Consider the following 144,179-nt stretch of genomic DNA (forward strand, 5'->3'; position numbering starts at 1 on the left):
ATCAATTACTTTTCTGGAATATTTTAAAGCTCGACGGATAACATTTTATCCTCATCCGTCGAAGTGTCTAAATCTTAACCGTTAATTCCCTGAACATTATCCAACGAGTATACTTACAGTTTATAAGCATTACACGACGGATAATGGGTGAAATTTTTATAATTTATTTTAAAACGGTAATTTTAGGCAGTTTCTATTGGGTAATTTATTTCTCTTTATTATTTTTATCCGTTGAGTTTGAGCAAAGTATAAAAGCCTATTTCATTCTAATCATTTTCTTTTATCATTCTCAAATTCAACTGTCTTAATTCATTCTCTCTCAAGCAAAAATCCTCTTTCTCTTCAAGCTTTTCTTCCCTAACAATGGCACCCGTAGTAAAGATCATGTCACAGACCGGGTTCATCTATGAGAAGAACAACTTCACTGCCTTGGTCAATAAGGGGATTCAGCAATCTGAAGACTATCATAAGATGATGGACTTCGTGAAGAACTGCAAGTTAAGTTTTGCTATGCTGGAATCACCCACAATTTATTGTGAAGTTGTTGAGGAGATGTGGACAACAGCAATCTACAACTCTACTGATAAAACCATCACTCTGACCATCAAAGGTAATGTTTTCTGTATCAATAGTGATGTCATAAAAGCATGTTTTAAGATTCTTGATGACAATGTTACTGCACCACACACTGACACTGATATTGTCAATATGCTAAATTCCATTCATTATGCACTTCCTACTGCAAAACTAAGTGAAATTAGAAGACTAGGTCTTAGGAAGGAATGGAGTTACTTGTGTGATGTAGTAACTAAGGTCTTTTCTGGAAAAATCAGTAATTTTGATTCTGTGAACATTTCCATGCTTAACATGCTATACATGCTAGTTACAGACAAATATTACAACTTAAGTGATCTGGTCGTGTATGAGTTAGGTTATAAACTAGGTGACTTAGCCAAAAGAGGAAAGAATATTTACTATGCTAGATTTTTTATGCTTTTGGCTAACCATCTTTGTGAAGAGATTGTACTTGAGAACCCAACCAACAAATTAGCTTGTTGGGTTCAAGAGAGAAGAATCATTGCAGATCTGAACAGAACCAACCATCACAAGGATGTGCCAATGTTCTATTTTCCTGTAATGCTGGCACCTCAGGTAAGTGAGGTAAGTTCATCTACACTCTCAACTATTCCAATCCCTTCTATTTCTTTGACTTCAGGCATAGCTATGGCAACTGTGATAATGACCAAACAGTTGCCTACCAAAGCTGCCAAAACAACTGCAATTCTTAAATCCAAATAAAAAAAAACCCCCTCTGGTATCTCTCAAAAGGTATCAGTTGAAAATTCTACCAAACACAAAGAGGGGAGTGTGAAGGAGGGTAAGATAGGTGAGGGAAGGGGTGAACATCAAAGAAACCCCAAAGATAAGGTTGGAGAGATAAGTGAATCCCAGCCTAGCCACACTGCAGTTTCCCAACAAACTGCAGTGCTTAAAAAGGACAGAAGCTCATTTATAGCTGCATCCTCCCAAAAGGATGTGGTGATTGAACAAAGCTCTCATCCAAGAGCACATGCCAAGAGGGTTAGGGACACAAGCCTACACCAAACTTACACTAGAAAGAAGAAATCCAAAACAACTGGGGATGCATAGGACACACACTTAGTGCAAACTGGTGCTAAAGACACGGTCCCTGCACCTTCTCAAATTCAGATTGATGTGGCTCCAATAAATGTGGAGTCACAGCCAAAATCTCTCTTGATAGAAGCCACTGAAACACAATACTCACCAACCAACTCACTGGAAGTGGACATGATAAACACTTCAATTCCTGATTCCCCTTCTTTAACTCTATTGGGGAAGCCAAAATCTAGTGTAAGTGAGCATCATCTTTTAGATGATTTGTTGGCTCACTTGCCAATTCTTTCTGATTCTATTGTGACATCTGTGCCTCAAATAACTTCAATCAATACAGAGTCAACAATAGTTTCTCTTCCCACCTCATTCATTTCTACTCTCTCGATGGATATTGCTCATCCGTCGAGTAGTGATTGTATCCCGACGGATAAGCTTAACAGCAGTTATCCGTCGGATAGCTTTACCCCTCACCCGACGGATATCATTTATCCGTCGAGTGTCTCTGCACAACTTCAAACTTCAATAATTTCAAGTGCAGAAGATTTGGTGGTAATACAATCACTCTTAGGACTGAGAGAGGAGAGTGTATTGAGTGAGAGGCTGGGTTGCTCCCAGGCAAAAGGAGAGGAAAAGAGTGAATCTCAGCAATCCATTCATTCAGGATTGGCAAAAGTGAGTGAGAGGAGTCCCACCTTAGTAGGTGAAGGTGAGGGTGTGAGGGTGGGGATCCAGGGTGAGACCCTGATGCAACAAAAGAGAGAATATGAGAGAAAAGCAGGTACTGGAGCAATAAGGATGGAGCCAACCATTGCTAGTGAGTCAATGATTGTGGATGATGCTGAAAAGGAAAGACAATTTCAGCAACATTACAAAGCTGTAATTGATAACATTTCCTTGGATGCTGACACTTTTACTCACCCTGTTTCAGCCTATCAACTGTTGGCTGCTCAGGGCAATGTGGAGACAGAGCAGACTTTACACTTAGTGCACACCACAGAATCTCTTCAAAGAGATAAAGCTGCTGTCAACAGGATGCCTCCTCAAGCTGGAGAGCCATCTGAAGAATTAGGAGTAAATTCTGATGATGATGACTCTAGTTCTTTGAATAGAAGCATGAACTTAGGGGGGGCTGAAGGCCAAAGTTCTGCTTTAAGTTTACCTGAATGGGCATGGGCAAAGGACTTTACACCAGGACAATTTGAGGTGTCCTTGGTAAGACAAGTAACAACTATTCAGCAAGCCCTTCAGGAAGTTTCAGATGCAGGTACCAAGGCTATTCTTAAAGCTTATCTAGACTCCTTGCACTTAATGAAGATCCAACACTCCGGACAGAATATCAGTGTGGATGAATTGAAAAAGGAGATAGCTGACTTAAAGATATACAACTCTGAGAAACTGGATTCACTAATGCCATATGGTATCATGCATGATTTATTACAAAGGTTGAGAAGAGAATCAGATTCTGAGAAGAAGATAGCCAAGCTGGAGACCAGAGTTCAAATTATTGAGGATTCAGTGGCCCTACTTCTTCAAAATCAACAGACTCAGACAAATCTTCTCATGCAACTGGCTAAAGCACAAGGCCTAACTCCTTCACTTGATGATAACAAAAAGGGGGAGAGAGAATCAAGTAAGGGGGAGAAAGGACCAACTAAGGGGGAAAACATTGTAGTTCAAATCAGCAAAGTAATTGTACCTTCAATTACTATCTCCAAGCCACCAGTTGCAGATGGTATAGATCTTATAAATGCAGCAGCAGCAAGTTTGAAAGATGCTGATAAAGAAGAGTTGACTCTGATCAACTGGAAAAAGATTGATGAGGAAATATAGAGAAAGTTTCAATTAGTCAAGGAACCAGATCAGTCAGCAATTCATCACTCTCTTGTCAAGCCAATCAATGTGAATGAGATGAGCATGAACTATCTGGAGAAAAGACAATCTTCCTGCATCAAAACTACGAAGGCTGAGATGATTCTTAAACCAAGGGCAAACTATCCAAAGTCATCTTTGAAGAACCCTATGGATACTGTGTATGAGACACCCAAGCCTGATGAAAAGAAGCTTCTGTCAAGATCTATTCTTCTCTACAAAGATCCAGCTGATTCAGCCTCAAGAGAGAGAATTGCAAAGATATTCAGAAATGGGAAGGAAATTTGTGTGGTAGCTGGACATCCACAATTTGCTCAAGCAAAGGAAGAAGAAAAAGCCAGATTGAAGCAGGAAAAGAGGCAAGCTGCTCTAGATGCAAAGAAGTCTAAACAAAAGAAAGAACAGTTTGCTATCTTGACCAAGCTACAGGCTGTGAATTCTTCTCAACAAATTCCCTCTCAACCAACTCAAGCTATTGGATCAAAGAAGAAGACTGAAGAACAGAAGAAATCTCCAAGAAAGAAAGAATTGGCTAAAAGAACAAAAAGAAAGTTGGATATTGTTAACAAGGAATTGGAAGATCAATTTCCAATGGAATCCACTAAAGCTGAAACTCAAGCATCAAAGCCCTCTGTGGTATTTGAAGACATAAGGGTGGTGGACCCCTACAGGAACATACATGGAGAGCCTATTGTGCCAAATGATGAGCCTATAGAGTGGGATAAATTACCAATTCCTGACTTCAACTTGCCAATTTTCACCAAGCCAAGAAGGACAAAATCAAGGGCAGTCAAGAAAGTGAAGTTGTCACCTCTCAAATCCAAGGCAGTAGTCAAAGCTCAACCCAAGATCAACAAGGGAGACTACTTGTACTTGTGTGACATCAAGGAATTTTTAGACCTAAACCTTTATCTAGAGGAGCTGGATGAGGTAAGGGCAATTGATGCATACAGAAACCTACCTGAAAGGTTGGTATTCAAGTACAAAGGAGGAAGGGAGATTCAGTGGCCTCTTCACAGGATACTTCAAGAAAGCCAAGCTGTGTTGATCAAAGTCTATTCATCCTTCAAGAAAAATTTGGGTTTAATGTAACTGCAAGAAGATTAGTATTGAAGAAGATTGAAGAGCTAAGGAGTGTTAGAGCCAAAGATGCACTACCCAAAACTCTTATCATCCCATACACAGGGAGAAGAGTGCATCTAAGGCCCTACTGGCTGATGGAATTCATGGATGACAAGGGTGTGAGAAGATTCTTCAGACTAGAAGACCAATTGAGTATCTCTAGCAATGAGACTCTTTTGGAAATGCAAGAAATGTTAGATCTCTCAAAATCTGATGAATTAAAATTCCACAGACAGCTCCAGAATCAAATTGAAGAAAACAATAGAAAGCTTGGAAGAAGATCCAGACCTTCAAGAAACTAGAAAAATCTGCTCAGGCTAGAGGAGCATCTTGAATTGACTGTGAGCCAAACCTTGTATACCTTGTTTAAATTGAAGCACTTTCAGTTTTATCTACTTATCTTTAAAGATATATGTTTAGGATGTTTTGTTATCATCAAGTGTCTCTTAATTTATGGCTACAATTCCAGTAGACATAAATTGAGGGAGATTGTTGTGAATATGTTGTGCACTTGATGATTACCTAAACAAAACATCTAAGTAGATTTTACTTAGTGAAATAATGTAGCACTCGACGGATAAGAATTATAGTCCCGACGGATAACTCAGTTTGAGTACCGATGGATGAGTAATTTATTATCCATCGAGTGAGTAGCTTATATAATGATAAGTTTGTAGCACAGTGTTGTATGCACCTTTGTATAGAATATGTAGTAGCATATAAGTCATGTTGACTTTAACTAGATATGCAGAATAGGTTGATTAACTGTACATAAGCAATGTCTTGTAATTCTGTATAAGTGAAATGAAGTCAAGTGCCAAAATAGCTATCAACGGATGCTTAACAAAGCTTCGACGGATGATCAAATGACTTTCAATGGATGTTCAAAATAGCAGTCGACGGATGATCAAGTAAGTCATCGACGGATGATCTGAAAGTCGACGGATGATAATATCAAGATTCAAACATCAGTTGAACAGTGAAAGCTGACACACAGCCGTCGAGATTGGATACAAACACTGTGGAAGCCTATTAACTGGGTCATAGAGGACGAAAAGCAGCAAAGATCAAGACTGTTAGATTTTATATTTATTCAGTTCTTTTGACTTTGTAATCTTGGTAATATATATAAACCAAGAGAGTAGCAAATAAAATAACTAAGAAAACTAAGTGAGCTTAGAAACAAACACCGAGAAATCTTTGTAAGCTCTATCTTTAGCATTTCCTGTGTTCTTAGTTGTTCTATCTTGTAAAAGCAGCTGTGAGCATTTCTGCACACAGAGTTCTCTCGATATATTAATATATATCTCTGGTGGAATTGTTTAAATCCACCAGAAAGTTTTTAAAGACTCTTGTTTTTAATTACTCTTGTTTTGATTCATTAAAGTTTATATTCCGCATTGTGCTAATCAAAACAGATATATCTATAATCGAGTTGAACATTTTTATTTCAAGAAAAAGATAAAGAATTCCATTCAACCCCCCTTCTGTAATTTTTGCTATATTGTTAAGGGACTAACATATAGCCGCGAAATTATTCAGCTTGTATCTATGGGAAGCTACATGAGAGTGAGAGAGAGACCTATTAAATTCTTCTTTTCTTCCCCCTCTAAAACTCCAGCCCCCGGAAGTACATGTATGTCTCCTTAAAAAACTTCTTTTGCTTTTATTTAATTTAGCTTAGTCATCCAAATGATAGCTCTTAAACTGATGAATTCATGAGATGCAACAATCACACAAATCAAATTTACCTTCCCTGACAACATTTGAATAGAAACCACGTGACAAATATAACTGGAGCATATTTCTCCTGATTTGGTTGAATTAAATATGGCTTCAAGGCTTTAGATTCTTCTCCATCATTTACCCTTATGAATTGGGACTTGATTGGGAGGCTCAACCCTCTTAATTGTCAAGTCTTGTTGCTCCTCAAAAGTTCTTTTTCTAAGTGGATCACTCTTACAGTATATGTCACACCACTTTTGAGTGCCCTCATGTAAGCTATTCTCGCTAGTCTAGCGGCCATGAACAATTTTTAATATCTGAAAATAATAACTCATTTCAGCCTACACCCCTCAAAATTAAGAAATTCAGATCACATAATCATAACTAATTTCAGCCAATAAAATTCTAATTCAACAAACAGCAAGCGAAATCATCGATTACCTGACACGTCGGCAGGATTGATATGGATTGATATGCACATTCAAGTCTACCCTGCAACTCTATGCCATCTGGAACTCAAAACCTTGATTATTTATTCTTCAACCTTCTATTATTGATAGGCTGAATGATAATTGATGATTTATCCTCTCCAACCTCGAACACGGAAGCACGCTTTGAATCTTTTGCGATTCTGTGAATGGGGAGTCTTTAGATAGTTCAGCTAACGGGAACCGGAAGGGCAAAGCAGGAAGGACATGACCGTCTTTTCACTAATTAATTGTCTCACCGTTTTTATTAGAATAAATTGTCTCATGATATTGTCCTATGTTGGGCTATTAATAATATAATAATAATAATAATAGATTATTAGCCATTTGAATTCAATATTAATAAACAAGATAGCCTAGCTTGTACAATCAACACGAAAAACATTAACCAAAATACTTATATCATTCTAGACATACTATTTTCGCGACGCTTTGAATCTTTTGCGATTCTGTGAATGGGGAGTCTTTAGATAGTTCAGCTAACGGGAACCGGAAGGGCAAAGCAGGAAGGACATGACCGTCTTTTCACTAATTAATTGTCTCACCATTTTTATTAGAATAAATTGTCTCATGATATTGCCCTATGTTGGGCTATTAATAATAATATAATAATAATAATAATAGATTATTAGCCATTTGAATTCAATATTAATAAACAAGATAGCCTAGCTTGTACAATCAACACGAAAAACATTAACCAAAATACTTATATCATTCTAGACATACTATTTTCGCGATAAGTACAACTAATCTTATCAAATTTGTAAAAATCAACCATTCCACTAACTAAACAAGTACATGATACTTATTGACTTGAAGAAATACTATTTATTTGATCAATTTCACGAGCTTTTATAGCCGTGGCCTTTAGGAATCTCTTGAAGGAGCCAGAGCTCCATATTCAATCCTCCCTGCAACTACTAGAGCTCCCCGAAATATAAAAAAAATGAAAAATAAAATGCCAACTATAAAATTGATAGGATTGAAGTAATAATGATCATTAATTACTTAAATATTTGTAGTAAGCACACACTAATCTAAGTGCTCGTATACCATTATCTTGAAAATAAATTTAAAAACCCAACCAAATATACTAGTAAAGAATGTTATGATTTGTAATTCCGTAAAAGATAAGGCTTTATTCACGTATAGTTGAAAGGATGAGCCCATAGTTGTACAATTAAGCTGATTATATTTCACAAGAACCTTAAGTTAATAAGCCAAAAGCAGATATATAAAATCAGAAAGTACCTCAATTTTCACCTTTACAAACTGCAAACTCTTCCCATGTCCTATTATAATAATGGGCCCTGACTGAAATCGAAAAGGTAACAAAGACATAAAGTTTGGAAGTGGAAATTAGCATCTTGTAAACAATTAGGTTGTGAACATGCCTTCTATGAATAAGATCAAGAATATATATATATATAGTGACAAAGCAGATTAAGAAAATGTTGTAAAGATGACACAATTCAAATTCTATTAAAATGCAATTAAGAATAGGGCCTTTGGAATCAATATATAAATGAAATAAAACAAAAACATCATTGCCTTTTCTATATCTCTCAGTTGGATCGTAGTCAACCCCGTCTAGTATATGGTAGCAAGAAACTTTTTTACATTTTTTGGACCTGCTTTGAAGAATGACCAGAATGGCTAGACTGGAAAAGTAAGTTTTTAATTATTAACTTTTTTATTAGAGATTCAGCAATAATTAAGTTGAATATATTATCATTTTACTATTTTACCTCGATGGACCATGATTTATATTTATTCAACAATTGACATAAAACACTACCATCAGCCAAGAATGCTTTCAAATCCTCATCAGAAACATTTGTTGGCAAATTAGCATTAGCAATAATATTGTTTAAACACTCAATAATAATCAACCTGCGATGTCCATATGCGAGCGATATATTTATGAGGACCAAGCTTATTTTTTCATATTTAAAGTGAATTAAGTAAGCTAACTACCATTTTAATATTACGCAACCATGCCTATACTTATAACCCTCAACTCTCGTGTCTACAAGATGTTCTCTAATATGCTATAATGCTAGCTATGCATCGTTAAATAAAAAAGAATCAACAAATATTATTTAAATGGACTGCGCAACACATGAGAAAAGTTTGACTCTGCTCGAAGAAATAAAATTAGCAGTAGTTCTAATACTGTTATGATACTCAAATCAAAACAACATAAGAGAATTTAACAACATTGAATCTCCCGGCATCAACTGGTTTCATATCATCAAGTGGTTCTCCATGTTATAAATAATTTTATGAGTATTAGACTATTAGGTATGAAGCACTACCGAGAATAGTGCAGAAAAGAGCCAAAAAATCACTTCCTATCTTCTCTTTCACCTCTATTCGAGCCCAAGCCAGAATTTCCACCAACATGATATTTTATGCATCGAGGGACTCAATTTATGTCTTCTATTTCACCTCTACGCTGCTTCTTGTTGTTATTCAATTTATCCGTAAACGTAGTCGTACTGTCAGTCAAAGCCCTGAAAGTCACAGTAAAAGTTGACATAATCCCGACAAGATCTTTTTTGGTAATTGGCTCTCCCATAATGAATCAGGTAACGAAAAGGCAAGATATAGTCTGCTCTGATGCCAATTGACGCTTCACATAAGTGTAAGAAAAGTAAGCGTTAATCTCGCAAGGACTCTTACACAAGAAATCCTTTAATACCTTGAATTCACAAGACAAACCATGAATCCACAAGGTTTCTTGGATCCATAAGAAAGATAAGAGAAAATTATCCAGGTTCAATAAACTATTTCATTTTAATATGTTACATCACGGGACAATTTATATAAGGATATAAAACCCTAAAAAATCCGATTAAAAATAAATATTCCTTCTGTCCCAATTTACTTGTCCAGTTTGACTTTTGCATGTAATTTAAGGTGCATTGACCACATATCTCTGTTAATCATTTTTCAAAATTTCTTTTTTGTGAATAAAAGTTTAAGATATAAATTTTTATTCACAAGAAGAAAATTTGAAAAATGACCAACGGAGATATGTGGTCAAGACACTTTAAAATACGCATAAAATCCAAAGTGGACAAGTAATTTGGGACAGAGGGAGTAATAATTAAAAGCAGCATGATCATGCAGCCTGAAGTATGAGCATGCGATATCTCCCTTAATCCTCAAAGTCACTGTTGTATTTTCAGTTTTGGCATGTTCATACAATTCAGCGGTGTGAGTATGTCATCATATATCCTCGATATTGTGACCATACAATCCTATTATACCTTTACTCTTCTTGCATTTATCACACAACTCATTAGCACCGAAATTCTCATACTTCAAAATTGTATTACTTTAAATTTAAATAAAACCAAGAGTAACAAACTTTATTGAGTAACAAATCACTCTCACGAGTCAGGCATAAAATTTGCGGTTTATGGTAACAAATGCATTACACTAAATTCATACCTATAAACAAAAGTCACTAGCATATTATCGAAGTTCTTAATCAACTCAATACAATTCATATTAATAGTATAAAAATACGATGCAACAAAATTATGCGCTCATTGATTCCGTCGTAATTGTCCTGATTTGTTGTTATGTTGTACGCCTCAACAAGAATTTTCGAATTCGACTGAAAAATGTAACTATTAAGATTTAAAGTCTTAACCAAGGTAAAGCTTCTTTCAGCTAAGAGTTTCTATTTCTATTGGTTGCCAGATTTACTTAGCGCACAAAAAATTCCCATATGCATCTCGAATAACACTTACTAGTTCCTGCCCCAATGCACTGCCCATTCTGAAATATAGTTGCATCCACATTCACTTCAACCCCTTCTGTTGGTTTGCTCTTGTGCTTTGTATCAGTCTCCACATTCATTTTTTTAATCTTCAGGCGGAGGACATTCTTGTTTTGTATAGACTTGAGTGTTTTTTACATTAACTGACATAAATAAAACCATATAGGATGTAGAGCTCAATTGTACAAAACTATCAAGGACCACACCCTAGAACATCAATAGCACCATTGCTGTTACGCCTAATCCATCGAGTTTGCATGAACCATTAAGATAGGTATACCACGATCATACTACTTTCACCATCTGATATACAATCTTATTGCTATTCTTCATCGTTGAGCAAGTTTGGAAATTGTGTGTAGACTGTAATAGCACAAAATGTTAGCAACAATCTGTGTAGAAACAAATATACGTATAGGTGTGTGCGTGCAAAATAGATAATCGAATAACAGACAAGTAACGGAGACAGGAAGCGTACTGCGAAGGATATAAAAACCTGAGTCCAATGCCAAACTGTCTCCTTAAAGCTTACTAGTCCTCACCGTATTGTGCGAGCAAAAAGCCTCCCAGGATAAAACGGATTGCAGTGGCAACGCCGAAGGTCAGCACTCTCAGCGAGCTTAAACGCGAGTAAGAAACTATCACGGGTTAAAGGGTAGGTGTTTAATAATGACTGTGTATTTGTGTGTGTAACCCTAACGCCCTAGAGGTGTTTATATAGGGAGGAAAAACTTGTGCGCTGCATAATTTCCATAATTAAGTAAAATGAGTTAATTATTTAGGTCGGTGTAATTAATTCGACTGACACAAAAAACAAAAATGTAAGTCAATTAATTTGAGCCCAGGCCCGACGGAAAATGAAATTAGCAAAATTAGTCAGGCGTTATTCGGGCCAATTTTCTGCCACATTCGTGTCCGCTTGTCGCATACACGGAAAGCCCGAAGCCTTGCGAAGCCTCAGATTTCCCCTCGAAATCCCACAATTTGCACCCCCCTGCGCGCCCGCGTAGGAGATGGAGCAATACATAGACAACACAAGTGAACACTACATATGTGTGTTGCTATCTAAAACTAAGAAAATCTCTTTTCCTTTTAAATGTGGGACTTAAGGTTTTATAACTCATTTTCCACTCTTAAGGGACCATCTTTGGATAATCATATCTCACTCATCCCTTAAACATTTTGAGTGATTCAAAGTGTCTCAGAAAGCTCTCGTGAAGGACAACACTGATAGGAATTCCCGTTTTCCGTCTTTGTGTAAATAGAACCTGAGAATTATCACCGGCAATAATATGAACAGATCAATAATAATCAAGATAGATGAACACCAAGATTTATACCTGAAAAACCCCTTTAAGATAAAGAGGTAAAAACCACGCGACCAACTCTGAATGTTTCCACTATAATGATAATAATAGTTACAATATTCCCTCTCAAGTTTACGAAGTAACACTTGAGGTACAACCGAATAGTAATACAAAGATTCCCTATTCCTTCGGTACTGGACCGGATAACCTGGACAGAACAGTCCCTTCGGTACTGGACCGGATAACCTGGAGAACTCCCCTTGTTGCAGCCGCAACACCTGGATGAACTCCTACCGCTGTAGACCCTGAAGGCTATAACTCGACCAATACTCACACTAACTCACCCGAAACGAAAGAAGAGAGAAGCACGAGGGCCCCCTATTCTGACCTGCCTGAAACTACCGCAAGGTAAGTTTCCTATTAGACAGACTATCTAGTAGCTATACACTTAAGAAGTGAGGTTGAGAAGAGAGTAATGTGCATTTTATGATGTGGGGGGGGGAGGAGGGTATTTATAGGAAGAGCCAATGGCACAATGGGGTAATTAAGTGGTAAAATAAGGGTAGATAAATAAGAGGAATATGGGAGGAAAGTGGGATAGATGAAGTGATATGTTTGGAAAGTTATGGGGGGGGGCCCACAACTAACAATCTCCCCCCTTTCCAAAGTCATGACGCTTCACTTACATTCCATGCATGCGCCCCGTTTGCACAACTCCAATTTTTCTCGTGGAACCACCTTGGTCATCATATCCGACGGATTCTTATCAGTGTGTATCTTCTCTATCTGGATCACCCCATCTTCGACCTGTTCCCCCAACCAATGATAACGTACATTAATATGCTTAGTACGATAATGACAAGTAACATTCTTGCTCAAGTCAATTGCACTCTGACTGTCACAGTATAACTCAAAGTTATCATGTCTCAGACCCAATTCTTGGAGAAACCGCTTTAACAAAAACAACTCCTTTCCTTCTTTACAAGCAACCATATACTCTGACTCGATTGTTGACAACGCAACACACTTTTACAACTTGGACTGCCATGCCATACCCCCCCTCCCCCGCGCAAAAGTGAAAAGCATCCCTGACATGGACTTCATCTCATCTGGATGTCCTGCCATGTCAGCATCTGTAAATCCTTCCAAGACCGGTTCACCGTCTCTGTACTTCAGGCATAACTCGGAAGTGCCCTTAAGATATCCGAGAATCCACTTCACTGCTTCCCAGTGCTTTCTTCCAGGATTTGACAAATATTTACTCATGGTTCCAACACCATGAGCAATATCTGGCCTTGTACAAACCAATGCATATATAAGACTTTCCACTGCCAATGAGTAGGGAACTTCTTCCATATCCTCCTTCTCCTTATCTGTTGACGGACACATTTTATTATCCAGCTTGAAATGTTCCACCAACGGTATGCTAAGAGGTTTAACATCATCCATATTGAACCTTTCAGGACCCGTTCAATATAACCCTGTTGTGACAACCACAATTTCCAAGATGTTATGTCACGAACAATCTTCATCCATAGGATTTGCCTTACTAAACCCAAGTCTTTCATATCAAAGAACTTGGACAAATCCTCTTTCAACCTGCGGATCATGTTAGCATCTTGGCCGACCACTAACATATCGTCAACATAAAGTAGCAGGATAATGAAGTTACTGTTAAGAAACCTTTGCACATAAACACAGTGATCAGATGCAGTTATCTTGAACTTATGATTCCTCATGAAACTTCTTTTACCAATGTCTCGGTGCTTGTTTAAGCCCATATAAACTCTTCTTGAGTTTACACACCATGTGCTCCTTCCCTTTCACTTCAAATTCCTCCGGCTGGTGCATGTAGATCTCTTCCTTCAAATCTACCTGAAGGAATGCAGTTTTCATATCTAACTGCTCAAGCTCAAGATCCATGCTAGCCTCCAATACGAGAACTGCTCGGATTGATGTCATCTTTACAACTGGAGAAAAGATTTCATCAAAATCAATGTCTTCCGTATGTGCAAAGCCTTTAACCACCAAGCGTGCTTAATATTTTACAAGCTCTTCATCATCCCCTTTTACTTTGAAGACCCATTTATTCTTCAAAGCCTTCCGTCTTTTTGGAAGTGTAGTCAACTCATAAGTTTCATTCTTGTTTAAAGAATCCATCTCCTCCTGCATTGTTTTTCAACCAGCAACTGCTTTCTTTATGAGTCTTGACTTCCTCAAGGGTCTCGGGCTCCCCCTCATCAACAACTAAGATATACTTGGATGAAAGATATCTTCCTGATGATCTTCGTTCTCTCGTAGAACGACGTGACTGAGTTTCTCTAACTTCAGCCTGAGGCGGTAACTCCCCCTGCCCCGTAGCCTCATCTTCTGCCATATCATCTCAATCATCTTCTAATGTATCTAGATTTCTAGCTTTCCTTGGTTGTTGAGTTTTCCCAAAATTCTCACAATTTTGAGACTCATGGAATACCACATCTTTGCTCTGAATATTTTCTCCAACTCGGGATTCCACAATCGATAACCGAAGTCCGGATCCCCATAGCCAACAAGAATACACAGAGTTGTTTTATCTTCAAGCTTTGTTCTATGCTCCTTCGGGATGTGTGCAAAAGCCTTGTATCCAAACACCTGCAAGTGGGAATAAAAGACATCTTTTATTAACCAAATTTTCTCCAGAATCTCAAAATCCAAAGGTTCTGATGGAGATCTATTGATCAAGTAGCAAGCTATTCTTACAGCTTCTCCCCAAAATGACTTCGGTAACTTAACCATTTTCAACATGCATCTGACTCGTTCAGCAATGGTACGGTTCATTATTTCCGCAACACCATTCTGCTGTGGGGTTCCAGGAAATGTCCTTTCATACCGGATACCGTGCTTTGCAAGGTACTCTTGAAACTCTTTTGAAGTGTACTCTCCCCTGTTGTCACTAAGAAGGCACTTCAATTGTTTCCCTGTTGATCTTTCAACCATGTCATGAAAATACTGGAAGTACTCAAACATTTGATCTTTGGATTTGAGTAGCTCAACCTACACCTTTCGAGATACTTCGTCAGTGAAGGTAACAAAGTACTTATTTCCGCCTAAGGACTCCACCTCAAACGGACCACACACATCAGAGTAGACTCTTTCCAGCCCCACCGACTTTTTCCTCCACCGAATGTATTTACATACCCTTGCTTGTCTAACACCATGACAGAAATCAAGTTGAGCTATAAGTCCGGAACATGCCTGACATCTTTCAGAGTCACTGAACAACCCGTGTTTGTCTCAATGCAGATGTCACCAATGTCTGCGATCTTTGACTGATCAGAGTTACCCATCCTTACCGTACCAAAGTCGCCTGCTTGGTACCTCGTAAAGAATTCCTGAGTAGGTGTTGCATGATACGTTGCTCCAGTATCAACCACCCATTCGACCTTATGATCATCAACATGTAAGCATTCTTCTTCCCCGAAAGAAAGGATCACAACATCTTCTGTCAGAGCAGCTGTTGTGCTTTTCTCGGCATGTCTCCCTTACTGACCATTGTTCAGCTCGTTGAGCCAGGCCGTACAATCCTTCTGAGAATGACCCTTCTTCTTACAATAGTAGCATTCAACGCTGGCTTTTGATTTGCCACCGGAATTTCCAAAATTCCTGCTCTTACTACACCTCATGTTCGAATCCTTGTAGTTGTTTATGCCCCTATTCTCAGTAACAAGAGCCTGAGAATCGTTGCTGACTCCTTTTCATTTTCTTCTCATAGCCTCACTAAGGAGACTTTCCGTGATGGACTGCAACGCTAGTTTATCACTTGGCACAATATTAGTTATTATCACCACTAACGTATCCCAACTCGAAGGCAAAATGTTGAGAAGAAAAATTGCCCTGAGTTTTTTCATTAAGATTCATCTACATAGTTGCAAGTTGATTTAACAACCCCTGAATTTTGCTCATATGCTCTGACATATTATTTCCATCCTTAAACCTCATGTTCATCAACTTCCGGAACAGAAAAGTTATATTTTGTGAACTTATCCGTTGGAAGGTAGACTCTAATGTCCTTCAGAGCTTGTAAGTGTCTTCTTATTCTGCAACATGATGGTACTCTGAGTCATCAATCCATCGACGAATAAGACTGATAGTTTTCATGTTCATCTTCTTTCAAGCCGCATCAGATTTCTCTGCAGGCTTGACCCATTTCAGCTCCACTGGATCAAATAAATCTTTACTGTAAAGAAGATCTTTGATTATGCTTTTCCACAACGGATAATTTAAAACTGTTAAACATATCATTATACAAGATGAACTCTCCATTTCCATTTACCAAATACTATAGGAATCGTCACTTAGAACCGCACAAGTTGGCCAGGAAAGTGGATGTGTTTGGGGAGCTTTCCGTATTAATATAGCACGGAATCAGAGAACCACTGCGCACAAAGCACTTTCCTAGTCACCAATAATGTGTGCCCCGACTATAATACCAATTGTTAGGAATTCCCGTTTCCCGTCTTTGCGTAAATAGAACCTGAGAATTATCACAGACAACAATATGAACAGATTAATAATAATCAAGACAGATGAACACCAAGATTTATACGTGAAAAACCCCCTTTAAGATAAAGAGGTAAAAATCACGGGATCAACTCCGAATGTTTCCACTATAATAATAATTACAATATTCTCTCTCAAGTTTACGAAGTAACACTTGAGGTACAACCGAATAGTAATACAAAGATTCCCTATTCCTTCAGTACTGGACCGGATAACCTGGACAGAACAGTCCCTTCGGTACTGGACCAAATAACTTGGAGAACTCCCCTTGTTGCAGCCGCAATACCTGGACGAACTCCTACCGCTGTAGACCCTGAAGGCTACAGCCCGACCAATACTCACACTAACTCACCCGAAACGAAAGAAGAGAGAAGCACGAGGACCCCCTGTTCTGACCTGCCTGAAACTACCGTAAGGTAAGTTTCCTACTAGACGGACTATATAGCAGCTATACACTTAAGAAGTGGGGTTGAGAATAAAGTAAGGTGCATTTTGCGATGTGGGGGAGGAGGGTATTTATAGGAAGAGCCAATGGCACAATGGGGTAATTAAGTGGTAAAATAGGGGTAGATAAATAAGAGGAATGTGGGAGGAAAGTGGGATAGATGAAGTGGTATGTTTGGAAAGTTTTGTGTGGGGTACCTATAACTAGCAAACACATTCCAAGCGTCACTAGTTGCACACACGCAACAACCAACCCCTCAAGCGCCGCTCAAAATGACTCGACAATGGGGGTGTAATACTCCATTTTCTAACACAAACTAGATCGCTAATCATACCTGACCACTTAATTTTTTTTCTGTTCGTTAAGTAGTTCCACAGAGAACTAATTTTCGCATAAAAGCAAAGGCAAATTTGAGGACATTCTTGTTTTGTACAGATTTGAGTGTTTTTTTACATTCACTGACATAAATAAAAACACATGGGAGTTCGAGTTCAATTGTACAAAATTATCGAGGACTACGCCCTCCAACATCAATCGCACCATTGCTGTTAAGACTGATCCATGAGAGTTTGCATTTACCGTTAATACAGTACTAGTCGCACGGGTCAAAATTAAAAATAATAATATTACTGATAGCCCATAATAAGTCAGGCCCAATTGGAGAGGCCCAGGGCCCAATCATAAGACCCCAGGACACGTGGCGGCATCACCACCGTCCACGTTCCCGGGATCCAGAACGTTCCTACGGTCCAGATCCGATAGTACTCTGACGGATTCAGCGTTGACCTTGGGGAGCCCAGGACACGTGGCAACATCACCACCTTCCAGGCACCCGGAATCCAGAACGTTCTTACGGTCCAGATCTGATAGTACTCTGACGCATCCCAGGCGTCCAGATGCCCTACAGTCCAAAAGGCCAACCTACGGTCCAGATGAAAAGGAACAAACCCCTAAACCCTAGTAGGAGGCCTATAAAAGGTAGAACAGAAGGAAGGTTAAAAAAGCTTTTATACTCTCTCTCTTACACATATTTTTACCTGCACACACGTACTCCTCACAAACATATCTGTATAATTCCAACTTTGCCCTTCTTCTCCTCCAAACCCTTTCTCATCCTCACGCCGGAGGTGTCGCGGGGACGCTACCCCCCTCCGGTTCTGTTTTGTAGGTTCCCACCCTACAGCTACACCGCACACGGCCATCGCCACAGCCTAATAGGAGTTCGAGGTCGGGCCTTACAAGGAGAAGGTCCCGGGGTGATCTGGGATTATCATTGGCGCTAGAAGGAGGGGCCGAACCTCCGACAAACACGAAACACCATCTCCCATAACCATGACTACAAGAAAAAGCAAGGCAGCAGTTTCCGCCTCTTTCCTGCCGCCTCCTCCCCAACCCAGGGATGGAGACACGGAAGACCTGGACGAAGGGTTCCCCATAACCCGGACTCCCTCTCAAAATCTCCAACCAGGAGATCAGAGAATAGTCATCGAAAAAGCTGCCCACAAACACACAGGGATCACCACAAGCCCATGGGGGAGCATGACCCCGGAACAGATACAGGCGGCTATGGACTTGTGGAAGGAAAAGCAGAACGCCGAGCCAGAGACCCGCCCAGGGGATCAGCGAGAGCGGTCTAAAGAACAGTCCGGAGAATCTCGGGGATCCGTCTTCGACCGGATTGCGAAGAACTTAAAAAAGCCACCAGAGGACGCCAGAGATGAAATAAGAAAGGCGGCCCTCCGGGAGAGAATCCGGAAAGAAGAAGAGGCTAAAGCCCAAGAATCCATAGAAAGGAGGATCCAGGAGGAGGAGGCCAAACTTAAGAAAAGGGCCCACCGGATTCACGTTTCCTCAGACTCGGAACCGGAGAAGGAGTCCAAGCAAGAACAAATGGCCCGGGTCCTTCGAGACCTCAAAAGGAAAGTAGAGGGCGACATGGAAGTAGGGGCAGCAGCGACCCCGTTCACAAAGAGCCTGGAGGCCACCCCTAGAGAGTCAGGGCTGAAGCATTTCAATTTCGACTCTTTTGACGGGCTGGCTGACCCTGAAGAGCATCTGAACTATTTTGAGCAAATATCCAATATTTATGATTACAGCGACCTGACTAGATGCCGATTCTTCGCATCAACACTGAAGGGGGGCGCTCAGAAATGGTTCAGCCGCATACCATCCCGGAGTGTGGACTCCTGGAAAGACTTCCGCGAGATATTTTTGAAAAGATTTAGGGCCAACCGGATGAACGAGTTGCAGATGTGTCACCTAGAAACAATCCAACAAAGAAGCAAGGAATCCCTTCCGGAATTCATCAAAAGATTCCAGGAAGCAATCAACCAACTCTCCAACTTAGAAGAAAAGGAGGCAGTAAACATCTTCCGAAGAAACTTGCACCCGATATCTTGTGAAGGCTATGTCAAAGACCTGATTCACAGGGAGCCCCAAAGCCTGGCGTCAGCATACGCGTTGGCATCAAAGTTCATAAAGGAAAATGATTTCCTCAAATCAATGAAGATGAACAGAAGAGTACAAGACGATGACGAGTCTCCGGAACGACGCTCGTCGTCCCGGAGAGACAAGAGATACAAGCTTGACAGACAAGCCAACTACATTCAGCAGTCCCGGGGAACCCCACCCCGGGATACATACACCGAATCAAGAAAGGGTGAAAGGAAACCCAAGACAAAGAAGGAACCCAAGCCGGAACCGGAGTGGACACCCCTCAACAGGCCCCGGGCCGATATTTTGCGCGAAGTCAAGGGCAAACCGTTTTATTATCCGCCAAAACCCTTGCTAGCACCGCCCGAAAACAGGGCCCGGGACAAGCATTGTGGCTATCACGAAGATCATGGCCATACTACTGAAAACTGTTTCTCCCTCAAGATGTTCATAGAAGACCAAATCAAGAAAGGAAACATGAACCAGTATCTTCAAAGGGGCTCGAATGACAAAGACAGAGCCACGGGAAGAGGGAAAAATGTGGTGAATGTTGTTTTCGGCGGCACAGTCTCCCCACCGCGGAGCCCGGATCGGGAGAATGACGTAATGATGATCCAGACTCAGGAGGACGAACCGATTTGCTTTTCTTATTCTGATTATGAGGGCCTCGATCCGGATCACAACTTGGCATTAGTGGTGACCCTTGACGTCGCAAATAACGAGGTAAAAAGAATCCTAGTTGATAATGGTTCATCTGCTAATATCGTATTCGAGCACACGCTCAACAGGATGGAGCTCGGACACCTCAGAATGGATCCCTGTCTTGAAGACCCTTTGTACGGATTCGGGAACACCATGATTCCAATCCGGGGTATCATCTATCTTCCCATCATATTTGGAACCGCACCCCGAGTGGTCTCCCATATGATGAAATTCTATGTGATAAACGCAACCTCCTCATACAATATGATCCTTGGAAGGCCCACTATCACCAAGCTCAGGGCGATCCCCTCAACTATCCACTTGAAACTCAAGTTCCCCACCCCAGGAGGCACTGGAGAACTGAAAGGAGATAGAGAAATGGCCGGTAGATGCTATGGTCAAGCACTCGTCATGGCAGAAACAGAACCCGAAAACCGGAAGAGAATAATGTCCCTGCCCAAGGGACAAAGCAGAAAGAAGCATCGAGAGCACCTTAGTAAAAGGCCCCGTCTGGATGTGAACATGATCGAAGACTCCGGATACAGCGTAACCAACGCTGACGCCCGGATTCAAAAGTTTGTAGAAAGCAAGGAGAAGACGAAGGTAGAACCGGCCCAACAGACAATCGAGGTAGATTTGGAACTCGGGAACCCCACCCGAAAAATCAAAATCGGAAAGGGATTGGAAACCACATTCCAAAAGGAGCTTATCAGCCTACTAAAAGAACACGCTGACGTATTCGCCTGGTCCCCGGAAGACATGCCAGGAATCGATGAATCCGTCGCCATGCACAGTCTGGATGTAGATCCAAGGAAAAAACCAATCAAACAAAAGCGAAGGAACTTCGCCACGGAAAGGCAACAGGCAATCGACCAAGAAGTCGAGAAGTTGTTAAAGGCAGACATAATCTGTGAAATTAAATATCCGGACTGGCTAGCAAACGTTGTGCTGGTCAAAAAACCCAACGGCAAGTGGCGAATGTGCGTGGATTATACAAACCTCAATTCAGCATGTCCTAAAAACTCTTACCCCCTGCCCAATATAGACCAGCTGATAGACGCGACCTCGGGCCATGTCATGTTAAGTTTTATGGATGCCTTCTCGGGTTATAACCAGGTCAAGATGAATCCGGCAGATATTGCAAAAACGGCATTCATCACACACCGGGCCGTCTACGCTTTTGTTATGATGCCGTTTGGGTTAATCAACGCCGGGGCAACATACCAAAAAATGATGAATACCATCTTTAAAGAGCAACTGGGCAGGAACATGGAATCTTATGTTGATGACATGATCGCCAAGTCAGTCACAACCTCAGAGCACATCCAGGACCTTCGGGAGTGTTTCGAAAACTTGAGAAAATACAACATGAAGCTGAATCCGGAAAAATGCACGTTCGGGGTCCCTTCCGGGAAGTTTTTAGGCTTTCTAGTCAGCGAGAGAGGAATAGAGGCCAACCCGGAGAAGATCAAAGCTATAATGGAAATGACAGTTCCCCGAACTCAAAAAGACATCCAAAAGCTCTCAGGATGCCTAGCGGCACTTCGGAGATTTATCCCAAAGCTGGCAGAGAAATGCTTACCGTTCTTTGAGCTGTTAAAAGGAGCCCAGAACAAAAAGCTAATCGAATGGACCCAGGACTGTCAAACAACGTTTGAGGAAGTAAAGCGGCATCTGATGAACCCGCCTATTTTATCAAAAGCAAAGCCCGGGGAGCCCCTTTACCTATACATCGCAGCCGGGGAGAGAGCAGTATCCTCTGCACTCATCAGGGAGGAAAATGGCACACAGACCCCGGTATATTATGCGAGCCAAGTCCTGAAAGACGCTGAAACCCGGTACCCCAACCTGGAAAAATTCACACTGGCCCTCGTGCACTCGAGCAGAAAGCTAAGACAATACTTCCAAGGCAGGGAAATCAGAGTAATCACCAATCAACCACTTCGCAAAATCATCCACAAACCGGACGCCTCCGGAAGATTAGTCAATTGGGCAATTGAATTGAGCCAATTCAACATCAAATTCATCCCGAGGACAACCATAAAAGCCCAGGCGTTGGCCGAGTTTGTCATGGAATGCACTTTCCCAGAAACCCCCGAAACGCCGGAAACCAGTTCCAAAGATAAAAAAGAGTCTAACAACCGGGATCTTTGGACGCTATATGTCGATGGCTCGGCCACAGCCGAAAGGTGCGGAGCTGGTCTGATCCTCTCCAGCCCGGATGGATTCGTAATTCAGCAGGCCATCACCTTCGCCTTCAAAGCAACAAACAACCAGGCTGAATATGAAGCCCTACTCTCCGGGCTTAGGCTAGCCAAATCCCTTGGAGTAAAGAGGTTAACAACCTACAGCGATTCTCAGATCGTGGTAAGACAAACCAAGGGTGAATATGTCGCAAAAGATCCTAAATTGGCCCGATATCAGGAAATGGTTAGAGCAATCCTGGAAACCATCCCGGACTCGACCATCTTGCAGATAAACAGAGAGGAAAATGCGAAAGCAGACGAGCTGTCCAAGCTCGTCCAGAATACTTCAGATCTAAGCAGTTCGGTTTACTTCGAGGAACTCAGAGCCCCCAGCACCGATAGACAAGAAGTATTTTGTGTTAGCAGCCCGGAGAATTGGATGACGCCCTACATAGCCTACCTCGAGGACGGTACCCTGCCGGAAGATCAGAACAAAGCCCGGTACCTCAAGTATAAGGCTGCACGCTTCTTTCTGGAAAACAATCAGTTATACCGGAGAACTTTCTCTGCACCAACTCTAAAGTGCGTTGATCCGGAGGAAGCGCATTACTGCCTCCGGGAAGTTCATGAAGGGATCTGCGGGGATCACCTAGCGGCTAAAGCTCTAGCCTACAAAGTCATCAGACAAGGCTATTACTGGCCAACAATCCACGCTGATTCATGCGCCTATGTCAAAAAATGCAGTAAGTGCCAGAAGTTCAGCAACGTACCAAAGCAGGGGTCAAGCCTCCCGGGATCCGTTCTCTCACCAATCCCATTCGCTGTCTGGGGAATTGACATCATGGGTCCTTTCCCTCGAGCGAAAGGAGATCTCCGTTATGTCCTAGTAGCAATAGATTATATGACTAAGTGGGCGGAGGCCAAGGCTATGAGAACCATTAACCAACAAGATTGCATCAAGTTTGTAGACACGATTGTAATGAGGTTCGGGATCCCGATGGTCTTAATCTCGGACAATGGCCCGCAGTTCGTGGGTTCAGATTTTGAAACCTATCTAAAAGAACTCGGGATCAGACACAAAAAAGCATCTGTTGCCCATCCACAAGGGAATGGACAAGTCGAGGTCACAAACAGAATTATACTCCGAGGCCTGGAAAAGAGATTGGAAGACTCTAAAAAGAACTGGCCGGAAGAACTCCCGAAGGTTCTATGGTCATACAGAACTACCCCCCGGACGGGAACCGGGGAGACTCCGTTCAAGCTTGCCTACGGTACTGAAGCCCGGTTACCGATAGAGGCCGGATCCCCTTCTCACAGAGTGACCAACTTTGACGAGGTCTCCAACATAGAAGGCCTCAGGACCAACCTCGAACTCCTGGACGAGGTAAGAGATCGGGCCGTAGAAAAAATGGAAAGCTACAAGGAAAAAACAAAGCTTTACTTTGCGAAGAAAGCCAGAATACGGGAATATATGGCAGGAGATCTAGTACTCCGGGACACTGAAGCCTCGGACCCAACTAACCAGGGAAAGCTACAGCCAAACTGGGAAGGCCCCTATATAGTCAAAGAAGTGATCCGTCCAGGAACTTACAAGCTAAGCTACCTCAGTGGAACCGAGGTCCCCAACACCTGGCATGGAACCCGCCTAAGGAAATTCTACCAATAAGGAAAAGGTGCACACCCGGGAAACACATCTACATTTATATTATGACATTTTGATGTAAGCACTGTCCTCATCCACCCCAGAATGTAATTTTTGCTTTCAATATGAATGAAAAACTCTGCTTTAAGCGTTCCATAGCTTGAATCAATTTCATTACGTTGCTCCGCTATTTGCCATCAAATTTAAATAAGCACAGCCCATGTGTACTTTAAAAATTTCTATCAAATGGAGATTTACCCCTGCCCGGGGTCCTATAAAAGCTCAACCCATGAGTACTTATAAAAATTCTCAAAGTTAAATGTTGTTACCCCAACCCGGGGTCTGCAAAAGCACAGCCCATGTGTACTTTAAAAATTTTCTATCAAATGGAGATTCACCCCTGCCCGGGGACCTATAAAAACCCAACCCAGGAGTTAAACGTAATTACCCCTGCCCGGGGTCCTATAAAAGCTCAACCCATGAGTACTTATAAAAATTCTCAAAGTTAAATGTTGTTACCCCAACCCGGGGTCTGCAAAAGCACAGCCCATGTGTACTTTAAAAATTTTCTATCAAATGGAGATTCACCCCTGCCCGGGGACCTATAAAAACCCAACCCAGGAGTTAAACGTAATTACCCCTGCCCGGGGTCCTATAAAAGCTCAACCCATGAGTACTTATAAAAATTCTCAAAGTTAAATGTTGTTACCCCAACCCGGGGTCTGCAAAAGCACAGCCCATGTGTACTTTAAAAATTTTCTATCAAATGGAGATTCACCCCTGCCCGGGGACCTATAAAAACCCAACCCAGGAGTTAAACGTAATTACCCCTGCTCGGGGTCCTATAAAAGCTCAGCCACATGAGTATTCATAAAACGTTAGTAAAGTTAAAATTTTACCCCATCCCGGGGTCCACTAAAACACAGCCCATGTGTCCAAGTCTGAAGCTCTAAAACATGCGAATCAATATGAAGGAAACAGAGCATAATAACATTAAACTACCCCGGGAAAACACACCCCGGGGGGCAAACCAAGATTCAAATTACAATCGTCTAAAAAGCAAAAAGGCTTAGTTCGGAATAACTTAAGCTAAAAATAAGGAAATAAAATTACATGCCAAGACATGGCAGAATCTTTAAGCTTCAGCGGCAGAGTCGGCGGGAGGCGAAGGAGGCTGCTCCGGATTGCCCTCTGGTATGGGAGGCTGTTCAGCAAGTGGCGACCCGTAGAAGGAGGGAACATTGCTGGACGTCCCAACACCGGAATCCATTGCCCGAATAGCTTCTTTTTCCTGCTCCAACCGGGTCTCCTCTTCTATATACTTCTCCAAGAAGACGTCTATTGTACCATGAGGCTCTTCGCCAAGATACTTCGAAGCAACATTCCAGCAGATCTGGATCTTCTCCAGCGCTTTGTCATTCAGCTCTTCGAAGTACGCGGGAGTACCCCGGAACCCTGCCAGAACCTTCTCGGGAGTGGGCCGGGCGGCAAGATCGTCCTTCAACTTCTGATTTTCAGCCCTCATCTCCCGAACAGAAGCCTCAGCCCGGTCCTGCCTCTCCCGGATCTCGTCCAAAATCTTCTTATGAGCAGCAGCCTCCCTTGCACTCGCCTCCTTCAACTCCCGAATCTCCCGGGACAGCCGCTCGGATTCAGTCTGGTAGACCTCGGCAGCATCAGCCTTCGCCTGAAGGCTCCGGGTTATGCAAACCAGTCCAGCAACCCGGGAGTTAGCCTGAACATTAAAAGTCATGATTAGGCAACACAAAAACAAGAGTACAAGAAGAGAACAAGAAAAATGCTTACAGCAGTGATGTCCTCCTGAAGCCCGACCAGGAAGTCATCAAGGGGCTCCTTCCTGTATTTCTTCCTCTCCGCCGTACTGGCATAATTCTCGAACAACTCCCTCCGGCGAACATCCGGGGTAAAACTAGCAAGCAAGGCCTTCAGAGTCTCCGGAGTGTCCGGAGCCAGATCAATAGCAGCTTTCTTCGAAACCGGGCCCTCAGAAACATCGCCACTTTTATCCCCGGAACTCGCAGGGACACCTTTCCTCTTTCGAGGCATTGGAACTCTTATCACATCCCCCTGCTGCACGTCTTCGGACCGGGGCTCATCGATCACGATTGTCGTCCTCCCCGGGCGAGACGGCGCCGCCTTCCGGGCCGCATCATCACCCTCTCCAACCTTCTTCTTCCCAACATCCACGCTAGTCATTCCCCCAATCCTTCGCAGCTTGGCCGACAGATCTTTAAGTTGGGCAGACATGTTGGGGGGATAGGGAATCAACTTCGGAATGCCTGAAAAGGAGAACAGCAAGAAATCAGTCCCGGATACAAGCAATCAATAAACAGATACAGTATCAAAATAAAGCAAAGGCAATAGACTTACATCCGGCAGCATGCATGTTCTCATTGCTAGTAAAATAGTCCCGGGTCCACTGCGTCCCAAGTGCCCCACAGAAGGCATAAACCATCGCGAGAGCTGCTTGCCCGAGCCGCTGGACCGGAAACCTATCTGTTTTAATCTCAAGTTTATGGAGTGGCATGAACTCCAGATCCCCACCCCGGACAAAAATGAACTCCCGGTGCCATCCCTTAAGCGACGTCAACATACTAACCGGGAGCACCATCTTATCAGAGGGATACCCACAATCCTCTATCCTAAACATGAACTCGTAAATCGGCCGAGCGGTGGATCTCTTAATTTTAAAAATATGATGAAAAAGTTTGAAGGTGGGGAGGTAACTTTTGGCATGACAGCAAGCTAAAAACCAACTGATCCATTTCACCGAGTTCGGGGCCAGCTGAGTGAAAGGGATACCATAAACATCCCGACATAAGGATTTGGTGAACTGATGTAGTCCAAGGCGCATGCCCCGGAGATGCTCAAGTGGAATTCCAACCCATCCCCCCTCCGGTCGGTGGTATACCCTTTCATGCTCCTCAGGCCATCTCCACTGGTAGGCGTCATCAAGGTTAAAGGCAAGCCTAAGGGCACCATCTACCTCGGCGTCTGTGTATTTCTCCTGAACCTCTCTATGAACCGCCCCACACTCATACCTAGTACCCGGGGCGGTAAAGAACTTCCTATCCATCTCATCCTCATTATAAGGCTCCCGGCCTCCCAAACCATCCGGGCCCCCATATGCCTCGGATAAATCTCTGTAATAAAAGCTCAGGGGTTTGGGGTTCACTCGGCACTGGACAAAATATTCATCTACATCCTCCCACGACCCATCCGGATTCGATAAAGTACCCCCGGGACCTAATACTAGGGTCTGAGCCAAAACTCGTTGAGGCGGGTCAACCCGGGGAGGCATTTCTACTGAACTACAGCTGGAAGAGGAAGAGGGGTAGAAAGAGTTAAGTTCACCTAACCCGACAGGACGCTCGGAATACCGATTCCTAAGAGTAGCAATACGCTTAAAACGACTACCTGGCATATACTACACGTGCCTATCAAAACGCACCCCGGAGTCAATGCCAAACCCGAACCAAACAACAAAACAAAAAAAAAAAAAAAAAACAGAACAAGTTTAGAAACAAATCATGAACGTATCTTACCCCAAAAACAAGATCTGCAGCATATACATACATATACAACAAAAAGCAGATATCAAGAACACACCCCGGGCTCTACAACTATTTACACTACAAAAACCCACTTATTCGCATACAAAACTACAAAAATCCATGCTATTCACACAAATGAGACACAAAGCCATTGGAAAAGCTACGCAAAAACTACATTACAAAGATTCGAGGCTAAAACATCAAGGCGGTCATGAAATACGAGCAAAAAATACAAAGTGGCGAAGCAAAAACTCGCGCAAAATAACTACATGCATCACAAAAACATAAGGAAAAAGTGAAAAAGGAAGCAAAATAATCGAGATACTTACAAATGGGCAGGAGAAAGAAATGTGGCTTCAACAAGAAATGCCCCGAAAAATCTCTGAAAAATCTCTCTTGGCTCTCTCTGTGGAAGTGTTTGCGTAAAATAAAAATGGAGAGAAGAGGCAAGTATTTATAGAGGGTAGAGAGAAGAGATGAACGGCTTTGTGATTAAGGGAACCGTCGGGGCCACGTGGCAGAACCCAATTAGCCCCAAAAAGTAACTGCACAGCAGTTATTACATGAACCGTCACGTAATCATTACGTGGGCGCGTCTTTTTAGGCAAAAAAAAGGGGGGAAGCAAAAAACTGTACACTCAAAAGATACGCATAACAAGTGTATATCTCTGACCCCGGCTGGAATCCCAACAGCCGCCTGGCATCTCGGGTTTGCAGCGACAGCTTTTCAGAGTCCAGTTAAATCAAATGTCAGGAGTGTACTTGCCCACCAAACCGTGCCCAAAATTCGAACTTAAAATGACTAACCAAGTCAACCCCGGAGTCTCATCCCCACGTGACCCCGGGCTTAGGGGGGAATAAAGCAAACCCCCAAAATTTTCCAAAGTATTTCAAGGAACCCCACCTTGAACTAGAATCAAATGACTAACCAAGTCAACCCCGGAGTCTCATCCCCACGTGACCCCGGGCTTAGGGGGGAATAAAGCAAACCCCCAAAATTTTCCAAAGTATTTCAAGGAACCCCACCTTGAACTAGAATCAAATGACTAACCAAGTCAACCCCGGAGTCTCATCCCCACGTGACCCCGGGCTTAGGGGGGAATAAAGCAAACCCCCAAAATTTTCCAAAGTATTTCAAGGAACCCCACCTTGAACTAGAATCAAATGACTAACCAAGTCAACCCCGGAGTCTCATCCCCACGTGACCCCGGGCTTAGGGGGGAATAAAGCAAACCCCCAAAATTTTCCAAAGTATTTCAAGGAACCCCACCTTGAACTAGAATCAAATGACTAACCAAGCTAACCCCGAAGTCTCATCCCCATTTGACCCCGGGGTTTGGGGGGCAGCAAATCAAACAACCCCCACAATTTTGCAAAGGCGCCGCGGCACAAGGGCAATTACTCTACTCCCCCATCCGGATAAACCCGCATAAGGGAGTGGGGGGCAAATGATAGCCCATAATAAGTCAGGCCCAATTGGAGAGGCCCAGGGCCCAATCATAAGACCCCAGGACACGTGGCGGCATCACCACCGTCCACGTTCCCGGGATCCAGAACGTTCCTACGGTCCAGATCCGATAGTACTCTGACGGATTCAGCGTTGACCTTGGGGAGCCCAGGACACGTGGCAACATCACCACCTTCCAGGCACCCGGAATCCAGAACGTTCTTACGGTCCAGATCTGATAGTACTCTGACGCATCCCAGGCGTCCAGATGCCCTACAGTCCAAAAGGCCAACCTACGGTCCAGATGAAAAGGAACAAACCCCTAAACCCTAGTAGGAGGCCTATAAAAGGTAGAACAGAAGGAAGGTTAAAAAAGCTTTTATACTCTCTCTCTTACACATATTTTTACCTGCACACACGTACTCCTCACAAACATATCTGTATAATTCCAACTTTGCCCTTCTTCTCCTCCAAACCCTTTCTCATCCTCACGCCGGAGGTGCCGCGGGGACGCTACCCCCCTCCGGTTCTGTTTTGTAGGTTCCCACCCTACAGCTACACCGCACACGGCCATCGCCACAGCCTAATAGGAGTTCGAGGTCGGGCCTTACAAGGAGAAGGTCCCGGGGTGATCTGGGATTATCAATTACATTATTCAAAATTAAAAATAATAATATCACATTATTATTTATATAAAACTGAAATTCATAATTCATGCAAAATACTGATCTAAATATAATATATAAAATATTGTTAAAATATGTAGTTAAAAAATTGAAGTTAAGTGTAATTCTAAAATTTCACGGTATAGTTCCAGTTTTACATACACCTAATTACTTATATAAATATGACATATTAACAAACTAATACGATTATTTTAAAGTAAACCGACGCTTGAATGTTGAGCAACAAATAAAAATTGAAGGGAAATAAAATTTACAGAGAGTAGAAGTTAATTTCTGTCATTTGAGATTTTATTACATAAAATTTTAAAAATGGTTGTATAACTTTCTAGTGAGTACCAAGATTTTGGACGCTTATTAGTATCAATAGTTGATAACCCGTGCGAAACACGGGTCCGAGACTAAAAATATCGAATTAATATTTGTAGAAAATTATTCATAATCCATGCGAAACATGAATTAAAATTAATATATTAATATCATATATTAAATTGTTACTTGCAAAAAATAGTTATGCGGTTAAAAAAAATCAAATCAGTTATGAAATTTTTCACTATAATTCTAGTTTTGCATTATTTTACTTGATATAGAAATCTAACATGTTAGTTTTACTTTTGTGAAACGAATTATATCTCTATCTTATGAACCAAATATCTGTTCTTTAGATAATTTAATATTAATTAATATAATTTGATAATTATCTTATAATTAGCCTTTCCAATATAGTTTATTTAATATTACTTGATTATCGATAAAAATTAATTTATAAAATAAAAGTAAATATATGTTATTAAAATTAATTTAATATTACTTAATATAATCTAAATACAGCCCATAAATATGTTACTGTTAAAATTTGTTTTTTAATTTAAAGTAAATAAACGTTGTGATAGACAGTAACAAATACGATCGTTAAATCAATAATTTTTAGTTTAAAAGTTAATAAATGTTTATAAAGTCATTTGCTGTTACCTAATTATTTTTAAAATATTGCTATAGAAAATAAAATTTACAGAGAATAGAAGTCAATTTTTGTTAATAGTTTACTTTGTAGTTAGTACTTTTTCAAAATAAAAGTATATATATGTTATTTTACTTAATTTAACGTAACTTAATAAATTTTTAATATAATTATAAATAAATAAGGTTTATCCATTTTGTTATTGTTAAAATATGTTTTTTAATTTAAAGTAAATAAACGTTGTGATGGACAGTAACAAATACGATCGTTAAATCAATAATTTTTATTTTAAAAGTTAATAAATGTTACTAAAGTCATTTGTTGTTACTTAATTATTTTTAAAATAATGCTATAGAAAATAATGATATTAGAAGTCAATTCGTGTTAATAGTTTACTTTGTAGTTAGTAGTTTTTTTAAAATTAAAAATAAATATAAATTATTTTACTTAATTTAATGTAACTTAATAAATTTTTAATATAATTTATAAATTGTTGAGCAAGTTAAGAAATGATGTCTAGTAGCACAAACCAGATCGCTGAGCATACCTGATCACATAACTTAAATTTTTTCTGTTCGTTAACTAGTTCCACAGAGAACTAATTTTCGCATAGAACAAAAGGCAATTTTGAAGTTTACATGACTATTTAGATTGAATATATGTATATGAGTGGCCAGCATGATATAAACATGAACAATATCATAAGAAGTCAATGGCAATGCACTAGTGACTAGCCTAACAAAGTCCTGAGTTTAATTTGCATAACCATTAAATCTATTTTGAATATGTCCTTCTGGTATAAATTATTGAGTTGATAATGCTGGTTTTCATGGTCTTGTCTTTTTCTCCGCCCTTTCTTTCTCTCATTTTTCCTTAAAATTAAATTAAACGTCAAAAATGTTAGTACATCCCACCTTGCATAAGGGAACAGATTGTTGGTGGAGATACATTCTGAATCTGGTCTAAAATATGCCAGTATCTACTCCAATACTCCTAACTTCCAACCAATTTTCCTATCAATGTAGCACGTACCCACACGTAGCATCGCGATGTCTTAATCTTAGAGCTTCTCCATAATGCAGTATGATCAGTTCCCTCTTTCTCCATTCTTCTTAGATATAAATGCATCTTCTGGAGCCACCTCACTTGCACCGATATTCTTTACTTTATCCTGCAATGCAAGAAGATCTGCAGTAAACAATTCACCATTATCACTTGTCACGACAGTTTGATTGCAGTAGTCTCTTCTTGTTGTAGATAATCAGCTTCGACGTTTAATTACCACCCTATGAACTAGTTGTGTTTGATTAATTAAGACTTCATGTTGAACATTTTGCAAGACTTTGTTAACTAATTAAGAGACAGACCCCTTCTGCTGCATCAATATCTTTATTCTGTTGTAGGGAAATATTGCCTAATTGATGGAAAACGTTATTGTCATACGATCAGCTAACTCGAAAGAATTCAGAGATGCAATGAACTTGGTTTGAGAAGAGTGGAGCAGGAGTGCAATGATTATAATTTATAATATACCTTCTATATTTATCTTATAATTAATTCTGTTAGCACATTTTAAATTTACATATTACTGCTGTATATTAAGATCATCTCCAACCATGAAGAGCCATTAGCTAAAAAGTGAGTTGACGCACCAAAAATAAAAAAATATAGTCAATCTCTTTAAAAAATCACACTCCAATCATACCCACCCCTTTTCTATAATTATAGTCAACCTCTTATAGATGACTATATTTGTTGATAGATGACTATATTTGTCAATCCACTACAGGCCTGTAAGAAATCCGTAGAAAAATTACACATCAGTAAGAAATCCGTAGAAAGTTACACATCAGTTATTATCATATTAAAGTGATATATTCTATTTATAACAATCTAAAATATTAATAACATACTATTTTTAAATTATAACCAACCAATATAATCAATACTATCGAAACAAAATGTCTTCCAGGTTCAGCAAATTTTACATAATATCTTACCGTTTTAATTTAGACAACAATTATAGCCAACCCCATTGGAGATGCTCTTAACAAGCAAATATATGTTAATTATCACTCAAATTAACACTTTTTCCTGTATATATTGATCATTTTATAATCAATTTCACTTTATTAGTAACAAATTTTAATGTTAAAACATTGTTGCATATTTTTTGAAGTGGAAAACAATCACTATAACTGTTTTCTTACTAAAAAAATTTCTCCCAGATGTTAAAAATTTCAAATGTAGTTGCGGATCATTGAATCAAGTTTAGAGAAAGATTGCTCTAATATATCCTGTTGATGGATCTAACTATAGAAATACACACACGGTGGGAAGATAACTGAGGAATTTGCCTTATCAATGAATAATCAACCAACTTTTCAAATAATGTACATCATTCAACTGGGAAACCAGTATATAATACTCACGGGGGACATATGTATCTTTGATAAACAGACACTGAACATTGTTGATGATTCATGAGTAGATCAAGAAAGTCACATGAAACGACTGACATTCAAGTTGCTGATCCAGGATCGGTCTACACGTCTTCATTACAAATTACCAGAAGCTTATGTAACATTAATATGTCATGCAATCAACTCTTCTAAAATCTTTTTAACCCAAAAAACCTTCTAAAATCTTAAGAAACTAATGAAGTTCTAGATTTATCTAATTATAATGTCTTAGAAAGCATACGCAGCAATAATTTTGCTGCAATAGTATAAGCAATCTAAAGAGTCTGATCACATCACAACAAGTACCAACAAATTGCATTTGTTAAATAGACGAAACTAATGTAGAATTCTTTAGCTACATATAAGTTATGAGTAATGACCAGAACCAAACTCTGCAAATTTAACACAAGTTAAAGAAATCCATTAAGAAAAGGGTAAATGTTGTTAACGACTCAAACGGATGTCTAAACACTCATAAAATTGCCGGTAATACAAAACAAGGAAGATTCGACTGTCATCTTTACAGGTAAGATCGATATATTATTAGTACATGGGTGCACATATGTTTTTCTGAGTACTCTTCTCAACTAAGCATCTGCATAGAGCCCACCATATGAGCTGCAGGCTGGCAAGTTCGGGCCAAAGCTGAATAATTCATATTCATCTCAGCAGTCCCTGGATATCCGACATTGCCCATTGGCCTATAGTTGGACACTGCCGCTCGTTCCAATGATTGCACTTGCTTTTTTAAGAACTTCATGTAATGAACTGCTTCATCTAGCATTGATGCTGTATCCATTTTTGTACCACCTGGAACAAGTCTCTGCAGAATTCTTATCTTTTCGCTTATTCGTTCCCTCCTTTGTCTTGCAGCTATGCTCTGTGGATCCTTAGAAATCTTCACATTTCTTCTCTGCGGCGGCTTCACTGATTCAGGGTCTATTTGAATAGGCTGCATTGCGGCCATGCGGAACATCATTTCCCTCATGGACTCCATGGAGTTCGTTTTCTGAATAATTGTTTCACTTGAATTATAGGATTGTGCTGGTACATGAAAATTTTGTGGCTGAACGGGGGAGTTTATGAATGGAGTATGGAAGGCTGCAGGTGTTGGTGTGGATTCATTGCTGCTGGAACTTCCTCCAGAGAATTCGATATCAGCATAATCATAAATTTCTTGGAAATTATTTTGCGAGTATTGGCTCGGAAGCTTATCAATATCATGCTGCATTATCAGTGTCATTATCTCCATTTGATCTTGTGCTGATGCTTTCCCAAAATCCATAAAATCAAGAACTACTAAGAGAAAAAAAAAATCTTAATAAGTTCTTAAGGAAGTTGATCAAAAAATGTTGTTTGGGTTTGGAAGAGGTGGACTAATTAGCACTGTTGATATGAATAGCAAGGCATGGGATTGTCAGTGGAAGGGAATACAACTATATATAACACTTTGTGCTGAATATAATACTAATTTAATTTATATTTTAGTTGAATATCTGTCACTTTTCTTCATCTTTGGGCTTTCTTTTAGAAGTGAAGCTCTTGAATAGTTGAATTGAATATACATCCACCGCCAATTACACGGGAAAACTTTAATAGGCTATCACAAGATAAATTCTATGCAGGGATGATCAAGGGAAATTAAAGGAGTAATCTAAAATACAGTTTCCGTAAATCTCGTCTTTGACAAGATTCGAAACCACCATATCACGTGAAGAAAAGCGAATGTAGTAACAGTAAACCAAGAGTTCACCGCACCGGGTACTCCAATTTTACGTTAGAAGTTCGAGAAAATTTTCAAGTTTCACTTGTCTTCCTAAAATTATCGATAAACTTCTTAAGTTCTCGTTATTTTGAATTCCGGATTCTGTCACGGGATTATTGGTCCCTTTTTTATCCGTAAATTGATTTAGGCTCCGTTTGAGAGTGCCTTTAAAAACTGATGAGATGTGAGAAAAAATGCCGGTGGAAAAAGTGATGTCAGTAAAATTAGATCTGTTTGGTAATTTTTTTAATTTATGCATATTTTGAGATATAATATATAAAATTAATGTTTTGAGAAGGTTTGAGGATCAAACTGATAGTTACTTTCCGCAAAAACCGAAAACAAGCTTTTTATTCCTAAAATATGGGAAGACATGGGGAGACATGATTTTGCTAATAACAGCTTTTACACCAAAATCGTTTTTCTATACCGAATGTTTTAGAATTTACCAAATATCTTTTTGTCAGTTTTTGAGCAAAAAACTGATGTCATTTTCTGCAACAACAATACTAAACGAAGACTTAAAGTTATCGAGCGGCCAAAGGGTCCAGCTAATAGTTCAATAATAGTAGATCAATCACCCTTGGAGCAATTCAAGATCTAGAACAGGAAGGGGGGGTTAAAAGTCAGCTAAGTGCACAAGATGAAATCAAAGGGTGTTGAACCAGAAAAGGACCCTACAGAGACTGAATTAAGGGCTAAGATGAAAGAGATAGAGTGATAGCGTAACGGTGCATGAACCCAGTGTTATATATGCAATGGTCATGAGTAAAAAGTGTGCAAGCCTTGGCTCCAAAATTGACCTGCTTTAGAGGCTTTAAAACACCTCAAGTAAACCCCACATTCACATGACATGCGTCAGAAGAGCAACTACCCATTTTCAGAAACTGGGACACCCCTTTTAACCTACACTATTTTAATACTAGTACTCCACAGGCACAATTCTCAAGGCAGATGGGGAAGATGTTTAGATAGCATTCATATTCCCTTCGTCCTCGTGAGCTTATATACACGTTTACTATTTGCATGTATTTTGAGATTTTATAAAATATAATTTCATAATTTTTTTTTAAATCAAGTTTTAAAAGAAATTATAAACAAATTCTATAGAATTATACTTAAGAGTAATATTAAGAAACGTGTGAAAAAATAATGTATAGAATTTAATGGAACAGAAGAGAGTACATAATTATTCATGTCTTGACCCACCCTGCAAGGCTGCAACCAGCTACTTCACTGCTAAATCTTGATTACTTTGCTAACCAACTGATCTGCAAGTACCTAATGAATCATAACTTAAGACGAAAGCGAAAGGACCATCTTCTCATTAACCCTAACGAAGAACAAACACATCATATGGTACTAGAAACATATGATTTCTGGACAAATAATGCATCTCAGGAGTGAGGCAAGAATCTAATTTCGGACGAGAAAATATAAGTTTTTATTACCTGATCGAGCTATCAGTTGACAACTGATATATATTTTTAGTTTTGACTATTTTAGAAATTTTAATTTAGCCACATTATTAGCATAAAAAATATTATATAAAAAGCGATTTTTTTTATTTTCAGAGAAAACCGCATGAAAAGATCAAATTACCCTTACATTAATCTATGGAGTGAGCGAGAATGAGTTATCAGCTGATAACTGATATATATTTTTAGTTTCGACTATGTTGGAAATTTTAATTGAGCCACGTTATTAGCATGAGAAATATTATTTTCAGGGCAATTTTTTTATTTTCAAAACAAAAAACGCATGAAAAGATCAAATTACTCTTGCATTAATCAATTTCGAGAGATGTTTATTGTCTATGAAGGGGGTAGTTTTGTCTTTTCCCCTCTTTTTTTGCTATGAAAATAAAGTAATATTTCCCAGTTAGCTAGCATTGATACATACAAACATATTTCATTATGTACTAATCACATGAACGATGGCAATCTAGCATAGATTAATATTAAAATGTTTTAGGACTCAGTTAATTAATAGTGTGCCACCAATAATTCATGAAACAATGATAAACAATGCTATCAAGATTACACACACAAAAAAATCATGTTTTCTTAAAGGGTTTGTTTCAAAAAAGAGCATCCAAAACACAGACAATTATTATTGGTGTGGGTGTTTATTCCATTTACTTCACCTATTAGTGGAAGCACCAGCTGTGTGTTCCTTTACCTAGAATTCAAATCCATCATCTAGCATTATGGAACCCGGCCATGGATAATTAGCACACTCCGCACACATACACCTGCAAAAATTAATAAATTATTTTTCGAATATCGGATTTTTTAGGGTGTGTTCAAGGGCACATGTTAAAGGCGAAATTTCATAATTCAAGATCATTTTGATGATTCATATTTATTAATAATAATGGACCATCCTGCATACACAAAAACTCCATCAATCAAAATAAGTTAAACTCATGAGATTTCGCGCTTAGCAAAGTCACACGCTAGAAAAATCATGCATACATGCTAGAAAAACCGTTCAAATATAATCAACTTATATGGGAATATTTTATGAAGATTTCACCAACATTTCAAGCAAAATAAAGAAAATATTTGTTTTACACCCCCTGTTGATTATAAACTTCAAACTTCGATATCCCGTAAAGAAAGCGATGTTGACACCGTTGAACAACGAAATCACTAGTATAGAAACTAAACATTGCATGAAAGAAACATAACATAAAATTTCAACTGTTACTTCCTATAGAATTTTCTAGGAGCAGCAGGAAAGATGAATTTGAAAGAAATGTGGTCCTAGTTCTTCATAAACACTTTCCTGAACCGTTATATTCTTCAACCTCAAGCCCTATCAAAAATGCACAAACATATTGCATTGCTGGAATTTCACCTGTTGGTAATTGTCTGGTAGTTGGTTCTTCATTTTCTCTGACTATCCCAGTAGCTCTTTTATTTCATTGCAAATATATTTAAAGCTTATATACAACTTAAAAGAATGTGTTTGGTAGCTGCAGAGTTAATGTTTAGTACAGTGCAGGGTTTTAAGCAGGGGCAGATTCACGATTTAAGCTCGGGACACCGACCATATTTTCTGAATACAACTTTATATTTTTCAATTTGCGGGGGACACTGTTATATATTTTCAAAAAAAATAATGATAAAAAAATGTAAAATTTTATTTTATAATGGACACGTGCCCCGTATCCTTTACTAGATCCTCTCCTGGTTTTAAGGTAAAAAATTGTCATCAACTGTTGGATACTTGAATATCATAATTTTATTTGTTTTAACCAAATCATATATTTTAATTTGTTAGGGTAAGTTATTAACTAAAAAGACATCAACTGGAACCAAGCAGCGCCCATGGCCTAATGGATAAGGCGTCTGACTTCTAATCAGGCGATTGTGGGTTCGAGTCCCACTGGGCGTGAATTATTACATTTTAGATTTTGTTTTGATGTTCATAACCAAACATATGTAATGAAAGGTACACTATATCTGGAGTCTGGACCAGGCCCGTGTTAATATATCATCACCACTATAGCCCATGAATAACCAACCTAAAATTTACAGATGCTTGCTGGGCCTTAAAATTAAACTACTAAATACAGTTGTAGAGAGTTGTAGCGGCCCATCAACTCTTACCATTTTTTGCCATTATTTTTTCCCAGAACTTTTACGTGCATTTTCAAACAACCAGTTGATTACTAATATTATTATCACAAATCTTATAATAATATATTATTTGAGGATGATTATCAAAAAGTCTACTGGAAATGACAAAAAAGATTGAATTTTGATCATTAACCCATAGTCACTTAAATATATGATTCTCTAACCCCTCTGGATCCGCCACTGCAAATTATCCTACATAAATTATGAAACGACGTAAATTCATCCTATATAAACATTACAAATTTGATATATTAAGGGGTGTTTGGATCATAATTAATATGTTAGATATTAAATTTTCATTTCATTCTCATTGACCCATTCCCATATCCTGCTTTGATGATTTATCCAAAGGCCCCCAATACTTGACTGGGGCAGTAGCGACACATCCTCGAAATAACAACATTGCAACTTCACGAACCAACTCAATCAATACTTACTCACATGTTGAATTTAATATCTCATAATTTTTAGAATTTAATTAATAATAAAATAATAGAAAAAAAGATTTAAAAACGAATTAGACTAATGAGCCTAATATTTGGATCAAATTCTAATATGGATAATTTGCAGGTTAAGATATAGGGCTTTGTATCGTTATAAATACATCATATTCGTCTTCCTCGTTTTTAATATCAAAATTCGTATGACTCTTCTCAGCAAAAATCGGTTATTTTGTAAAATTCGTAGAAAATTCAGCGTGAGTCAGAGTTCAGCGATTCTGAACTTTTCGGAGAGGTCTTTTCATTCTCTACAACTTTCATGTTTCGCGTTTTTCCGAATAACATCGTTTAGAGCGTCAAAAAGGCTATATACATATATGGTCAGTATTTGAGGTAAGTTTTCGATCGATTTTACTAGTGTTTTCAGAATTGTATGTTATACGTTTATATTTGATTATCAAAATTTGGGCTAAGTGATTATATATTTGAAAGTATTATGTGTTACAGTATATGTATTGTTGTGTATATGTGTGATGTCTAGACGATAATTTTGGATCTCTGATTTGTGTCATGGTTTGCGAAAATAACGAATAAGAACTGAGAACCGTAGTCAGCAGATTGTAGTGACAGTTTTGTGAAAATTTAGAACCGTTATCACTGGGATGTAGTGGTCGTGGTATGGATTATGGGTTTTGCATTATTGTTGTTTATGTGTTATGTGTATCGTATGTATCGAATAAGAATAAGAATATTTATCGAAAGTGTTTATTTCGTATATCGTATCGTATAAATTATGTAATTTGTTATATGTGTATATGTTACTTGCCCTCCTAGTTGGATCGATTATTTTCTTACTGGGCTTTGTAGATCACCACTTTCAATTTGAGGTTTAAAGTTCTATTTGGGTAGCATTGGAGTTCGAGGACTTAGGATTGAAGTAGATTGACTTTTGAACTTCCGCTTTTAGCTGCGATTTCGTATTATAATCTTTTTAAATGAATTTTGGAATATTAGTAATTGTTTAATAATTTAGTTTTGATTTCGAATTAACAGGTCGGAAGGGCGTGTTGTTCCATTGAAACTTGCAAGGAAAACAATCCTCATCAAAGGTTATTACTGCTGTTCTTATAACATAAAACAGAACCCAATATACAACCATCATCTTTCTAAATTGGGTTCAAATGTGTTCAAGATTAGATTAACAAACACACACGTACATGTGTTACATCCATCATCCTAGCTAATTAAAAAATAAAGTTGATGAGATCAGTTTATCATATAAGAATTAGGTGGGAACTCGAGGAAGGTTTTGAATACAAACAATTGAAGGTTATGAATACAAACAATTGACAAAAGAAATTAATACAAAACGTGCTTATATAAAACTTTACTTAAAATGAGTTGATGAAACTTAAAATAGAATGGCATGCATGTTTAACATGTATGAATAATCATTCCAATCATCACACATCAAATTAAATTATATAAAAGCTAAAAACCAATAAATGGATGAAATCAGAGTAATCAGCAAACGCGGTCTTATAAATATGTAAGGTGGCAAAACTGGGCAAAATATTTATGGACATATAGTCAAATATCTGATGGTCAAGGTGCAGCATATGTATCACAATTACATGTGCTTTCTCACACAACAACACGTGAACTCAGTATCTCCCCTGTAGGGGCTGGGCCGGTTGCCCCCTCCTGCCTCCTGGACCGTCCTTAATTACCCTCCTCCCTATCTCATTCATGTGTTGGACGGTTCTCTCAGATTTCTGTTCTTTTTCCCAGATACGATATCTGTTTACGGTGGTGTTAATTTGGCATACGACACGATAAAAGGATATTAGAACAACACGATATAAATGGATATGTGTTCAGCACGAACACGAAAGTACACGACATGAAATAACACGAAATTTAAACGGGTACGGATATGTGTTTACCCTTGAATACACGACACGACACGAAAGTACACGAAATAAAAAAAAAATTAATATTTTTTTTAATATTTATATATTCATTTATATAAATATATATTATTTTAATATTATATATATATACATAAAATTTATATATATTTATAAAAATATATCTAAAAATATACCCAAAAATATATTGTTATATGTAAATATATATATATATATATATATATTTAATATGGGTTTTGATCCACAACCCCAGGTGGTTGTAGTAATCACCGGGTGCCTCGCATTGTTTTATTGTGGCAGGTACCTGCTGCAATGAAACAATGCGGCCGGAGGTCTGTTTTTAATTAATTTCTAAAATAACAAAAAATTATATTTTAATGAATTAATTTTTTTTCCGATAATAACAGAGTTATAAAATATATAATTAATTTTAACAGCAATTTGTTCTATATTTTATAATTTTATTATTACTTCCCATTTATTATCAATTGTATAATGAGTTAAAAATTTAAAAATAAATTAGATATATAATCGGAAAAATAATTAAAATATTAGGTTTAATGAAAAAATAAAAAACCGAAGATAGTAACTGAAATGTAAGAATAAAGTATTGCAAATATGATTGTTTATTGATCGAAATGTGTCGTCTTCTCTAAAACCTTTTTGAGTAAATTCTAATCAAGCTATTTTAATTTAAATTTTAAATATGTCAAAATTATGTATAATAACACATTTGTACTGCTTAATGAACTTATGATGAATTAAATATTTTTTTATAAATAATTTTTAATTTTTAAAAAAACAAATGAGGACAAATAATATTAAAAATCCCTCCCACAATGCGTCATTGCGGGAGGTGTTCGGGTTCGGCCCATCCCCAACATATATAAAATATTGCGGCGGGTGGTTAAAAAGCCACCTACAAGAATGTTTCATTGCACTAACTGCAATGAAACAATGTTGTAAGTGACAGAGGGTAATTTTTTATTTGTTACGAAAAAATGTTTAACATTCGGGGGCTGAGTTGTTTAATATTTTTTTATAGGTAACGAAAGATCGATAAAATTTCATTTTTTTTAGTTTTCCACATTTTCAATTTTTAGCATTATATTTGTTTACTATAAATTAAAAATTGATAAATTAAATTGGACAAGTACAAGAAAAATAATAAAACATAAAACTCACAATATTAAAAAAAATATAAAACCCACAATATTCCGTTATAATAAAAATTCGAAAATACTATTTCGAACAAATAATTAAAAAATACTTATTCACTCAAAAGTTTTAAATTCAATATTTAATTTAAATATTTTAGTTTAAAATATTAATTTAAAAATATCAAAATATAAGTTCGAAAAAATATTTAAAAATTCATTTTAAAAAAAAAATAAATTAGGAAAATTAAAGCGGACAAGAACCGTTACATTTAAAACAACGTCCTCCCGCAATGACTCTTCCTTAATGGCTCCAGAAACTGGTTGATGGTCATCTTTAATGGTCACTCCAACTAGGGTAGAGCATGGGCCGGTTCGGTCCGGTTTTAGGGTAAAATCGGAACCGGAACTATAGATCCCCGATTTCTAAAATCGAAAACCGCAACCACCGGTTCGGGTTCGGTTTCGGTTTCAAAACCCCGGTTCGGTTTGTAACGGTTCGGTTTCGGTTTTAAAACCGGATGAAAATAAAAAACAAACCTCGTCACGGGAAAGGGAAGCGGAAAGAACCTTCCAATAACATGAATGAAGCTGGTAAATATGCTGTAGTGCTCTTAGTCACTGGATATGCAGTTTTGTCTATTAATGATTCTCATTATCATTCTCACTTTACTGGGACTTTGCATTGATTTGATAAATAGTTTAACTTAAACGTCAATATAAATCATGGTCATATGTGGTTTATTTTAATTTCATCTCTTATGCGTGTATAGTCTTTCTGCCTCTTCTCTTGTAAATTGTAATTTTCGTATATAGTATTATAATATTATGTTACAGTATAATCACTTTTTAAATACCTCTAGGTACCGACACTGCATCACTCACTAGCTTGCAACTTACAACAATAATAATAATAATATTAATAATAATAATAATAATAATAATAACAACAACAAGTCTTAATTTTAAGAATACATATAAATTATATAAATTATATATATATTTATTTATTTTAATAATCGGTTCGGTTCGGTTTTAGTCGGTTCGGTTTTAACCTATAACCGAAACCGGAACCGAAAGTCTCGGTTTTTTAAAATTAAAAACCGCAACCGCCGATTTGGTTTCAGTTTCGATTTTTTCGGTTCGGTTTTGGCCGGTTTCGGTTCGGTTTCGATTTCAATTCGGTTTTTTGCTCACCCCTAACTCCAGCAATGAAACATTGCTCGAGATGTGTTCAGCAGTTTGTAATTTTATTTGTTAAAATAAAGAATTTATTAATATAAATAGAAAATACAAAATAAAAATATAATAACCAATAAATAAATAAATTATAAATTTAAACAGGAATTAAAATTATTTATATATTATTTATCTATTATTTTACAATTATTTCAAAATAAAACTAATATTTAACTTTGAAAAATATAATTAATCCTCGAGTTGCCGCATTGACAAATTGCGGCTACCGCAATTAAGAATTGCGGGGGATGCCGCAATGCCTCAATGTGGCAGGTGATTGCTAGAACCACCTGTGGCCGTGAAGGGGCACCCATTTAATATAAATATATATATATATATATATATATGTAAAATTATATCCAACTATATAATATTTTATATAATTATTAATTATTAATTATTTTATTTATTTATTTTTATGCACGAAATGTACACGAAACGAATACGAAATGATGAGTTACGGATACGTGTTTACCTTTAGGTACATGAATGCTGAACGTGCCGGATATGTGTTTGCCCTCCATTACACGAAATACGAAAGTATACGAACAACACGTACTCCCGGCTCTAGCTCTGAGATATATAAAGTCCCAAAAAAATATTATATCCAGTGATAATAAATTTAAATAATGATAAAAAAAAGATATCAATAGTGTTTAAGTTGGTACAACAAGATAACTTATTTTTTAATTAATTTTTTTTATTAAAAAATAAAAATGTGCCCCTACAATTTATATTATGCCTATATTTTTTATTATTTTCATTCATGTATATATAATAAAAACTTTAATTTTTTCGGTGGCCCCAAAGTTCAATTTTTTCGATACCTCCATTCGTTAGCATAAAGAATTTGCCCTCATGACCGATTTTGACCATGACTAAGCAAGATATTGGTGTCAACGGGGGCACGGCATGCGTAATATTTGGTAGATTAATGTTATCGAATATTGGTCGAGATTAGAATAAAATTAGGTTCAAGATTGTTGATGCTTGAAACCCTAATGATTGATTCCTTATTGCAAGTATTTGAAATGTTCCTTTTACAATAACATGCAGATTGCAGTTACAATGTGAAATGGGAACAAAAACATGTTGAGAAGAGTAGAGGCTTCTATTGCATTATTTATGTATATAGCTGCCTATATTAATTCAATAAGAGAGTGGAAGTTTCCATTTCCTCACATGCAGATGCAATTATGCAATATGCTCCTCATTTAAATATATTCACGCACATATTTGTGTACCACTTATAAATTACTTATAAGTTAGATTATATTGATGTTGTAATTTAAAAATCATTTATAAGATATCTCGAACAAGCTCCAATTCAAATAAAGCGAGAATAGGGCGTTCGAGATTTGATTCTACAAGCGGTTCTATACGAACAAATAAATTTCGAACAAAATGGTCGAAACTCGTTGAAAAGAAAGGAGAGAAAAACAAAGTAATGCCAAGACCTCCGTCAATCCGCTGTTCATCGATAGACGAAGCACTCTCTTTAACATCTCGTGCGTCGACCACGACGACTGAAACGACGCGAAAAATTATCAATAATGACAACGTTTGCGCGTAAATATTTATATTTTTAAATCCATCTCTGAAAAACGTTCGATTAAGAAAAAGGTGATAAGATGGCACTAAATGTAAAGGAAGGTATACATTGCATAGTTGCATCATGTAATTGATTGAAATAACAAAGATGTTAAATGTGTGTCCACGGTAAAGTTCATTTCTCATATAGGGGTTGTTCATATTCTATCTTCCATATGTTTCTTTTGTTTGAAGAATCAAAATTTGAGGTTTCTTATATTTCACACCACTCCATGGTCACGTTTCTTTTATAATGGCAATGCTTTCCTTCAAATTGTGGATCATGTTTTCTGCTTATATTGTCCACCTTCCCTCTTTAAATTATCCAAGGATTAAATATTGTTTGGCCGGAAAGAAGAAAAGTTAGTAAATACTTAAGCTACACTTCTTGAGGTTTTACTTGGTAAAAGATATGGCATGCTACACCGTTCACATTGCTCTGTTTTTATTCCTCTTAATCTTCATGTAATATTTGGTAAACGATACTCCCACGGTATCCTGGGTTGTTGTTTACGTTGGAGGACGGGAAATCGACACGTATTTTAAGATATACGTTAAACATAGTTTCCTAAATTATTTTAAATATTTTTTTAAAAAATAAAAATATAATATTTAAATTTTTATACAGTAAAAGAAAACTAAAAAAAATTCTAAAAATATATTTTACAGTAATCTTAAAATACGTGTCAAGCATGATAAAAAAGTATGTAAAGAATTTTGACAACGCAGACCGAAGTTCCGGCCGAGTCAATTTATTTGGTTGGAGTTAAATTTTCAATTGTGATTTTTAGCTGAAAATCAGAATAATTTTTTTTTATTAAATCCTGATTATCATCAAAATATTAACGATATTTCATTTTATTCTTCGTTGTTTTTAAATCGCCAAAATGCACCTTACTAATGTTGCAATTTGCATTAACACGCAGTTTTATTTATCTAAAAAAATTTGCAGGCAAATCACAGAACTCTCGCTTTGTGGTCGGTAGTAAATTTCGATGCAAGAAGACTTATCCTTATAATTTTTTGCTTATTTTTGAAAAAAAAACGATTTACATTCAAAATAATCTTTTCAATAAAGAGTAATTATACAATTTAATTAAATATATTCATTTATTGTGTAATCTTTTCAATAAATTATCCATTTATTGCTAATATTTTCAATAAAGAGTAATTATACGATTTAATAAATATATTCAAAATAATCTGCCATAAAATACACAATATAACATTAAATAAACAATCTAGTAATCAATGGACACTTTAAATATAAAAAATCGAATATTTTAAGTATTACTCCCTCCGTTCCAAATTAATTTTTTTTTGACTTTTTACGTGTTTTTTAAGGAGTATAAAAGTTATAGTTTCCCATATTTTTTTAAAAAAATATCGTTTAATTAAAATATAATATGTGTATACTTTTATTCCGAAAAAGAAAATTTAAAGAATATTTCTTGAAACTATTTTTTTTATTCATATTATACTACACGTAAAAAATCAAAAGTAACTTGTATTTTGTATTTTGGGACTGAGGAGGTAATAAAAGGAAAATGACAAAAATGTTTTGCACACCTGACAATTCTCAAATTTACGAATGCAACCCAACTTTATCAGAAAAATGACTGTATCATGGGTTTAGTATCTCAGACAAAAAAAAATAAAGTCTACTATTATACTTTTCTTGGTGTATATATAGAAACATAAGTCTCCTTTAAGGGTAAGTAAACGAACACTCTGTTTTCATTGATCACCACACTCCTCCTAAACCCTAAACTTCCCAACAAAACCGAACCGAACCGAGCCGAACCAGTAGAAAGCAAGTCAGAGAATCATCACACATGAATTGGGTACGTGGTGAAACACTCGGGCACGGAAGCTTCGGCCAAGTGAATTTAGCATTTTCAACAAGCCAAAATTATCCTTCTTTAATAGCCGTAAAATCATGCAGCATTTCGCTAGCTGCTAGTCTTGCAAACGAGAAATATATTCTAAATGAGTTGTGTGAATGTCCATATATAATTCATTGTTTTGATCACGATATCACTCTTGAAAAAGGTGAGAAATTGTTTAACTTGTTCTTGGAGTATGCTTCTGGCGGTTCTTTAGCTAACAAGCTCAAGAACTGTATCGTGTCCGAATACGAGGTTCGGAGATTTACGAAAGATATTCTGAAAGGGCTTTGTTATGTTCACCAGAAGGGGTATGTTCACTGTGATATTAAGCTGCAAAATGTTCTTTTAGTTGAGGTTGATGGGAACCATGTAGCTAAAATTGCGGATTTTGGGCTGGCTAAAAGAGCTGGAAATGCGAGGTCTAAGTGTGACTTACGAGGTACGATAATGTACATGTCACCCGAAATGGTTACTCAAGGTGAGCAAGAATCCGCGGCGGATATTTGGGCACTCGGATGTTTAGTGCTAGAGATGATCACTGGGACTCCGGCATGGAAATGCCGGAGACAGACAGATTTTGGGGGACTAATGATGAGAATTGGGGTGGGTGATGAGGTTCCGGAGGTTCCTGAGAAGTTATCGAAACTAGGAAAGGATTTTTTAGGCAAATGTTTTGCGAAAAATCCGAGAGAAAGATGGACGGCTGAGATGCTTTTAGATCACCCCTTCATTGCTGGTTACAATGAAATGAGGGATGTTTATTGTACATCTCCGACAAGTGCTCTAAATTTTCCGCATTGGCTGTCTGCACAAACATCATTGTTGCCGCGACAAATTGTACCAGAGTTCATTTCAGGGGATGAATTTGACTGGAATTTGCGTTCTGGTTCTACTGTTTTGCCAGAGAATAGGATGCATCAGTTGGTGACTGGTTATCAGGGGTCCGATTGGTCTAATTCGAGAAGTTGGGTTACCGTTAGAGGCGTAAACTGAGTCAAGTTATTCGTGAAATCACTGGTGACAGTTTCAGCTCAATTAGATGATAGTCACGGTTATATTTTTTATTTAGTACAAAATGTAGATAAGGTAGATTCTAATTATGTCCGACTTCATTGATGAAGGTTGTGATTGTTGACTCCGTTAATTCAAATTGAGAAATGTTAGGTTTTTCGAATTTTTTTTTCAAATATTGATGTATCATATTGTAAAGAACAATTTTTCTAAATATAATATGAAAATAATATTAATATAAGCTCACAAATTAAAACATGTCATGTGTCATGTCGTTTCATAAAAATTTTAAATTTTTTAGGAACCTAGCACTAGATTAAAATTACTACCGTTCATTCTTGCTTCCTTATAAACAATTTTCCTGTTTTTTTTTCTAAAGAATTTTTGAACTAGACCTTCACTGCACAAAGTAATGACCAAAATGAAAAAGTTGATAACAAGAACCCTTTTAAGCTCTGTTCGGGAGTGCTGCCGTTGAAAACTACTGTGCTGTGAAAAAAAGTGCTGGTGGAAAAAGTGTTGTCAGAAAAATTAAATAACTGTTTGGTAATTATTTTTAATTTATACATATTATGAAATATAATATATAAAATTAATATTTTTGAGAAGGTTTGATGGTAAAACTGATAGCTACTTCCTATAAAAGCTGAAAACAGCTTTTTCCGAAAGCAGCTTTTTGTTAAAGCACAGTTTTTGCAAACAGCAGCTTTTAGACTAAAAGCACTTTTCCAGACAACAGTTTTTAGAATTTACCAAATACCTTCCTGACAGTTTTTTGCTAAAAAACTGTTTTAACTGTATACCAAACGGAGCATAAGTTTCAAGTCTTATAGTGTAAGTGGAATTATGTTTGCGCAGGTATTTTTTTTAAAAAAATTGAGTTGATCTTACTAATAAATCTCTGTTCCTATCAACAAGTTTTTGGTTTTATGAATTTTATTTTATGTCTCTTCAAAATACCTTACATTCGAGTTTAATGAGTGAGCCTCAATTTCCATCATTCTATTGCCTAGTTTTATTGCGTTTGATTATTATACTACTGTATATCGAAAGAAATAAAGAAATTATTTCGCAATAGTCAATAATATGATAACGCCCAAAATCAAATGGCATGATCCATAACATCTTAACTATTCAGGCCCATGAACCATCGAGCCCTAAGAGGCTAAAACCCAGTTTATGTAATAGTTTTATTCGAAATTATTTATTTACCGAGTTAGAAGTTTTATTCCAAATTATTTATTTACCGGAGTTAAAAATATATTGTGTGTATTATGTTGAGATCCGGAAATTAACTATTTTTTGTTTAATAGTACATGTGTGCTTGCCAGTAGAGCTTTTGCGTTAGTGTATGATTTGCTTGCTTAAGAGCATTTTACTAAAATGATAAAATTTGTTGGATTTATAAAATAATTTATTATGAGTTGACTATAATGATTGACTATGTTTTATAATTAATATTTTATTATTATCTCAAGTTATTATAAATAGAATGCATCTTTTATATGGTAAGAGGTGATGTGAAATATTAGGTTCATTCACTAAATTTAATATAAAATATTGGATATTATTAATTTAAGATATCAATAGTTATTCTCACCTCCATCAATATTCTTTATATTCATTTCTTATACAATATTTTATCATTAAAAATATAATTATTACATAAAGTAGAGAAAAAGAAAGTACTTTTTTTAAATATATTATAAAATAAAAGTTTGAAAATAAGAGAGGTTAGCTAAATATAAGAAATTGGAAGAAGATATTAATAATTTAAGGAATCAATAAGATACCGTTGAATTAGTTTTTTCTCCATATTTCTTATATTGTATTTTAAGACTCCAAATAGTTTAAGGGCAATACTCACTCAAGTTAACACTTTTTTTACATAATCTCTGCAAATTTTATTTATGACATTTCTTCCCACTGAAATACTCTAATAATTCAACTTTAAAAAAAACAAATAAAAAATTAAAAAGTCTACTAAATGGCAAAATTACTTACAAGTTGCCGTCCCAAACCATTACAAAGATAAAACCAATGCCAGTATTAGATTACAATGATAAAGTAAACGAAAAAACGAAATGTAAAATATATAAACTATTGCAGACTAGCAGTTGTTTCTAACTCAAGCCCATGGCCCCATGTGACACATGTTCTTCACTCTCGCTCATATTTATTTTCTTTTTCCTTTTCTTCTTAAACCCAAAAGAAAATCCAGCTGTAAAATATATTCTCGTCTTTTTATTATCTTCAATAATTTGTCAACAGTCACTTGTAAGTACAAGATTTCTTCAAAGAAATAGGCTTGTTCATCTTCTTTGGGTCCAAACTTAAGGCACATTGGATGGTCTTGTAAAACTTGGGCTTCACCAGTTTCCCCAAAACATAGCCCCTGGCTCTAACTGTGAAGTTGAGGTTTAATGGCACTGGTGCTGTCAATTTCCCATCTTTGCTCCCCCAATCAGCACTTGCTCCGTACAGGGGTACGTACCCTCCTTTTACCGTCACTGCTATGCTTCTCTGACTTTTTCTTGATTGGTAAAACTTCTTTATCTGATCATATTTAATTTATCCAATCCAAACAAGCAAAGAATCAATACCACGCCAAGAAAGTAATCGTGCAGTGGTTCAGTTCGTGTCTACCTTACGAGAGACGGGAGGTCACAAGTTCAACCTTTGGTGTGTGCATGTGTGATCAATTACCATAACAACAGAAGGAATCTATACCAACACATTTATGTACATTCAAGTGCAAATTTAGCTTACAAATTACAAAGTGTTGATTTGTTTTGGTAAAAGTTATTAGATATTATACGACAACAAAATGTCCACTTGGGAGAATTATATGAGTACGTAGAGTATTTTAGTGATATTAACAAATTTTTAATCAATTACTAATGTACCATTCGTCTATTTATATTAAAAAATTTGTGTAATCACCTAATTTAGATGAGTACCTACTTAGAAACATTAAACTCTTATGCGATTTGTAGTATTGTAACCGGCGGTTTCTGTTAAATAAACTGGATATTAAAAATTGAAGTTTATGATATGTTTTGAATGTAAACTTACAGTTCCGGTGGCTAAGGTGAGATCACTGTAAGCGATATCAAGAGACGATGATGTTACATGAACCCCGAAAAATGTTCCTGTATTGCGAAACGTAAGTTTCACTGTCGTGTTCATAGTCACCATATCAGTTGCAACTCCAGAACTGCCTGTCCCAGCTTGGATCTTAAATTGATCAAATGATATACTCTGTCAACAACAACAAAAAAACAATCGTATTTAATAAACAAACCTATGATTCCTGTAAGTCACATTAAACTCGGACTTTGACTCACACAGACATGGCCTATGAGCACTTATGGCGTAGTGACTCCTCAATTAGAAAGAAAAAAAAGTTGACAATACTCGGACTATGACATTGCCTATGAGCACTTATGGCGTAGTGAACTCCTCAATTAGTGTACTACGAGGGGAATACAGATTACCAACCTTCATCGTGACAACGGGCTTTTGAGGTTTACTTGCAGCATACAAGATCAGAGAAAAAAAAGAGAAGAGAACAAAGAAACCAACGACGAAAGCCGGGAAGTAGCAACGTCTAGGGAAGCCTTTACTATGATTCTCACCGTCATCCAGGAACCCTTCTTCCTCAATAGCACCGAAATCCTTCTCACCTTTACGATGATGCTGGTGGTGACGGCCGCTGACTTTTCGAGAACCGGAGTACCTGGTTGAGGAAGAGTCACGCGAATGATGCCCCGGTGATCCCATAGGGCTGAGCACCGGGGTGGAGTGGAAGGAGTTAGTTGTCTTTTCACCATCGTGCGAGTCTCGGGACGGACTCTGCACGTAGTAAGGCCTCCGTGGGGATCTAGTTGGCGATGAAGCTGTCAGGCTTGTCACTTCTGAATCTGTTTTTGCATGCATTGACATTTTGGATACAAGTTCGAATGTAGAATGAAAATGTTGAGTTTGAGACAGGGGAGAAGAGAAGAGAAGAGAAGAGGAGGAGCTAGCTAGTAGCTAAAGGCAAAGACCAGATCTCTCTTTTTCTTATTGTCTTTGTTTGGATCTCTACATGAATAATGTCATGATAAAAAAATTATAGTCCACGTTGTGGGATGGTTTGTTTATTGTTACATTTTGTCCAACTCTTATGATTGAAGACACTGAAAATAGTAAATTCAGGACTTTTTTAACGGCGTGGGATGAGTAACTTATTTGTTTAAGGATCAGTCTAGATATTCCAAATTCGTTTTTGAATAATGGTGCATGATATTTGTTATAATTTTAATTTATGAGCGTAAATCATGTTTTTAAAGATTTTTTATTTTAATGATTAATTTTTTGGAAGAAATGCGATCGATCTGATTTTTGAAATCCGACTAATTCTTATATATTTTTCTTGATGTGTATATTGCAAATAATTTATTATATTTAATACATAATTTTATTTAAATTTATATAATCGTAAATTGTATAATATGATAAATATGTATATTAACTTAAAAAATACCACTATAATAAGGATATTAAAATTTAATATAATTTAAAACTTTAAATGCATTTTATTTTTTTTCAATTAATACCCGATTTTTCGATTAATCCTAAATCAGTATATCGATCGATCCCGATTTTTCGATTAATACTAAATCAGTATATCGATCGATCTTTTCCGCTTCCCGATTTCTATAATATTGAGGCAAATATATACACGCCGGAATTCTTATTATTTTAAGAAAATTATCAAATATGTACCTTACACGTTAATACAGACGGTTTTAGGAATTATTTAGCGGACTCGAATATTTATTTTGTTTAAATATATGTATATGGGATACTGTTCCATACAAAAAGATTAAAAATGATACTTGCCTTGTCGGTGGATTAAACTAGGAGAAGTAATGTACTACTGAGAATGCAATGTGTATTGGTTTGTGATGCAGAGGAAAGCTACTGTTTAACCATTGTGTTATTTTTATATTTCAAGTGGCCAGTTATCTTTTTGTCAACTTGGTTGGTTTTTTATGTTTTAATGTGTTGTTTTCTCGTTCTGATTAGGTAATTAGAGCCTTGATTTTGGCTTGGTCCTCTAACTAATAATGGACCCCACACTCTTGATCATTTTTAGATGAACGTTGAACAATCAACTTTAATGTTATTGTCTAGATCAAGTTTTTAATTTGTGGAGTAAAAGATTGGTGAAAAGATGAAACTGTCTCTGAATGCACATAAATAATTCTTGATAAAATCAATAGAAGGTTAATTTAATCTTTTCAAGTTTTTATCTCTGAAAATTACAAATGAACCCTGCACTTTTTTCATTAATGATCTATACAAAACAGAGAGGGAGATACGGGAATAATCATAAAATTTTATATTCGAAGGTTTTGGAAAACGACAACTGACAATTGTGGCAAAGGCAATCATATTATTGTACATATAAACAAAAGTGGGCTTCTGTACAATGGGCCCCTTGGTAATGTATAACTGGATGTTTTAGGTTGATAATGAAAGAAAGTGGCCTTTACAAATTTGGAGCTACGGCCTTGTAACAAGAGGCCAGAGATGCAAGTCGACCACTGGGCCTCTACCGTGCACTGGTTACTTTCACGTTACACTTCTTCTCTTCTCATATTCTTTTTTTTTTTTGCTAAATAATATTTTTATATTTTTTTTATAAAAAAATTTCCATACATTGTGTTGTGCCGGAATTTGGTATAAACATTATTCGGGTCAAAACCGGGGTAACTAGGCCAAAATTGAAATATTTGCGCCTGAAATTAAGGAAAGGCAAATTTATTGTTAAAGAACGATCAAGACGCGCCCTGTAGGAAAGGAGTGAATGCGCGCCTTTATATTGGAAAAGAAGAAGATGTTGTCTAAATGCCCTGGAAATTTGGGGTAACCCTAAACCTATGTTAGGCGCGCCCTGTTGCTAAAGAAGAGGCTTTGTATGATATCTTTGGGTTGATCTCTTGCTTGTGGAAGATCTTAGGGCGCACCCTAAGTAGAAGAGATGACTTGGATGGGATTTCAGCATTGTTACTAGGACGGATTCTTTGGATGATTCGAGAAGAAAGAAGATCATTATTACTAACTTATTTGTTGCAGGTACTGTATTGAAGAACTCCTTCATGTAATGCAACCACGGGAAGGCGGTGTTCGTGGTCAGAGACCTCCAGGGGTATGCCTGGACGGAAGGCCTCCTCATGTAGTCAATGAGTCTCCTCATTGGGGATGTGGAGTAAATTCTGGTATGTGCTTTGGGAGCTCTGTCTCTGTAGTCAACGGGTATCCTCGTTGGGAGAATTCGGAATATCCTGCACTTTGCATCTAAAATCTTGGGATCACTTGTCCTGCAACCTGACAGGGGCTCCTTATCCGGGGGACAAAGATGCGTCCAATATTTGGGGTGAACCACAGCTATACTTGCGTCCGTAAATTAGAGAAACAGCTGGTAGCGGAGGGTTATCCTTGGCCAGGGATATGCCTTACACGTGAAGTCTCGAAGCCATGGACGAGCCTTGGGCCTTTGTGGTTGGGCCTCATCGATGGACATTCCTAAAGCTAGTAGAAGACGGTTTCCAGTAGGTTTTCTAATGGGACTCGGAACAAGAGATCTAAGCCCATTAGGTTTCTTGTTCCCCAAGAACTATGTTGGCTTAATTTTCTATAAATAAGGATACGTAGGCAAATTTCAAGGGGTCAGAAACGAGAGTGCAAAGGAGCCACCACTAACCCTAAGCAATCTCAGCCACCAATAATCACAAACACCAAACACTGTTCATATAATCCGACGACTACTATTCACGTTTTCCAACGAAGAATTACCGTCACAGATCTTGTTTCCGGCCACGAACCTCGAACTTTGTTGCTAAAAAATTCCTCCGTCAACACATTGTACATGGGGCATACCCAGTCATGAAGAACTCTACCACAAAACTCCTATACGTATATGAGAGAAGCTATACAACCTAGCCAAGTCAAACAAGACATATGCTAAATCATTCGGTCAGTCAAACAAGATATATATTAAATCATCAGGTAGACCTATACTACTAATAGCATAAGAGTTTATTTTGTTAGCCGCTTGATTTTTGAAACTTGAACGAGAAAATAACCATTTCTTACACACTTACTTGACTTTATAAAGACAGCCTTTAAAATCTATATAACCAACTTGGTTATACAGTCGATAGTTCCTTTCTTTCCATACTTGGTAAACTGTAATATTCAAAAAAAGAGTGATCATTCTCATTTTCCATCCTCTGTTTAAATCATTAGGATACTCGCTTCAGTTTTGCAGAAAAGAGAAGAAACTAAGTGAAAGCACCGAAATGATGAAGCAACAGTCTATAAATAAATGGTTGACATTTTCGGGGTCCCTACCGCATAACACACAAGATGGGCTCACTTTCATACCAAATCTGATCATTATATCTTTTGTAAGCAAACGATGTTTTACTGCCAGTCACATTATAAACGCACATCTTTTTATCTATCCCAAACAATGTCAAACCAAGATTGGTAAGAGCCTATGTACCTAATAGAGTTCCAAATGTGTGACATGTATACGTTTAAGGCCTGCACACCACCCCAACCAGTGTTATCTTGATCCAATAATTGTGCATTCTGGAGAGCAGACCTCACCTCCAATATGTTCACGTTATTCGACTGAGATAAGTCCCATGATCCATTCCAAATTACTGAGTTTACCCTAACAAAGAGGATAAAATTAACAACTATGATAATCAGAGCCTGAAATTTATGCAGCAAAGGAACATCAAATAACTACGGGTCATGCCACAAATAAAACGACGAGTTCACACCAGCTCTGTAACTGATATAACGTTTTGCACCTTCCCTGGTATTGAAAATATTCTTCACATACCATGAGTTTCTATATGGTAATTTTGAAGTCCAAAAAATCTTACCACGGAAAAGATCTCTGTTAAACCATTTGACCCAAAAACTAGTATTTTCTGTTTGATAGATATGCCACAATTGGAAGTAAATGGCTGAATCGTTTCACTCGAACAAGTTATGAATACATAACCCCCCCTTCACATTTTGGTAGACAACAATCCATCCAAACGACTTTATATTGGCATTTTTGCTTTCTACTACCTCCACATAAGAACTTTGCAAACAAGGATTGAATGGCCTTCAACACACTTTTTGGAAGAAAAAGATACATCGACCAAAACCGTTGGATACTGGACAACACTGATTTTATTAACTGGAGTCTACCCACATAAGACGAAAAAATAGAGGTCCAGACTAGGGCTGCTCATGGGTTGTCCAACCTGTCCAAACAGGACCAACCCAACCCTTAAGTTGGCCGATCAAACCGACCCATTCAGAACCGTGGGTTAATTGGGTTGTCTTTTAGTTGGGTCATTTATTATAGGTTGGGTCAGAGTTTTGATAAATAAAACCTTAACCCAACCCAACCCGGTTCTACTATATAGGCTCAGCCTATTTTAGTATTGGTTTCCTTTGCAGTCCAACTATCTGTTTGTGTTATTTGCTCTACGGACCACAAGCCAGAGTATAATATATAAAGAACCCTTAAATAAATTATAAATACTTAGTTCTTGATTCGTTCTTAGGATGTACTATGGGAGTCCCATTTTTCCTTTTTGTAATTAAGATAATTCTTATTTAACCTAAAATCATCCATTTGGATGATTATTGATGATCAGTTGTAATAAGCAGGATTTTTAAATAATACCAGTCCTTCTTCCCGTTTCTTTTTGATAGTTTTATTTTCGTGAACAATTAAATAGCAGCACCTTATCATTTTACCACTGCAAATACATGATAATTTCATTAAATTAGGTTGGCTGGTGTTTGTCGTATGTATGCTGATTAGATTAACCCGATTAACCCAACCCAACCTGACCCAACCCATCACATAATTAATTGGGTTGAGTTTCATAATTTTTTCGAGTTTAATGGGTTGATATTTTTGTAACCCATTTTAAATGGACTGGGTCATTAAAATAGCCAAATCGACTCAACTCAACCCATGTGCAGCCCTAGTCCAGACTTCTACTCGATCACAAACTTTTTTTACCACAATAAGAACTTTTCAGATTTCCCGTGATTAGAGGTAACCCTAAGTAGCGAATTGGTAAAGTACCTCAAAAAAAATCAGAAACATGAATAATATCATATACTACCTCATTGGAGACATTTCCAAAGAAACAACTACTCTGTTGGATAGTAGGTTTTAGGCCCGAAATAGCAAATAATAGATTTAGTCCTTGAGCAATAAGCACAATGAGTCTACTTCACCTTTATAAAATATCAATATATCATCTGCAAAAGTAATGTGAGTGAGTCCAACAACTTTGATTTTTCAGTGATGTTTAAAATTTCCATTGTTTATAAATTGTTTGATACAACGAGTTAGCACCTCAATGGATAAAACAAACAAATATGGAGAAATTGCATCACCTTGTCTAAGCCCCCGATTTCGCTGTAAAATACCCCTCAAGTGATTCATTTGTTAAGTAACCAGTCACATTAAAATCTTAAAGTTGTAGAGGAAGGCCCAAACAGGATCTTATACTCTTTACCAGCCCCCTAAATCGTACGATATTTTTTTGCTACGATTAACAAGAACAAATACAACCAATTCTAATACCCATACCAATAACAAATACTTAAATTAAATAAATGGAGGTGGGAGGACTACCCGAGTCACTCAACTAAAAACTTAAGGTTGTAGAGGAAGGCCCGGGCATGATCTTATACTCTTTAATATCATTGACCTTTACTGAGAACATAACCGTTGAGATACAAGTCATGATCCAGTCAGTAAATCTCACAGGAAAACCCATTTTATTCAAAATAGTATGGAGGAACGACCAATTTATGGAGTCAAAAGCTTTTTGAATGTCAGCTTTTAAAACGCACCTTTTAGGAGCTCTACTCAGGTGATACGCTAAACATAAAGCTCGGGCAACCATGATGTTATCTCTTATTGAACGTTTAGAAATAAATGCATATTGATTATAAGAGGTAGGACAAGGAATAACCTTCTTCATCCGAGAGGTCAACAATTTGGAGACGCATTTATAAATTACATTACAAATAACAGTTATTGTCGTCTTCAATAGAGAGAATCTTGTTGAGGTTCCACCTACCTCTATAGTAATTGAAAAATAACAGTTATTGTCGTCCCCTCTTTCCAACCATATGGTACGAGACTTCTGGAAAAGAATTATCTCCTTATTTTTAGAGCCTAATTATAATCTTCAATTAGCTTAGCTTCTCTCTGGAGCTGGTCAGGCGATGGGGAAACTGGAAAGCTCTCTTGAAAAGTATAGAGCATTATCCTAGTATCGTTACCAATTTCATGCAGATTTTTCACTGATCTATTCAAAGAGATCATACCTTGTTTGACTTTTTTAAGCTTGTTTGTAAGAATCCGCCACGGATTACCTACAACTTCACAAGCCCAAACATCCTTTAAAATATTTAGAAATTTAGGGTGCTCCAACAGATGATTAAAAATTTGGAAAGGCTTCTTGATAGGAGTAACAGAGCTGCCCAAGCTAACAGCCGTCAGATTATGATCAGAAACATCCCTTGCCATGAACTTTACTAAGGACATGTCAAACGTGGAAATCGAACTTTCATTCACCCTGACCCTGTCAATTTTTCCGTATATGGGAGCCATAATGTACTTGTCCCACCAGGTAAATCGAGAGCCACAACTACGTAAATCTGTTTACCCCGTAAAGTAAACAAACTCATTAAACTCGGTCATGCTAATATCCCAAATCGGGTTTCCCTCATCTGCTTCTTTCAATGATATAATGGCATTAAAATCACCTAGAACAACCCAAGGAAGTTGTTCAATATACCACTGTTACTGCTCATTCCAAATATACAGCCGACCAGGCTCCCTCTTTTATACCAGAATTAGATTTTCCTTGGTTCAATACGTAGATACTTTGTTTCTTGTAAAAGGGATCTGTAACAAACTTTATCCTACTCACTCTCTCTCTTCCTTCTCTCTCTGGATCTTCATTTCTCTAAATCAATATTGTTACCTTGTTCATGATGAAAATCAAAGAGAGACTCAAAATCCTACTAGTATCACTGTTAATAATATGGCTATGGAAATTAAGACTTCGCATAAACCATAAATGAAACACACTGTTACAATATAATCTGATGCTTCTCTGATGTGTGATTTTTGCTACATTAGTGGACATTTGAGAGAAAAATATTTCTACATACATGGATATCCCTCTTGGCATAATTTCTCTGGCAAGCTCAAGCCAAAACCAAAATTGGTTGCACCTGTCAGGAACTCAGTAGTGGTTGTAGTGTCACAGTTGCCAACAAAGGCTATGTCTGGTTCTGATAGTATAAGTGCAGGCCTGCACATGTCTAATGATGTTGGTAGTTTGAATTTATCTAAGAGTCAATGCCATTAACTCGTTCAGATGTTGCAACACAATCTTCATTCTGTTACTGCCACTCAATATAATCTGTCTCAAGCATCTCCATTTGCCTCATTTAAATTTGTTCCATCTTTGACGTATTCCTCTATTAACACTGTACAACTGCATGGTAATATCTCACATTCAGTCATTCAAGTACATAATGTAAGTTCTGATCACTCTCAATTTAAATGGACCTGTTAGGTCACACACTGTAGAATCTGCATCTGAGTAACCTATTAGCTTAAAATCTGATTCTCTAGGATACCACAATCCCATATCAGCTGTACCCTTAAGGTACTTGAAAATTCTTTTCACAGCTGCCAAGTGAGGTTCTCTTGGATCTGCTTGAAATCTTGCACAGAGACATGTATCATACATGATATCAGGTCTACTTACAGTTAGATAGAGTAGAGAGCCAATCATACCTCTGTAATCAGTAATATCTACTGATTTACCAGTATCCTTATCCAACTTTGTTGCAGTGGCCATAGGAGTGGATGCACTTGAACAGTCTTGCATTCCAAATTTCTTCAACAAATTTCTGGTGTACTTAGATTGACAAATAAAAGTTCCTTCTTCATTCTGCTTGACTTGAAGGCCCAGAAAATAGTTAAATTCTCCCATCATACTCATTTGATATCTTGACTGCATCAACTTGGCAAACTTCTTACAAAGTCTGTCATTTGTAGAACCAAAAATAATATCATCAACATATATTTGCACCAAAAGTAAGTCCTTTCCATGGTTGAGGTAGAACAGTGTTTGTCAATAGTCCCTGTTAGATATATTTGATAATGTCATGGCTAATGTGATTTATGTTTAGTTTTCAGATCTTACTTAAACAGGATAAATCAGTACTTACTGGAAGTCGGGACTTAAGGATATCAGTACTTATATTATCAGGAGATAATCATCAGAAGATGGATATCAGAACTTAAGTACTGAAGGACGTTCAGATAAGGAAGGAAGCTGGTTAAAGGAAAGAAGATCGAGACAAACATAAGAAGAGATATGCATGAAGAAGGAATTCTATGAAGAATAGAATACTTGGAAGAAAAGATATCTGATTGATATATTTTAGGAAGCAGAATTATATTCCATATCAATTAGCGATTATCTTGTAAATGTGTAGTATATAAACACAGATATAGGGTTTACACTATAAGTGTTATCACAATCGAGAAGATTATTCATTGTAACCCTAGCAGCTCTCGTGATATTTGTTCATCACTGAGAGAGAACAGTTCTATACTGTAACAGAGTTTATTGTTTTAATAAAGTTTGTTTTCTGTTACTTGAGTTATTAAAGTTCGATTTGATTGTACTATATACTGTATTCACCCCCTCTACAGTGTGTGTGTGTGACCTAACAAGTGGTATCAGGGCCTATCTGTTAACGCATAAACAGTTTAAGATCCAAACACAATCATGTCTGAAATAGAAACTCCAACTAAGCCCACCAAAACTGAAGAACCTCCAAAGACACAAATTCAAAGACGATATGAGACTATCAGAGTTCCCATATTGAGACCATCTGAATATCCCATATGGAAGGTGAGGATGACCATGTTCCTGGAAGCGACAGATCCAGAATATCTTGATAGAATCAAGGAAGGGCCTCACAAACCAACCAAGCTCGTTGTTGCAGTTGCAGGTGAAACAGCAAAGACTGTACCAAAGGAGAAGAGTGATTACACTGCTGAAGATATCGCATCAATTGCTAAGGATGCTAAGGTACGACACTTACTGCATAGTGCCATTGATAATGTAATGTCAAACAGGGTAATAAACTGCAAGACTGCAAAGGAGATCTGGGATGCCTTGGAAACAAGATATCAGGGAATTGATACGATTAAGAAGAACAGGATGACAATACTCACTCAAGAGTATGAACACTTTGACTCAAAGGCTAATGAGTCATTGACTGATTTATATGATAGATTTGTCAAACTCTTGAATGATTTGTCACTGGTTGATAAGAAGTATGATCTTGAAGATTCAAATCTTAAATTTCTGTTAGCTCTTCCTGAATGCTGGGATTTGAAGGCAACAACAATAAGAGACAACTACAATCTTGATGAAACAACTCTTGATGAAATTTATGGAATGCTCAAGACTCATGAACTTGAGATGAAACAAAGAAGCAAGAGGAAAGGAAGAAAGTCAAGGACAGTTGCTCTTAAGGCTGAAGAAGAATCCCCCAAAGCAGCTACCTCAAGGAAAGACAAGGGTAAAGCTCTCTTCACAAAGTCTGATACTAAGTCATCAAGTTCTGAAAGTGATGATGACTCAGAATCTGAAAGCTTGTCTGAGACGGCTGATAAAGAGATGATGAAGCTGTGTGCTCTTATGGTGAAAGGGATCACAAAGATTGCATACAGGAAGTTCAGGAAGGGAAAGAAGTTTTCCAGGAAAGACACAAATTCTGATAAGAAGAATTTCAAAAAATCTGAGGGCAGAGGAGGAAAGTCTGACAGAGGAGATTATACAAATGTCTAATCCTACAACTGTGGTGAGAAAGGCCACATATCTCCTGATTGCAAGAAAGTGAAAAGTGACAAAGGCAAGGCTCTTGTCACAAAGAAGAAAAGCTGGACAGACACCTCAGATTCTGAAAGTGAGGAGAATTATGCCTTGATGGCAAATGCTGATAAAGCAAATGCTGAAAGCAGTTCTGAAGCTGCTGAATCAAAGGTACCTCAAACTACTTATGCTTTTCATACTGATGATATTAATGAGTTGAGAAAATATCTTAAAACCATGTTTATTAGTTATAGAGATCAAACTTTAACATGTGAAAGATTAACTTCAGATAATCTTGCTTGTAAAAAGATGAATGATTATTTAGAAAAGGAGTTAGTCATGTTCCATCAAACTCAGAAAGATAGAGATGATGCCTTCTATGTTAGAGATGAAGTACTTAAAATGAATGAATCTCTAAAAGCTGAGTTAGAAAAGGAAAGAGAAATTATCAGGACTTGGACTAACTCTGGCAGAATAGCTCATAATCTGTTAAGTAGTGAAAACTAGAAAGAGGGCTTACGTTATGGAGAGGATAAGAATGATAAAGGAACTGTAGATATTAAGCCTGTAGTTGTTAAACAAAAGTCAAAAATAAAACTTGTTAAGTTTGTAGCTGTAAAGTCTGATAATGAGAAATTAGAAGTTGAAAAGGAATTAACTTCTGACAAACTAAAATAGAAAAAGACAATTGAAGTAAACATAGGCTTAATGACTAAGAAGCAGCTTAAGCATAAGCTGAAAGATGTTAAGAATGCAAACAAGGTAAAATCACTTAGGAAAAATAGGAATGAAAAGGAAGGTGTGAATAAAAGCAATGATTATAAGCCTGTTCCTAATGCTCCTAGGAAAACGTGTCATAACTGTAGAAGTTCTAACCATCTGGCTTCTTTTTGCAGGAAAAATTAGAACATAAACTCCTTACCTTCAAAGTCAGGAGTTAAGAGTCAGTTTGTTAGATATAAGCCACAAAATCCTTGTTTTCATTGTGGTAGTTTATGGCATTCCATCTATACTTGTAAGGAATATCATAGTTTGTACTATGATTATTATCAAATAAAACCTTCTTTAAAGAAAGTTACCATTGTTCCTTCTAGTGTAAGTTATGATTCTAAGTCTGATAGTGTAAATTCTGATAAGAAAAATATTAACATAAACTCTGATGCTAAATCCGCTGCAAATGTTAACAAACTTAATAAGGCCAAAGGATCCAAGCAAGTCTGGGTCCTTAAAACTAATCATTAGTGGTTTTTGTGATTGCAGGGCAACAGGAAAAACATCCTAGTTCTGGACAGTGGATGTTCAGGACATATGACTGGAAATAAAGTCCTGCTATCAGACTTTGTGGAGAAGGCTGGCCCAAGTATTTCTTATGGAGATGACAATATTGGAAAAACATTGGGATATGGCAATATCAATCTTGGGAATGTTATCATTAAAGAAGTAGCTCTGGTCTCAGGACTTAAACACAATCTGCCGAGTGTTAGTTAAATTTGTGACAGAGGTTATCATGTGGATTTCTTTGAAGAACACTGTGAAGTTGTAAGTAAATCTACAGGCAAAGTTGTTCTGAAAGGATACAGGCGTGGTAACATCTATGAAGCCAAGCTTTCAACAAATACTGATGGTTCTGCAATCTGTCTGATGAGTAGAGCATCAATTGAAGAAAGCTGGAATTGGCACAAGAAACTCTCTCATTTAAATTTCAACAATATAAATGAGTTGGTTAAGAAAGATCTTGTGAGAGGACTTCCAAAGTCAGTATTTGCTCCTGATGGCCTTTGTGATTCTTGTCAGAAGGCCAAACAAAGGAAATCTTCATTCAAGAGCAAGACTGAATCATCAATTCTTGAGCCTTATCACCTACTACATGTTGATCTATTTGGTCCAGTAAATGTCATGTCTATTATAAAGAAGAAATATGCTATGGTTATAGTGGATGAGTTCACCAGATACACATGGGTGTATTTCTTGCACACTAAAAGTGAAACTGCATCTATCTTGATTGATCATGTCAGGCAACTAGATAAATTGGTCAAAGATTCTGTGAAAATAATAAGGAGTGATAATGGTACTGAGTTCAATAATTTGATTATGGAAGAGTTATGCAAAAACCATGGAATCAAACAGGAATTTTCTGCTCCTGGAACTCCACAGCAAAATGGAGTTGTTGAAAGAAAGAATAGAACTCTCATTGAAGCTGCACGTACAATGCTTGATGAAGCAAAGCTTCCAACCTATTTCTGGGCTGAAGCTGTGCAGACTGCCTGTTTTACTCAAAATGCAACACTCATTAACAAGCAAGGAAAGGCACCATATGAGATGGTGAAGAAAAAGAAGCCAAATCTGAAGTATTTTCATGTATTTGTATGCAAGTGTTTTGTTCTTAAGACTCATCCTGAACAGCTATCCAAATTTGATCTAAAAGCTGATGAAGGAATCTTTGTTGGATATCCGCTTTTCACAAAAGCCTTCAGAGTCTATAACTTGAGAACAAGAGTGGTCATGGAATCTATCAATGTCTCTTTTAATGATAAGAAGATTACTGGACTTGAAGATTTTATTGATCATGATCAGCTGAGATTTGAAAATGAAGACTCAAATTCTGATACTGAAAATCCTGACAATCTAAATCCTGATACTGCAAACTCTGATGGATTAAACTCTGATGTTATTGAAACTGTGGTGACTACGCCAAAGGAAGATACACCTATGCAAGGGGAGCATACTCAAGATAAAATTACATCTCAAGAAGTATCAGAACATACATCTGGCTCTTCAAGTTCTGATTCGTCAAGTTCTGATAAGCCAAGTTCTGATAGTTCTGAAAATCTAATTTCTGAATAATCCAACTCAGAGAGTATAGTTTCAGGGGGAGCATCAGAAAATGTTAATGAAGACAACATGGATCATGGGGGAGCATCCAGTTCTAGAGAAAACCTTCCATCTGCAAGGAAGTGGACTAAATCACATAAACCTGATTTGATAATTGGAAATCCTGATGCAGGTGTCAGAACTAGAACAGCTACTTCAAGTGAATGTCTTTACAATTCTTTTCTTTCTCAGACTGAGCCAAAGAAAGTGGAAGAAGCTCTTCAAGATGCTGATTGGGTGCAAGCAATGCAAGAAGAGTTAAATGAATTTGAAAGAAATAAAGTCTGGACCCTAGTGCCAAGACCAAAGAACAAATCTGTTGTTGGTACAAAATGGATATTCAGAAACAAAACTGATAGTGATGGCATAATTACAAGGAATAAGGCAAGGCTGGTTGCAAAAGGATATTCTCAACATGAGGGAATTGATTATGATGAAACATTTGCACCAGTTGCTAGATTGGAAGCCATAAGGATATTTCTGGCTTATGTTGCTCACAAAAAGTTTACTGTCTTTCAAATGGATGTGAAAAGTGCTTTTCTCAATGGAGAATTGGAGGAAGAAGTATATGTTGAACAACCTCCAGGCTTTGTAGATTCTAAATATCCAGATTATGTCTACAGGCTTGATAAAGTACTTTATGGACTTAAGCAAGCTCCAAGAGCATGGTATGAGACTTTAGCTCAGTTTCTTCTGGAAAGTGGATTTAACAGAGGAACAATAGACAAAACACTGTTCTACCTCAACCATGGAAAGGACTTACTTCTGGTCCAGATTTATGTTGATGATATCATTTTTGGTTCTACAAATGACAGACTTTGCAAGAAGTTTGCCAAACTGATGCAGTCAAGATATCAAATGAGTATGATGGGGAACTTAGCTATTTTCTGGGCCTTCAAGTCAAGCAGAATGAAGAAGGCACTTTTATTTGTCAAACTAAGTACACCAGAAATTTGCTAAAGAAATTTGGAATGTAAGATTGTTCAAGTGCATCCACTCCCATGGCCACTGTAACAAAACTGGACAAGGATACTGGTAAATCAGTAGATATTACTGATTACAGAGGTATGATTGGCTCTCTACTCTATCTAACTGCTAGTAGACCTGATATCATGTATGCTACCTGTCTTTCTGCAAGATTTCAAGCAGATCCAAGAGAACCTCACTTAACAGCTGTGAAAAGAATTTTCAAGTATCTTAAGGGAACAGCTGATCTGGGATTGTGGTATCCCAGAGAAACAGATTTTAATCTAATAGGTTACTCAGATGCAGATTTTGCAGGTTGCAAAATTGACAGGAAAAGCACAAGTGGAAGCTGCCAATTTCTTGGAGGCAGATTGGTTTCTTGGTTTACCAAGAAACAAAAGTCAATTTCCACATCCACTACAGAAGCAGAGTACATTGCTGCAGGAAGCTGTTGTGCACAGATTCTTTGGATGAAGAATCAGTTACTGGATTATGGGTTAACATATTTCAAAATCCCTATTTACTGTGATAATCAAAGTGCTATTGCTATGACAGGTAATCCAGTTCAACACTCAATGACAAAGCACATCAGCATCAGGTACCACTTCATAAGGGAACATGTGGATGAAGGTACAGTGGAATTGCACTTTGTTCCAACAGATTAAAGCACTAACAGATATCTTCACAAAACCACTGTATGAAGCTACTTTTACAAGATTAGTAAATGAACTTGGAATGGTTTCAGGTTCTTTCTCTAAATCTGCTTAGTTTTATTCTGATGCATTAGACTTTATGATCAGTATTTATAGAAATTACTCTCCTTGTGTATTTTGTGCTTAATTGAAAATTGCTTAAGTACTGACTGATGTCTGATGTGACTTTCTAAACTCAGATAGTGATATGTCTGTTTAAGTAATTATTCGATCTTATGAGGATACCGGTGCTAGATGCTGACCTAGTAGTCTTCAATATACTAGAGATCCCATGTTAGAAGTAATTATTTATGTGGAAATTCATTGACACAAGCAAATTCTGATATTGAGCTTAGTTGAGTTTACTTTGTCTATCTTATTATTAAGTCAAAAACTAGAATGATGCCTCTCTTCTGTTAAGTTCTGATACTAGTAAATCTGTTGAATGTACTAAGTGCTGATAAACCTCACTTATCAAAAGAAAAAGGAAAACAAGAAAAAAAAATAAAATCAGGTACTCCTTTGAGGTCTAGAGTAAAAATGTGGAAGGGACGACCCAAGTGCATTGCTGGTATTAAGTAATATGCATCAGAAAAACAAAATATTTTCTTGGTGACTTTTCACACTCTATGATTACTGGAGAAATACACTGATAATAGCATAAATTCTGATAAGCAGTCGCGACTCACTTATACTGAGAAGCCACTGTAAAATGGAATTTAAAAAGATGCACAAAATTAGCACAAAACAGTTGAGGTGGACTCAAGCATGAACTCATTCAATAGTAGGCTTCCGAATAATGACAGATTTTTAGTAAAGTTTTAGTTATGCCTTATTTCTAAGATGTACTGAAGTGAATCAGACTTTACTCATTTTTTGATATTTAGCTTAATGTACACACTAACACTCCATATGAATGATGAAAATTACTGTGGTGAAGAAGAAATAACTTATTTTCTTCTTCCTGTTTTTCTTCATCGTCAGCTTTGCCCTGCTTCTTGAGCTAGGACAAAGGCTGTTGATGTTAGGTTTAGAAGCTTAGGACAATCTTGTAAAGCTCTGATGTAATTTAAATTTCATGAATGTACTCTCTTAATATATTAATGGAATTTCTACTTTTTGCAAGTTTTTGTCTCTGAGATGTTTGTAATTTAAATGCACTGATAAATCCTGATATATCTATATTCTGATGACCGTTTCATTTTTGATTTAAATTAACTTTTGATCTTAAAATATCAGTACTTGTTTATTTGATTTATTTTGGTCATTCTCACACTCGAATTTTTTTTCAGAATATTGGTGTTGTAGTGAAAATAATTGATTAAATGGGAACAATTTAAATTTTGAATTAAAACTGATTTACCTCAATTAATGGAATTACTGGGTAAGTGGAACGGTTTTTCCTTCAAAAACTGCAAGTGGGTAAGTAATGATTACTGTTTTCCCGTGCCCATTAACTATTCATTATTGCTGCATGTCTAACATGTGTCCAACGGTTATATTTTTTTTTACCAAGTATAAGTAAGAGAGAGAGAGAAGATTTTACAATCTTTTATTTACTTTTACACATTATCTCTCTTTCTTTGCTTTTACTCTCTCTCATCTCCTGACGTTGGTTTTTCATACAGACATTTTCTCAAACACCTAACAGGCGACTCTTAATTTTCGATTTTTCTCATGGCACCTAAGGATTTGATCATTGATGGAGCTAAGTTCGTTCCAAATAACTATGCTGTAATTCTCGATCATGCCGAAGCTCCGTCTGAGTTACATTTTGTGCAAGATCTTCTTGCACACAGTGAAATTGGGTATGCATTGACCCAGCCCTCAGCCTTTTCAAGCCAACAAGTTCTGACGTTTTGGCGGACTGGGCATTTTGATAATGGTGGTACAACTGGTACTCCCAGTATTGTTTTTGAAGTGGATGATTTTGAACATGTGGTAACTCCTGGTATAATTCGCAAGGCCTTACATTTACCAGAAGGCTGTACTTTTTCAACACCGTAGGAATCAGCTCTACAAGAGTTAATGGCCAGTTTAGGGTATGAGCAGAGTTTGGCTAAATTTGGACAGTTGAAACGGGCTCATATCAGAAAGGAATGGAGCTTCTTCTTCGACTGCATCACTAAAGCTTTCGGGAATAAGTGTTCCAACTTTGATGTCATTCCTATAATGAGTTAGCACATCGGGTATGCTATCATTAACCAAACTCATTTTGATTTTGCAAATGCTGTGATAGGTTTTATTGGGGATAGGATGACAGAGGATAGGAATGTTGTCTACTTTGCTAGATTCTGTCAGCTTATATATAATTTCTGTTGTGCTGATGAACCCCAACCTACCACTGACTTAACTCCACCTTTCAAAATTGCAAAACGAGCCTTTAATGACTTGGTAAATGCTGACCTTAAGAAAAAGGTGGTTAGACCTTTACAGATTCCTCAGTCTGTAAAACAGATCTTGGTAAATGCTGATCCTCAAACCTATAGACCTGTTTATCCTGATGTCCAACCTACCACCACATTCCAAACACCACAACAACCATCAGAACATATCACTCATACATCTATACCTCAGCCTTTCCTCAGAACATATCTCAAATCATATCTCTCAACTTTACAGATAGCTCAACCTTCATCCTCAGCACCTACTGTGAAGCCTTCATCTTTCAACCACTAAATCCGCTACAAATGTTAAAAAACTTAATAAGGCCAAAGGATCCGAGCAAGTCTGGGTCCTTAAAACTAATCATTAGTGGTCTTTGTGATTGCAGGGCAACATGAAAAACATCCTAGTTCTGGACAGTGGATGTTCAGGACGTATGACTGGAAATAAAGTTCTACTATCAGACTTTGTGGAGAAGGCTGGCCCTAGTGTTTCTTATGGAGATGGCAACATTGGAAAAACATTGGGATATGGCAATATTAATCTTGGGAATGTCATCATTAAAGAAGTAGCTCTGGTCTCAGGACTTAAACACAATCTGCTGAGTGTTAGTCAAATCTGTGACAGAGGTTATCATGTGGATTTCTTTGAAGAACACTGTGAAGTTGTAACTAAATCTACAGGCAAAGTTGTTCTGAAAAGATACAGGCGTGGTAACATCTATGAAGCCAAGCTTTTAACAAATACTGATGGTTCTGCAATTTGTCTGATGAGTAGAGCATCAATCGAAGAAAGCTGGAATTGGCACAAGAAACTCTCTCATTTAAATTTCAACAATATAAATGAGTTGGTTAAGAAAGATCTTGTGAGAGGACTGCCAAAGTCAGTATTTGCTCATGATGGCCTTTGTGATTCTTGTCAGAAGGCCAAAAAAAGGAAATCTCCATTCAAGAGCAAGACTGAATCATCAATTCTTGAGCCTTATCACCTACTACATGTTGATCTATTTGGTCCAGTAAATGTCATGTCTATTGCAAAGAAGAAATATGCTATGGTCATAGTGGATGAGTTCACCAGATACACATGGGTGTATTTCTTGCACACTAAAAGTGAAACTGCATCTATCTTGATTGATCATGTCAGGAAACTGGATAAATTGGTCAAAGATTATGTGAAAATAATAAGGAGTGATAATGGTACTGAGTTCAAGAATTTGATTATGGAAGAGTTCTGCAAAAACCATGGAATCAAGCAGGAATTTTCTGCTCCTGGAACTCCACAGCAAAATGGAGTTGTTCAAAGAAAGATTAGAACTCTCATTAAAGCTGCACGTACAATGCTTGATGAAGCAAAGCTTCCAACCTATTTCTGGGCTGAAGCTGTGCAGACTACTTGTTTTACTCAAAATGCAACACTCATTAACAAGCAAGGAAAGACACCATATGAGATGGTGAAGAAAAAAAGCCAAATCTGAAGTATTTTCATGTATTTGGATGCAAGTGTTTTGTTCTTAAGACTCATCCTGAACAGCTATCCAAATTTGATCTAAAAGCTGATGAAGGAATCTTTGTTGGATATCCGCTTTCCACAAAAGCCTTCAGAGTCTATAACTTGAGAACAAGAGTGGTCATGGAATCTATCAATGTCTCTTTTGATGATAAGAAGATTACCGGACTTGAAGATTTTATTGATCATGATCAGCTGAGATTTGAAAATGAAGACTCAAATTCTGATACTGAAAATCCTGACAATCTAAATCCTGATACTGCAAACTCTGATGGATTAAACTCTGATGTTATTAAAACTGTGGTGACTACGCCAAAGGAAGATGCACCTATGCAAGGGGAGCATACTCAAGATATAACCACATCTCAAGAAGCATTAGAACATACATCTGGCTCTTCAAGTTCTGATTCGTCAAAAAATTCTTCCAACCTACCTTTGACAGAGTTGCTTATATTGAGAAGACTCAAGAGAAACAACAATCTCAGATTGATGAAATTTTGAAAAATCAATCTTCTCAGCAATCTCAACTTGATGAAATCCAAGCTTCAGTGGAATTGCTTGTCTCTTTTCTCTTACCTGCTGATGCCAAAAAGGGGGAGAAAGTAATTAAGTCCAAATGCAAAACTGATAAGACACTGAAGGGGAAGGATGATGAAAAAGATGACCAAGGAAACTATGGAATGGGTGGAGGTCATAGTCAAGGTAGAGGTTTCTCATCAAGAAAAGCTGAAATCACAAGTCACATGACAAGTTCTGATGCTGGAAAAAGAATTACTTCTGCTACTGGTAAAAGGATAAGTTCTGATGAACTTTTAGATCTTGATGAAGAAATGTCAAGACAGTTATTTCTTAAAGAAAATCCAAGAATGGACTTGGAGAGTCTGATGGAAGAAGAAGTCAGACTTAAATCAGAAAAAAGTCAAATCTAAATCTGAAGCTTCTGGTAAAAAGAAACTTCCAACACTCAAAGGTATTGTGATAAAAGAAAAGACAAATCCTGAAGCAACCGAGGCTAAATCACAACTGCAGATAGATCCAAGGTCCAAGGGCAAAAAGAAAATTGGTGAACCTGTCAAGGTTTATGTGCCTCCTGTGCATGAAGAAATTACTGATGAAGATGATGATCTTGCTCTAACTTCAAGAAAAGTTTCTAAGACAACCTCTGACATGGCTCAAGTTGTTCAGAGTCAAGAGATAGTTAGTTCTGATATCTCAAAGAAATAAGTAACCTCTGACATAACTCAAGTTAACTTGATATCAGAAGATATATCAAAGGAAACCTCTGATGTTGCTCATGTTAAACCTTCAAAGAAACTCCTAGCAGGATTCACTAAAGCCAAACAGACTCAACCTTTGAAGACTGCTGCAAGTGGTTTTGAAGCAAGAGTGGTTACTGGAAAGGAAGTAAGAGATAAAACTGGATTGGGAAGTGGTGATGAAAGAAGAATACAGAACACAACCAATGATCCAACTTCCTTAAGTGAACCAGGTATTGGAGCAACTCCTGAGAGATTGAATCAACTAGAATCTGTACAAATGGTTTACCATACCTACTTGAAAGAACACATCTTGTTGTACTTTATGACAGATGGTAGGGTTTATCATATAAGGGAAATGCCATTCCGCTGAAGTATTTTGAAGAGCTGGAACATGTATTATTCTTACTTCAAGTGAATGACAAAATAACAGAATGTGCTGCAAACTACTTGAAGAATCAGATTCAGAGATAGAAAAGGCTTTATTCTGTTACGTCTGACAGCGCATATCTTCCAAAGTACAGAGATCACAAGGGTGATATAGTTGAGATGAAGCCCAACACTGCTAAGATTATAACTACCTTTCTGGGTTACAGGGCTGTGGAATTCAATCTCGAGTCTGATAAGGTATATTTGATCAGACTGGATCAGGATATAAGAAAAGCTAGAATTAATGATCTCAGGGCTGCAATCTTTCAAATTGGTGAAGATACTGCAGAACTTAAAGATGCTAAAAGGAGGATGGTTGATGAACTTAGATATGTTGAGAGATGTTTGTTGAAGAACTATCTCAGAACAACTCCTGACATCAGAGAGATCAGAAGATGAAGCCAAGTCAAGATCTACAACTGCTTAAATTCTGATTTGAATACAGACTGAAGTTGTTATCAGAGGTTAAAGATTGGTAAATCTTTAAGGACTGTAAGTTGTAGTTATCTAGTCAAATTTTCATGCATTTGTACTTAATGTTTTTGACATCATCAAATATCTGTTAAACTTGTATATTATGCTAATTTACAAGTTAGGAGAGATTGTTAGATATATTTGATAATGTCATGGCTAATGTGATTTATGTTTAGTTTTCAGATCTTACTTAAACAGGATAAATCAGTACTTACTGGAAGTCAGGACTTAAGGATATCAGTACTTATATTATCAGGAGATAATCATCAGAAGATGGATATCAGAACTTAAGTACTGAAGGACGTTCAGATAAGGAAGGCAGCTGGTTAAAGGAAAGAAGATCGAGACAAACATAAGAATAGATATGCATGAAGAAGGAATTCTATGAAGAATAGAATACTTGGAAGAAAAGATATTTGATTGATATATTTTAGGAAGCATAATTATATTCCATATCAATTAGCGATTATCTTGTAACTGTGTAGTATATAAACACAGACATAGGGTTTACACTATAAGTGTTATCACAATCGAGAAGATTATTCATTGTAACCCTAGCAGCTCTCGTGATATTTGTTCATCACTGAGAGAGAATAGTTCTGTACTATAACAGAGTTTATTGTTTTAATAAAGTTTGTTTTCTGTTACTTAAGTTATTAAAGTTCGATTTGATTGTACTATACACTGTATTCACCCCCTCTACAGTGTGTGTGTGACCTAACAGTCCCTCTGTTAAATCCACTTTCCAGAAAAAACTGAGCTAATGTCTCATACCATGCTCTTGGAGCTTGCTTAAGGCCATAAAGTGCTTTATCAAACATGTAGACATGATTGGGAAATTTGGATCTACAAATCCTGGAGGTTGTTCAACATATACTTCATCTTCCAATTTTCCATTAAGAAAAGCACTTTTCACATCCATTTGAAAGACTTTAAACTTCTTGTGAGCATCATAAGCCAAAAATATCCTTATGGCTTCCAATCTAGCAACTGGTGCAAATGTTTCATCATAATCAATTCCCTCCCGTTGAAAGCATCCTTTTGCAACCAGCCTTGCTTTATTTCTTGTAATTATGCCATCACTGTCATTTTTGTTTCTAAACACCCACTTTGTACCAACAACAGACCTGTTCTTTGGTCTTGGCACTAGGGTCCAGACTTTATTTCTTTCAAATTCATTTAACTCTTCCTGCATTGCTTGCACCCAATCAGCATCTTGAAGAGCTTCTTCCACTTTCTTTGGTTCAGTCTGAGATAGAAAGGAATGGTAGAGACATTCATTTGACGTAGCTGTTCTAGTTCTGACACCTGCTTCAGGATCTCCAATAATCAAGTCAGGTGTATGTGCTTTAGTCCACTTCCTTGCAGATGGAAGGTTATCTCTAGAACTGGATGATCCCCCATGATCCATGTTGTATCCATCAACATCTTCTGATGCTCCCCCTGAAATTATGCTCTCTGAGTTGGATCCTTCAGAATTTGAGTTTCCAGAAATATCAGAACAAGAGTTTCCAGAATTATCAGAACTTGGCCCATCAGAACTTGAAGAGCCTGTTGTAGGTTCTGATGCTTCTTGAAATGTGGTTGGATCTTCAATATGCTCCCCCTGCACATGTGCATTTTCCTTAGGCATAGTCACCACAGTTTCAATAACATCAGAGTTTGCAGTATCAGGATTTACAGAATCAGAATTTAAAACTTCATTTTCGAATCTCAGCTGATCATGATCATTGAAATCTTCAAGTCCAGTAATCTTCTTATCATCAAAATAGATATTGATAGATTCCATGATAATCCTTGTTCTTAAATTGTAGACTCTGAAGGCTTTTGTGGAAGTGGATATCCAACAAAAATTCCTTCATCAGCTTTTAGATCAAATTTGGATAGCTGTTCAGGATGAGTTTTAAGAACAAAACACTTATATCCAAATACATGCAAATACTTCAGATTTGGCTTCTTTTTCTTCACCATCTCATATGGTGTTTTTCCATGCTTGTTAATGAGTGTAGCATTCTGAGTAAAACAAGCAGTCTGCACAACTTCAGCCCAAAAGTAGGTTGGTAACTTTGCTTCATCAAGCATAGTTCGTGCAGCTTCAATAAGAGTTCTATTCTTTCTTTCAACAACTCCATTTTGCTGTGGAATTCCAGGATCAGAGAATTCCTGCTTTATTCCATGGTTTTTGCAGAACACTTCCATAATCAAATTCTTGAACTTAGTGCCATTATCACTCCTTATGATTTTCACAAAGTCTTTGACCAATTTATCAAGTTGTTTGACATGATCAATCAAGATAGATGCAGTTTCATTTTTGTATGCAAGAAATACACCCATGTGTATCTGGTGAACTCATCTACTATGACCATAGCATATTTCTTCTTTGTAATAGATATGACATTCACTGGACCAAATAGATCAACATGTAGTAGGTGATAAGGCTCAAGAATTGATGATTCAGTCTTGCTCTTGAATGAAGATTTTCTTTGTATCCTTTCAGAACAACTTTGCCTGTATATTTGCTTACAACTTCATATTATTCTTCAAAGAAATCCACATGATAACCTCTGTCACAGATTTGACTCACACTCAGCAGATTATGTTTAAGTCCTGAGACCAGAGCTACTTTTTCAATGATGACATTCCCAAGATTGATATTATCATATCCCAGAGTTTTTCCCATGTTGCCATCTCCATAAGAAACACCTGGGCCAGCTTTCTCCACAAAGTCTGATAGCAGGGCTTTATTTTCAGTCATATATCCTGAACATCCACTGTCCAGAACTAGGATGTTCTTCATGTTGCCCTGCAATCACAAAGACCACTAGTGATTAGTTTTAAGGACACAGACTTGCTTGGATCCTTTGGCCTTATTAAGTTTGTTAATATTTACAGCGGATTTAGCATCAGAGTTTATGTTAACAGTTTTCTTATCAGAATTTGCAATATCAGACTTTGCATCAGAACTTACACTAGAAGGAATAATGCTAACTTTCTTTAAAGAAGGTTTTATTTGATAATAATCATAGTACAAACTATGATATTCCTTATAAGTATAAATGGAATGCCATAAACTACCACAATGAAAACAAGGATTTTGTGGCTAATATCTAACAGACTGACTCTTAACTCCTGACTTTGAGGGTAAGGAGTTTATGTTCTTATTCTTCCTGCAAAAAGAAGCCAGATGGTTAGAATTTCCACAGTTATGAAATGTTTTTCTAGGAGCATTAGGAACAGGCTTATAATTGTTACTTTTGTTCACACCTTCCTTTCCATTCCTATTTTTTCTAGGTGGCTTTACCTTGTTTACATTTTTAACCTGTTTCAGCTTATGCTTAAGCTGCTTCTTAGTCATTAAGCCTATGTTAACTTCAGTTGGCTTATCCTGTTTAGATTTTTCAGAAGTTAATTTCTCCTTAACTTCTGATTTCTCAATATCAGACTTTGCAGTTACAAACTTAACAGGATTTACCTTTGGTTTTTGTTTAACAACTATAGGCTCAGTTTCTACAGTTCCCTTACTGTTCTTATCATCTCCATAACCTAAGCCCTCTTTCCAGTTTTCACTACTAAGAATATCCTGAGTTGCTTTACTAGAATTAGTCCAAGTCCTGATTATCTCTCTTTCCTTTTCTAACTCAGTTTTTAGAGATTCATTCATTTTTAGCACTTCATCCCTAACATAAAAGGCATCATCTCTATCTTTCTGAGTTTGATGGAACATGACTAACTCTTTTTCTAAAAAATCATTCCTCTTTTTATAAGCAAGATTTTCAGAAGTTAATCTTTCACATGTTAAAGTTTGATCTTTATAACTAATGAACATGGTTTTAAGACATCTTCTCAACTCAGTAATATCATCAGTATGAAAGGCATAAGTAATTTGAGGTAGGGGTGAACGCGGGTCGGGTTGGGCGAGTTGGACCCCTAAAAATGACCCAACCCAATAGGTTCGGTTTGTAAAATTTTAACCCATTAAGTTAAAAATATTTTTAACCCAACCCTATTATCGATACATTGGGTTGGGTCGGGTCGGGTTGGGTTGGGTTTCAAACATGCAAATGCAATAATATCAAATTATGCGAAGTTGCTAACTGCCTAACACAGTAAGTTGGTAACAAGTTATCAACTAACAATAACCTGATATACTCAAAATAGATATTAAGTTCAAATAGAAATATTACATCAGTCCACAAATCAGTCCACAAATACATAGCAGCAGTTTAGTTTCAAAGTTCAAACTTCAAATAACATCAAAAATCTTAATAGAATTATCCGTAAATAACATCAAACGTCATCTTGAATCTTGACTGTGTCTTGCGCTGCCTTGTCCATGTTACCTACAGGTTCAAAGAATACAATATGAATGTAGATAACATTGTTAAACAAGACTATACTGGAAAAGTAAACAGGGTTAAACTAATTGATCAGATTTGTTTTACCTGCTTCTAGAAAGGAATATGACTGATTGCATCCAAAAAATCCTTGGTTTTTATCCCGCCACGCCCCTCCTTCAACCAACTTTGAGTGCACACTAGCATTTCCAACATACTAGGGCTTAAAGAACTACGGAACGGGTCTAGTATGCGCCCGCTAGTACTAAACGCAGATTCTGAAGCAACCGTAGATACCGGAACAACTAACACATCTCTAGCAACCAACGATAAAGTCTTGTACCTGCTTGAGTTATCCTTCCACCATAGTAGTATATCGAATGAAGATGTCATAGGACTGATAGGTTCTTCACTCAAGTACTTGTCAACATCATTTTTGTTTTCAGCTGTGTCCGTTTGTTGCTGCCGCATGTAAGTTTCTAGTAATCTCCTTCTGCGAATTTCCTTGCCGGGGACAACCCTTGGTGGAGAATCACCTTCAACATCCTGTTAACATATAAACAGACAGTAAGGTAAATAAGATACTTGAGCTATAATAAAAATATTTTACATTTTAACAAATGTAAAAATATTAACAGAATTAGAAACACTGCTTTTATATTCTACAGGAAGGATTCAGCTTTCAGAAAAGATATATTTGTAGAATAAAATAACAAAATACCCAAATATAACCAGGTGAAATATAGGCTCTATAATATTTGGATCATTTACAAGCAACATTAATCTACATTCTTTAACAAATATGTTGGAACATTTGAAATATTTGAAACATCAAAGGCATATGAGACAAATATAAATGCAAGTCAACAAATGTACTATATATGCAAAACCTTATTATGCAAACCTTATTTTCTGCACAACAGAGATCAGTAGATCACTAACCTTATTATGTGCACCCTCTTTTCCATCAGCATAGCATATGAATAGGCACTGCAAAATCCCTTCCACCTTGACAATAATTCTTGCAGCAGATTCAGAATCATACACAGAGTCAAAACAGTACCTCAGATACTTCATTTTGTATCTGGGATCCAGGACAACAGCCAAGAAAATTAAGGGGTTTATGTTATCTGCATTTCCCCAGTACTTATCGTACTTTTTCTTCATGCTAACAGCCATTTTGGATAGTAAAGGATCATTCGCATCAGCTAATTCTACCAGTTGGGAGTGGATTTCACAAATCTCATGGTAAAAGTTATTCGAGGTTACTTGCAATGTGCCACTGAACTTTAAAGTTACTTCATAGAACGTAGCCAAGAACTTCACAAAAATAGAAGCACATTCCCAATCATTGGAGGTGGGAGGTCCAATCATTTTCTTGCCATTTTCTTTTTCCAAAAAATAACCAACAAATTTGTCATCTTCCTCTTCATATCTTGCAAATGCCTTCTCAAACTTCAGTGCCACTTCAAGCATCATATAAGTTGAGTTCTACCTTGTAACCACGTCTAAAATGAGTCCCCCTTTGTACTCAATTCTTTCCTTTTCCACCCAACCTTTAAATTTTAGCAGCCTTGCTGGAGATGATCGGATATACCTCACTGAATTTCGGATGGCAGCTATGGAATCATGCAATTTTGTTAACCCATCATGCACGATTAAATTAACAATGTGTGTACCACATCTCACATGGAGATACTCCCCACCAAGAACTGCACCTTTCCAAGCATTTACTCTCCTCCTTACAAAACCAGCAGCCACATCATTGGCAGATGCATTATCCATCGTCACTGTGAATACTTTTTCTATCCCCCATTCAAGCAAACACGACTCGATTATTTTACCAATTGTATCACCTTTATGGTTCGCCACTTGACAGAAGTTGATAATTCTTTTCTGCAACTTCCATTCTGCATCTATATAGTGCGCAGTAATGCACATATATGAAATTTGAGTCCGCGCTGTCCAGCAATCAGTAGTTAAGCAGACTCTTTGACCAGCAGCTGTCAAAATTTCTTTCAGTTTTGCTCTTTCTTTAACAAATATGTTGGAAACGTCCCTAACAACAGTGATTCTACTGGGGACAACAAATTTAGGTTGCAGCTCATTAATAAAATCCTTAAATCCTTCACCCTCCACTACTCTGAATGCTTGTTCGTCCTTCACCACGAATTTTGCCAATGCATTGCGACACCTCACTTTATTAAACGTAGCAGCCAATAAGTTGGACCCTCCATCTGCTGTCCTATGAAAGCTCAACACCTTTTGCTTTTTATCAGCTGCCCTGTGAGAATTTTTCTTGCATTTCTTGAAATGACCCCATAAACTACTAGTACCAACTCTTCTGTTGTGACAAGCATAGTTCGCACCGCAATAATTACATGTGCACCTAGGGTCTTGGGGATCTCCACCTGGTATCTTAGCAAAATGATCCCATACATCCGAGATTCGGATAGGTTTCTTCTTGGAAGCGTTTTATTCAGCATCAACTCTTTCTTAGGCGATTTCAGTTCAGTACTAGGATCATCATCCTGGATAATCATAGGGTCGTTGTTTGGGGCTGTTGGGACATTGTTTAGGGCTGTTGGGATATTATTTGGGACAGTGGAAGTATTGGGTAGTGAAAGTTCTGGGATGGTGGTTAGGGGGGGATCAATCTGAGTTTCCATTTCTTTCTCCTGAAAATAAATTAAACAAAAATAAGTTAAAAGAACATCTCAATAATAGGAATTAACAAATAATAATCTCATGTAAGCTACCAATTATGTAAGGTAACAATTCACTAACATACTATTCAACACTATGCCTGCTATTGAAGCTAATTATACACAGTTATACAGCTGAAATCAATAAACACACAAAGAATCATACATAAAAATAAGAGAAAACAAATAGAAACAACAAAAAAACAAGTTAAATGACTGGAAATTATCAAAACAATTATAATCTCAATTATAATCGAAGAGTGAGGTTAAGCATCTCGTAACATCCTAAATTAACAAACACAAATATATATGACATATATAAACATTAACAAACACAAACATCTATGACATATATAAAAACTATCAGTGAAGCTAAGCATGAATAAACAATTAAAAGAGTTAAATTGGATTGGGGAAATTATGTACCTGAATAATTTGAAGGTATGAAGGTGAAGACGGAACTCGGAAGAGTGAGCGAGAGAGAGAGGCGGAACTGAAATTGGAATATAAGTTATAACCCTGACCTAGGTTAAATGACTGTAAATCTGGAATTAGACCGGGCTGAAATGAATAATATGTAATGGGCTAAAACTAATATATATTGGGCCTGCAGTTTAATTGTATGCGGGTTGGGTTGGGTTGGGTTAGAGTTAAAATTGGTTAAACCTGACCCAACCCAATATATTCGGGTTGTAAAAAATTTAAACCATTTAAATCTCGGTTTTCGGCGGGTTGGCTCGTGCGGCCGAAATAAGGGGCGGGTTGGGTCGGTTTATTTGGTTTGGTCGGTTTTTGTTCACCCCTAATTTGAGGTACCTTTAAGTCAGCAGTATCATAACTGCTATCAGCATTTTTCATCAAGGCATAGTTTTTCTCATCCTCAGAGTCTGAAGCATCTGACCATCTTTTCTTCTTTGTGACAAGATCCTTGCCTTTGTCACTTTTCCCTTTTCTGCAATCAGGAGATATGTGGCATTTCTCACCATAGTTGTAGCATTTAACATTTGAGTAATCTCCTCTGTCAGACTTTCCTCCTTTGCCTTCAGATTTTCTGAAACCTTTCTTATCAGAACTTGCAGCTTTTCTGGAAGACTTCTTTCCTTTCCTGAATTTTCAATATGCAATCTTTGTGATTCCTTTCACCATAAGAGCACACAGCTTCATCATCTTTTCATCAGGGTCCATCTCAGGTATACTTTCAGTTTCTGAGTCATCATCACTATCGAAACTTGATGACTCAGTATCAGACTTTGTGATGAGAGTTTTTCCCTTGCCTTTCTTTGAGGCAACAACCTTGGGACTTTCTTTGAGGCAACAACCTTGGGACTTTCTTCCTCAGCCACAAAAGCAACTGTCCTTGACTTTCTTTCATTCCTCTTGTTTCTTTGTTCCATCTCAAGTTCATGAGTCTTGAGCATCCCATAAATTTCATTAAGAGTTGTTTCTTCAAGATTATAGTTGTCTCTTATTATTGTGGCCTTCAAATCCCATCTTTCAGGAAGAGCTAACAGGAATTTACGATTTAAATCTTCAATATCATACTCTTTGTCAACTAGTGACAAATCATTCAAGAGTTTGACAAATCTGTCATATAAATCAGTTAATGACTCATCAGGCTTTGAGTCAAAGTGCTCATACTCTTGAGTGAGTATAGTCTTCCTGTTCTTCTTGATTGAATCAGTTCCCTGACACCTTGTTTCCAAAGCATCCCATATCTCTTTTGCAGTCTTGCATTGAATTACCCTGTTTGACATGACATTATCAAGGGCACTATGCAGCAAGTGTCTTACCTTTGCATCCTTTGCAATTGATGAGATATCTTCAGCAGTGTAATAACTTTTCTCCTTTAGTACAGACTTTGCTGGCTGACCTGCAACTACCAAAGAGAGTTTGGTTGGCATATGTGATCCTTCATTAATCCTGTCAAGATATTCTGGATCTGTAGCTTCCAGAAACATAGCCATCTTCACTTTTCATATGGGATACTCAGAAGGTTTCAACATGGGAACTCTTATAGTCTCATATCGACTATGGGTTATGGTTTTTGGAGTTTCTTCTGTTTTGGTGGGCTTGGTTGGAGTTTCTGATTCAGACATGATTGTTTTTTGATCTTAAATTATATGTGTGTTAACAGATCTGCTCTGATACCACTTGTTAGGTCACACACACTGTAGAAGGGGGTTGAATACAATGTTTACTACAATCAAATCGAATGTAAGAACTCAAGTAACAGAAAACATATTGTATTCAACACAATAAACTTTGTTACAATATGGAACTATCCTCTCTCAGTGATGAACAAATTATCACGAGAGCTGCTAGGGTTACAAAGTATAATAACTTCGATTGTGATAACACTTATAGTGTAAACCCTATGTCTGTGTTTATATACTACACAGTTACAAGATAATCTTCTAGTTGATATGGAATATAATTCTGCTTCCTAATATATATCAATCAGATATCTTCTCTTCCAAGTATTCTATTCTTCATAGAATTATTCTCCATGCATATCTCTTACTGTCTTAGTCTCGATCTTCTTTCCTTTCAATCAGCCGCCTGCCTAATCCGAAAGTCATCTTAAGTCCTGATATTATCTCCTGATAAATATCTTCTGATAACTTAAGTTCTGATATCTTAAGTTATATCTTCAGTATAAGTTCTGATTTCCAGTTAAGTACTGATTTGTCCTGTTAAGTAAAATCTGAAAACTAAACACAAATCATATTAGTCATGACATCACAAATATATCTAACACGACCATAAATACAGGTGCCGCATACCACATTACTCCTTAGTTACATTTGCTCCACAGTGTTCGTGAGTGCTCAGCCACTCTGCAATTACCAAACGGAGCTATTGTTGCCATCGGTCGTATTGGCACATTTACATTAACTACTCAGCTTAATTTAGATAATGTCTTATGTGTTCCCTCATTCACATGCAATCTTTTGTCCATCTCTAAGCTGCTACAGGACTCTACATGTCAATTGACATTTTTGTCAAAAAAATGTTATCTACAGAATCAAGCCTGGCCACAAGCACTTGAGCTTGGTCAAGAAGACCATGGGTTGTATATGCTAACTATAGTTGCATCTGAGTTAGTTCCTTTTAATACTCTAGCTGTTGTGGTTTCTACATGTCCTAATGATACTGTGGTTGCTCAAAGTTCTACTGATGCAATCTTTATTGCTCATGACTCCACAATGGATATTTGGCATGCTCGTCTTGGGCATGTGCCACTCAATATCATGAAGATTCTACCTATTTCTTAGTCTAATTTAATGTTGACTGTGTGTGATAGTTGTTATCTTAGCAAGCAACCTAGCCTTAGTTTTTCTGAGAGTGCTCATAAGAGTGCCAATCTGTTTGACTTACTTCATGCAGACTTATGGGAGCCGTATCGGTTCAAAACCAATGGCAACTGTAATATGTTTCTTACATTAGTAGAAGATAAATCTCGTTTTACATGGGTATATCTTTTATTTGACAAGTCTCTCGTTATCATGGTTCAAAACCAATCTGGTTTCACTGTCAAGGTGTTACGCACAGATAATGGCACAGAGTTTGTCAACAAATTAGTGACTTTTGTTCTTGTGTCCATGGGGATCATTCATCAAACTAGCTGCATCTACACACCTCAACAAAATGGCTTAGTTGCGCGCAAGCATCGTCATTTGCTTAATTGTGCACGAGCTTTGCATTTTCATGCAGCATTACCAATAGGGTTCTGGGGTGATTGTCTGCTTACAATAGTTTACCTTATTAACCGTACCAACCCATGTGCTTGACAATTTAAGTCTATATTAGTGATGTTTAAGTGCCTACCTGATTATGGCTAGTTACAGGTGTTTGGTTCATTATGTTGTGCCACTGTTATCCCTCAATCAGGTGATAAATTTGATGCCCATTCTATAAAGGGCGTTATGTTGGGATATCTCTTTGCTACAAAAGGTTATCGTGTTTTTGATAGCCACTCGACACGTGTTTATCTCTCGTGAAGTTGAGTGTGTTAAAACCGTATTTCCTTTTAAGGATATACAAGTTCAGTCACCTCGATAGTTGTTTCCTGCTTTACCCGCTTGTAATGAGGATGATCCTATTTCTGAGAGTTCACAATCTGTCGAGGCTCCTGATTCTGATATGCATACCGGTTCTCGTTTACCTGTTAAGAATCCTGTAGCATCTCCTTCTTCCAGTTCCCCTCTCTGTGACAACCAATCCGCTTTATACATTGCTTCCAATCTCGTCTTTCACGAGTGCACCAAGTATATTGGAATTGATTGTCACTTGATGCGTCAAAAACTCAAATCATGTCTGATCTCTACTCATCATATCTCCACACATGAGCAACCAATAGATCTCTTCACTAAGTCACTTTCCTCTTCTCAACTGAACTTTCGTCTCTCCAGGTTAGGAGTCTGCAGTGCTCTTTCATCTCCTCCCTTGAGGGGGGCTGTTCAACATACCACTGCTACTGCTCATGCCAAATGTATAGCTGACTAGGCTCCATCTGTTATAACATAATTAGACTTTACTTAGTTCAAGATATAGATACTTTATTTCTTGTAAGGGATCTATAACAAACTTTATCGTACTCTCTCTCTCTCGCTCTCTCTCTCTCTCTCTCTTCCTTCTCTCTTTAGATGTTCATTTCTCTAGATCAATATTATTACCTTGTTCATGAAGAAGCTTACAGAGCATTGTAAAGAAGATAGTTTGTTCTAATACATATTATGCTTGTCATTGTGCATAATCTGTGATTCTCTTCAATATTATCAGTTTGTAGCAGAAGCCCATTTCCATCCACCAAATTCTTGAAAGAGAAGATCACCCCATAAACCTCTTCAATCAACATAGATGTGCAAATCATAAACAAATGAAGCCAAAAACTGATCATTAGAACCCAACTTTGTAACTATACATGAAATATGTTGTGCAGAATACGCTAAAACTGATACTTTCCAAAAAAGAGGGTTCCATCATACCCAAATCCTACCACCAACATGGTCTCATAATTAAAACACCAATTAGAATTAGTTGTTACTCTAGTGGCAATGAGCCTTACCTTATTCTTCTTAACTTTATTTTCGATCAAAGCTGCTAATGAGACTTTGTTTGTACTAATAAAGTTCTTAACTGGGAAATATTTTTTATTTAGACCCTACATGTTTAAGGAGTAAAAATCTATTATCATAAAATTATGATAATTACCACCACTCTTATTCTTGTTCTTGCGCGAGACATGGGAATATTTTCCCCAAGGCTGCAGCCCTTCTCATTTTTTACGTTTCAACACCAACCTTCAATTTAGACTCAACCTCATCCACAATTTTTTAGATATTTGAAAGTATTCAAATGCACAGGAGAGTTATTTAAACGATTTGAGGGAGATGGTGAAATAATTGTTTTCCTCTTCACTTTTGTCCAACCACCACCATCAGTTAAAGATTCATCCTCCTTTGGCACATAACCTTGATGTTTTACACCCTTATTTGATTAATTTCCCAGAAGGCTCATTATTACCAGAGAAAAGGGCATCATCTGAATTAGGATGAGTGCCGGCTTGAGAACTTCTCACCATTACCATTATCATTACCATCTCCATGGTCAAAATCTATATAATTTAAAGGCACCTGAACCCCCGAAGGTTTGATTTTTTCCACCCACTTACGAATAGTGGCGGGGCAAGCAGACACTAAATAACCTATGAAAACGGGACGATGTATGAAACATGCGAAGCTAGCCAAACCATCATTCGTCCATCTGCCAAAATACCACGTACCTATAACTAGCACCTTCATCTTTTGCTTCAATGTTCGAAACCTAACATGTGAAGTCTAGTGTCTTTTCATTATCCCTTTTCTCTATACTGTACTGTTAATAGTATTTGAGTGTTCGAATTATGAATTTAAAGTATTTTTAAGAATTTTTTAGTGCATTTATTTATAAATATTATATATAATTAGGTTTAAAACATTATAAGAAAATAAAACTCCATTAAAATTTTAAGGGACAACTAGCTAGTCTTTTGAAATGAAATTTATGTCAACTTTTTATATTTTAAATTTAAGTGTTGCTAGTATCTTATTAGATATTGAGTGTCATCCACAAGGGGGTGACTGAGTTTCTTTGGATTTTTAGTCTTTTTAAGGTTTGGATATTGTGTGAACAAAGCAGTTTATAATTTGCAGAGATATTGTATTAACAGAATTAAAACAGCAAGCACAATATTTCAAAACTCACTTAATTTGTATTAATTAAGTTTGTCTTGCTACAAATTTTGGGTTCTTAAAAATATAAGAACTCGGCTTCTTCCTTAAGATAATGCAAGAAAATGTGAATCTGTTTTGTTACACCTTGACTAAGGACCAATGCATGCTTTATACACTAGCATCACAAATTTACAAAACTTGCACTAAAATGTACTAAACTCTTTTCTAAATCATCCTTTTTCTATTTCCATTTCTAGCTTAGCAAATTTGTGCAGAATCTTGCAGGTATGTGACCATCCTTTGTCTAGTTAAACTTGGCCCTTGATCTTGTATTCTCCCAGCTACTTTGTAGACTTTTCAATCTAGTTGATAGATCGTTTGTTGACTGATATTCTTGAATCTTGAATTGTTTGTATTCTGTATTTGGGAGGCATGTCGAGATCTCTAGTTTATTCTATAGAGAAGTGACATCTCGATAAGTATAATGACTTATCGAGATCTCTGAGTTTTCTATAGATATAATTAACTTGTCGAGATCTCTGAGATCTCTATATACATTTTGACTTGTCGATATCTCTGAGATCTCTAATGAGAACTTGACTTGTCGATATTTCCAATTCTTCACATCTTCATTTGACTTGTCGATATCTCTGAGTTCTCTACATACAGAAATGACTTGTCGATATCTCCAATCTTCAAATCTTCATTTGACTTGTCGATATCTCTAAGACTTCTCTATAATCCATTTTGGACTTCTCGATAAGTCATTCTGGACTTTTCGAATGACTTCTCGATATTGCTTGATGTGTGACTTGTCGATATCTTGACTTAGAACATTTTTCATAAAATAGTTTTATTCAAATCCAAGATTCTTCACTTTTCTCTGATATATGATCATGCCTTGATCTTTTCCCAGGGTTTATTTCTTAGCTTGAATATGGAAGATCAAGCCATGATCATGCCTCAGAAACGTGACTTAGAAGATCAACCAGTGAGCTATTAAGACAGAACTTGTATGATCATAGCCCAACCAACACACATCATGTCTTATTTTATAATTCCAAAGTCTCTCTGTCGGGACTTGAAAATCATGTTCAACAAGTATTGGTGGTGTTCTAGTTCGAGTAACAGTAAAGGATTAAACTGGCTATCATGGAATAACATGCACATGGCAAAAGCAAAAGGTAGATTGGGTTTTAAAGATTTATACGGGTTTAATATTGCGCTCCTCGGTAAGCAGTGCTGGAAATGAAAAACCCTGCTACATTGGTCTCAAGAGTATACAAAGTCAGGTATTTTTCAGAATATCATATCCTAGAGGCAAAAGGGTCAAAACCCAAATTTTATTTGGCAAGGCTTGTTGACAGCTTTGGACTCTCTCCAGAATGGATTCAGGTGGATCGTTGGTAATGGTGAAGATATTCGAGTACAAAGGATCGATGGCTTCGAGTGAATGAGGGTTTTTTATGTCGAGAATGATCACCAGTATATTAGCAGGAGAGAAAGAGTGTCTACTTATATTATGCCCAATATAAAGAAGTGGAATGCTCCCTTGGTCGTAGAAAATTTCCTAACTGAAGATGCAAAAGCAATTCTCTCAGTTCCTATCCCCAACGTGTTGTGAAAGATAGAGGTTTGGATTTGTTCGACTACGGGCCTTTATTCTGCTAAGGAGGGGTATAAGTTTTGGTTCAACCAAAATTGTAGCAGTTTGTATACCACTCAATGCCCAGGGTGGAAAAAAATTTGGACATTGGTTCTCCCTCACAAGGTAAAAAAATTTATCTGGAGGTTTTGTCGTAATAAAGTCCCAGTTCGGTCGAGACTGAGTGCGAAAAGAATATGTCTCCCTATAACGTATCCCATATGCTCTACGGACATCGAAAATCTTTTACATGTATTTTTTGACTGCGAATTTGCATTACAGTGTTGGAGATGTGCTAACTTAGAATACGACATGAGAATGGTAGAAGACGCTCCATTATGGCTGTTGCATAAACTGTCTGATGCTGGTGGTGACGAGATCACTAAAATTTATTGTTCTTTGGGGTATCTAGAATTGGAGAAACAAACGAGTTTGGGAAGGAAAGACAATCACTGCTGCCATAGCCATGGGCTATAACTTCAGTCATGTAGAAGAGTGGAAAGCGACAACTATTAAAGGTAAAGGGACATTGCAGAATAACAATCAGCAAAACTGGCAACATGTGTTTAGGTGGAATCCTCCTGCAGTCGATGTCTTAAAAATCAACGTGGATGCTTCATTTAAATCAGACTCTGATAACTTCAAGGTAGGAATGGTTTTAAGGAACCATGCAGGGGAAGTCATGGCAAGTAGAACGAGCTGTTTTGAGGCTGCAGCTACAGTGTTTGAAGCAGAAGCTATAGGAGTACGGGAAGCCCTCTCATGGATATAATCTATGCAATTAGTGGACCGGAAAGTGGAGCTGGAAACAGACTCTTTACTAGTAGTGAATGGAATTCTAAACAATTCCGAAAATTTGCTTGAAGTGGGAGAAGTACTTGAACAAAGCAGGCTTTTACTTGGGAAATTAGTACATACTTCTATTCACTTTGTTAGGAATCAAGCTAACAGGGTAGCAAATGAGATTTCTAGATTACCCTGTTTAGTTAATTACCACAATGATTTGTCGTCTCTCCCCGCATGTTTGATAGAGACTCTTATGAGGGATTCAGTATTTTAATGAAAGCTAACCGGGTAGCACATGAGACTTATTTAATGTTATATATGGAATCGTGGATATAATATAAAGATGTTTATTTTTCAATATATACAAATTCAAATAATTTCTAAGTCTTATTCGTTAGAAAAATATTAAGAAAATAAAATTAATTTTCAAAATAATTAAAATATCTCACGTATCAGAATTTTATTGAATAAATGTAAATGGATCTCTCTGTATTGACACTGATAACATCAATTAAGTTAATCTATACTATTAAATGGCCTATGTCATGTCATTATATATATTTTTGTGCGTCTCGCATAATTCTCGAAATATATCTAAAAACGTAACCAAAATTTTTTAGGAAATGAATTTTTTTAGTATGTGTCCATGAACACATGCTAAGAGTTAGTATTTGATGTGATATCCATAAAATATTGATGGAAATCTAATTAATAATGATGAACCCCTCATGTACAAAAATCTCCACCAATAAATTTTTTACAACTTATCAATCACACTTTTTTAGCATATATCAATGGACACACGCTAGACAAACAGTATATTTAATCATATCTACCCACATAATTACATAACTGTCATAAATAAAATAATTTTATTGTGCATCCCACATAATCTCATGAAAATCATTTTCAATTTTTTATACATACAAATACATGTAAACGCAAAGCGACAAGCACGAGGGAGGAGTCACCGAGAAGGATTTATTACCTAGTGCATAAAATACAAGTTTGACATATCATCATAATACGTGGTTTGGTTACTTGGTCAAAAGTAAACGAATAATCTCTTCACTTCTCACCTAAACTCACAACTGCTGTACGTGTGTACATAAACTAAAACTATCAACCCAAGCCCCCATTGTCTGAAATTGCACAAGAATCCATACTAAACTATAAACCTCGCTAAAGGGTCACCAGAAATGCAGGTTTTTCATCTAATCATCCACTTTATTAATTCTTATTCTCATTTTTAACCATTTTATTTTTTTATTTTCTTGGGTTTTACAGGTGACCATTTTTCATCTCATTCAACTTGTGTTGATAACAGCTTCTCTCATCAGATTTTCATCATGCCTCAAGGTTTCTTATTGATCTTTAACTTCAAATTCATTATTAATATTATGTTTATGTGTGTGCATTTATATGATGGTGTTTGTAGATTGGAGAAACATGTTCAGCTAGCAGCAAATGTGATTCAGGCTTTTTATGTAGTACTTGTCCTGTTAATGGCAACACTAGGCCTAGATGTACTAGACTTCAACCTTTGAGTCCTACTTCAAAGGTGAGTTTAATTCACTTTTATGATGCTTAAGATGTTGTTTATGTTTTGTTTTGATTGAAATGTGAGTTTTTTACACTTCTTGAAAGTAAAGTTTGTAACTTTAGTGTTTCTTGTTGAATGATTTGTAATTGGGATTTTGGTGATTTGAACTAGGTTAAAGGTCTGCCATTTAATCGATATTCGTGGCTAACAACCCACAATTCGTTTTCCATTGTCCGTGTTTCATCGGATACTGGTTCTATAAATATTTCTCCGAGGAATCAGGAGGATTCAGTCACTGCTCAGCTTCAAGTAAGTCCTTTTTCGGTAACAATTTGATGTTTTGCATAGTTATGTTTACGGGTTTGTTAATTGTGGTTATGATCAGAATTCTTGTAATGTATAATGCTGAGAGATTGATTTATGTTGTAGAATGGTGTTCGAGGGCTGATGCTTGATATGTATGACTTTAACAACGACATCTGGTTGTGTCATTCTTTCAATGGACAATGTCTAAATGTTACATCTTTCGTAAGTCTCATATCATATTTTTCATTTGTTTTGTCTTTGTGTAGAGGCTTAAGTTTGTCTTTAATTGATGCTCTGCACTTTCTGTACAGAGACCTGCAAGTAAAACTCTGAAAGAGATCCAAGTGTTTCTCGAAGGAAATCCAACAGAGATTGTAACCATTTTTATTGAGGATTATGTTAAATCCCCAAAGGGATTGACTAAGGTCTTTAAAACATCTGGTTTAGATAAATACATGTTTCCTGTTTCTCGGATGCCTACAAATGGGAGTGATTGGCCTACGGTGGATGATATGGTCCAAAAGAATCAACGTCTGGTGGTCTTTACCTCTAAATCTTCAAAGGAGGCATCAGAGGGAATAGCTTATGAGTGGAAATACGTGGTGGAAAACCAGTGTGAGTTTTGCTTTAATTTTTTTTTGCAATTAGATGTTATGTTTAAAGAAGCGGTTAGTAGGAGATAATCAGAAGTCATTATGTGATTATAAATCTGAGTCATAATGGTTTACGATGGTAACTAAATGTCTAAAATGCGTAAAGATTGAGCTTCTTGATCACAACATTTTTTATATTTTGTTTTAACTCATTTGTAAATTTTAGTTCTGATAGCTTTTGAATTATAGGTTTAAAAATTTATAACAGAAAACTGTTAATGCAGATGGAAGCGAAGGAATGGTAGCTGGTTCCTGTCCAAACCGTGCTGAATCCCCTCCAATGAACACCAGCACCATTTCGCTTGTTCTGCAGAATTACTTCCGTACAGATCCAAACATAACAGCAGCTTGCATGGATAACTCAGCTCCATTAATAAGCATGATGGACACTTGTCAACAAGCAGCTGGAAAACGATGGCCAAACTTCATAGCTGTTGATTTTTACCAGGTTTGTGCAGTAATTATTCTAGAAATTTTATCCGAAGTTGGGCTAACATTTTAGCATTCAATAATGTTCGTAATTTCTTACATTGTTATACCGAATATGTCACATTAGAAAAGTGATGGAGGAGGAGCTCAAGAAGCTGTAGATGAAGCAAATGGTCATCTGACTTGTGGATGTGGCAGCATAGCTTATTGCAAGGTTAGCTAATATCATTATGTTTGTTAAACTGTTATTATTATCAAGGAAAGGATTTTAGCAAATATGATTAATTCATATGGGACAGACCAGAGTGATCTCCAGCTGTTTTCACCTAATGGCAGGCTTATCCACTAGATGTGTTTGATGCTGTTTTCTGGCTTTTCCCAAACTAACATTACAAAAATGTAGTTAATAAGTACCATTCCAAAAGAGTTAATTGAATATGTACAAGTGTCACACTATAAAGTTAATATACTCCAATTCTATGTTAGGAAAAACATAACAAAAAGTGCCATAATTTTCATAAATTAAAACTTCAATAGAAGAAGATGCAAAGAGTATATAAAGTGCAGGGAACAGCAGGAACAACTCCCACTAAAATAGAAAATATATTTACATTATCTTCTAACCTAATGCAGTTGACAATAATTACATTCTGGTTTACCAACATTTAACCTGTAACTTTACATTCTCTGAAATTTTACCTCTTCTTCGGACTGAATGTGGTAGTCTGTTAGGACCTGAAATGATATACTACTAAGATTATACTCTGTTGATGATCCTGATATGTTACCATATTCAGAAACTGTTGCATGCACATTCCGCAACTTTATATATCAGGAATATAGTCAGCAGTGACAATTGTTTTCCAAATATTTCAGGAAAACGCAAAATTTGGTACATGCGACACTCCTCCGATTTCTCCACCGCCACCAGCTGCAGCCACAGCTGAGCCATCTCCTGAAGGTACCAACACCAGTTCTTCTCTAACCACATTTGCCCAATTTCGTTGCTTGTTATGGACAATTTTAAGTGTAACAGTATTCTATTTAACCACTTGACTTGCTATATTTTAAAGAGAGATTTTGTTCTGCTGATTTGTACCTGGCCAGTGGCCACTGTAGTAAATGGTCTTGCCCAGAGAGATGTACAACTGTTGTGTGATTTTTTTTTTATCATGTCTGATTATCTTCTAATTATTTCTTTATCAACTTGATTAGCCAGCCAGATTGTGCGAGGCTTTTGGCCCAGTCAAAATACTTTATATTAAAAAAATCTTTACTGTGCAAATTGGAAAAGGTAAGAAAAAAATAAGAATGATGGCTGAGATATCAATGTTCAGGAGCTTTAAAATAATGATAGTAACCTATTTCAATTGTTTAAACAAATGGATTTGCTGTCTAGATTAAACTGTTACTGTACTTATGTGTGTAACTATTAAATTAAAATATAACTGGTTTTAAAATGTGCAAGCAAGAGGTTTTTCTTAATGAGATCTCTAAGCTAATAAAATCAAAACAGAGTTTTAATAGCAGATAACTTACATTTTTTCAATAAACTTCCGAAATTAAGATATTTATCCAAAAAGAAAACATTACTCCCTTCGTCCATTGGATTGTTTACGTTATTTTTCGGCACGCTTTTCAATGCTCGTTTAAAATATAGTTTCATAATATTTTTTTAATTTTTTTTTAATAAAAGTTTTATGTTTAAATTTTTATTCAAATTTTTGTTTTGAAAAAACATTACGAGACTATACATTATAAAAGTCTCGAAATACATACCGAATACCGAATAGTAACGTAAATATCCCAGTGAGATGGACTCACTGAGGGAGTACTATTTACTACCAAGCTACAAGCTTTGATTAACCATATCGGTTTACATTTCAATGTATATGATTTCAACTACAAGTGTGTGAACTGTGGGGGTATCAGACCCAGATATGGGTGCTGTCATAGGGCCATTACTAGAAATTTAACCATTCCGGTCACAGCTCACTGGCTGAAAAAACAAGTCTAGAAGGAGGCTTTTGTGGTGGGCCTGTTCAAATGAACACACTCTGGAAGTTATGTGGATCCATTGATCAATTCACACTCTACAAACCCAGTTGTCAACTGTGTCACAGAGCACCAACTAACAATATTTATTGCCAAATGCCAACCATTTCTACAGGATCAACCTGGGAGTACTTCTCAACCATACTAATAAACTTGCAGGTTTTATCTAACAAATGGATAAGTCAATTCAGCATAGTAGTGTGTGTGCGTGTACATATACAGATGGATTAATATTATGTATGTGTCGTGAAGGAAACAATGTGACCTACATTTCTCGAATGTGGCCCGGGCCAACCCGAGACATCAATAAATAGGAAGCAGAATCATATCAACTTGTTCCTGGAGAAGATTCGATACTAAATTGAGCAACAGCACATGACAACTTGGACTTATATGTCATAATTATTAAAGGTGCTGATGATAAGATATGACTGCTCCTTATAATTCAATCCAATATGTAATTGAGTTAAATCCCATGTGTGCTTACATACATGTCATTGTTTAAGCTCTCCCTCTAGCATTAGCAAGTAGCATAAGAGCAAAATTTCACATGAACGCTATATCATTCGAAATTCAAGATGTCTCTATGTACATGTATATGTTGAGGCGAAGCAAAATTTCTGATCCCATACATGACAATGACATGGGGGAGGGGAGGGCACGTTAAGATGGACAAAGCCAATAGTATAGTACATTTACATAATTTACACATTATACTATTTCACATGAACACTGTTTCATTCAAAATTCAAAATGTTTAGGTACATGTACATGTTGAGGCGAAGCAAAATTTCTGATCCCATACATGACAATGACATGCGGGAGGGGAGGGGCACATTATGATGGACAAAGCCAATAGTATGGTACAATTTACATAATTCACACATTATACTATTCCACATGAACGCTGTTTCATTTGAAATTCAAGATTCTATGTACATATATATTGAGGCGAAGCAAAATTTCTGATCCCATACATGACATTGACATGCAGGAGGGGAGGGGCACATTAAGATGGACAAAACCATTAGTATAGTACATTTACATAATTCACACTTTATACTATTTGGAAAATTCAGAAGGTATATTTTCTTCTTAATCTTATGTCTTTATCCTGTTCTATTGGAATGTACTCTAATTCTTACCTACTGGTTTCACCTGATTCCTTCACAGGCTTCTCTATAGATTTATCTTCTTGTTCATCACATTGTGCAGAACTCCGTTCCTTTCCGGCTCTTCGTTCCTAAAATAAGATAATCAACCTTCATAAATGTGACTCCAGAAGACCAATAGAAGCATGTTGATAATGATATTTATCAACAGGACAATGCTTGTTATAGACATTAGGTACAAGCCTACCATACAGATATAGAAGAATTCAGAAATAAAATGCACAAAGTGGATGCAACTTGCATTTTATCTTTTATAAAACACTGAATATGAGGAAATTATATAGGCCTGAAAGTTGTGCATAGATAAAGTAGATAACATGTGAAACACAAAGAACTAGTCATTTCAAATACCTATTAGGAGGCATTAACAGCATGATAGGCATTGTTTTCCTAAAGAGTGGTATTAGGTGCAAGTCTGAAAGTGTGTACTTGGACAATTTCGGGCACAGAGGGAATCAAAGTAAAACTTTTTGCCCATTTACAGTCATATTAATTACTTCACTTTTCATTCCGATGAATACTTCCACATTGTACTTGTAAAATTCTCTTTTGGTGTAATTGCACAAAAAGTAAGAAGTGGGTGATTTCCCTTCAGAGTAGAAAAACAGACATACATTGTAGGAGTCTTCAGCTTCAAGCATGTGCACCACATGCCCCATCTTTGGCCTCTTCTGAGTATTTGGATCAACACAACGCAAAGCCACTAGAATTGCTCGCCTCAATGATCTCAAAGAAGGTTTGTCTTGGAGCTTGGGATCCAAAACTCCCTCGGAGTTCCTGTTAGCAACCATCTGCTTCAGCCATTCTACCAAGTGGACCTGAAATATCCCAACTCAGATATAAAGCAACATTCTAAAACAAAATGAATAGAAAAAACATAAAACAATCTACTTGTATATATGTAGTAAAGTATATCTTTCACATGCAAGAAAATGGTAAAACTAAGACTGAACCTCATCTGGAGGCCGACTATTGTCCACCGGGTACCTCCCGGTGATTAATTCCATGACAAGAATCCCAAAGCTATATACATCACTTTTATCATTCAACATGCCTGTACTGGCATACTCGGGAGCTACGTAGCTGCAAAATTTGAAAGCATAAACTCAGAACACATCTTGTAACGAGAGATACAGATAAAGAGACGAAGCTAAGGGAACAAAGGCATACCCAAAGGTTCCCATAACACGGGTAGTTGTGTAGCTTCTTTCTGAACCAAGGAGTTTTGCAAGTCCAAAATCTGCAACCTTTGAATTCCAGTGTTTATCAAGTAAAATATTGCTTGATTTTATATCTCGGTGAATCACTTTTGGTTCCAGTCCCTCGTGAAGGTAAGATAACCTACAAAATTTACAAATTACCAACTGGAAGTGTAAAAACAAACTGAACAACAACTTGAACATTGAAACATATTAATACCCTTTAGCTGTTCCGAGAATGATATTCATCCGAATTTCCCATGTAAGAGGACTATAGGGCCCGACTTCGCCATGAAGCCACTGTTCAAGGTTCCCATTGTTCACAAACTCATACACCAGCATTCTGCATTGAGCAGACGAATTTTTAGTAATTAGTATCACCATTTAGGTAAACGTCATAAATAATCAAAGTAGAAAGTTGACTTAATAATTAACATGGTATCATAGTAAAGCAAGAGTACCTATGTGCTCCTTCCGCACAGTAGCCAAGCAACCTCACCAAATTCTTATGTCGAACCCGTCCAATTGCTTCCACTTCAACCTCAAATTCCTTCTCAGCTTGTCCTCTGTTAAATCACAAATATCTTTATACTACTCTTTTAACACAAAACCCACAATTCACATTGAAAATCCCTAAAAGCATAATCATCTGTATACTAAATTGCATCAAGTAGCAACCTTTACACAAAACAACCTCTCTACTCCAACTCCTAGCAGCAAAGATAAGATTTTCAGCACATCATACACTCCCAAGTAGGGTATTTTGGATTAGTTCTACTCTAAACTACATCAAGAAGCTAATAAAACACAAAACAACAATCGAATTAAGTTTCGAGAAACAAAAAGTACCTATTGTTAAGCAAATTCTTGACAGCAACATGAGTATTATCCTGCAAAACACCATGATAAACAATCCCATAACCACCTTGACCAATCACATTCTCATGATCAAAACTATTAGTAGCATCCTCAAGCTCTCTTAAAGTATACCAATGTCCCCAACCCAAATGAGAAACTTGAGGAACAACCTTAGCCACATGATGATGATCAACCTTAGCCTCACCAGAAGATGACCCACCATTCACTTTCTCAGCAGGGTACAAAATCCTATGATCTTTTCCAATATCAATTTGGATTCTTTGATGATACCCAATTGAATTCTCCTCCTCAGCTTTCAAAATCAAAGCTTGTTGATCACTTTTCGACAATTCTTGATTTTCCACCTTGATTTCTTGAATGTCTCTTGTCAAATTTGGGATTGTGGGTAGTTTAGTAATTGACCTGTTCTTGATGGTCTTGAGATTGTTGTTTCTTTTTGAAGTGTAACAGATTGAGATAATGAAGAGGACAAGAACAAAAGCAGCTCCAACAGAAACACCAAGAATAACCCACAAACTTAGGCCAAAGATTGAGGTTTTTTGATCATTCATGGTTGATCAACAGACATTAATAAATTTAATGATCATTGGGTTAGAAAGTGGGTGCATTTAGAATTGACTGACAGAGTGAATTACAATAGTATTTGTGTTTGTGTGTGTATATGAAAAGTGAAGTGGTGTGTGTGTGTGTGATGTAGCTGGCTGAGAGTAAAGAAGACTGATGATTAAAATAAGCAGCTGTATGGATGTGATGTGGGCTGAGGACCCTTCCATTTATTCGTTAACTATAAATAGTGGATGGAAAGATTCTAGACTAAATTGTTAAAAAATTCAATTTTTATGTGTTTTGACAAAAAAAAATTACGAAAATATTATACATTTCAATAAAAAAAAGGCGGAATATCGTCGAGACAAATCCCTAAACTGACAATATAATACGGTTCAAATACGCTATCTGATCAAATAGTGGCTTTGTTTTCAAATCATTTAATATAAAAAAATTAAAATATTTTTTGAACTAAATAAGATTATAATTGCTTTCTTCGTCAGAAATGTCATCGCTATCCTATTTCCTCCGGTTGTATCACAATTGGCATTCACACAATTAATTCCAAAATTTAATATTTACAACTTTTAGTTGCAAAAATTGGAATCGGAGGAATTGATGTCTTTGTAATGTGAGTTACGGTTACTTGTTGAGTTATTATATCTCACTCTATTTTATTATTTCTAACCAGTGACATTTAAGCAATAGATTGATTAGCCATATAGGAGTATCCAGGAATAGTGCATATTGCGAATCCCCGCACATAGTACGAATTGCGATACCATCTCCGGTAGAAGATTTTTTGATAAATAGTTAATGTTGTAGTTGTATAAAAGATGTAATGGATGTAGTTTAGAGCTAGTAGTTAGTTGAGATACTTGTATAACTTCATATCGAAGTTATATTTGTAAATTGAGAATTGTTTGTAATAATAAATGGTTTACTTTTTGTGTAGATAAATTTTGTTTCATGCCAGTACTTGTTTGTGAAAGACATATGTCATAACCTATTTGTTTATTCGAGGATTTAACTCAACTCAAATAAGGATGTAACAAGTAAATAGCGTACTATCGTCAGAGAGATCTCTCAAAGTAACATATGTCAAAGGATTAAGTAACATTGTTCATCTACAGACTTGATGACTTAATTCACTGGAAGAAGCTCAAGAAATTGATCAAGTCTCAGTGATATAAATCAAGATTGTGGTTTTAATCAAGTGACAGAGATCTGGTCAGGGTATCAATTAATTACAGGGATTTAATCTGAAGAAAATCAAGACATGAAGAAACATCACAGATGTTAGTCATTCATGAACCAGACAGTACATCGAGTGTCAACATTGAAGTGGTGAAATGGATTCATAAGTTTCAGTGATTTTCAGAAGATTGTTAGAAGAGTGGTTGTTGTTCAAGATTAGTATTAATTTCCTATTAATTAATTAAGTCATATAATTTAATTAAAAAAATAAATTATATCTGCAAAGATTAATTTATTGATTAATTGAATTAATTGGTTAATTAATTCTGAATTAATATTATGCATTTTTCAGAAATGATTTTGAATTAATAGTCAAAATTAAATCAGCAAGACAAATATTTGAACTGGTATGACAATTGGATTGTCATGCCGAAAGTCTTTCCAAGCCTTTTTAGATAGTCCTACCGAAAGTTCTACCAGTTCAATCGATTGTCCTACCGAAAGTTCTACCAGTTCAATCGATTGTCCTACCAAAAGTTCTACCAGTTAAAAGGATTGTCTTGCTGAGCTAACAGGATTGTCTTGCCAATTAAAATCATAGGTTGATTGAATATAAAAGAGCAGCAGCTGATTTTCAACAGACAGAGCATTGAATATCAAAAACACAGAAGAACACAGAACAAAGAAACAACAGAGAACTTGTTGCAATTTCTCAGAGCATTAATTTCTAGTATTCATTGTTAAATCTAAACCACTAGAAATCCTTTTCTTGTTCTTGTGTAACTATCTAGCAGATCAAAATCCCCAGAACTTAATCTCAAATTGCATTTAGCATTTGATCCTTTTTATTTCAAAAATAGAAAAAGTTCATGTCGAATTTATTCTAGATTTAGAATAATTTATTTGAGATTAATCCCTTGTAAATGATACCGTTGTTGTAACACCTTTCAAGTTTAATAATAGTTTTATTTAACTTGAATTTTGTTTCACTTTTTTATTTCGCATTTTATTCGATTAAACGGTATAGTTTGTATTCAACCCCCCCCTTCTACAAACATATTGGGACCTAACAATTGGTATCAGAGCCTTCTGATTAACGTACAAATTAAGATCATAGACTTTTGTGATTCTTCCACTCCTTGAATTTTTATTTACTCAAAAATTCATAATGACTACTCAAAAAGTTGGAACCGTTAAAATTCCACTATTCGATAAAGAAAATTATGTTATGTGGAAGAAGAAGATGCTCTTGTTTTTACAAGTTGCAAATCCCAAATACCTTAAGTGTTAAAGAAGGGTCCAAAAATTCCGATGGTTATTGAACCAGAGGTAATAGAAAATGATGTTGTGATTACCAAAGTTAGAACTTATGTAAAGAATTCTGAGGATTTTTCTCCTGCTGAAAAACAAGAAGCCTCATTGGATGCTAGCCTTCAATTAATTTTAGTTGATTCCCTTGATCCCTTGATGAATAGACATGTGATGAACTGTAAAGATTCCAAACACATCTGGGAAACTATTGAGGTGATTAATGAAGGCACGGAGGAAGTTAGGGAGAACAAGTTAGAGATCTTAACCTTTGAGTATGAATACTTTAAATCCAATCCAGGAGAAGGAATCACTGAAGTGTTTGAGAGGTACAATGCATCGATCAACAACCTGAACATAAATGGTAAACACTATTCAATCAGGGAGGTCAACAAAAAGTTCATTTTAACAATGCCAACTCATCTCGAACATAGAATCACTGTCATAAGAGAAGCAAGAGATCTGAGTGAAATTTCTTTGGAAAGGCTCTATGGTGTGTTAAAAACCTATGAGTTGGAGCAGATTCAGCAGAAGGAAGTCTACGGAAAAGGAAGAGTGGTCAGCACATCTACTGCTCTAGTAGCTGAAGAACAACCACAACAACAACAACAATCTCAACAGTCAGAGAGAATGGTACAGTCTTCCAAGGCTGAAGAAAATGTGATAGTAGCAGAATTTGATCCTCCTGCTACAAATCAATCAGGAGATAATTTTTACTCCTTGGAAGAACTGGAGCAATTGGAAGATGAGTCAATGGCCCTGATTGTCAAGAGATTTTCTAATGTCAGATTCAAGAGGAATCCCAAGTTCAAGTACAAGTCCAACTACAACAGATTCCATAAAGGTGGATCTTCATCCTCTAACACCAGCAGTGGTGGATATAAAACAGGGATGGTTGATCGAAGCACCATTAGATGCTTTAACTGCAATGAGTTGGGACACTTTGCCACAGAATGCAGAAAGCCTAAGCAAGTTAGGAAGAACCCTTATGACTCTAATCAGAAGAGTAGAAAATGGAAGAAGCTGGGATGATACTGACGGTGAAGATGAAGAAGTTGGGAATCTTGCTCTCATGGCTAGTGATGCAAACACCTCATCGTCAAGAAAAGAGGTAAAATTTACTGATGCTGAATTAGCTTATCATTTAGGAGGCTCCTTAGATTGTGCTCGTCGTGATAATGAAATGTTAAATCAACAAATCAAAGACCTTGAGAAAGAGGTAAATGAACTAAGACTCGTGCACATTAATAAAGACAAATTAAACGAACAAGTATATTTTCTAGAGAATAGAGTTGACTGTTATAGACAACTCGAAACTATTATCAAAGACAAGATCACCGTTCTTGAGACTAAGGTTAAAGCATACTTTAATTCTTGTTCGAAGTCTAAAGAGTTTTACAATAAGCAAGCTGTTAATCAAATATCTGGAATAGGTTTTGATTACAATGTTGCTATTGGAAAATTAGGCATAAACTCCCCTCCTCATGTCTGTGCTAAAGGTAGGGAAGTACCACATGTGTTTGAGGGTGTTGATGAACCCCTCTATAAAGAATCAATTGTTGAACCATTTGATGAGACCTCATTTATTATTCAAGAAGAAATCTGTGCTGAAGATCTTGCTAATGAGAAAGCTGTTTCCAAGTCAAGTGTGTCAAAGATTCCAGTCAAAGTTGTGAAAGCAACTGAGACTAACTCAGACACACATGAGTTGGATAACACAAATGCCATGTCTACCATGCATAAGTTGCCTATTGTTAATCCCTCTCATAAAGCATGTGGTGTTCCTGATTGTATGTCTTGTGCTTTTAATTTGATGTATGCTTATTTTAATGGTAAGCATGGTTCTAATGATAAGACTACTCCTCGTCAGCATATGAATAATAGGAAGCATGATAGGTCTAAGACTGCTAGTCCTCCTAAGGCTAGAAAGGATACATTTGTACCTAAGCCTAAACAGAAATTTGTTAAGGTTGTTCACAAGGTCAAACGTACATTCATTGAGAAAGTGGAGAACATTAAAGTTAAGAATGTTGTTTTGCCTGATAAAGGCCAATTTTACAAGTATGACGAACCCAACCAAGCTTGGGTTCCGAAGAAGGTCTAATCCATTTGTATTGCAGGGCATTAAACAGGTACAACCGGTAGTGTGGATTCTTGACAGCGGATCGTCAAGACATATGACCGGAGATAGAGCCCTGCTATCAAATGTGGTTGAGAAAGTTGGCCCAGTGGTTACCTTTGGAGATAACATCAAAGGTCTAACTGAGGGATATGGTTGTTTGCTAGCTGGTAATGTTATCATTGAAAATGTGTATGTTGTGCAAGGACTTGAACACAATCTGCTTAGTATTAGTCAGTTTTGTGACAACAGCTACAATGTTTTATTCGACAAGCTGAAGTGTCAGATTCTGCACAAGAAAAGTGAAAAACCCTCCTTGATGGGAATCCGGAAAGGAAATCTGTTCGTAGCTGACATAAACTCTGAAAGTAATCCTGAAGTCAATTTTTCTATTCAAATGCATCGTCAGATGAGAGTTGGCTATGGCACAAGAGACTTTCCCATCTCAATTTCAAAATAATGAATTCTCTTGTCAAAAGAGAATTGGTCAGAGGTCTACCTCAGCTGTAATTCTCCCCAGAAGGACTGTGTGAGGCTTGCCAGAAAGGAAAGTCAAAGAAAGCAAGTCACAAAGGCACTGACACATCCTCCATAACCGGTGTTCTGCAATTATTACACATGGATTTATTTGGACCAGTTAATGTTCTTTCGATGTCAAAGAAGTGTTACTATCTTGTGATAGTTGATGACTATTCCAAGTATACGTGGGTTTTATTCCTTCACTCTAAAAATGAAACACCACAAGTTGTGATTGATCATATCAAGTTGATCGAGTTAGATTCTAATGTCCCTGTTAGAGCAATAAGGTCAGATAATGGAACGGAATTCAAGAATTCACTTCTCAATGGATTCTGTACAGATAAAGGGATTACCAGACAATTTTCAGCTCCTAGAACCCCTCAGCAAAATGGAGTGATAGAAAGGAAGAATCGTACATTGATTGAAGCTGCAAGAACGATGTTAAGTGAATCAGGTCTTCCAATGTACTTTTGGGCTGAAGCTGTCAATACTGTATGTTATACTCAGAATCAAACTCTAATCAACAAAGACTTCATGAAAACTCCTTATGAGATTATGAATGAACAGAAACCTTCTATCAAATACTTTCATGTATTTGGTACCAGATGCTTCGTGCTCAAGGATGGGGATGATCGTCGTGGTAAATTCGAGGCAAAGGCATATGAGGGTATTTTTGTTGGATATGGAAGAAGATCATACAGGGTGTATATCATTGATCAACACAAAGTAACTGAAAGTGCCAATGTTACATTTGATGACACTAAACTCCCTAGTATCCAAACTGAAGATCCTTCTGAGAAACTGAAGTTTGATGATATGTCAGATTCAGAATCAGAACATGATCAAGAACCTGAGGTTATTGCTGGTGAAGAACCTGTTAATCATGATGATACTCAAGGTAATGGTGATGGAAATATTGGCAACAATGGAGATACCACTGCTACTGACGAAGAATCATCAAGTCAACCTGAAAATAACTCAGGGGGAGATGCTGAAGGATCAACTAGTAGGACACAACATCCCAATGTGTTTCGAGGCGAATCATCAAGATCAAATCTTCTAAGACAGGCTGTCTGGAATAAAGCTCATCCTTTTGAGTTGATTATTGGTGATCCAGATGTTGGAGTCAGAACTAGACGTGCTACTCAAAATAAATGTATATTCTCAGGTATCTTTCTGAGATGGAACCTAAGAAGATTGAAGAAGCACTGACTGATCCATATTGGGTGATTGCTATGCAAGATGAACTCAATCGGTTTGAACATCAACAAGTCTGAAAACTGGTACCTAGACCTACACACAAGAAAGCTGTTGGTACTCGGTGGGTATTCAGGAATAAACTAGATGAAGATGGCGTGGTTACAAGAAACAAAGCAAGGCTGGTAGTTAAAGGGTATTCTCAAGCTGAAGGCATTGATTATGATGAAACCTATGCTCCAGTGGCTAGACTAGAGGCCATCAGGATAATTCTTGCATTTGCAGCATTCTCTAACTTTAAAGTTTATCAAATGGATGTCAAGAGTGCCTTTCTGAATGGAAAGCTGGATGAAGAGGTGTATGTAGAGCAACCTCCTGGTTTTGAAGATCCAGATCACTTGGATTTTGTCTACTTTCTTTTCAAGGCTATCTATGGTCTCAAACAGTCTCCGAGAAAATGTAAATCAAAGGTTAGATGGAACATTTATTTGTCAATCCAAGTATCTCAAGGAACTCCTCAAAAAGTACAATCCAGAGGATTCTGCATCAGCAAGGACTCCGTCAACTACAGCTGTCAAGCTTGGACCATGTGAAAACTCCATTAAGGTAGATGTCACAAGCTACAGAGGTATGATTGGCTCGTTGCTCTATCTTACTCCAAGTAGACCAGATATTATGTATGCTACATGCTTATGTGCAAGGTTCCAAGCGAATCTTAGAGATATTCATCTCGTTGCTGTTAAACGAATCTTGAGATATCTTAAGGGAACACCAAATCTAGGTATTTGGTACCCTAAAGAATATGGTTTTAACCTTGTTGGATATACAAATTCAGATTACGCAGGAAGTGTTGTTGACAGGAAAAGCACCTCAGGGAGTTGTCAATTCCTAGGTAGCAGACTAGTCTCATGGTATAGCAAGAAACAACAAGCAGTTTCCAATTCAACGGTCGAGGCTGAATATATTGCTGCTGGAAGCTGCTGTGCTCAGATCTTGTGGATTAGGAATCAGCTACGAGACTATGGCTCTGTATTGAACAAAATACCTATTCTATGTGATAATACAAGTGCAATAGACATCACCAACAACCCTGTGCAGCATACAAGGACCAAGCACATTGACATCAAGTATCATTTTATTAGAGAGCACATCATGAATGGTACTGTTGAACTATTTTTTGTTCCAACAGAAGAACAAATAGCAGATATTTTCACTAAACCTCTTGATGAATCCACATTTACCAGATTAGTTGGTAAATTGGGTATGTTGAATAGCTTTAGTGATTAAACTTGTTAATATCTGAAATCTGTTCTTAAATGAATTTACAAATGAATTTTTCATAAATGAAAAATTCATTTGCAAATTTATTTTATCATATTTTCCGTAATTCTTGCTTATTTATATGTAAGTTTTATTATCTTACCTTATTTATTTATTTTACTTGTTAATTTTAATATCTCGGGATATTTTATTTTCTCTGAAAATATTTTTCTATGAATTTTATTTGCTAAAATTCAACAAAAATCTATTTTTGGAATAAAAGATAATTATTTCTGATTTTTTTTTGTATATATATTCTGTAAATGTAAGTGTATAATTGTTTTATTACTAAAATGACAATCGGCAAGACAATTAAAATTGTCTTGCTGAAAGTCATTTCAGTATATATATGTGTTTAATTTTATGTTCAAATTAATTTTATACTGGCAAGACAATCGGTATGACTATCAATAGTCTTGCCAGTAATAAAATTTATATCAGATATATTTGTTTTTATTCTGTATTGGTATGACAATCGGTATGACTATCAGATTGTCATACCAGTTATATTTTTAGTATTTATTTTTTATTTCTGTTTGCCTGGTATGACAATCGGGAAGACAATCGGTATGACTTTCCTCGATTGTCATACCAGTTATCCTACTTAAGTTTTTTTTTGTTTTATGATTGTAATCAGTTCATTTGTTTTTCAATTCCAACAGTCGTGTATTGTGTTTCTCTCTCTCTTCGATCTAATCGCCATTGTTGTCTTCTTGCTCGAGTTTTTACTCAGCACACTTTACTGTTATATATATATACATATTCGTGTATACATACAGTAAGGAAGTGCTGTCAATTTTTTTTAACTATTCTCACTTCGTTTTTTTGTTCCCTTCAAAATCAGTTTGTTTTTGTTTGTTTTTGGGTGTTTTTTTAATTAATATTGTGTCTTGTGAGTTTGCAGATCCTATATTGTGAGTTAAGAACATTTACGAGATACATTACTTTCTAAATTTTTCGGATATAATTGATTTAATTCGAATTATTAATTTTTTTAATTCAAATTTTCTTAATATTATTCTTAAAATTCTGAAGGTGTGTGTTTTATTATAATTTTTAATGGCTCTCAGTTTCCAAATTGTCTCGCATAATCTTGTTGGTTATTTTAATCCAGAAAAGTGTGATGTGGAAAAATTTAAGCCGTGGATTAGATTTTTAAATGACCATTCGATTGTTAGCTCTGCTATTAAATCAAATGTGCTACTAAATGTCAATCTGCTCAGACTGATTTGCACAACCTCTACTGTGGCCGATGATTTTAAATTTTTTTCATTCACCGTGGCAAACACACAATATGTAGTTGATGAACCAGTCATCAATCGAGCGTTAAATTTTCCAATGGATAATTTCTGTAATTTACCCTCTGAAAATGATATTTCAAACTTTTTCAATGCCATTCACTATCAGGGGGTGATTAATTTAACCAAGTTGTCTAAATCCAATTTGGTTTCTGAATGGGATATTTTCTTCGATACACTTTCCAAAGTGTTTGCCAACTACACTAAATCCAACTTTCACAACATCACTTCCACTATGTAGTATATTGGTCTTGCGGTTGTTTTCAATCAAAGGATCAATTTTTGGCAAACTACTTTTACCCATTCTTCTGAGACGTCTCACTACTGCTTTACGTGATCATTCTATAAATCGTAGGGTCTCTTGCTATTACCCTCGCTTTCTCATGCTTATAGCAGAACATCTTCTCACACCTGAGCATGAGCCTCTTTTTGCTAACTCATCAGTAACTGAACCCCCTCCAGTAAGCAAAAAGATTTACGCACGCCAAGACACAACCTTTAAATTCATGCAAGTTCCAGTACTTGTATCTGCTTTCATGGCCACTTACATTCCTTTACCAATTTTCAATCTTCCCGGTCATGAATAGCAAGCTCAACCTCCAGTGGTTCAAGCCACCCAGGCTCAAACATCAGATGCTCTTCCACTGCAGGTAATAATTCCTCACTCTCAAACTATTCCTACTTCTGTTGAAAGACCCCCAGTGGTTGATAGGGCTGACCATGAAGTTGTAGAACCGCAGCTTTAATCCCAGGTCATAGAGCCAAACACAGAGTCACAACCTATCTCAACCTCTCCCCCACTGTCTAAAATGTTACCGAGAAGGTTAGTAGGAAGTAGTATGTTGTTGGATGTGAATGAACCCTCAGCTCTGCCTCCTTCCAAGAAAAGAAGAACATTTCCTGAGGCATCTGAAAGCCCATCCTTGTCCTCCCAATAGGACATGGACTTTGATATGGCCAGTAAACAGTTACTAGAGACATTCTCTCAACAGGATGAATCTATTGAAATTCGCCATAGGGCCATGGCATCTTGTACTGAGTCAAGCACACTTCCATTACTCACAATGGAAGCATACAGACCAATAGATGATACTTAGGACACAGAGCGGGGAGTGCATATTGAGTCGGTTACAGTGCATGCCATAGTTACGGGAGAAGAGCAGTCACATGCTTCTGAGGGAAAATCTGACTCTCATCCATCTTTAATAGAGTCATTTTCTCCCCTCCCAGATCCAACACCTCTGGCTCCCTCACGGGATTCTCCACTCGCAGATTTATCTGGAGAAAGTGGAGGGCAACTCGGTCAATCTATCCCTGAAGCAATTCAGACATCTATTTCACATGAAAAGATAGATTTGACTGAGGATCGGGACTCGCGAATTCCCATTGCACCACCACTGACCTCTCTTGAAGAGGCTAGGGTGATCTCAAATGCAGGTACAGAAGAACAACAACAGGATGGCTCCTCACGAGCACTTATATTGAGAGATAGACAAGCACGTGAGTTGAGTGAACCAAACAGGAGAGATACTCAGGTGAGCGCACACACAGACACAAACACTGAAAATCTGTTAGCTCAAATTGCTGCTCTGAAAGAACAACTTGCAAAAAGTCAGGTTGAGGCTCAATCATTCAAAGCACGAGTGGTTGAACGGTCTTCTTCTTCCACCTCTGTCAATAATCAGCTGGCTCTCATCAGGACTGAGATATCATATTTGAAGACCTCTGTTGTACCAAAGCTTAACTCAATCCAGGCATCTCCAACTTTATCAGCTGAAGACATTTCAAACTTCTGCTCTCTCCATACAAGAATGACTTCTCTTGAAGACCTGGTTGAAATGAATCATTCGCTGGACTCCTCCAGATTTCTAAAGATAGAAACGGGCATGGAACATCTCAATGAAGGGATGAAGCACTTGTACTTCATGATCAAAAATTCTCACTGCCCTAATGAAGAACAAAGGACTTTCTTTGAAGGGCCGTCTGGTGGAAGCTCAGGCTCTGGAGGTGATGGAGGTCATGGAAGGTCTAGAGGAAAGTCTGTAGAGGATTCCTCAACTAAGGGGGAGAAGAAAGGGAGAAGTGGAAAGGGAAAAGAAAAAGATTCTTCTGCTGGAGACACAGGGAAGGCTGATGATGTCTACTATAGTGGAGAACGGGATGACTTTGATATTTTTGACATTCCCACTGAACCAGTCTTGGAAGATAAAGATGGTTTCTTTGAAGCTGAGGAGGAAAGTGATTTTGGAGAATGGGAAGAGGAAGCTCAAGTGGATCCTGTTTTTGAGAAAGAGTTTCAGCAGCAGTAGTCAGAGTTGAAAAGAAAAGAAGCTAAACTCAAAAAGGTATCCCAGATCATTGACATGAGGAAAAACATTGAACGAACAGAAACTCTTGAAAAGCAACGTCTTCATGACATTAAAGCTAAAGAAAGGAGAAGAGATGTCAAACTGAAGATTGGTGAAAAATGGGATGAAGCTAGGAGAGTACTTGATATGCCTCAGCTGAGCACAAACAATGATAGGCAGTTTCAACATCTTCTTAACAAGCTGGAAATCTCTAATCCAAACAATGACGTGTACATGAATGCTATCAAGACTGAAGTCTCAAGGATTACAGCTGCCTTTGACAGATCTCTAAATGAAATGAGCATATTTGTATATTGTCAGAGCGAAGGATCTTTCAAGGTATCACTTCATCTGTTTGAGAATCGTTCTTTATCAGAGATTTGGGTTCTTCTCAACAAAGTCAAAAGAAGCTCAGAATTGAATGAAGTTCTTCGAGAAAGGCTCAAAGAGTTTGGCAGCAGGGCTAGTCCTCAAGTGGTCAACAATCCTCATCAGGTAAGATTCTTTAAGTCTGACTGTCTTCAAATCTGCCAGCTCGATTCACAATCTCTTAAAGACTACTATGCTAAGCATCTTGTCTGGATGGAATATCACTTAAGAACTGTTGGATACTCATCCATGTTGAAAACTCAAGCTGCTGATCTGATTCAAGCTTATTGTGAAAAGAATATTAAAAGGTACAATCAGTTCAAGAATAAGCTAAAGTCAGTTGGAGTTCAACCAGTCAGACCAGTCAGCTTCACTTCAGAAAAGGATCGTGTCTTTGACAAGGAGTTGCTTCAAGATTTGGAAGAAGGTGAATTCGGAAGGGAAGACAACTGAATTCAATTAGCTCCAAACTTAATGTAATATGCTTAGAGCTTTATGAATCAAGATAGACTAATGTAGTTATATGTTCAGTCTAGAGGAACATCTATCTTGTATTCACTTGTAAATTTCTTTTGGAATCTGGAAAATGTTAAATATAATCTAGAACTTTTCTGCTATTTACTTTGCATTACTGTTTATATCTTTTTTTTATTTGTTAGTTGAGTTATCCTCTAGGCATTTGTTGTTATTGTCTAACAAACAAACAGGGGGAGATTGAAAGGCATATGTCATAGCCTATTTGTTTATTCGAGGATTTAACTCAACTCAAATAAGGATGTAACAAGTAAATAGTGGTTCTATCGTCAGAGAGATCTCTCAAAGTAACATATGTCAAATGATTAAGTAACATTGTTCATCTACAGACTTGAGGACTTAATTCATTGGAAGAAGCTCAAGAAATTGATCAAGCCTCAGTGATATAAATCAAGATTGTGGTTTTAATCAAGTGACAAAGATCTGGTCAGGGTATCAATTAATTACAGGGATTTAATCTGAAGAAAATCAAGACATGAAGAAACATCACAAATGTTAGTCATTCATGAACCAGACAGTACATCGAGTGTCAACATTGAAGTGGTGAAATGGATTCATAAGTTTCAGTGATTTTTAGAAGATTGTTAGAAGAGTAGTTGCTGTTCAAGATTAATATTAATTCTCTATTAATTAATTAAGTCATATAATTTAATTAAGAAAATAAATTATATCTGCAAAGATTAATTTATTGATTAATTGAATTAATTGGTTAATTAATTCTGAATTAATATTATGCATTTTTCAGAAATGATTTTGAATTAATAGTCAAAATTAAATCAGCAAGACAAATATTTGAACTGGTATGACAATTGGATTGTCATACCGAAAGTCTTTCCAAGCCTTTTAGATAGTCCTACCAAAAGTTCTACCAGTTCAATCGATTGTCCTACCGAAAGTTCTACCAGTTCAATCGATTGTCCTACCGAAAGTTCTACCAGTTAAAAGGATTGTCTTGTTGAGCTAACAGGATTGTCTTGCCAATTAAAATCATAGGTTGATTGAATATAAAAGAGCAGCAGCTGATTTTCAACAGACAGAGCATTGAATATCAAAAACACAGAAGAACACAGAACAACGAAACAGCATAAAACTTATTGCAATTTCTCAGAACATTAATTTCTAGTATTCATTGTTAAATCTAAACCACTAGAAATCCTTTTCTTGTTCTTGTGTAACTATCTAGCGGATCAAAATCCCCAGAACTTAATCTCAAATTGCATTTAGCATTTGATCCTTTTTATTTCAAAAATAGAAAAAGTTCATGTCGAATTTATTCTAGATTTGGAATAATTTATTTCAGATTAATCCCTTGTAAACGATACCGTTGTTGTAACACCTTTCAAGTTTAATAATAGTTTTATTAACTTGAATTTTGTTTCACTTTTTTATTCCGTATTTTATTCGATTAAACGGTATAGTTTGTATTCAACCCCCCTTCTACAAACATATTAGGACCTAACAGTTTGGGATCAGAGTCTTTATATTTATGATATATCCAGGTGTTGTTCATTATTTTTTAAATGTGACTCCCCGATCTAGGCCGCGGATTGGGAGGGCATCGTGATTGTTGGTTTCAGAACAACATATTCATCCCACAAGCCTTGTGTTTTTAAAAATACACATCTACTGACTTGGTGCCCTGCTCAAGACTATAAATATCCTTCATAATTTGATAAATTATATGGCTACTAGTACCACACTTTTATAGTAGTAGTCACATAATTCATACCATCTCTTATTTTAATCAACTACTGAATTCAAAATCCAAGTAATGACTGTGTCATTAACTCCCCCCATTGAGCTAATAGTGGAGAATCATCTTCTGATTTCTCAAAGCTCTCATTAACAAAAACAAATTTGTTTCTGGCATTCAATGTTATCTGCATAGACTACTCCAAGGACCAAAATTATGATAACTTACAATTTTTTTGGCAATCAGAACCAATCTAGGATGATCATTATTATGTATAATGTTTATGTAGAACTAGCATGAAAACCCGTGCGAGGCACGGGTCATGGTCTAGTAAAACTTCTAAATTTATGAGATGTTGATGTATGTGAAATGTTGATGATTTGTGATGGTAGTTTTTGTAATATATAAGTGATGATGTCAAAGATCACAGAAGATAACAATATCATTAGTGTCTCTAATCAAAGTATGAAGCAAGACAAATGGACATCTGATCTAAGGAGGAGATTAATGAACTGTTATTTTTGATAATCATCTAAGCTTGGGGTCAACCCTAAGTAAGTTGTGTTGTTATCTTAGTTTGTATTTTGTACTTGTAACACTTAAAGTCTGTAAAAATGCAAAGGAGCGGACTGGAGTCTTTTTCCTAAAACAATATCAAGCCTGAGGATTCTATCTGGAAGAAGAACAAGAAGATCATGCCTCCGAAGAATTTTAAAGAAGTTTGGAGTTTAATAAATTTGTTTGGAGAAAAATATTCTAAGTCAAGATCTCTACAAGTCACAGATTTAATGTTATAGAGAAGTCATTCGAGAACTCCAGAATGACTTATCGAGAAGTCAGGAAAGCTACTAGAGAACCCAGAAAGATATCGACAAGCCAAATTGAAGAACTGAAGAATGGAGATATCGACAAGTCATTCATTCACTAGAGAACTCAAAGTTATCGACAAGTCTACATTCAGTAGAGAACTATGACTTATCGATAAGTCAAGTTCCAGTAGAGAACTCAGAGATATCGATAAGTCAAAATTCACTAGAGAACTCAGAGATATCGACAAGTTAAAATTCACTAGAGAACTCTGGGATATCGACGAGGTGAATTTGACTAGAGAACTCTCGGATGTGAACAAGTCAAAAATCCACTAGAGAACTAAGAGTTATCGATAATTCAAAGTGAAGATTAGACATCTCGACAAGCCAAAATTCTTGTATAGAGAACTGAAGACCTCTACAAGCCAAACTAAATATAGAGTACTAGAGATCTCGATAAGCCAATATAATTATCGAGATGTCAAGTGTTCTATAGACCTAAACTGAAGATTTCGAGGTGCAATCTCAAAGTAAAAAGTTGCAGATCAGTTCAATATCCAAGATAAACAATCAACAAACAATCCAACAACTGGATTGACAAGTCTATAAAAAACAGCTTGAAGAATGTGCAAGATCAATGGTAAAGATTAACTGACATATGCAGATTAAAGTGAACACGAGATGCTAAAAATATGCTAAACCATAAATGGAAGATCTACTTTTCTATAAATAGAAATGACAAGTGACAGTTTAGAAAAGCTAATAGCATGTCTTATCACACTATGTAAACCAGCAGTTAACTGAGTTATAAAGTTAACACTGGTCCTTAGTTAGTTATAACAATTTATATCAAATTTCTTGTAACACTCTCAAGAAGAAGCTAAGCTATTTATCAACAAGGAGCCTAGAAATTTTGTAGCAAAATAGTCTTAATTTAATATAAAATTAAGTGAGTTTTGAAGATCTGTGTTCTTTATTTTCTGCAATCTTAAACTCTGCATGAACACATTTCACTACAAGAATTAATTTACCCTGTTCAACCAAAAACATTCAAGAAAAGCCTAAAAACAGTAAAACATATTTACCCCCCTCTGCGTGTTATCATTTCCTAACAAGTGGTATCAGAGCAAAATCTGAAAGTAAATAGATTCAAGATCTTGGAAGAATGAATACACAGAAAATCAGTAGCGTCAAAATTCCTACCTTTGACAAAGCTAACTACATTCTTTGGAAAAAGAAAATGATGTTGTTCATCAAGATGGCCAATCCACTCTACATTTAGATCCTCAAGAATGGACCCTTCATTCCTATGGTTAGAGTTGAGGAATCTACAGATGAAGACATGGTCATTCCAGCTCATTATGCTCCAAAAGATCCTTCTGAGTATAGTGACCCTGAAAAGGAGAAAATTTCCTTGGATAGCAGCTTGTAATTAATATTGATTGAGTTACTTGATAATGTGATGTACAACAACATTGTCAATTGTGACACTGCCAAGCAAATATGGGAAAAGATTGAGATACTCTATGAGGGAACTGAGGAAGTTAGGTCAAATCAGAAAAGGATACTAATTTCACAATATGAGGGTTTCATGGCTAAGCCAAAGGAAAGAATTACTGATGTGTTTGAAAGATTCAACAAGCTGATAAATGACTTGCAGCTTCATGACAAATACTATGAAGCTGAAGAAGTGAATCTAAAGTTCTTGCTTACTCTCCCTAATCATTTGGAACATAAAATCTCAGCAATCAGGGAAGGGAGAGACTTGAGCAGAATAACTATGGAAGTTCTATATGGAATTCTCAAAACATATGAACTAGAGATGATTCAAAGGCAATCTTTGAGATCTAGTCAAGGACATGTTGTGGATGGCTCAAGTGCTTTAATTGTAAATGAAAGCCAAACATCCAATGATGAACCAAGATCTCAAATTCCAGTTGCCTCAACAAGTGAGCAAAGAACAAATGACTCACAGGAACAAGTCATTCTGGAACTGGAAAAGGATGAGTTCTATACTCTTGAAGAACTGGATGAGTTAGATCAGTCAATGGCCTATTTGGCTAGAAAATTCTCTAACATTAGAGTAAAGAAGCCAAGATACTTCAAAAGTAAAGAACAGTCTTTCAACAATGACAGCATATAATAATCGGGATAATTATGTGAATATTATATGTTAAATGAATAAATATTATGTGTTTAAAGTAATTAATGCCATGATATGAGATGTTATAACAGTTATGTGTGTTTCTGTGTGGGCCAGAGAATTTTTTTTTTTATTGATTAAAATATGCTTAAACTGCAATTATATGAATCTATCTGCAATTGAGACGCGTATTTATCAGCGTCTTTATTAATATATCTGTTTTATTTGATTTTATGCGCGTTTGAATGCATTTTACGTGTCATCGGGTTTTTCTGGTAATTTTTGGATCGGTGTATGATTTTATAATGCTATATGGATTTATTAATTATTTTCCCAGTATTTACAAAATAAACTATATGTATAGGTTCTGTCAGTTGGATATTACTTTTGTTAATATCTTTATTAATTAGGTGAGATTATTGGTATTCGAGTATCATTTGTGTAATTAGTTGTGTTATTTTGTTTTTATAATTAAAAGTGATTTTGTTAAAGAATTACTTTCATAAATATTTGATTATCTCTAAAATCATTTTATTACTTCATAATTTTTTTTTATTATTATTATTTTTAGAAGTTTATAAAATTTAGAAATCAATATTTTATTTATTAATTATCTTTAAATGATTTTTTGACTCCATTTAACTGTAAAGTCAATATTTAATTCCGAGATATTTCAAAAATCATAAAAATTTTATTTTATTAACTTTTAAATATTTTGAGAGTTTTAAAATTATTCCGGCAATTTTCTGGCTTTTATTCACCCACACATTTATTCGTTAAATTATTAAAGGTGGGTAATAGTTGCGTACCAAAAATGATTTTAAAATTTCTAAAATTTATATTACTATCTTTAAACTATTTTGGAATTTTTTTTTTTTTTTTTTTAAAAAAAAAAACTATTTTCGTGAATTATCGTGTTACTTTACTTGTAAGTTATTCGTTAAAATTACTGAATTCGCGATGTTAGAGTCGAGTAATAGCGAAACAAAACCTGATAAATCCATTTAACCTTATCTCTTCCTTTCTCTCTTCCAACCGACTGTCTCTCTCTATTTCTCTCGGCTCTCTCTCTCCTCTTTCTCATCTCTCCCGTCACTCTCTTTCTCTCCAATCTCTCCTCTGTCAACATTTATGTGTTTCTCTCCCTCATCCCTCTAATTCATCTTCCTATTCCCCGTTTGCCCCTGTTTTCCCTTGCCATCGCCTGATTCTCCGGTTCATTTTTTTTGGTAATCTCCTCCGCCTCCGCCTTATTCTCTGGCTGTCGTTTTGTTCCGATTGCTGGTTTCAGTTCGTTCCTGTTTGGCTGTGTATGCATATATCTATGTGTGTATCTGCGTATCGATTGTGTGCTTTGCGTGTGTGTGTCTGTGCGTGGCCAATATTTCGGCTGTGTTGTTCCCTGTTTCCGGTTGATTGTCCGGCTGATTGTTCTGTTCTTTTCGTTTCTGTGCGTATCGCGCGTGTGACTGTGGACTTTATTATAATATTAATTTTATTAAGTTATTTCCTGCCGGATAATTATTTTGAATAATATTCATGATATGAAGGTTACGCGCGGAAAATATTTTGAATAATCGGTGGAATTTTGCGTTGGAAACCAGAGGATTTATCGGGTACCCGCAAAATTTTACCGCCGTCGACGATGAGCCTCGGCGAGCCGACGGTGGGCGATGATGATTTTATCTGAGTCCTACGAATAAAATAAAAATACGAACAAAAACATAAAATACGAATAAAAATATGAATAAAAATAAATAATAATAATTAACATTTGAAATGTATCGGTGATTGGGATTCTTGAATATTGGGATTGTAGTTGTGAAATTGGATTGTTGTGAATTTGACGTCGAGTGTTCGACGGGTAGGCCGATAAATAAAGGAGACGCTGCCCGATTTTCGGGAAATTAATTCTGAAAATACGGGAACGTAACCTATAATTATCGGAGACGTCGAACGAGGATATGTAATTTTTACAAAACCTAATTATGTGTTGTTGGGACAAGATATTTATAAACAAACCGTTCGTCCGTTTAATTTGAAACGAATGCGTACAGACTCAGAAAAATATTGCGCTTCCAATAAAAATACTTTTGAGACCTAATTTCTTTTATATTGCAATGTCATTTGATTTGTGTATCAGTTTAAGTCGGTATTTGATCAGGTAAATGCTAATATTGACCTAATTTTCATTCTGAATGCACTGAGACGTATCTTTTAATGATTTGACTTATGTGTTACATAAAATATGTGAGTACGTGTTATATAAATGCCATGATTACGTGTTACGTGATATACATGCTATCTGTTATAATTTTAAAATGCCATGCTAGTTATAAACGATCGGGTAGATGTCAAGACGTATAGTTACGTCGATTGAGTTTAGTTCTGTCAATTAAGATAGTCCTTTTGTTTATAGAATCGAGTAGCAAGGAGCGCAGTCAAGTGTTAGACGGAGATAGTAGCCAGCAGTTAGAAACAGAGTTAAAGTAAGAGGTTATTGAGCATACCAGGCAAGTACCCTAACTTCACTTATTGTTCCAGTGACGTTTATTTTGAATCTTATTATGCAAATATTTATATGTTCATATACCATTCAAGTGTTATTGACTCTAAATTTATCCTTTTAATTTCTCTACTATTCTAAGTTCAGAATAGTTAAATATTTTTACATTTCGCTATAACTTACTCTATACAGTGAAGCTTTGAATTGAGACTAGCGAATAACTAATTGTTCTGGTTATTTCGCCATTGGTTGTTGAGAAAACTCCGGACCATGAGAAATGGGGAGTTAGGTGGTTAAGGATGTCATTTGATTCGACTCCTTTGACAGAAAATGGTTTTATGGGTTGGATGGTTGCGTAAGAGGCCGTGGCGGCGGTCCAGTGTGAGCTATGTGTTATACAGGATATAACACCTTGCTAGGCCAATATGTGCCTTGGGTACCTTTTGTTTAGTTGGATATGCTTCGGCATACCGGTGTTGCTCCGCGGCTGATCACCGGCGGCAACACACCGTCGTTCGAGGATTCCAATCCCAAAACATAATATATTGCAAATGTTGTTTATTATCAAATTTATATCAGTTTTGATACTGTTCAGTTATTGTAGTTGGTTTTGTTCATCAGATATACTGTTGTTATTCTAAATCATAAGCTATTTACTACTTGCTGAGCATTTCTTTCGCTCATACTTGTTTCTTATCTTGATTCTTTCAGCTAGGCCAGGGCAAGCTTAAGTTCCAGGTCTGACCAGAGGTTATGTGTTTGTAAATAGTTGGTGTGTTTCCAGGTAGACAGTTTGGGATACTTAATTATTCTAGAGGTTTGTAATAAAATTTGAATAAGTTGTAAAACTAATTAGACTATGGTTTGTAATAACACTTGATTTGTAGTAGTGCCTGTTCCATACTATAACCTGTGATCGATCCAGTGCAGGTAAAAGGGGTCGTATTTATTATATTATTCCGCTGTAATTATTTTATTTTAGTTTATTGGCGAGTGACCCCCAAATCTAGACCCCGGGTTTGGAGGGCGTCACAGGTTGGTATCAGAGCTACAGGTTATGGTCACTGAAACAGGCGTAGGATTGTCATAGATGAGTCATAGGAAGATCACATAAGATAGGCGCGTGTAATTTAGCTTTTATAGGATTAAATTTAGGATATTGGGCTGGGTTATAGTTAAGTTGTTTAGGTTTCCTGTTTTGCGTTTAGCTTTAGGCCTTGTGTCATTGCCCTGTTATTTTGTTGGTTTAGTTGAAATTTTAAGTAAGGATTTATAAGGTTTGGATAATTCGGAGTAAATTTTCTTTATGTTATTATTCTCGAGATAATAAGCAGGATTATGTGATAATCATGTCGCTTGTGTTAATATGGTAGCAAGTTTATGATATTTTGAGAAGAGATAGTGTTTGCGAACTTTAATATGCTAAGGAATTGCTACATATTTGACACAATGCTTGACAGATTATTATATATATTGCTTATTTCTTACCAGAATAATGGCTCCAAAGAAAAGGAATAATTCAGGAGAGGATCGTACCGAGAGTCGTACAGATCCAGCGATTATCCAGATGTTGGGACTAATGCAGCAGCAGATGTTACATCTTACGCAGCAGCAACAACAGCAACAACAGCAACAACAGCAGCAAGCAACAGCACCACCAGCAGTGACTTTTAAGCAGTTTCAAGCAGTGAAGCCACCTGAGTTCAAGGGAAGTGCTGATCCTGTGGAAGCCAATGCATGGCTCAAGGAAATGGAAAAGGCTTTTGAATTGGTCGGAGCAGGAGCTGAGCAGAAGACCAAGTTTGCAAGCTACTTTTTGAAGGGTGAGGCGAACTATTGGTGGGAATCCACGCGAGCATTGGAAGGAGGTGAGTTTATAACTTGGGAGAGATTCACAGAGTTGTTCCTGGAGAAGTATTTCCCGAGGTATATGAAGAATCAAATGGAGATTAAGTTCTTGAATCTGACCCAGGGTGATCTTACCGTGGCTGAGTACGAGGCTAAGTTTACTGAGTTAGCAAGGTTCGTGCCAGACCAGGTTGATACAGATGAAAAGAAAGCAAGAAGATTCGAACAGGGATTGAAGTTTTGGATTCAGAACAGAGTGGCCATGTTTGAGTTGACTTCATATGTGGCAATGGTTCAGAAGGCAATGGTGATTGAGAGTAGGAGTGATATGTCTCAGAAAGGAAATGATGGGAAGAAAAGGAAAATGGAAACCTCAGAGGGAGGTCAGCAGTCAAGTAATTTTCAGGGCCGTTTCAACAAAAGGCCAGGATTTCAGGGTAATAGGAATGTGGGATTCAAGAGACCACAATCAGAAAATGGAGGACAAGGCAACCGTTTTCAGAATTCAAATCAGCAGAGACCCAATCGTCCACCTGCGTCAGAGTGCAAATTTTGTGGTAGAAGGCATTTTGGGATTTGTAAGGCTAATGTGTTGTGTTATAAGTGCAATCAGAAGGGACACTATGCTAATGAGTGTCGAAGTCAGACTACAGCTCAAAGATCAGGGACAGTGTGCTTTAAATGTGGAAAGATGGGGCATATTGCCAGGGACTGCCAGACAATTGAACCAACTGCTAATGTGCCAAGGATTGAAGGACCACCAACAAAGGACCAGCCAAAGGCTAGGACATTCAATATGACTATGAAGGATGCTATTCAGAGTTCAGACGTGGTGGCAGGTACGCTTCCAGTCAACTCCATAGATGCTAAAGTTTTATTTGACTCTGGAGCTACAAAGTCATTTATTTCTCAAAGTTTTGTCGATAAACTGCATTGCGAAGTTAAGTTGTTAGAACAAGCATTAATGATAGAGTTAGCTAATAAGGATCAAGTTTCCGTCGACCGAGTGTGCTCGAAGTGCGATATTAAGATAGGAGGACATCATTTCTATGCCGACTTAATACCTTTTAAGTTGGGAGAATTTGATGTTATTTTAGGAATGGATTGGTTGTCAGAAAATAACGCCCAGATTGATTGTAAGAATAGGAAAGTGAGACTTCAGACCTTGGATAATAAGAAGAAGGTGATATTCCGAGGAAATAAGCAAGAGAAGAAGTTCTTAACGATCGCTCAAATGAAGAAGTTATTGTGTCAGAATTGTGAAGCATATTTGGCCCATGTGATAGACACCAGCAAGGAAGTTCCAACATTAGAAGCGATTCCAATTGTCAACGAATTTTCAGATGTTTTCCCAGATGATCTACCAGGATTACCTCCCGACCGAGAAATTGAATTTGCGATTGATCTAGCACCCGGAACAGAACCAGTTTCTAAAGCCCCGTACCGGATGGCACCAGTGGAAATGAAAGAATTGGCATCTCAGTTGCAAGATCTTTTAGAGAAAGGAGTTATAAGACCCAGTGTATCCCCATGGGGCGCACCAGTACTGTTTGTCAAGAAGAAGGACGGAAGTATGCGGTTGTGTATCGACTATCGAGAACTGAATAAGCTAACCATTAAAAACAAGTATCCGTTACCAAGGATCGATGATTTGTTTGACCAATTGCGAGGCGCTGTATGGTTTTCTAAGATTGATTTAAGATCCGGATATCATCAACTAAAGATCAAGCCTGAAGACATTCCGAAGACCGCATTTAGAACCAGATATGGGCATTATGAGTTTCTAGTGATGGCATTTGGATTAACTAACGCACCAGCAGCTTTCATGGATCTGATGAATCGAGTATTTAAAAAGTATTTGGATAAATTCGTGATCGTGTTTATAGACGACATCTTGATCTATTCCAAAACAGAAGAGGAGCATGTAGAGCATTTGAGGATAGTTCTGGAGATACTGCGACATGAGAAGTTATACGCAAAGTTTTCCAAGTGTGAATTTTGGTTAAAAGAAATACGATTTCTTGGGCACGTGATTAGTAATAAAGGAGTGGAAGTGGATCCAGCAAAGATTGAAGCCGTGATCAACTGGGAGAGGCCAAAAACACCAACGGAAGTAAGAAGTTTCATGGGATTGGCAGGTTACTACAGAAGATTTGTGCAAGATTTTGCAAAGATAGCTACGCCATTGACAAAGCTCACCAGGAAGAACCAGAAATTTGAATGGGATGAGAAGTGCGAAGAAAGTTTCCAGGAATTAAAGAATAGATTAGTATCTTCTCCAGTACTAGTCTTGCCAGATGAACAAGGAAATTTTGTGATCTACAGTGACGCGTCGTACAAAGGATTATGATGTGTTTTGATGCAGCATGACAAGGTGATAGCTTACGCTTCAAGACAGTTGAAACCACACGAAGAGAAGTATCCAACGCATGATCTGGAATTGGCAGCTATAGTATTTGCATTGAAGATTTGGAGGCATTATCTTTATGGGGAAAAGTGCGAGATTTACACGGACCACAAGAGTTTGAAGTATATCTTTACCCAAAAGGAATTGAACATGAGGCAGAGGAGATGGCTAGAACTAATCAAGGACTACGACTGTACTATCAACTATCATCCAGGCAAAGCAAATGTAGTGGCCGACGCTCTGAGCAGAAAAGAAAGGTTAAACATGATAACTTCATCTGAGGAATTAATCAGGGAATTTGAGAAGCTGGAAATAGAGGTTAATATTCCAAGTATGTCTACAAAGGTATTGTGTGCAATGTCTTTTCAACCAGAATTATTAGAGAAAATAAGAAGATGTCAGAAAGAAGTGATGAGCCATGAACGAGACAGTTTGACAGGAGAAGAAATAGGGAGTCAAAAGGATGATAAAGGGATATTAAGATTTTCTTCCAGAATATGGATACCCAACATAGCCGAGCTGAAAGATGAAATTCTTCGAGACGCTTACAACTCCAGATACTCAATTCATCCCGGAAGTACGAAGATGTATAGAGACTTAAGAGAAAACTTTTGGTGGCCAAGCATGAAGAAGGAAATTGCAGAATGGGTAAGTAAGTGTTACACTTGCCAGCGAGTCAAAGCAGAACATCAAAGGCCCAGTGGACTGATACAACCATTAGACATTCCAGAATGGAAATGGGAGCATATAGCGATGGATTTCGTAGTTGGATTACCGAGGACCAGGGCGAATCATGATGCTATTTGGGTTATTATCGACAGATTGACGAAGTCAGCGCATTTTCTTCCTATCAACGAGAGATTCTCAATGGATAAATTGGTACGGTTATATCTTAAAGAAATTGTGACAAGACACGGAGTTCCAGTATCCATAGTTTCAGACAGAGATCCTCGATTTAATTCAAGATTTTGGAGAAGTTTTCAAGATTGTCTCGGAACAAAGCTGAACATGAGTACCGCGTATCATCCGCAGATAGACGGTCAAAGTGAAAGGACGATTCAGATTATTGAAGATATGCTAAGGGTATGTGCACTAGATTTTGAAGGGAGTTGGGACGAGCATTTGCCATTAGTTGAATTCTCCTACAATAACAGCTATCATGCCAGTATTGGAATGCCACCTTACGAAGCTTTGTACGGGAGAAGATGCAGATCTCCAATATGTTGGGAGGAAGTTGGTGAAAGAAAGATTTTGGGTCCAGAATTGATCCAGCAGACAAAAGAGAAAATAGAACTCATTCGGAAAAGATTAATAGCAGCTCAAGATCGTCAACGCAAATATGTTGATCCTGCCAGAAAGGATATGGAATTTAAAGTTGGAAAAGCAGTGTTATTGAAGGTTTCACCTCGGAAAGGTTTATCAAGATTTGGAAAGAAAGGAAAGCTGAGTCCGCGTTATGTTGGTCCTTTTGAGATTTTGAAGCGTGTGGGAAAAGTTGCTTACGAATTAGCGTTACCACCTCACATGCAGCATATTCACAACGTGTTCCACGTGTCAATGTTGAAGCGTTATTTGCCTGATTCGAACCATGTGATAGAATATGAGCCAATCGAGATCCAGCCAGATTTGTCTTTTGTAGAGCAACCAGTGCAGATTTTAGATAAAAAAGAAAGAGTGCTTAGGAATAAGTCTGTATCTTTAGTGCGAGTCTTGTGGAGGAATCCCAAGGTTGAAGAGTCGACTTGGGAGTTGGAAAGCGAAATGCGATCCAAGTATCCTCATTTGTTTTCCTAAGTTGATTCTGAGGACAGAATCCTGTTAAGGGGGGAAGGATATAATAACCGGGATAATTATGTGAATATTATATGTTAAATGAATAAATATTATGTGTTTAAAGTAATTAATGCCATGATATGAGATGTTATAACAGTTATGTGTGTTTCTGTGTGGGCCAGAGAATTTTTTTTTTATTGATTAAAATATGCTTAAACTGCAATTATATGAATCTATCTGCAATTGAGACGCGTATTTATCAGCGTCTTTATTAATATATCTATTTTATTTGATTTTATGCGCGTTTGAATGCATTTTACGTGTCATCGGGTTTTTCTGGTAATTTTTGGATCGGTGTATGATTTTATAATGCTATATGGATTTATTAATTATTTTCCCAGTATTTACAAAATAAACTATGTGTATAGGTTCTGTCAGTTGGATATTACTTTTGTTAATATCTTTATTAATTAAGTGAGATTATTGGTATTCGAGTATCATTTGTGTAATTAGTTGTGTTATTTTGTTTTTATAATTAAAAGTGATTTTGTTAAAGAATTACTTTCATAAATATTTGATAATCTCTAAAATCATTTTATTACTTCATAATTTTTTTTTATTATTATTTTTAGAAGTTTATAAAATTTAGAAATCAATATTTTATTTATTAATTATCTTTAAATGATTTTTTGACTCCATTTAACTGTAAAGTCAATATTTAATTCCAAGATATTTCAAAAATCATAAAAAATTTATTTTATTAACTTTTAAATATTTTGAGAGTTTTAAAATTATTCCGGCAATTTTCTGGCTTTTATTCACCCACACATTTATTCGTTAAATTATTAAAGGTGGGTAATAGTTGCGTACCAAAAATGATTTTAAAATTTCTAAAATTTATATTACTATCTTTAAACTATTTTGGAATTTATTTATTTTTTTTTTAAAAAAAAATAAAAAAACTATTTTCGTGAATTATCGTGTTACTTTACTTGTAAGTTATTCGTTAAAATTACTGAATTCGCGATGTTAGAGTCGAGTAATAGCGAAACAAAACCTGATAAATCCATTTAACCTTATCTCTTCCTTTCTCTCTTCCAACCGACTGTCTCTCTCTATTTCTCTCGGCTCTCTCTCTCCTCTTTCTCATCTCTCCCGTCACTCTCTCTCTCTCCAATCTCTCCTCTGTCAACATTTCTGTGTTTCTCTCCCTCATCCCTCTAATTCATCTTCCTATTCCCCGTTTGCCCCTGTTTTCCCTTGCCATCGCCTGATTCTCCGGTTCATTTTTTTTGGTAATCTCCTCCGCCTCCGCCTTATTCTCTGGCTGTCGTTTTGTTCCGATTGCTGGTTTCAGTTCGTTCCTGTTTGGCTGTGTATGCATATATCTATGTGTGTATCTGCGTATCGATTGTGTGCTTTGCGTGTGTGTGTCTGTGCGTGGCCAATATTTCGGCTGTGTTGTTCCCTGTTTTCGGTTGATTGTCCGGCTGATTGTTCTGTTCTTTTCGTTTCTGTGCGTATCGCGCGTGTGACTGTGGACTTTATTATAATATTAATTTTATTAAGTTATTTCCTGCCGGATAATTATTTTGAATAATATTCATGATATGAAGGTTACGCGCGGAAAATATTTTGAATAATCGGTGGAATTTTGCGTTGGAAACCAGAGGATTTATCGGGTACCCGCAAAATTTTACCGCCGTCGACGATGAGCCTCGGCGAGCCGACGGTGGGCGATGATGATTTTATCTGAGTCCTACGAATAAAATAAAAATACGAACAAAAACATAAAATACGAATAAAAATATGAATAAAAATAAATAATAATAATTAACATTTGAAATGTATCGGTGATTGGGATTCTTGAATATTGGGATTGTAGTTGTGAAATTGGATTGTTGTGAATTTGACGTCGAGTGTTCGACGGGTAGGCCGATAAACAAAGGAGACGCTGCCCGATTTTCGGGAAATTAATTCTGAAAATACGGGAACGTAACCTATAATTATCGGAGACGTCGAACGAGGATATGTAATTTTTACAAAACCTAATTATGTGTTGTTGGGACAAGATATTTATAAACAAACCGTTCGTCCGTTTAATTTGAAACGAATGCGTACAGACTCAGAAAAATATTGCGCTTCCAATAAAAATACTTTTGAGACCTAATTTCTTTTATATTGCAATGTCATTTGATTTGTGTATCAGTTTAAGTCGGTATTTGATCAGGTAAATGCTAATATTGACCTAATTTTCATTCTGAATGCACTGAGACGTATCTTTTAATGATTTGACTTATGTGTTACATAAAATATGTGAATACGTGTTATATAAATGCCATGATTATGTGTTACGTGATATACATGCTATCTGTTATAATTTTAAAATGCCATGCTAGTTATAAACGATCGGGTAGATGTCAAGACGTATAGTTACGTCGATTGAGTTTAGTTCTGTCAATTAAGATAGTCCTTTTGTTTATAGAATCGAGTAGCAAGGAGCGCAGTCAAGTGTTAGACGGAGATAGTAGCCAGCAGTTAGAAACAGAGTTAAAGTAAGAGGTTATTGAGCATACCAGGCAAGTACCCTAACTTCACTTATTGTTCCAGTGACGTTTATTTTGAATCTTATTATGCAAATATTTATATGTTCATATACCATTCAAGTGTTATTGACTCTAAATTTATCCTTTTAATTTCTCTACTATTCTAAGTTCAGAATAGTTAAATATTTTTACATTTCGCTATAACTTACTCTATACCGTGAAGCTTTGAATTGAGACTAGCGAATAACTAATTGTTATGGTTATTTCGCCATTGGTTGTTGAGAAAACTCCGGACCATGAGAAATGGGGAGTTAGGTGGTTAAGGATGTCATTTGATTCGACTCCTTTGACAGAAAATGGTTTTATGGGTTGGATGGTTGCGTAAGAGGCCGTGGCGGCGGTCCCGTGTGAGCTATGTGTTATACAGGATATAACACCTTGCTAGGCCGATATGTGCCTTGGGTACCTTTTGTTTAGTTGGATATGCTTCGGCATACCGGTGTTGCTCCGCGGATGATCACCGGCGGCAACACACCGTCGTTCGAGGATTCCAATCCCAAAACATAATATATTGCAAATGTTGTTTATTATCAAATTTATATCAGTTTTGATATTGTTCAGTTATTGTAGTTGGTTTTGTTCATCAGATATACTGTTGTTATTCCAAATCATAAGCTATTTACTACTTGCTGAGCATTTCTTTCGCTCATACTTGTTTCTTATCTTGATTCTTTCAGCTAGGCCAGGGCAAGCTTAAGTTCCAGGTCTGACCAGAGGTTATGTGTTTGTAAATAGTTGGTGTGTTTCCAGGTAGACAGTTTGGGATACTTAATTAGTCTAGAGGTTTGTAATAAAATTTGAATAAGTTGTAAAACTAATTAGACTATGGTTTGTAATAACACTTGATTTGTAGTAGTGCCTGTTCCATACTATAACCTGTGATCGATCCAGTGCAGGTAAAAGGGGTCGTATTTATTATATTATTCCGCTGTAATTATTTTATTTTAGTTTATTGGCGAGTGACCCCCAAATCTAGACCCCGGGTTTGGAGGGCGTCACACAGCAGCTGGAAGGAAAAAGGGAAGTACAATTCTGATAACAAGAATGGCTACAAAACTGGATTTGTTGACAGATCTAAGATAAGGTGCTTCAGTTGTGATGAACTAGGCCACTTTGCTACAGAATGCATGAAACCCAATAAGGCAAAGAAAGATAAAGCTTATCTTGAACTTGAAGCAAAGTATGAAGCTCTTCTGAAGAAACAGCAAAGCAAAGCTTATATTGCAGAAGGTAAAAGTTGGGATGACTCTGAAAATGATGAAGATGAAGAACTTGGAAACTATGCACTCACGACCTTGGAGCAAGGCGAATCATCCTCATCTAAATCACAGGTACCAACTCTTACCTCCACTAATTTAAATATGAATCAATATAAGGAAACTGTTGAAAAGATGAGCACATAAATGTTTTACATCCATACAAGCATGGTTGCTGCTAATGAAGAAGTTAGCAGATTAACAAAGTTAAATGAGAAGCTTGAAAGTGCAAAACAAGAAACTGAATTATTGATAGAGGAGCTTGAAGCCTTGAAACAAGAAAATGGTTATCTGAAGAACAAGCTCAAGTGTGCAAATGAGATTGAGGCTGTACTAAGGGAAAAACTGGAGAAAATTGAAGTCCTTCAAGAATGTATCTGAATTGGTTGGTCAGTACCATGAGAAAAATAAACCATGTGCAAATATTGCTATTGGTCTTGATTATGATGCCTTGAACAGCAAAAAGAAAAACATAAGTGACAGAGGAAAAGCAACAAAGAGTGAAAATGTTCCAGTAATGCTGAGAAATATTGGGTCAACTATGTTCAAGACTTATGAAATGAACTTCGGTGAAGAAGAATTGATCATCAAGCAAGAAATTGTAGATGAGGGTAATGAAAAGAAAAATGCAAATTCAACTCAATCTTCCAAGGCTGAAGAAAATCTCATAGACAATCAAAGCACCAAGACTTCTGTCAAAGAAACCAAGATTGAAGATGCAAGAAAGAAGAAGAAAAATAGAAATGGGAGAATATGGATAAACAAAAGCAATAATTTGGCCTGTGTTGCAGATGCTCCTAGAAAGAAGTGTGAAAAATGTGGCTCTGCAAATCATCTAACTCACCTTTGTAAAAAGGTTGTTAGTAAGACAACTGAAGGAGCTTGCAAATATAATGAAGTAGGTTTAAATGATCCCTACTCATTCTGTGATAAGTTTGACTACATCCCTTGCAACTTGAAAGTGATGAAGAGTTGTCACACACTGAGAGTAGATCTTAAAGAAACAAAACTTGAGTCTACATCAGAAAGGGAAAATGCACAACAATCATTGAACTCTATTTTATCTGAAACAACCCACTCTACTTCTGCTAAATCAGTTAACAAGAAGAAAGTACCCAACACTGCTTGGGTCACTAAACACACCTGAATCTCATTGTGTGCAGGGCAAAGTGAAGAAAGTCATATGGATCATTGACAGTGGATGTTCCAGACATATGACAGGTGATAAGGCCCTGCTATTACAGTTTGAGGAGAAAGTTGGCCCATTAGTGACCTTTGGAGATAACAACAGAGGATTCACAATGGGATATGGAAAGATTGTTTCTGAAAATATTGTCATTGATGATGTAGCACTGGTAGCTGGTCTTGAAGTGAATCTTCTCAGTGTTAGCCAATTTGTAGACATAGGCTTTGAAGTTTTATTCAACAGAGAAGAATGCACTTTTATCAGCAAGAAAATTGGTGAAGTTGCTCTGAAAGGAGCAAGGAAAGGAAGCTTGTTTGTTACAGACTTGGAATCAACAAATAAGGATGGTATTTGCTGCTTCTACACCAAGGCATCAGAAGAACAAAGTAAGCTATGGCATAAGAAGCCGTCTCACTTGAATTTCAAGGCAATTAACAACTTAGTCAAAAAGGAGTTAGTGGGAGATATGCCCAAACTGGAATTTTCTCAAGTTGAAGTTTGTGAAGCTTGTCAGAAAGGAAAGATGAAAAGATCTAGTCACAAACTGTGAATTCTATAAGTGCACCCTTACAACTTATTCACATGGACTTATTTGGGCCAGTGAATGTCTTATCAATTTCAAGGAACATATATGCACTTGTGATGGTGGATGATTTCTCAGGATACACTTGGGTAGAGTTCATGTACTCTAAAGATGAAACTTCACACATCATAATTGAGCACATCAAGAAGATAGAAAAACAGTCCGAAGATTACAATTATGTGAAAAGATTGAGAAGTGACAATGGAACAGAATTCAGAAATGCTACATTAAGTGAATTCTGCAAAGGCAAAGACATTGTTCAAGAATTTTTAGCTGCCAGAACACCTCAACAAAATGGAATAGTTGAGAGAAAGAACAGAACATTGGTTGAAGCTGTAAGGACAATGCTGCAAGATGCCAACAAGTTTCTGGGAAGAGGCTGTTAACACTGCATGTTATACTCAGAACAAATATCTCATTAACAAGGCACATGGCAAGTCACCCTACTCAATCATGTCTAAGAGAAAGCCTACTGTAAATCATCTTCATGTGTTTGGAAGCAAGTGTTATATTTTGAAAGACAACTCTGAATATATGGGAAAATTTGACTCAAAGGTTTTTGACGCAATTTTTTTGGGATATTCACTGGAAAGAACAGCCTACGAAGTTTATGTAATTGATCAAAAGAAGATTATGGAGAGCACAAATGTGACCTTTGATGATGACAAGTGTCCAGACTTGGAATGCCTTGATGATAATGAAGTTGAAGCCCTTGCATTTGAAAACCTCAACATTGGTAGTGATTTTGATGAAGAAGATGAAGTTGATGCACGACAGATGATGAATGAAGAGACTCTCTTCTACAAGAAACATGGTGAGATATGATCTTAGTTCAAATTTATGTGGATGATATCATCTTTGGTTCTACTAATGAGAAGTTTTGCCAAAGATTCTCCAAGCTTATGCAAAGTGAATATAAAATGAGTATAATGGGGGAACTGAGTTACTTTCTTGGACTTCAAGTCAGCCAAAGAAGTGACGGTATCTTCATCAGCCAAACTAAATATATCAAGGATCTATTATAGTTTGGAATGGTCGATTGTTCACCTGCATCTACACCTATGTCTACTGCAACAAAGTTGAATGAAGATAAAAAGGGAAAAAGTGTAGATATCTCAAGCTATAGAGGGATGATTGGATCATTGCTTTACTTAACAGCAAGTAGACCAGACATCATGTTTGCAACATGTCTATGTGCAAGATTTCAAGCCAATCCAAAAGAATCACATTTGATGGCTATAAAGAGGAGTTTCAGATACTTGAAAGGAACTCCAAACTTGGGACTATGGTATCCTAAGGGAACTGGTTTTGAAGCTGTTGGTTACACAGATGCAGATTTTGCTGGATGCAGGGTTGACAAAAAAAGTACCAGTAGAAGCTGTCAATATCTTGGACAAAGACTTGTATCCTGTAATAGCAAGAAACAACAATCTGTATCAACTTCTACAACTGAAGCTGAATACATAGCTACAGGAAGTTGTTGTGCTCAAGTGCTTTGGATTAGAAATCAACTAATGGATTATGGCCTAGTGTTACAAAAAAATCCTATTAAGTGTGACAATACTAGTGTTATATCTATAGTAGCTAATCCATTTAATCATTCTAGGACAAAGCACATTGATGTCAGGTATCATTTCATCAGGGAACATGCTACAAATGGTACCATTGAGCTCATTTTTGTACCAACAGAACAACAATTAGCTGGCATTTTTACTAAACCTTTGGATGAAGCAACTTTCACTAGACTTGTAGGTGAAATTGGAATGCTTAACTCTTCATCCTAAGGCAAGAACTCAGCTAATGTTTTGCAGCAGATTAATCTCCAGTAAATCAAAATTTATTTGATTAAATTGGAAATTAACTGAAATATGAATTATAAATATTTCAGAAATCTCTGCATATTTGTTTTTCAAATTCAAATTTAATTTGGAATTTTTCAAATTCTAAGTAAACTGCTCAGTTGTTAATTTACATTCTCAATATGTAAAATTAAGACAAGGCATAATTACAAAAGCCAAAAGTATATAGAGAACTGAGTTCTCGATAAGTAAAGATTGACTTCTCGACAAGTCTTTTTAGGACTTCTCGAGTGAGTCCTCGATAAGTCAATTTGCTGACTTCTCGATAGGCTTAAAAATGACTTATCAATAAGTCCTTGTAGAGTTCTCTAGTAGTGTTTATTCACAGAGTTCTCTACAAGTAAAATTTTTCTCTTATCAATAACTCAGAACTGAGATAATTTAAATTAATAAATTATTTTGGTTAAATACTTTTGGAAAATCTATTCTAATTTTATTTTGAATTTATTCAAATAAAAGTTAGAATTAGTTCATTCCATTTTTTGGACAAACTGGGTATTTATTCGACATCTCGATAAGTCAATTTTGAGTTCTCTAAAAGAGTAATTTAAAATGAGTTCTCGATGTGTAGTTCATTTCTCAAAATGACTTCTCGATAGACAAACTCCAAATGTCTATTTTTGAGTTCTCGACAAGTCATTTACTTTTACTATAAATACCCAGACTTCTCGATACATATTTTAACTTGGAATTTCTCAAAATTCTAAGCAAACTGAATGTTTATTAATTCATATCCTAAATATATGAAGTTAATAAATAACATATCAAAAGAATCAAAAAGTATGAGAAACTGAAATAATTTAATTCATAAATTATGTTCAGCAAAATACTTTTGATATACTTTGTTTATAATTACTCAGACTTATTGACACATTTACGTGCTTATGTGCATTTTTTTGTGGAACATGTTAGTCTAATGTAACTAGACTAGTACATTATATGTGATATTTTGAGAATGCTGATAATAATTAAATTTATTTGACTATATGTTAATTATGTGTTTTGAATTTATTCAAAATAATTCCTTATCAGTATTTATTTTGATGAGTTAGCTAGTGAAATATTATGTTGATAGGAAGAGTTATTTTTTTTAGGGAGTGTTTGTTTATTTGCATGGGGAATAGTTAACCTAGAAAGTGAACTAAGATTCTTGAGTACTTGCATGGGGAATAGTAACTAGTCACTTCTAACTGTCTAGATTCTCGTAAAGTATGCTTGTGTGATTATTACACTTATTAACCGGGCAATTCAAGAGTCTCTTGGTTTCTTTCTTTTCTCCTTCTATAAATTCAAACCCTTCTCTCTTCATTATTCATCACTATTCTCTTTCTCAACAATCATCCTAACCTTGCTTCTTGTTCATCTCTCTCTCCAATGGCTGTCCCAGTCTTCTACAAGCTTATCAATGGAGTTTATCAACCCGCTCATTATTTGGCCGACAACCAAATCTACTATGACCCTTTCGGACTGCGTGTCCGCATCAGGGGGATTGTTTGCAGCCCCTTTGATGTTCCACTTGATGTCTTTGACGAACTCTCGTGGGACGATCAGATAAACTTCCTTTTCTTTGAGGGAGAAGTCTCTCTGAAGCAGGAGAGACGTGCCATGGTGGCTGAGCAGCAACGTCTTGCTGCTTCGGAGTTGCAGGAGAGAATCATTTCTCTTGCACACTCCATGTCCAGAGTTTACCAGTGCCGGACAAGGAAGATAGAGGCCGAGAAGAAGAAGCAGAAACTAAAGTAGTTAGGATTAGGATTTACTTATTGAAATCTATATCTTAATGTACTCTGTTTCCATTATTAATGAAAATTCTACTTCTTCTCTATCATTTTTTTTGGGTAATGATTGATATATGTTTATATCTGAATTGATTATTATCTTTTCTGTAATAATGCTTACAACTAAATATCTTACAATGCATATGTCTAATTAAACTCCAAAAAGATACATATGATCAATGCATTACAGGTCCAACACAATCTATTCAGACAACAACATGAATTCAGATAATCAATCAACAGGTATTTGTGTTAAACTGCAACTAAAACATTTCAAAACCAAACTGCAGTTCATCCAGGCACAACAACACAAACACAAACTCAAACACAATCTCACTCAGGTGACTCTCAAAATAAACCTGTTTTACACAAGGACAGTAATTTCAAAATGTTCTTCGGTTGTTTTGTTGTTTGAGAAAAGAAACCACCACAAACATAGGGAATTCATCAATTTTTCACTGAAGATCCCATGAATATCTCTAATGCACCTTCATGTGCAAAACAGTCTTCACAGACTGAAAGGTTTGAGGGTAGTACTCTTGAGGGGAAGCTATTTAAATCATCTACAATTCAATTGGAGGTTTCTCAAGAAAGATCAACTCCCCTCATAACTCTAGCAGAAGCTGCCTTAGCAGTCGAAGCTAGAAGTACAACTGCCTATGACACTGTCATGAGAGAGACAAGTATAGCACATTTAAGTGTCAGTGTGTTGCAAGACACACAAGGGTTTGAGGCTGGTGTATATGACAGTAACCCAGTCAAATTGGAGGTTCCTACTATAAGTAGAGGATAACACCCTGTCAAAACCACAGAGCAATCTTTGAGTTAAACTGTGATCCTAGTCACAGGTGATTCTGATGTACCATTCACCTCACAATCTATAACTGGTATTCACTCTTCTGATGAAATGAGTATGATTAGACCTATATGGATTACCCCTAATCATATGATCACATACAACTTTTCTCAACCATATCTTATTTCTGCAAGTCAAACAACAATTGAGCCTTTCATTTGAGGATGAGAGAAAAGATTGAGAGAAAAACAGAAAAGAAAAGAGGCAGGATCCTTCCTGGCAAAAGGAGAGGTAGATGAGTATCTGGATTTTATAATCCTTGTGAGAAAACTCTGACTCTTAAAAGTCATGAGACTAGTGCAGTGAGAAGTAGTGAGACTACTTATTCAAAAGAATAGAGAGCTTAGGAATTTTGTTACTGACAGATTTCTTCTGCAGATCTAAGTGAAACTCTTATTCTACTTGATGAACACATCACTACAAATATCACTGAAGCTTGAAGCTGCAGATATTGTTCTAAATGGACAATGACAAAAGCTTGAACAATGTGCATTTAGCTGGATATTTCTACCTGGAGATAATGTCAAAAGGGGGGGATATATCTTTATGCAGGAACAGCTGGATGGATGTTGCCAGACATTAATACCCTCTTCTTGATAAAGGGAGAGAAGAGTAAATCTAAATGCAATTCATAAAAGAAGACAAGTTGGGGAGATTGATGTCTACATTTAGTTAAAGTTTTGACATCATCTATCAGAACTTGTGCATAATTCCATAATGAACAAGTTGGGGGAGATTGTAATATAAGTGATGATGTCAAAGATCACGGAAGATAACAATATCATTAGTGTCCCTGATCAAAGTATGAAGCAAGACAAATGGACATCTGATCTAATGAGGAGATTAATGAACTGTTATTTTTGGTAATCAGCTAAGCTTGGGGTCAACCCTAAGTAAGTTGTGTTGTTATCTTAGTCTGTATTTTGTACCTGTAACACTTAAAGTCTGTAAAAATGCAAAGTAGCAGATTGAAGTCTTTTTCCTAAAACAATATCAAGCCTGAGGATTTTATCTGGAAGAAGATCAAGAAGATCATGCCTCAAAAGAATTTTGAAGAAGTTTGGAGTTGAATGAATCTGTTTGGAGAAAAATATTTTAAGTCAAGATCTCTACAATTCACAGATTTAATGTTATAGAGAAGTCATTCGAGAACTCTAGAATGGCTTATCGAGAAGTCAGGAAAGCTACTAGAGAACTCAAAAAGATATCGACAAGCCAAATTGAAGAACTGAAGATTGGAGATATCGACAAGTCATTCATTCACTAGAAAACTCAGAGTTATCGACAAGTCTACATTCAGTAGAGGACTCTGAGTTATCGATAAGTCAAGTTCCACTAGAGAACTCAGAGATATCGATAAGTCAAAATTCACTAGAGAACTCAGAGATATCGACAAGTTAAAATTAACTAGAGAACTCTGGGATATCGACAAGGTAAATTTGACTAGAGAACTCTGGGATGTGTGAACAAGTCAAAAACCCACTAGAGAACTAAGAGTGATCGATAAGTCAAAGTGAAGATATGAAGACTAGAGATCTCGACAAGCCAAATTTCTCTTATAGAGAACTAAAGACCTCTACTAGCCAAACTAAATATAGAGTACTAGAGATCTCGATAAGCCAATATACTTATCGAGATGTCAAGTGTTCTATAGACCTAAACTGGAGATCTCGAGGTGCAATCTCAAAGTACAAAGTTGTAGATCAATTCAATATCCAAAATAAACAATCAACAAACAATCCAACAGCTGGATTGACAAGTCTACAAAAAACAGTTTGAAGAATGTGCAAGATCAATGGTAAACATTAACCGACAGGTGAAGATTAAAGTGAACACGGGATGCTAAAAATATGCTAAGCCATAAATGGAAGATCTAATTTTCTATAAATAGAAATGACAGGTGACAGTTTAGAAAAGCTAATAGCATGTCTTATTATACACTGTGTAGACCAGCAGTTAACTGAGTTATAAAGTTAACACTGGTCCTTAGTCAGTGGTAACAATTTAGATCAAATTTCTTGTAACACTCTCAAGAAGAAACTAAGCTCTTTATCGACAAAGAGCCTAGAAATTTTATAGCAAAACAGCCTTAATTTTAATATAAAATTAAGTGAGTTTTGAAGATTTATGTTCTTTATTTTTTGCAAGCTTAAATTCTGCATGAACACATTTCACTACAAGAATTAATTTACTTTGTTCAACAAAAAACATTCAATAAAAGCCTAAAAACAATAAAACACATTCACCCCCCCGTGTGTTATTCATTTCCTAACAGTTTTGTACTTTAGTTGTGTAGTTACCTTGTTACCAATGAAAATCAATTTGATGTGTTTAATCTTTTTACCTTGTTATCATACACAACTGATGTATTTTTAAGTTACGAATTGAGTAACCTTGATGCTGAATATCTACTGTTTGTAAGACCTATTTAAGTTATTTTTTTAACTTTATTTTTATTGTGCGTTCATGTACGAAATTATGGACAATGTTCATAAAAGCGTAAACCGACTTGTATTTTTGTTCAAAGTGTACAATTTGTCATTTACAATTCATTAGGTATAAAAGTTAAACCCAGTATTATATTAACATAAATGACCGAATTATATACAAGGACACTTCTTATGTACGATTCTAAATAAAAGTTTTTCAGCTAACTTTATTTCATCCCTGCATAGTAATTTTGGTGTGAAACGTATACTGATACATGGTGCGGAGTACGTAACCACTGGGGTTGGTTTATATTATCATTGACTATACCTGTCAATTTTTCTTCTTTGCATGTATTGATGCATTTACAATACTCTTACTAATTTAAAAGCTATATAAATGCAGTTTGTAATATAACAGAAGGTGCAGTTTAATCTAACGTGCTTGTTTTTACCGTAAAGGTGTACTAGTTTATGACGGAAATTGTCATGCATCCCGCGTGTTATTTCCCATGCGTATATTTACCCTCAAAAGCAATTGAGACTGCACTTATAGCTGACAAAGTAATTGATATTTTCTACAACCTCAAGTTGTAAGAGGCCATCAACATGTCCGCCGTCCCAGATTTAGGGTTCTGACAAAAGGATGTGTAATAAATAATTCTCGTTAGACTTCAGGAAAAAATTAAAATCAAACACCCCCTCACCCCCCCAAAAAAAACCTTCCTCCACAAACTATATTGAATCTAAGTTTCAAATTTTGTCATTGTAAATGAATGTTTTCCTTGCAAAAGTATCCTATTTTAGTGGGTAGCAAAAAAAATTAAAATACTATTCGAAAGGCCATTTTTAAATTCATGAAAATGCACAAAAATCATATATTTTCACTGAATTTTCCGACCCATTTTAGGGGTCAAATTCTTCGGACATTAATTTTCGAGAATTTTGTTTCTAGAACAAAATTTCACACCATATTTAAGAGGGAAATAAAAAAATTAAAAAAAAAACTGTCCGCAAGGCCATTTTAAAATTCATGAAAATGCCAAAAAATCATAATTTTCCAGTAAAACTAAAGCGTCGACCAATTTTAATGGCCAAAAACGCATTTCTATACATTTTTTTCAAGCATTTTATTTTTGGGACCAAATTTCACACCCTATTTGAGTGGGTATAATTTTTTTTTAATAAAATCTGTCTCGAAGGCCATTTTTAAAATTCTTGAAAATGCCCAGAATAACATATTTTGTTATAAAAACTAATTTTTCCGACCCATCGTAGCGGTCAAAAAAACACATTTCTAAATATATTTTGTTGCCTTATTTTGTTTCTGGGACAAAATTTCACACCCTGTTTGGGTGGGTACCAGACAAAATTAAAAATCTGCCCGAAAGGACGTTTTTAAAATTCTTAAAAATGCCCAAAATTTATATTTATTTTCACTAAAACTGAATATTCCAGTCCATTTTAGGGGTATAAAAAAGAATTTCCGGATTTTATTTTTTTGAGCATTTTATTTATGTGACCAAATTTCAAACCCTATTTGGATCGGTAGAAAAAAATATTAAAAAAAAATTGGAAGACCATTTTTAAAATTTGTGAAAATGCCCAAGTAGCAGCAGTTACCTAATAATCTCTTATTGTGGCTCACTCACTCAACAGGTCTGTTTACAAACCCATGTTTACATTCTTATTATTTTCCTTCACGTATTTATATTATAATTCTTTATTATTTTTTAATCATCAAGGGACTATTTATGATTTCGAGAACATGTTTGATGACTTCATGCTTTCTCTTAATACCGAACTCGACGACGACATCATTGATGAGGTACTCTCTCTATTACGAGCTGAATTACCTCATAGATTCATAGTATTTTTGGCAATCATGAGCTCAATGAACTAAAAGCATGAGTCAAACTCTAGTTTTAGATTAACTTAGGTAGTGTTACAGGCGTTTTAATATCTTCAGATAAACAGCTCTGCATGAACGTTCTTGTACATCTTAGCACATGCAGATTTGTAATTATTGTGCAGTCACTCGTACTTTATCTCTTTTCCATTTTTTTAATTACTTCTAATGTTATGGCCGGGTTTCTGAAAGATTGATGTTAGTGCATGAAGAATGTTATGAAATTTCAGTTCCACGAGTTGAACATGTAGCTGCGACTATTTTCTTTTCGTTTTGTTAACTTTTAAGTACTATCTTATGGAACTATAAGCCAAGAACATTTAAAATACATGATCAACTACACGAAACAAATTTGCTGCAGACTGTAGAAACCAATGTAATTGTATGTCTAAAATCTGATCATATATATTTTTCATGTTATATATGTTCTTTTATGAAAACACAACCACACGTGTGGTTTAACTTACTTGATCCATATTACCAACCCCCATGTATTTGCTACCTTGTACATTATGTAAGAGCAAGTCCAATGCTAGATGCCAAATATTTATAGCTATTGTTATAATATAGCATCAAAAAGTATATTTTGGTTCTAAAATAAAACTCGTTCTCCAATGCTAGTTGCATAAGTAGTTTCAAATTTTCATAAATCTTTTAACTTCTATTTAATTTAATATTGTTTTGATACTTTAAGATGTACAAGACAATAATTATTTAACTTTTCCCCTCCATTTGTAGTAGTAGATGATGTGGCAAGGATGCATATGAGTCATCTCATAAAAAATAAAAAAGCAATGTATGCATCCTTGGTTTCAAATATAGAACCAAGGATGCATATATGCATATTTGCATCTAAGTATAACACCCCTTTGGAGTTGAGTTTTTTTGCATTTGGTGCTATAATATAGCAATAACACCAAAGATAGCATTGCATTGGACTTGCTCTAATAGGCATTGTGATATACGTGCAACATTTATGATTATACATAAATTATGTAGAATCTTATTACGTAGATAAGTCCCTATAAATAGAATTAGACAAGCACAATATGCAAGGATTTGGTTTGGAATACATAACGTTGTGTGATTGCCCACAATAAACTTACAGAATTAGAAACTTGAAGGCCACTCGTTTTACTTCTTGTCCTATACATGATTTTGTGGTCATCAGTAATTGATAAATTTTGTTAGGGTCGTATGTGGGTTTCATTAGACCTATATGAACTCACATCTTCCAAAAACTAAACAACATCAGATCTAACAAACGAGACTATAAAATAAGCAATTGATAAGAAGAAACAACCAATAATATAAATAAAATTGATAAATGAGGGCTTTCGAGTAGCCTTAACCCCTAGTTGCCACTAATGTTCACAATAGACTCTCAATAACTTTCTTACCCTCCTACTCGATCTGCTATCACTCTATTTTTTCCCCTAACGTTTCAATTATGTATTTCCTATAATGCCCCCTTGTCCTTGGACATTGTTGTTTATATGCGATTATAACAGAGGTCTATGGTGTAGTATTTGACTTCTTTAATATTATAATTTTCATTTTAATATTTTAATATTTCTGAAAGATAAATATAATACTATTTAATAATTATATCTCTGCATAATTGGGGTTAGCAAATATATTTTGTACTTGTTTTTATTTAAACAAAAAAAGGAAAAATAGGGAAAAGAGAAAAGGGCAAAAAAGAAAGATATTTTATTGGGGAAGGTGTGAGGAGCAAATTAAAAATTATTTTATAAAATATTTGGGACAAAGTATTATACCAAAAAGCGAAAAGGGTGTATTTTAATGTAACATCAGAGAGCAAAAAAGATGTATTTTAATGTAACTAGTCGAAAAAGCCGCATTTTATGGATGCGTTATAATAAATTTTAAAAACTCTTTATGAATCAAATTTTTAATTAAAAAAATAATTATAAAATTACAATACTAAAGTTCAATATATTATCGTCTTCGATGGAGCAATACCTTCACTAAAATCAAATATTCAGTACTCTAAATAAAATAGACAACTTCAATTACAACATAATTTATATGTTCAAGTGTTCTCTCCAAAATCTTTTTTGACTTAAAACTAATATATAGAGGGTCAATTGTCTAAAATATTCATTTTATGTATATATACATATATTATATATTATCTTCAAATTCAAATGTTAACGTATATTTAAAAGTCATCGTATACATCGTGTCTGCAACACTGCTTAAAAGTTTTACCTCAAGTTCTAGTATTTCAAAATCCTTAATTAGTTTTCATGAAGAAGTAATCAAGTTCAATCGTTCTTTTCGAATCAATGCACCTGCCACCACATTTGCTTTCCCTGGATGATATTTGATCGAACAATCATAATCCTTAATTAGCTCCAACCATCTCCTTTATCTCATATCCGGTTCCTTGTGCGTGGATATATACTTAAAACTTTTGTGATCCGAAAAAGATTCATACTTTTTCCCGTACGTGTAATGCCTCCATATCTTTAATGCAAATACAACTGCAACTAACTGTAGGTCATGGGTGGGGTGTTTCCTTTCATGAATCTTTAATTGTCTAGATGCATACGCAATTACGTTGTCGTGTTGCATCAAAACACATCCAAGTCCTTTTATGCGGAGCGTCACTAAAAATAACAAAATTTCCTTTCTCGTATGGCAGCACTAGCACTTGAGCGGTCACTAATCTCTTTTTCAATTCTTGAAAACTCTTTTTGCATTTATCCGTTCATTCAAACTTCTCACTCTTTCTGGTTAGTTTCGTCAGTGGGTTAGTTATCCTCGAGCAATCCTTAACAAATCTTCTGTAATATCAAGTTAATCCCATGAAACCTTGAACTTCTGTTGGTGTTCTCGGTCAATCCCAATTCATGATAGCTTCAATTTTTATCGTATCTACCTTAGTTCCTTCGTTGCTAATTATATGCCCTAAAAATTGAATCTCCTTAAACCAAAATATACTTCGAGAACTTGGCATAAATCGCTTTTTCCTCAAAATATCCAAAATTGTTCGCAAATGCTCTGCATGTTCTTCGTCCATCTTGGAGTGAATTAAAATGTCATCGATGAAAACCATCTCGTGTTTGACAACTTATTTTTTTAAAATAATTAGGTTTATAAGCCTTAAAAACAAGTATATTGAGCAAGAATTGAAGTCTTCCGTACCCTGCGATATGTTTAAAATTTACAAAATGTAATTCAAAATACTTTAAATAACATGCATGTTTCCGTACCCTTTGATATGGTTAAAATTTATAAATTGTTATTCAAAATGATTTAAACAACACGCGTCATGATATTTTTTATTACAGTATAATTGATAATAATAAAATCTCCATTTTATATAAACACTAGTATATAACTCGTGCGATGCACGATTATTTTTATCATTACATATTGTAAAATACAATTTTAATATATTATTGGTGTGATTCGAATCTTATACCCATAGTATAATAATTTTAGAAAGTACCCCGGTAATTTTTATCATTATATATTATAAATTATAATTTTAATATATCACTGGTAATTCGAACCTTATACTTCTTAAATAATAATTTTTAAAATTATATCTTCTCATCAGTTTAATCTAACGGCTCTAGATTGAGTGAGTAACAACCAACAACCAAAGTTTTAATATTTCATTTTTAATATAATAATTTAGATTATCATTAAAATAATTTCAAATTATTATGTCATTTTAAAATATAGGTTCTAATAAATTTTTAGGATAAGTTAAAATCGAAACATCTGAGCTTGTTCAATTTACTCTGGGACATGTGCTCTAGTCAAAATATTTAAAAATGCTATTTCATTTTTGAGTTTCCATACCATATCCATGCATACGTACCTTATATGAAATTTAACTGAAAGGGCTAAAAGGCCCAAAAAAATAAGAATAAGGTTGATATATTTTGAAAAGTTCCAATCAAACTTGTGGAAACAAATCTTAATACTTTGAAGATCTATATTACCAGAAATTTACTTATATTTAATAAATTTGACTTAGGCCCCATTTGGTATTACTGTTGCTGACAGCTACAACAACTTTTTATTGAAAAGCTGTCAGAAAGGTATTTGGTAAATTCTAAAAGTTGTTCTTAGCAAAAACATGTCCCCCATACTTTTGTTTTCAGCTTTTGCAGGAAATAGCTATCAATTTCACCATCAAACCTTCTTAAAAAAGTTATTTTTATATATTATATCTCAAAATATGCATAAATTAAAAAAATAACCAAACAGTCATCTAATTTTCCGACAACACTTTTTCCACTAACATTTTTTCTCACAGTACAACAGTTTTCAACAACACCCCAAATAGAGCGTCAAGGTACTTGAGAAAAATGTATATACTTTTCAGATTACCTTGATGTGTAATTTTTTTAATAAATAATTATGCTCATCTTTTCTTAAAAAAAAGCAACATCAATATATTGTGGGGGCGGTCTACAACAAACGGTTGTTGTAGACCAGTAGATAACAAACATCTTTTAAGCCATTGGATGAGTGATCCTACGGTTGGGATTAAAAACAACATGAAGGGGACCACAGAAATTGTCCGCAATACGGTGTAATTACCAATATACCCCTAGCCCACGGACCGCGGAAAATTTCAGCGGTTGGAGTCGTTTTTTCTTTACCAAATACCTAGCAAGCCACACAGAAACACAGTTTAAACACACACAAAACACAGAGCAAAACAGAGAGCGAAAGAGAGACACATGCACAATAGCAACTGCAACAAACACTAAACGCAACAAATCGAGTCTTGAATCGTTCCCTTTTTCTTAATTAAGGTATATAATCGATCCTTTTTTGTTATTTTCGGTTTTATTAATATGATTTTTTGTATTTTTATTGTTGTTATGGATATGATTTTTTGTATGTAATTCGAATTTTTAGGGTTAATTAATGTATGAATTATAGTATGATTAAATTCGAATTAACGTATGATTTGTAGTATGATTAAATTTGAATTTTTAAATTTTTTAGGGTTAAATTCGAATTATAGTCTTGAATTGTTTATTTGATTTGGTTGAATTTTTTGATATGAAATTAAATTCGAGTTTTTAAATTTTTAGTGTAAAATTCGAATTTGTAATTATAAATTTAGGGTTAAATTTGAATTTTGATATGATTAAGAATTTATAATTATGAATTTAGGGTTAAATTCTCTGATTCTAAAAAGGAATTTAGGGTTAGATTTAAGGTCGAATTTAGGGTTAAATTTCAGCGCATAATTTTTTAGTGTAATTAACATATGATTTAGGGATGATTTTTACAATAAATTGGTAATTAATTCGAGTTTTGGTAAATAGTTCAAATAAATGAGTGTATAATTACTAATTTTGTTTTTAATGTAGTTGAAAATCAAATTTAAATTCGAATTTATGGGTAGTTAATTCGAATGTATTGTGTACGTGGTGATTATATACAAGGCGATTATTTTTATTGTGTATGTGATGTTTAAATTTGGTATTTTAAATCGAAAAATATTGTTCAACGCGTGGTGATTGATGAATTCTGTTTATAATATTTTCAGGTATGGCTAATTTTGATGATTTTGGGAATATGTTGTCGGGTCCGAACGTGCATAACGTTATTTGGGATAATCGATATCACGTTAGTGAGGATATTTGGGATGGTCCAGGGAGAGAGGAGTTGCAGAGCTATTCTGGAAATAAGTCATTGCATGTTACACATGCTCGGGTTTGGGATATTTGCGGACCCTCGTGTTGTCTTGGCTACTGACACTCGGTTGATATCCGCTTTGGTAAAGCGTTGGAGACCGGAGACCAACACTTTCTTCACGAGACAGGGGGAGATGACTGTTACACTGGAGGATGCAGGGTTTATTTTAAGGTTGCCAGTTCAGGGGGATGCACTGACTTGTGCGGTGATAGAGAACAAGGTTGCATATTTTGTTAATAACTGGTTTGAGCCTTTGACCGAGGAGGATGTGGAAGAGGCTTTGTATCGGAATAACATCAAGCTAGGGTGGTTGTTTGATAGATATGGTGCACGAAAGCCTGAAAAGAATAATATATTGGCCACGGTTGTACATACTAAGGCGTATCTGCTATTCTTGATGGGTTGTATCATCTTCCCTACCAACAACCGGTCTTTCGTTCATGTTTGGTATATACACCCACTGATTAATATGCGGGAGATTCCTTATTATGGATGGGGTGCAGATGTGTTAGCTCATATACAGGGGTTTGGAGAATGCTGCAAAGAAAGACAGTAAGAGCATTGCTTGTTGTGCGTGGGTGTTACAGGTTTGGTCTTACGAGAGATTTCCTCGTATTGGTGTGCCTTTACGGTCTCCCGGTAAGGAGGATTATCCGATTGTCGAGGGATGAGCCTATTCTACTCATCAGGGGGGTTTCAAAGAAGCGCGAGAAGACATGTCCTCACAACAACTTACTATTCTATAGGGGTGAGTTTGATGGTGTTGCTGGTGATGAGGTGGTTTGGAGGCCATATGCTAGATTCGACGATATTATGGACAGTGAGATGATACATGCACAATTAGCTAGGTGTGGTCGAGTTCCCCTTGTATGTTATGATGTGGTCGAGTGGCAGCATCCGGACAGGGTGAGCAGACAGTTTGGTGCTAGTCCCCAGATTCCACGAGCGCCAGTGAACATGAGTGGCTATAGGGGGCCTAAGGAGGTCACGTTTGCAGGAGAGGATTGGCTTGTACGGTAGTTCATTGATATTGACAAATGGGCTAGGTTTTGTTCAGATTTAGATGGACTTATTTATGACTCGGTTGACATTGCTTCTAAGGATGATTACATGGCGTGGTATGCAGATGTATCTCATATTCGAATAGGGAAGCCGGATCCACAGCCTCAGCAACAGTATAAGACGAGGGAGTTGTATGACAGCCTCGAGGGATATGAAGTTGTAAGTGTTTTACAAATATGCATATTTCACATTAAACCACACACTACCAAATTTGCATTCACACGTATTTCATCTTGCACATATGATAGCCTTGTGAAATTAATGAAAAACTGTATGTTTTTGTTTGTAGATGGTTGTCGGGCTTAATATGTTGAAACAGCTGGATGCTAGGGTTCTTCCAGAGTTTGTGGAGGAGTTTTGGAGGATTTCTGGTACCTTCCTTACACCATTCTCCCGGTTGATGAAGAATATCAAAGGACCTGCCTATAGACCTCCCACATTTAAGAACATAAAAGCAGATTTTATTGCACCTTCGGCTGACGACTTTGACATTCCAGCCATTCCTTCCTAGGATGTCGTTGACATGACAAAACCATCCCAGCATGTGTCTCAGCCCCCCAGACTATTGCCTCATCCAGTAGACCCGCGAAGCTTGCATCTCGCAGGATGAACGAAGAAAAGTGGAGTATCACGAAGAGTCTGAGCATGACAAAGAAGAATGAGATATATTCAGATTGGGGATGGGGCTTTGGGATGGAGCCGAGGATTCCCGATTGTGTTACTGTTCAGGACTATCACGTCCATACATCAGCGATGCAGAGCCTTGCTCCAGGAACATGGGTTGATGACATGATCATTTACACTTATATGGTATTGTTCGTTACTTGTTGCTAATAAA

General features: G+C 36.3%; 7 protein-coding genes and 1 non-coding gene across 8 annotated transcripts; 3 read left to right on the forward strand and 5 right to left on the reverse strand.

Moving 5' to 3' along the window:
- Nucleotides 1–24,855: 24,855 nt before the first annotated feature.
- On the reverse strand, nt 24,856–29,207 carry LOC141662057 (uncharacterized). The gene is made up of 3 exons (XM_074469110.1): nt 26,278–29,207; nt 25,693–26,186; nt 24,856–25,621 (listed from the first exon to the last, which is right to left on the reverse strand). The coding sequence occupies exons 1-3, from the start codon at nt 27,329–27,331 to the stop codon at nt 25,022–25,024; spliced, it is 2,148 nt and encodes a 715-aa protein (XP_074325211.1). The 5' UTR covers nt 27,332–29,207; the 3' UTR covers nt 24,856–25,021.
- Nucleotides 29,208–33,403: 4,196 nt separating this feature from the next.
- LOC141661366 (transcription factor LATE FLOWERING-like) lies at nt 33,404–34,488 on the reverse strand. The gene has a single exon (XM_074468361.1). The coding sequence runs from the start codon at nt 34,297–34,299 to the stop codon at nt 33,598–33,600; it is 702 nt and encodes a 233-aa protein (XP_074324462.1). The 5' UTR covers nt 34,300–34,488; the 3' UTR covers nt 33,404–33,597.
- A 3,620-nt stretch (nt 34,489–38,108) lies between these two features.
- TRNAR-UCU (transfer RNA arginine (anticodon UCU)) lies at nt 38,109–38,181 on the forward strand. Its single transcript has one exon. It is a non-coding gene; the product is annotated as a tRNA-Arg (tRNA).
- An 8,301-nt stretch (nt 38,182–46,482) lies between these two features.
- LOC141661469 (mitogen-activated protein kinase kinase kinase 20-like) lies at nt 46,483–47,914 on the forward strand. The gene has a single exon (XM_074468485.1). It carries the CDS (start codon nt 46,619–46,621, stop codon nt 47,663–47,665), a length of 1,047 nt encoding a protein of 348 aa, XP_074324586.1. The 5' UTR covers nt 46,483–46,618; the 3' UTR covers nt 47,666–47,914.
- Nucleotides 47,915–49,647: 1,733 nt separating this feature from the next.
- LOC141723362 (uncharacterized) lies at nt 49,648–51,783 on the reverse strand. The gene is made up of 3 exons (XM_074525149.1): nt 51,185–51,783; nt 50,759–50,944; nt 49,648–50,239 (listed from the first exon to the last, which is right to left on the reverse strand). The coding sequence occupies exons 1-3, from the start codon at nt 51,626–51,628 to the stop codon at nt 49,955–49,957; spliced, it is 915 nt and encodes a 304-aa protein (XP_074381250.1). The 5' UTR covers nt 51,629–51,783; the 3' UTR covers nt 49,648–49,954.
- Nucleotides 51,784–76,778: 24,995 nt separating this feature from the next.
- On the reverse strand, nt 76,779–78,078 carry LOC141659681 (zinc finger BED domain-containing protein RICESLEEPER 1-like). Its single transcript, XM_074466606.1, has 3 exons — nt 77,542–78,078; nt 76,897–77,145; nt 76,779–76,799 (listed from the first exon to the last, which is right to left on the reverse strand). The coding sequence occupies exons 1-3, from the start codon at nt 78,076–78,078 to the stop codon at nt 76,779–76,781; spliced, it is 807 nt and encodes a 268-aa protein (XP_074322707.1).
- A 10,903-nt stretch (nt 78,079–88,981) lies between these two features.
- LOC141662060 (PI-PLC X domain-containing protein At5g67130-like) lies at nt 88,982–92,072 on the forward strand. The gene is made up of 9 exons (XM_074469111.1): nt 88,982–89,155; nt 89,238–89,309; nt 89,389–89,511; nt 89,665–89,802; nt 89,923–90,021; nt 90,111–90,414; nt 90,677–90,900; nt 91,009–91,095; nt 91,758–92,072. Exons 1-9 carry the CDS (start codon nt 89,150–89,152, stop codon nt 91,935–91,937), a joined length of 1,233 nt encoding a protein of 410 aa, XP_074325212.1. The 5' UTR covers nt 88,982–89,149; the 3' UTR covers nt 91,938–92,072.
- A 1,723-nt stretch (nt 92,073–93,795) lies between these two features.
- LOC141662061 (putative serine/threonine-protein kinase At1g01540) lies at nt 93,796–96,938 on the reverse strand. Its single transcript, XM_074469113.1, has 7 exons — nt 96,157–96,938; nt 95,769–95,873; nt 95,528–95,650; nt 95,279–95,449; nt 95,062–95,191; nt 94,723–94,926; nt 93,796–94,179 (listed from the first exon to the last, which is right to left on the reverse strand). Exons 1-7 carry the CDS (start codon nt 96,735–96,737, stop codon nt 94,078–94,080), a joined length of 1,416 nt encoding a protein of 471 aa, XP_074325214.1. The 5' UTR covers nt 96,738–96,938; the 3' UTR covers nt 93,796–94,077.
- Nucleotides 96,939–144,179: the final 47,241 nt, after the last annotated feature.

Source organism: Apium graveolens, chromosome 5 (assembly GCF_009905375.1).
Source record: "Apium graveolens cultivar Ventura chromosome 5, ASM990537v1, whole genome shotgun sequence".
Classification (NCBI taxonomy): Eukaryota; Viridiplantae; Streptophyta; class Magnoliopsida; order Apiales; family Apiaceae; genus Apium; species Apium graveolens.

What these genes read in the sequence shown, in the direction of transcription:
- LOC141659681 (XM_074466606.1), bottom strand. Translation starts at nt 78,078, where the DNA reads ATGATGCTTGAAGTGGCACTGAAGTTTGAGAAGGCATTTGCAAGATAT. An exon ending in AAGAGGGTGCACATAATAAG is followed by an intron (nt 77,146 to 77,541) that starts GTTAGTGATCTA and finishes ATATGTTAACAG; the next exon opens with GATGTTGAAGGTGATTCTCC. An exon ending in GAGATGTGTTAGTTGTTCCG is followed by an intron (nt 76,800 to 76,896) that starts GTATCTACGGTT and finishes TGGAAATGCTAG; the next exon opens with TGTGCACTCAAAGTTGGTTG.
- LOC141723362 (XM_074525149.1), bottom strand. Translation starts at nt 51,628, where the DNA reads ATGTCAATGCATGCAAAAACAGATTCAGAAGTGACAAGCCTGACAGCT. An exon ending in AGCCCGTTGTCACGATGAAG is followed by an intron (nt 50,945 to 51,184) that starts GTTGGTAATCTG and finishes TGTTGTTGACAG; the next exon opens with AGTATATCATTTGATCAATT. An exon ending in TCACCTTAGCCACCGGAACT is followed by an intron (nt 50,240 to 50,758) that starts GTAAGTTTACAT and finishes AAATATGATCAG; the next exon opens with ATAAAGAAGTTTTACCAATC.
- LOC141662061 (XM_074469113.1), bottom strand. Translation starts at nt 96,737, where the DNA reads ATGAATGATCAAAAAACCTCAATCTTTGGCCTAAGTTTGTGGGTTATT. An exon ending in AAGAATTTGCTTAACAATAG is followed by an intron (nt 95,874 to 96,156) that starts GTACTTTTTGTT and finishes GTGATTTAACAG; the next exon opens with AGGACAAGCTGAGAAGGAAT. An exon ending in ATTCTCGGAACAGCTAAAGG is followed by an intron (nt 95,450 to 95,527) that starts GTATTAATATGT and finishes TAAATTTTGTAG; the next exon opens with GTTATCTTACCTTCACGAGG.
- LOC141661366 (XM_074468361.1), bottom strand. Translation starts at nt 34,299, where the DNA reads ATGGATTTTGGGAAAGCATCAGCACAAGATCAAATGGAGATAATGACA.
- LOC141662060 (XM_074469111.1), top strand. An exon ending in GATTTTCATCATGCCTCAAG is followed by an intron (nt 89,310 to 89,388) that starts GTTTCTTATTGA and finishes TGGTGTTTGTAG; the next exon opens with ATTGGAGAAACATGTTCAGC. An exon ending in GTCTAAATGTTACATCTTTC is followed by an intron (nt 90,022 to 90,110) that starts GTAAGTCTCATA and finishes CTTTCTGTACAG; the next exon opens with AGACCTGCAAGTAAAACTCT.
- LOC141661469 (XM_074468485.1), top strand. Translation starts at nt 46,619, where the DNA reads ATGAATTGGGTACGTGGTGAAACACTCGGGCACGGAAGCTTCGGCCAA.
- LOC141662057 (XM_074469110.1), bottom strand. Translation starts at nt 27,331, where the DNA reads ATGCCAGGTAGTCGTTTTAAGCGTATTGCTACTCTTAGGAATCGGTAT. An exon ending in GAACATGCATGCTGCCGGAT is followed by an intron (nt 26,187 to 26,277) that starts GTAAGTCTATTG and finishes TCTCCTTTTCAG; the next exon opens with GCATTCCGAAGTTGATTCCC. An exon ending in TTCAGGAGGACATCACTGCT is followed by an intron (nt 25,622 to 25,692) that starts GTAAGCATTTTT and finishes TTTAATGTTCAG; the next exon opens with GCTAACTCCCGGGTTGCTGG.